General features: G+C 44.9%; 2 protein-coding genes across 3 annotated transcripts; one reads left to right on the forward strand and one right to left on the reverse strand.

Annotated features, from left to right (window-relative positions):
* Positions 1 to 25234: 25234 nt before the first annotated feature.
* LRRC63 (leucine rich repeat containing 63) lies at positions 25235 to 88834 on the forward strand. 2 transcript variants are annotated; one of them, XM_088477720.1, is made up of 11 exons: positions 25235 to 25350; positions 47717 to 47830; positions 49777 to 49899; positions 66796 to 67278; positions 73379 to 73432; positions 74447 to 74595; positions 75863 to 75961; positions 77142 to 77278; positions 78212 to 78295; positions 85629 to 85865; positions 86999 to 88834. In XM_088477720.1, the coding sequence occupies exons 2-11, from the start codon at positions 47719 to 47721 to the stop codon at positions 87180 to 87182; spliced, it is 1662 nt and encodes a 553-aa protein (XP_088333846.1). In that variant the 5' UTR covers positions 25235 to 25350; positions 47717 to 47718; the 3' UTR covers positions 87183 to 88834. The 2 variants fall into 2 exon arrangements, with proteins under 2 accessions (XP_088333846.1, XP_088333915.1); XM_088477789.1 differs by having other exon boundaries at positions 74450 to 74595.
* Positions 53831 to 55243, reverse strand: LOC148543254 (uncharacterized). Its single transcript, XM_088475498.1, has 3 exons — positions 55193 to 55243; positions 53978 to 54566; positions 53831 to 53853 (listed from the first exon to the last, which is right to left on the reverse strand). Exons 1-3 carry the CDS (start codon positions 55241 to 55243, stop codon positions 53831 to 53833), a joined length of 663 nt encoding a protein of 220 aa, XP_088331624.1.
* Positions 88835 to 136192: the final 47358 nt, after the last annotated feature.

The following is a 136192-nucleotide window of genomic DNA, read 5'->3' on the forward strand; positions in this document are numbered from 1 at the left end:
TGGTACAGGTTGAGTCTCCCATATCCAAATATTCCAAAATACGATTTTTTTTTAGCATGACTGAGATAGTGAAACCTTTGCTGTTTGATGGCTCAATGTAAACAAAATTTATTTAAGGCACAAAATATTAAAAATATTGTATAAAATTACCTTCAGGCTGTGTGTATAAGGTGTATATGAAACATAAATGAATTTCATGTATGTACACAAACTTTGTTTGAGCCACAAAATGATTGAAAATATTGTATAAAATGACCTGCAGGCTGTGTGTATAAGGTGTATATAAAATAAATGCATTCTGTGTTTAGATTTGGGCTCCCATTCCCAAGATATTTCATTATGGTATGCAAATATTCCAAAATACGGAATATTCCGATATCCAAAATACCCCTGGTCCCAAGCATTTTGGATATGGAAGACTCAACCTGTACCATATGTTACTGAGTTTACCGCTCTGTATAATGTCTTGGCTGCTGACTGTCACAGGTCCAGTAAGAAACACCGTGACTCCACAATTGAAGGGCCCTTGGAGTGAGAAAGCTAGTGTCCGATGGATCCTAATAACCACGCTTACTTTGGGTTACCACCACTTTGGAAGATATGAACAGTCCCACCTGTAAGATGTTCGTGGAGCAGCGTGGCTGGCTTGTAAACACCCTGGAAACTGACATTGGACGCACCGCTGACTGAAGCTTGCAGCTCTGATTCTGAACATTACACACACTGTCTAATATTGCTCCATTCAGATACATTACAAACCAGCCCCACTATCAGGTAGGACTGTTCATATCTGCTGGAGTGCCAGTAACCCAAAAGCATGGTTAATTGGGATCTATCACACACCGTCTTTCTCACTCCAGCGGCCTTTCAATTGTGGAGTTATGGTTTTTACCAGCCCAGGCTGAGTGGTCCGGGACTGGTTACTTGTTTGCGGGGGGAAGGGCCCTATGCAATTTCTCAAAAAAAGTTTTAACTCTTTATTTACTTTTTACCCTAAAGAAGTCTGCACAGATTATAGTGATTTGTGCAGTGCTTCTCCCAAACTCGCCTGCCACAGGCAGGTCTATTATTTGGGCAGATTTGCTGTCTTTTTGCCATAAAGTTTTGGTTGGTTTTATAACCGACCATTAGCAAATCTCCAGTTTCTATAGTTGTCTGTGTAAAAGTATTGATTGTTTGTCCGTTGTTCTAAAGTCGGGTTTTGTTCGGTTTTGCATTTAGCAAATGGCCAGTTTTGGTCGGTTTGCAAATACCTTCTACTCCAAGTGTATCAATATAAAATGTAGCATTATGGCCCAAGTATTCACAATAAAAAGCAATAAAATATGTGCAATGTCACTGAAGCAAGCCACCAAACCAAGAAAACAGCTGTTGTGAAAGGGAAAAAGTAATAATAGCTATTTAACAGCAAAATTATATTTTTAACAATGTGGTCAATATGTAATCCCCTGCAGGGAAATGATATTATTCAGCATAACTGGTTTTAGAATTCTGACCAGGCAACATCTGCTTCTGTAAGGTTACTAGTGAAAATTCTACAACCGGTTAAAGAAGGAATTCAGTCAGCATGTTGACACTCTCTATGTCCACAGTGAGTATGTCGACATTACAATGCCAGTGCCAGGGTCCCAACACGGGTGTAATGCTACTTAAAACATTTTAACCATGCAGGCCTTATAACTTTAGACATGCCAGTAAGCAAAACTATTATTAATTTCTTATAGTTTTCCATTTATAATAACAATGGTTGATTATGAAATTGTCATCATAAAGCGGAAGAAGTGTGGCCAGTGCCATGTGGGAAGGGAGATGCAGTCAACGTGTCGACATTCAAAATGTCGACAGTTTTGTCAACATTGTTGAAATGTGAAATGCTGACATACTATAAAATGCCAACATTAGGGTTAGACTGTGGGGGAGGAGGGTCAGGTTGCAGGGGGAGGGTTAGTGTTAGACTGCAGAGTTAGGGATAGTCACTGGTAAGGTAAGGGAAGACACTGCCAGAACCGATGGATCAGATGACTGTGCCAGAGCTCCCCATCAGCTGGCACCATTGGGCCTAATGCATCACTGCACCGCTGGAGCTGGAATGCAGGTACATCAGCGCTCACAACCAAGACCCACTTTTTGTCGACATTCTAATCATGTTGACATACCATCAGTGTCGTCATGATGAATGTCAACATGCTGCATATTCACATAAGGACCATGTCAACATGATGAATGTCAACAAAACATACCAAACCCATAGGTGTGTGCACCACCAACACTATCACTATCACTGTTTAGATAAATTCACCTAAAAACTGTCTTTATTGGCCAAATTATGCTTTGTGCGTTTTTCAGGCAGTTACTGGAGGCAGATTCTGTTTGCACTTCTATAGGGTGTGAACAAAATCTGCCTTCTGCACTTACAGTAAATGTGTAGAAGCCAATGTGACCTATTTCACGTCTCATTGATTCTGTCCCTTAGACAACACCCCACGCTACTGTCATGGTTACTATAGCCTGAGATCAGGAAACCACAGGAGTACACAGCAGGGAAGTCTCTTACATGGACACCTTCAAACTTCAAGGATGCGAGAGCCAAACTCAGCACAAAACAAAGTTTACTAACTGATTTATACCAGGTCCTCTTGATTGGCATTCACAGCCCTGCCAAATGCCACCTGCAAGACACAACGTAATGGCCTCCATAAAGTATTATACTAGCTGGGCAGCACAGACAGTGTAATGGTTAACATTACTGCCTGTGCTGTGTGGGTTTCCTCCTGGTACTCAGGTTTCTTCCCACACTCTGGTAGTTTAATTGGCTCCCATCAAAAACTAACCCTAGTGTGTATGTGTGTGCGCATGTGATAGGGAATATAGGCCCTCATTCAGAGCCGTACGCTCTGAGCAGAGCGCACGCTCTGAATGAGGGCCGGCCTCCATGAAAATGGAGCGTCCTCCTGGACGCTCGTATAGCTGTGGGTCACCACCCACAGGCTATACGAGCGTGCATTTTGATGGCCGCGACGGTCGTGACCATCGCGACCATCGAAATTGCGAGCCGGAGCCTGCGGTTGAGGTTTTCAACCGCAAACTCCGGAGTGATTTTGGCTCTATCAGAGCCAAAATCACTCCCACTGACATCACTAGTGATGTCAGTGGGCCGGCTTCTGACGGGAGGTGTTCCCGTGGGAACGCCCCCGTCAGGGAGGCACGCCCCCGGCACGCCTACCAAAGGGGGCATGCTGTCAATCAACATCGACAGCACGCCCCCTTTGATCAGACACAACGAGCGAAGGACTTTCCTTCGCTCGTCGCGTCTGGCGCATGCGCACGACGGAGCTCCCTCCGTCGTGCGCATGCTCAGTCCATAACATCGACCCACTTGCGAGCGGACAGCCGCTCGCGAGTGGGTCTGAATCAGGCCCATAGATTGTAAGCTCCACTGGGGCAGGGACTGATGTGAATGGCTAAATATTCTCTGTACAGACCTGCAGAATCTGTGCGCGCTATATAAATAACTGGTAATAATATTAATGAAAGTAATGCTAGTCTAACAAAGCGTGTTGGAAATAACAGATAACAGCCATGTGGCTAAGGGGTCTATTTACTAAGCAGTGTTAGGAGACAGAGTGAAAAGTGATAAGGTGCCAGCCAATCAGCTCCCAACTGTCATTATTCAAATACAGCCTGTGAGATGGCAGTTAGGAGCTGATTGGCTGGCACCTTATCACTTTTCACTCTGTCTCCTAACACTGCTTAGTAAATAGACCCCTAACTAACTGAACAACTAACAAGTAGGGGAAATGCAGTAACCTCATTCTCTTTAGTATAATGCAATAGCAACCAATGACAGAGCAATATATAACAAATGCAGATGTAATGACAATCAATCAAAATAGAAGTAAACAGTACAATGCCAGGGAGGTGTGGGTTTCTGCTGAAGGGCTTAATAAGTAACGGCACACAAACCCAGACAGTGTACAAGAAAGGTTGGAAATATCACCATTTGAGTGATTCTGCCAGGTAAACTACAAAAGGGAATGGCCACTGTTAAACAGAAGGTCTAAAGACCCTGATGGCTTGTGGATCTCGCTGGTAGTCTAGTGGGTGAGGGGATACAGAGGAGAAATGCAGGCCTAATTCCTCCGTGAGTCTGAGACCACAGGTCAAGGGGCCTGGACTATGAATATGTGCCTGACAAACACAGAGCCCTTTCCTGATCTGGGTCTTGATCTGGACAAGCAGAGTCCACAGTGATTATAAGCTATTTCTTATATGCTCATTTCCATTCCAGGCCTCGCTGTGTTCTGGTGCCTTCCCAGGTTCTTGTCAGCTTGATTGCAGCACTTTCTTCCTCTTAACTGCGGCATCTTCTTCAGCTTGACTGCAAGTATATCCTGGTCTGTATTGCAGCAAAACCTTCTTTCTTTCTGACCCTGATCCTTGGCAGTGTCTCATCTTCTACCCCGGACAACCAAACAAGAGGAAGTATGGAGAGTATCCTTATCTATACCAGTTATGGCCGTACCTCGTTAACATTATTTCTGATCAGATTCCAAGGTCCTAAGTATTTGTAATTATGGCCCTGGCCAGTATGCAGTGGTCCAAAACTTTTGCATGCCATAGGTCTGACACAGCTCTATCATCAGCCAGCTCTGAAAACAAGCTATACAGGTCAAAAATATCCAGTCTGGGCATCCATTATTCTGCATGCACTATGCCATGGTGGTATAAGCTGCTGCTTCTATTACCCAATTCCTTGTGGGTACAACTATAGTAAAATTCTTAATCATCCATGATCAATGCATAATGATGTCCACTGAGGGATTCTCCATTCAGAAAGCAGTTCACCATGAGTAGCTCCTTTAGGTTTCCAGTCTTGATGGTCTATAAATGGGCTTGCTGCTCTGTGGAAGGCAGGTAAGTCAGTGAATGTATGCAATGATGGGATCTTGCCATAGAAAGCACTCTATATTAGGACACTTAATGCCCTGAGTAATCCAAGGTGGATTTCAGAAGTTGGGACTTTCTTGGCTTCAGCTTCAGTCCAGACTCTTTCAAGTACCAGATCTAACCAGATCATTGGTGTATCCAGCTTGGATGTAAACACAATTATGTAATTCAAGTAAGAAAGAATAGCATCAAAGTTGAGGTCCCCCCAAACAGCATTCCATTACCCGTTGGAAGGTGGCCTAGGCATTTTTAAGGCCAAATGCCATCCTGCAATACTCAAGCATCTCCATTAGCGGTGTTGGGTATGGGATGCCAGCGCTCGAGATCCCGGCGGTCAGAATCCTGATGCCAGCATTCTTTCACAGAGACAATGGGTGTCGCCCACAGACTCTTACTTCATGGTTGACCAACATTTGAGGGAGCATGTGCTTAACCTCTATATAGAGTTGAGGATTTAGCGGTCAAAGGGCCTGATTCAGACCAGGTCGCTATCTGCGTATGCTCGCTAGATGTGTATGCAAAGTGACGCCAAGGGAAGCGATCGCTCGCCAAGGCATAAGTACGCCCACCATGTCTTAGTGAGCGATCACTTTGTGTATGCAGATGCCCATTACAGTATGGTGAGCAGCCTAATAGTCCAAATCATCTCCAGGAAGTGCTGAAAAACATTGGTACATCGAGGACTATCGGAAGCGATCGCAGAGCTGGTGGTAGACTCTGGGCTACCGCTAGCACTGTGAGCATTTCAGTGTAAAAAAACTGCAGGTGGCGTGTACAATGACGCTGCATGTTAATTATGCATGCCTCTGAAATGGCATTGAAACACTCAGGCATGCCTGCGTTCATACCTCCACTCCCCCATTTTTACTGGACTGCCCCTGTTACCACCCACAAACGGCCTCTCCTGTCACTCATTATACTGGGCTATTTTTGCCGGGCGAGCTAGCACTTCCCGATCGCTATGAGTAGTTTGCACACGTGCACTGTGATGCATGCGCAGATTAGCAAACATCAGCAGCAGCGACAGGATGGCTGATAGCGACCGAGTCTGAATCAGGCCCAATATCCCTACCAGATGGAAAAGAGTTGCCTGTGCAGATCACAATCTGTAGGTCAGTACAGCCAGAGTCATCTTCGTGTTGAGAGAAGACTCTGCCTTTTCCATAACAGCTGCTTCAGTCATGTGACCTGTGACTTCTTCCAAAAGAATCTTCACCTGTTATGCAAAAGCCACCGATTAGTAAATTTACCCTCAGTGTTTTTCAAGAAGAGCCTGATATCTTCTGAGAAGAACAGAAGCACTGAGTTTTGCATCACCCATCCCCACTATGGAATTTTTCTATAAAAAGCGAAATCAATTCCTCTGAAATAATAGCGATTAATAAAGCTCCAACATCCACCAATATATGAGGAAAAAAACTTGAACTTTGTTGTGATACTAACATTTTTGCAAATCTAAAGACATTGGGTCTGATTCAGAGTTGTATGCAGAGCACACAGCTGCTGTAACTATGCTAATGCTGCAGAAAGCGTCTTGTGTAATTAGATGCCAACAGCAATCTTCTGTGATCAGCTGCTGCATCTGAGAACCCATCATCTGGTCATCTGCAAAAACATCAGCTATCTGAGTAAAATTTAGGTTATGCAGGTTGGCCGGTGTTTTCACTCCCGCTGGGGCGGAAGATGCAGCCATTGGCCTCGGCACGCCTTGAAAATGGGGCTAACGCCCCCGTTTTTAAGAATGCTGACCATCACTGCCGCTTCCATGCCCCAAAATGGCCCCAGCATGTCAATCGTCCTGCGGCTTAGGGGGGACTGCGACCGCTGTTTCAGTCAGTGATCGATACATGCGCAGTACAGATCCTGCACATGCGCTGATCATTACACATAGGAGTTGTGTGTAAACCATCTGTATTTAAGTGCAACTCTGAATGCCCAGTGCTTCCGATCAGCACAAAAAGGAGCAATTTTAATTTGCAGAAGTTTGCACCTGCAGACCACCGGGGAGCAGTAGTAGAAAATCAAGTTGTTCCTCTGTGATTACTTCGGGTGGTGCATACAACGTATAGTCTTTGAACTGGATGGCAAATAAATGTTGCCTCTCAGATATCCCCCTCCCCCCTGAAGAAAAATGGCGATGTGCATATGCAGAAATGCACAAAGCAATGTGCTAGAGTCTCCTGGGCATGCTGCGGAAATATAGCGCCAACGCCATACTTCTGGTGATTATTTCAGAAATGTGGCATCAGCTAGATATTCCAAATATATCACTTTTTTAATGGTTCTTGCTGGAGGTTGGCAGTATGGTCTGATGGCCAAGTAAGTATATGCAACAATGCCTATGTGCACCACAAACTCTGCACGCATTATAGATATGCCACTGTAAGAAGGGCATACATAATGAAGTATAAATAACTTCACAATTGTGTTTTGATGGGAAAATTATTTTTCACCAACCATATGTTGCACAGAGTTAAATGTTTCCTCTAAATTTTGTGGAATGAGGAACTGTACAGTCAGTGTTGCAGAATATGAAAGAAGAAAATCCTGAGACAAATGAACCATTATCTTAATTCTATATATAATAAACCTTTCAGATTCAAAACATACTCAAAGGGCAGCTTCCTCTATTCCTCTTATGGCCCGTACACACAGGACGATCAGACAACGATCAGATATCAGTCGATATCGAACATCCAGCACATGCACCAACTACCAAACTACTATAACGACCCTATAGTACACAGGCTAACCTGGTCGATATCGACCAGGTTAGCCTGCATGCACGGGCAATGGTCAATATCAATATCAACCATCCATGCCTGCGCATTGATGGTCATTTTGATCAAACGATATAGTTTATATCAGGGGTGGGAAACCTTTTTTCTGCCGTGGGCCATTTTGATATATATAACATAGTTCGTGGGCCTGGTGCAGTCACATGGGGCGGGGCCACAATCGCCATTGATTACAGCAATGACCAGAGCAGCCTGAGGATGCTCCGGGGAGCTGTAAGGGCAGCGGTGTACCGTCAAAAGGGTGCTAAGGATGCTCCTGGCGGCACTCCTGAATAGATTCTTGCAGCAGGATACCATTCTGGGCACCCTGCTAGCCAGATGAGGCTAGCAGAGAAAAGCTCAGAGGGCCAGAGCACCTTATACGGCCCCCAGGCCTGAGGTTCCCCATCCCTTGTTTATATCATCCTTTTTATCTGACCGTGTGTACGCACCATTAGATGGAGTGGGCATTGTATGTGCTTGTTTTCTAACAACTTGAAACACAGTGCAAAAAAAACACATTGTATCTATCTGGCGCCAGGTCAGACTTAAGGTGCGTACACACGGACAGATATATCGTTACGATATGAACGATAACGATATCGTTCAACGATATATCGTTCATAACTGTAATTTTTTATTCAGTGAACGACCAACGATGCGCATTCCCGCAGGAACGATAACGATATCTATGATTGTCCATACATGTAGGCCAATCTGGACGATACCGTCAACTTTGCCTTTTCAGAGATAAAAAAAGATATCTTTGAACGATCTTTGAACGATCTATGAACGATATCTATGAAAGATATCTTTGAAAGATATCTTTCAAGTCGTTGGTGGTACAGATCGTGCCGTGTGTATGCACCTTTATGGTGCATATCGACTACACGAGAGTGGAACGACTACACGATTACAACATTGTAATTGTGCAATCGTTCATCATCCTGTGCAGTGGATAATGTGCCTACACTGAACGATATGTTGTTCAGTGTGGGCACCCTCCCTCATCCCTGAACATGCCCAACCTGTCGTTATCGGCAGATTGGCCTGCATGTTCATGCGATGATAGATGTCAAAAACCACCAGCGGGAGCGCGCATCACTGGTCATTTTCGACAGTTTAATGCACGATTTGTGAACGATTAATTAGTGATTGAACGATAACGATGTCGTAATCATTCAATCGCACATTTTAATCGCCTAGTGGATACGCACCATTAAAGCTACACTACACATAGGGGCCTATTCATCAAATGATAAATGGCCAGGTAACCATGCGGAACGCTAGTTTCAGCATATTTAGGTTACCAGGCAATTCATCATCAGTGGTCCCAAATGGACCACCTGATATTCAGGAAATTCCGAAAACTGCTTGCGGAGTTTGCTTTGCTTGCGAGAACAAGCTCCATCTTCAGATGGTGCTTGTTCTGGGATCATCGCTTATTTCTATGGAAAGGAGTTCTGAGGATGTGAAGAGGGATCCCTACGCCGTCTCCTCACTACCTCCCCAGCGGCTTTGCACATGCATGACCTCGGGTCACGCATGTGTAGCCGTGCCGACGGGGGAGAGGTAAGTAACACAGATACTTCTGTAGCTGCACTACTAACAGTGGGACAATTGCTTTCCGGAGCAGCTCTCCACCTATCGAAGCAATGATGAATTGCTCCAGTGTAAAGTTTCCACTGCTACGAGTCGGATACTTAAGTATCCCTTGCAGCAAGATGATTACTTAATCATTGGGGACCATACGGCCCCTGATGATGAATAGGCCATATAGTGATGGAGCAAAGCATTACAGTTTCACACCTTCCCTAGCGCTGACGGGCTGCACTGCTCAGCCATGGTTAGTCTTACAGCTCAGGCTGACAACTGGCGTGTGACATTTTGGAGGGGTCACAAGCGGGAGGACCAATATGAAGCCGCAGTCACTTCTCATTACTCCTTCTGCTCACACTCTTGTGCTACAGCCATTTTAAAATGGTGAAAAACATGGTCTCTATTATAGATGATAATGTAACTTTAAGTCAACATTCTGCCAATGTCTAGGATTTCTTTACTTGATATGGTACTTTATAATCTGCATACAGGACGGTAAAGAGTGGGAATGGGCCCAGGTACTGAAGAGGGCGTGGCCAAAGAGTGGAGGCGTGGCTATGCCCCAGGTGCAGATCCCCCCTTTCCCTCCCGCACAGCAGTGAGAGATTGCTGCTCCATGGGCCACAGTGTCTCACGGTGGGGAAGGGGTTGGGAGGTGACGCTGCTCTGATCTAAACACATCAAAGAGCATGCCGCCAGAGTGATAAGAACAGGCATGCCATGCACACAATATGGTGCATTACAGGGACACGGCATGCGGCCATGCCCATTTTGCTTGTGTGGGTATGTTATCTGGAATCACATGGGAATGCTAGGAGGTATTTATAAAGGTTTGTAAGTAAATGAGGCCCCACATTTAGTCTCATCTACAGTTAGGAGCTAATCTAGTTACAGTGTGAAACTGTGCAATGCATTGCTGTTACATGCAGGGATAATGCTGCTTTTGCATGTAACACACAGATATTGTGATGCTTTATACTAACATTGGACCTGATTTAGAGATGTACGCTAATGCCATTGCCGCTGTGATCCCGTGCGCAGCTGCTTTGCACAAAGATGCACAATCTTGTATTGAGACGCCCACCTGCAGATTTACAAATGCAAGCATCTGCATACAAAGACGCAGCATCGGTTGTAGCTTATCCGATTATTGGTCGCTCAGAATGGCGGGGACAACTGAGATACCGGAGACAATTTTATTGTGTGTGGGATCACAGATGCAGACTGAAAATAGTTGTGGAACGCCTGCATTTTTACCGCCACTCCCCGTTACCTCCCTGCCAGTCAATCACACTGGAAGTAAAACGTCACTGCGAACAATTACGGTAATATACCTTGACACATTTGCAGTGCGACTTAGATCCATGCGGTACACCGATAATCGCTCATCTGTGTAAATATCGGCATTGCGTTCATCTCTGAATCAGACCCATTTTGATTTAGAGTTGAGCATGGACATGTGCTCCTACCAACCTTTTATTGATTATTTATATTCAATGCCTTGTTTTCCCCCTAAGTGGGCTTCCAGCACCACTGCACATATACCACAACCCCTTTTCAGAAACACCACTTCTTACCCACACACTGCAGATGTGTAATCCCTAGTCTTTTTTTACAGCTCTTGTGCCCATTAAGGACCCTCAAGAATTGGACTGGCAGCATGACTTGGTATTGGCCTACATGGGATCTGATGTTACAGTCTCCCCTGCTCCTGCAGTGGTTTCCTGCAGTCTGGAACATCCGTCCCCTCTCCCCAATACGTTATAAAACGAGTGTAAAGGGAAAAAAAAGACCCCATTACCACTGCTAGAATATATCAAGGGACAGCTGAATATCATTCCAGCAATATTTTAGTGGTAAATTGTGGCAATAACAGATTTTCTATGCTATCCATGCATATTAATCAATATAACTAATTATGTAATTAATTAATTGACTTTGGCACCCCTATACCTTGCTATGCTTCACATAGTGGTAGCAATGGCCCTGATTGATGGATAAACATAAAATTGGCAGGTAATGACTTAGTAACAACTATAAAGGAAGTTGCTGGGCTAAATTACATGTACATGTGTATATGCTCAGTATAGTCCAATGCACACAAATTAGCATTTACCTTGGAAAGTAAATATGGCTTTGTCCAGTGGTACACGTACTCCCTACCACCTTGCCACCAGCAGAACAACTTGACCCATTTTCATGTATGTCATGAAAATGGGACAAACTGTACATGCAGAGAGAGGCAGTGCCGGGACAGCCAGGGGTGGGCGGCACAATAAAAAAAAAAAAATATGCGGACACAGCAGATTGACGTCAGGACGTTGTGCCACTGGACACTGAAGAAGAGACGAGCTGCCTGTGAAGTAGTGATGGGAAATGTAGTTCATTTTGGTGATCAGTTCATTATGATCTAGTTCACTGAAAAGAATAGTTCAAATGATCAGTTCATGTAGTTCATTTAGGTCATTACATCACTGGCTCTGAAACACTGCTGAGAGAAGTGATTGGAAACCTAGAACTAGTCTATTACACAAACAGTAGGGATTTCAACTACTAGCTCATTAGGTGAGTTATAGTCTTGTTAAAATGGTCAGCTATGTTTAATATGTCTGGTCTTTTAATATTTTAAAAAAGCAATATATAACAAACTACTAGTAGTAGTGACATGTTTAGCTCTGCAATGTTAATTTAATTGTTGTTATATTTTTTATTTCCATAATATACAAGTGAGAGAGACCCAAATTCAGAGTATTGTAATGTGTCACTTTTTTTTTCTTTTAAAATACAGTAATTGCAAGAAAAAGAACTTTGCCTCATTTTTTAATTGCACCCATTAATGTCACTTAATGCACACCAGAGCTACTGTAGATTAACAATAGGGCGGGTGGGATTACAGCCTCCACATAAAAATAGGGGGATGGTCTCAATATGGGCAAGTTCTCTACCTGACCTCTTTAGAATGTTTTATACATCACACCTATAAAATTGAGATCAGTACAGTAAAGATAGGATGAAGATGTATCAAACCTGAAGTTATGCAAAGCATAGTCTATAAAATGACAGAAGTTGATAGGTTCCATTTTATCTCTCTTGAAGGTTTGATACATCTCCCCCTATGTCTTGTAGAGTAAACAGAAGTACAGTATATACAGTAGCATGCAGCACTCAGCACTGTGTCTTAAGCTGATTAGGAGTGTATCTAGTGAATTAATATACTAGGAGAATGAATCCTGACAATATACATAAGATCCATACAATGCATATGTCTGATTACAGCAGTGCCACCTGTGGTCGTTTAGCAGTATTGACTCATAACTGTATGTGAGAGAGCTAATGGGGAATGTATCATGTGACTTTTGAACTACTCAATGAGTCATCATGACGATATATTTCAATCAGCTCCACATGTCACTGAGTCACTGACCTATTCGAACTAGTGAACTAGAATGCCTGAATCTAGTTCAATGAGCTTCAGTCACAAACATAGTCTGACCCTAGCAGTGACATCTGTGGTCGTTTAGCAGTACTGACTCATGCCTAATGGAGCTGCTGTGCTCTCTCTGTCACTGTGTCTAACTCCTCCCACTTGTTTTAGATCCTGATGAACTGATCTTTGCCAGAGCTGTGAACTGAGTGAACTAGTTCATTTTGAACTGATCATTCGTGAACTACCCATCACTACTGTGAAGATGAAGCAGCAAGCAGAATCTTCTTCATGCAGCAGGAGGTAAGTGTGGGTCGGGCTGGGAAGACAGGACTGGGGTTGGGGTGCCCGGAGATGAAGACACGTGCTGGAGAGACAGATAGGCGTACCTGAAGACACGCGGGGCAATGATGCTGAGCAATACAGAGGGGGAGGCGAAGAAACACAGAAGGGATGGCCCGCCTAAGAGACACAGAGGGGGACGCTGAGAGACACAGGGTATGACTGAAAGACCAGAGTGAGGGTGAGGCTGAGAGACACAGAGTGAGGGTGAAGCTGAGAGACACATAGTGAAGGCGAGACTGAGGAACACAGAGTGTGAGGCAGAGATACAAATAATGATGGTAAGGCTGAGGGGCACAGAGGGGGAGGCTGAGAGACACAGCGTGAATCTGAGGCTGAGAGAAACAGAGTGAGGGTGAGGCTGAGGAACACAGGATGAGTCTGAGGGACACAGAAGGGGAGGCTGAGACACAGAGCGATGTTGAGATCGAGTGAGGGTAGAGCTGAGAGACACACAGTGAGGGTGAGGCAGAGAAACATAGTGAGGGTGAGACTGATGGACACAGAGAGGGTGAGGCTTCAGTATCCCAGCACAGGGGATCCCGCGCTTAGAATCCCGGCGCCAGAATCCAGACACCTGTCAGAATCCCAGCGCCGGCATCCCGAAGGTAAGTAGGGGGGTTGGGAGGGTTTTGGTTAGGCACTGGGAGGGGTTAGGCATTAGGGGGAGGGTTAGGCACTAATGGGGGAGGGCTAGGGTAGGGAAAGGGTTAGGATACCTACCGGCAGGTGGTAAACTAACCCTGTCAGGATGCTGGTGTCTGGATTTTGACCGCCAGGATCCGGAGCACCGGCATCCCATACCCACCCCAAGGCTCAGAGACAGAGTGAGGATGAGAGACACAAGAGTGAGGGTGGGTCTGAAGGACACAGAGGGGGAGGCTGAGACACAGGGGACAGGAGGCTGGTTTGACTGGAGGCTTGAGTGACGGGCCAAGAAGCTGGAAAGACCATAATCTGGAGAACCACAAGGGGCAGCAGACTGGAAACACAATGTGCAGGAAGCTGGAGACACAGGGGACAGGAGGCTGGTGTGACTGGAGGCTTGAGAGACATGCCAAGAAGCTGGAAAGACCATAATCTGGAGAGCCACAAGGGGCAGGAGACTGGAGATACAATGTGCAGGAAGTTGGAGACACAGGTAACAGGAGGCTGAAGAGACATGGGGCAGGAAGCTGGAAAGGCAGGGGACACACAAGGTTGGAGACAGAAGGGGCAGAAGACTGGAGTTGATACAGGGAGCAGGAGGTGACACATGGGTCTAGATGAACCTCTGTTGTATGATGATAACATTGGTTATATTCCTACACATCTTCCTGTCCATGTGATCTCCTACATGAATAATGAATACCGACTGAAGACACTCGGCCTGATTCAGAGATGGATGCAATGGCGATATTTTTTTTACTGAAATCGAGTAATTGTTCGCCAGTGCGCATACGTATAGGACACAATGGGCACCTGCCGCCATTGCTTTGCGATTACGTTAGCACAGAAGATCTACTCACAAAGTGAGTGACAGGTAGTCAGCGTTTGGAGGTGGTAACGGGGTGGTCAGAAAAATGCAGGCATGTCTGACCTTTTGAATGGCGTTTCATGGACTTGCATAAATTAGCCATTGCGATTACATTCACAGCATGAGAGCTCTCAGCGTGTGAGGAGAGCTGCAGTGTTTGCAGCTGATCAGACCTGACGCAAGGGCAAGATGGGGCGTCGATGTTACCGATATTTATACAGGTAAGCGACGTTGTACGCAGATCAGAAGGCAGCAGTGGGCATCCCTGTGCTCGGGTGATCTTTGAAACCATTAGCATATTTTTACATCTGCGTTGTGTACAAAATCACAGCTGTAATCACCTTAGCGTCCATCTCTGAACCAGGCTCACTGTCTACCCAGGGAGGATCAATTTCTTCAGAGGTTCCCTGTTGCAGAGAAACCACCATATACTGTAAGTAAGGTGTATTAGAATAGGAGAAGAATGTTACCACAGTGACGAGAAACGGCTGGCGGGTCATGCTAACACCCCTTGTGATGTGTGTCATTTTTTTTGCACATACCTTCGGAGCATGCGCACAGGACTACTAACACATTTTCTCTACTTGCACCATTGGCTTTGTTTATAAAGCATGCAGACTAAGGAGAGATTTTGAGAACTAAACCAGGGATAGAAGCAATAAAAGTGATACATACAGTGAAGTTATCTATATATGCAGGGTGACCAAAGAATCCATGGATTGCAACTAGCTTACAGAACAATTGTACAATATTTCTTATTATGCTTGTCCATGAAGCATGCACAGTGCTAAAAAACAAAAGATCTGTCAGCAAAATGGACTTGTGTGCAACCCTGCATCAGTACCTTAGGGCTTAAGATCAAATCCATCTGCTGGGGGCAATTTTTCACCTTGGCAATACAATGTTGTGCTGCAGGAGAAGCAGATTTAAAATGTGCGGACAGTTTTGGGATATGGGTGTATCCTAGCTCAACTCTACATTGAAGGACAAAAATAAAGTTATAGTGGTTGTGTGGTCTACATGTAAAAGCAGGCAGTATATGCATGTGCATCCTTTGTATTGCAGCAAGATTTACCAGATGTATTTCCACGCATAAATCTGCACCCATTGGGGCTCATACTGAGTTGGGAGTGTCGAAGCTGGATTAGTGGCTGAGACGGAATCAGCGTAAAAATTAGCGTGCGCGACGCCATCTTGCGAATGGCAGCTAGACTCCATTTTAGAAACAAGAATCTGCAAGATGCCATTTTGCGACCAGCGCCATTTTAAGTTACAATTCACAAGCTAAGTACAGATGGCAATGTTTTTGATAATCTTTTTAGAAGCCATGACAGGACCATTCTGGGGACAACCTTGCATAGAGAAATACCAAAAACAACTAGAAAAACAGCCTCCTGAGAAAAGTAAATAGAATAGACAATACACCAGAATACTGTGAGTGTTTTACATCCAAATTGGGAATCCCTGTATATAGACAAGTATAGTTGTGGCAATAGTAATATAACCCAGACATTGATCTACACAATTGAATTTGTCTGAATCCTAAACAGGTTTTAGTCTCACTCCCAGACAGAATGGCCCCAGCTTCACAGCTGGGGGTCTCCACCTTGTTTGAGAAGTGAAGCTCACTGCCCATAACACATTTGCATTGTAGTTTGAAACTGTTAGTAAGGAATGAAATGTGTGTGTGTGTATATATATATATATATATATATATATATATGTTAAGTCCATCATAAATAGAATCTCATGCATAAACACCGCACATTACGCACAGTTGCTCTGCTAACATGATGCTCAGTAGCGAATGCACAATATCCTGCATGCGAACGCTGTTTATTAGCTGCATGCGTGCACATCTGCCCCAAATCAGATAAACCTAACTAGCGTCTTTTCCCATATCCCTAATACTTACATAATGCACACTTACACAAAAGGTTCCATAGCTATAAAGTAAAAGATCCAAGTTTTATTCATTTATTACAAATGCTGTGAAATAAAGACTATTTTGGTATCTAAGGTTTAATATATGATAAGTAAGTCGTGTTTGATATTATACTGATCCGCACATTAACCACAGCTTTCCGGTATCATCGGTGTGAAGATCGGAACATGCGTTCGCAACTTATGGACCGTAAAGACATAAAGAACCAAAATGTACTTTGTAAAACCAACAGTCTAGATTTGCATGAGGTGGGAAAACGAAGGCAACCAGCTGTTGGAGGCTGGACTGTGGCCATTTGAATCAACCTGTTAAATGCCCTGTAACAAATGCACCCGCACTGGGAACCAGTGGGATCAGCAACAAACTCCTCTATTGTGTTGTCTATTTCTGGGGGGGTATAAATATGTGTTCTCTGACCATGGGTTGCTAGTCTATTCTGCTGATGCCGGAATCTGGTCCCAGAGCGCGTGCGTATGTATGACTGTATCTTGGGTCTGTATCAGTGGTGTAACTAGGGTATTTGGAGCCCAGGGCAAATTTGAAAAGGGAGCCCCCTCCCCTGATGTACGCGCGCTAAAAATGGGGCGTGGTCACTTAAAAATGGGGCGTGTCAACATGACACACCCCTTTATTTTCACACTGAACATTCCTATCCATATGCACCTTAACCCCAGTAGTACCCCTTATGCAGTACCCCCAGTATGCAGTTGTGGTCCCTCTTATGCAGGCCCATACTAGTGCCCTTTATACAGTATCCCCAGTAGTGGTCCCCCTTATACAGCCCCCAATTAGTTACCCTTACTCAGTACCCCCAGTAGTGGCCCCCCCAAATGCAGTGCCCCATGTAGTGTTCCCCCTTATGCAGTGCCCCCAGTAGCAGTCCTCACAATGCAGTGCGCCCAGTAGCGGTATCCCCTTATGCAGTGCCCTTTATATGGTGCCCCCAGTAGTAGTTCCCCCCCTATGCAGTGCCCTCTATATAGTGCCCCCAGCAGTAGTCCCCCCCATGTAGTTTTCCCAGTAGTGGTCCCCTTATGCAGGCACCCAGTAGTGATCCCCCCTATCCAGTGCCCCCTGTAGTGGCCCTTCCTATTATTGCCCCCAGTAGTGGTCCCCCGAGTGCAGTGCCTCTAGTAGTAGGCCCCTTTTATAATGCCCCCAGTGGTAGTTCCCCCCCAAGTAGTAGTCCCCAGTAGAGGTTCCCCCTCCTGATGAAATGCCCCCAGTAGAGGTCGTCCCAATAATGGTGCCCCCAGTAGTAGCCACCCCTCCCCTGTTGTGCCCCCACCCCCAGTAGATGTCCCCCCAGTAGTAGCCACCCCCCTCCCCCGTTGTGCCCCCAGTAGTGCAGATAGGTTAAAAAAAAATATATATATATATATATAACAATATACTTACCTGAATCCACGCTGCTGCAGCTCTGGTCTGCGACGCCGCTCCCGCCGCCACCAATCCTCCCGGGCTGGCGCGCTCAGCATTATGGGACAGATGTCATGACGTCTGTCCCATTACCCACTGCAGGAGCCGGACGGAAGTCCGGCTCTTGCAGTGGGTGTTGCAGCAGTCAATGAGTCTATCTGACTCTCATTGGCTGCTGTTTAACACGCATCGCTGCCAGCGCTGGCGGCAATGCCTGTGTTATGCACAGCCTGAGCCCGCCTTCTGGCGCTATTGGGCAAGCGCTCAGGAGGAGGGAACGGGCTCAGGTGTGCAGCACAGGACCGGCGCTGGAAGCCTAGCGCTGGTCCTGTGTAAATGTGTAGCGCTGACCGCACTCATTGCGGTCGGCGCTACACTGGCTAACTAGGGCAGGCGGGCCGGTACCGTTGCCGGCGGTGCCCCCGCGCGTCGCCAGTCCAATGGCGCCCCCCGCGCCGCCGGTCCAACGGCGCCCAGGGCACGCACCCCGCTCGCCCTGCCCTAGTTACGCCACTGGTCTATATAATTCTTTGCGCTAAATTGTACTTAGATCACAGCGTGTAACTGACTGTACTTTACTTGAATAATACTTTGTGCTTTGGAACACATGTTCAAGGTCTAAAGTCTTTATTTTACTGTATGTTTGCGTACGCAAATAGCGTCAATTTTAGAGGTTTATAGGCAGGGTTTAGAAGGTGTAGGTAGGTGCGTATAGAGGTTGAAATCCAGTATCCTTAGGAGGAATTTGCATCTAAATTGCAAGTGGAAACTGCACCCTGAAATAAGGCACATTTTGCTTAGCTTGCAAAGCTAGTTATGCGTCTAGCCCAGAAAGGGTTACATACACACCTGCTTCCCTTAACTCATGGACACGACAGTAGTATATGTGCTTGGTTTTACGACAGGAGTTAAAACAGCGCCGCACAGTGTTATTAATATATAATAAAGTTGCATTTATGATGTCAAACAAAATTAGACCAAGAAAAATACAAGATTAAAGTTTTATTAAGTTCAAATCAATACACACATCCAAAGCCTTTCCCTTTAAAAGATCAAATGGAAATATGCGTTAATGTTGCAGAATGAATGCTAATATCACTGCAATAATATGAACAGATTGCAACAGCAAACAGGTATATAGGGGCAGGCCGGTGCAAGGTTTCAGCGTGCCCTAGGCAAAGGTTCATAATGCCACCCGTTTTCCCCCAAATCCTCCGTCCAGCTCACAGACACATACACAGCACCCTAATAATATTCACATGACCCGAATTAAAGGGATGATTCCCCCTGCAGTGCCCCTAGTAGTAAGGGCCCCTATAGTGCCCCCAGTTGTAATGCCATTGTAGTGCCCCCAGTAGTAATGCTCCCTGCAGTGCCTTCAGTAGTAATGCCCTTGTAGTGCCACCAGTAGTAATGACCCTTGAAGTGCACCCAGTAGTAAGGGCCTCTGTAGTGCCTCCAGTTGTAGTGCTCCCAATAGTGCCCCCATATGATGCCCCCAGTAGTAAGGCCCTTGTAGTGCCCGCAGTAGTGTCCCATATAGTAAGCCCCAGCGCGCGCACACACACACTAATACTTACCTTAAACCCCGTTCCAGTGCCTGCTGCCGTCCGTCCCCGGCGCCCGCTTCTTGGAACTATGGGAGTGACGTCATGCACTGCGGGACCTGGAAGTCTCGCTGCCGCTGGTGCCGGGGGTGGGGGGAATTAGAGAGGCACCCTCCATAGTTAGGGCGGACTCAGAAGCGCCCTCCAGTGGCTGGCGCCCCTAGGAAGCTGCTTAAGCGGTCAGCATGGGAGGCATTTTGCCTGCACATGCTTTTATTGTACATTGGCCACACTTACACGCCCCCTTTGACTTCTGTCCCAGACCCCTTAGCAGTGCAGAAGCTAGGGGTGTGTGAGTGGTGCCACCACACAGAGCGCTGTGCCCTGTGGGCAGCACTGCCACTCACCCTTGGTCCCTGCATCTGGCTAGAGCAGCCACAATTTCTGCTTCAGTGCCGCCGGAGCTAGGGATGGCCATCGACGACTGATGATTTATAATCATCGACACTGAAGCGGCTACAGCTCTAACAGACCCTCCGGAGTATCCTGAGGATGCTCCAGTCAGAGCTGTAATTACCTGGGCTGCCGGCCCCGCCCCCTCCACATGCATACTTGGCAACTTTCCCTGATTGTCAGGTAAACTCCCTGAAATAGTAGCAATCTCCCTGACTCCCTGAGGAGTCCAGCAATCTCCCTGACTCCCTGAGGAGTCCAGCAATCTCCCTGACTCCCTGAGGAGTCCAGCAATCTCCCTGATTGCACCTTACCCCCATAAAGTAGCTTTAATATACTTGGAAAAAAAAGAAAAAAAAAATATATATATACATTCAAATGGGATTATCAGTGATGTATCAGTGTGTTTTCATCAACAAGTAAATCTTACTGAGCAACAGCTGCTGCTTTGAGGCTTGTTTACCTTTGGATGTAAGTATACATGCCTACACTCCCAAAAGTCGCTGGAGGCTCCCGTTTTTTTTGGGTAACCACCTGCACTCCCGGCAGTGTAGGCACTTCTCCCGCATCCCACCCACTTCCTAGTGAAGTGGGCTGGTTGAGGAGAAACTTACCTGCAATCCGTGGTCCGTCGTTAGGGGGCGGGGCTTAATTACGCAAATTGTGTCATTTGGCCCTGCCCCCTATTAAAATATGTGTGATTTGCGGGAGTTGTGCAGAAAGGAGGCGGGGTCTAATGACGTGAATGGTCTAGCCCCGCCCCCATCACTGCCCGACTGCTGCCTCTCCCCAAGCCTCTCCCGGGGAGGGCAGATTAAAAGTCGGCATGTATGCCCTTCGACCTGCCTCTCAGGCAGAACAGTACACATCCAGTTTAAGGCTGTGCTCATAGGTGCTTTCACAATCTCCCTGAACCTGAAATGCTTTTTCAAAAGTAGGCAAGTGTGCCCGCATGACATCGTGTTTCCTGGGGCTGGGGGGGGGGGGGGGACATGGCTGGCACAGGGCGCAGAAAGGCCCTGTTACGGCCCTGCCCCCTAGCGTAAAGGGTCATAAGTGCAAAATGTGTCTCAGTTGACATGGATAAGGATGTGCAGCATGGAAAGTATGTAATTTGAGAGGAAAAAGGCACAAATTTAATTTTCAGCCCCTTTAGCTGAATTTTATATAACTCTAAATGAAGCCACTTTGGTCGGGTTAAGTCGTTTTTCACGGCTAAACCAACCTCTCCTCCTTCATACATCAGGGGGAAATGTAATATTTGCAGTTAACCCTAGAAAACGGATTATGGCCCTGATTCAGAGCGGGACGCTCGGACAGAGCGCTCGCTCTGAATCAGGGCGTCTTTTTTTTTTTTTTAATGGAGCGGCCTCCTGGCCGCTCGCATTGCTGTGGGTGACCACCCACAGCTAATGCGAGTGGCCATGATGATGGTCGCGATGGTCAAGACCATCGCGACCATCGGGCTTGCGAGGAGTCCCTTGTGGTAGGGTCTCGTGGCCGCAAGCCCCAGAGAGCTTTTGGCTCTAGCAGGCCCGAAAGCTCTCCCACTGACATCACTTGTGATGTCAGTGGGGCTGCCTCCAGACGGTAGGCATTCTCACGGGAACGCCTCCGTCTGGGCAGCCACCCCCGGGGCCCGCCCACCAAAGGGGGCGTGCTGTCACTCAACATCGACAGCACGCCCCCTTTGGTGCGAGACCCGGAGGGACGGATTGCCCGTCGCTATCCGGGTCTCGCGCATGCGCACGACAGAGCCAGCTCCGTCGTGCGCATGCGCTCTGGGCCACCATCGACCTGGTTGCGAGCGCTCAGCGCTTGCGACCGGGTTTGAATCAGGCCCTAAGTGGCAAATATACAATGATAAATGGGGATCTATATATAGTTACTATATTGTAGAGATCACGGGAGAGGTAAGAAGGCGAGCTGCTGGGGAGAGGGGACAGGGGACCTGATTCACAGCCGCTCGCTAGCGCTGTTCATTCACAAGCGGCCCGATGTTCTGTGTACATGCATGCGCACGCTTCGTTCTGTGCGTGCCCGAACTACACACTGCGTTCGCAACCCTCTCGCTCACCCAGCAAAGGCAGCCCAGGGTAATGAGTGACAGGAGAGGCCGTTTGTGGGTGGTAACAGGGGCAGGACACTAATAACGGGGGGTTGGAGATGCGAACGCAGGCGTGCCTTGGTGTTTCAACGCCGTTTTAGAGGCGGTAGGGGTCCAGAGGAGGCCTGCACCGCACACCCTGCACCCATATTATCTTACACTTACCTCTCCGAGGTCCCGCATCGGGTCTCTCCAGTGGCGGATTGAGACTTTACTTTTAGGGGGGGGTGGTTTAAGAATTAACACTGACTCCTCCCCTCTCTACTCATTACTCCTCCCACTTACAGTTCTGCCCCTCCCAAACGCTCCACCCAGCCCCGCATGTGCACCGTGACCAGACCCCCACAACAATATTATTCCCCACAGAGCAAGCTGACTCCCCCCAGCCCCACATGTGCACTGCCCCCCCCAATATAAGTGGCTGCACAAAGGCTCCCCCCAGCCCCATATGTGCACCACACCTCCCCCCCAACGTGCTCCACAAACACTCACAGCACTCTTCAGAAAAGTGACAGGCAGTTGAAGACTCGACTGCAGTGTCCGTCAGCCAGCCCAGCCCAGTGACAGTCTGCTCTGCTGCTCAAGTGAATATGGTGGTTGCCTCGACGGATCCCAGCGTCCTCACTGCGCTGACCTTGCGCATGTGCAAAGAAGGACAGGGGAGCCAGCTGATCCGCCGCACCGCGCCGCTCGCAGTCCTGCCAGCCAGGAATGGAGACATCGTAGACTCTGCATTTGTGTCTGTCACACGACAGATCATTGAGCTGGTGCTGCGCCGTGGCGCCTGCACTACTTTGCTTACAGGCAGCAGCAGCAGTAAAGCCGACTGACAGGACACACTAGTCGCGACTGGTGTAAATAAGAGGGCGGGACTTTTGGAGACCGGGGCTGTGTGTACGGGGGCGATCGCCCTTATCGCCCTCCCCTGGATCTGCCGGTGGGTCTCTCCGAGCTGCTGAAAACCCTGTAAAATGGCCACCACGGCATTCTGTGCATCCGCTGAGGAAATCGACGGAAAAATGTTTCCACGGCAATCTGCGCATGCGCAGTAGACTCTGTGCACACTCTAGTGCCCAGAGTCTACTGGAGGGGGCCTGTGACGGGGGATGCACACGGATCCCCTCCTCTCTAAAGATGCTCCTAGATCTATGTACTAATAATTGTGGTACAGCCGCGATTATTATGTACCTAACACGCCGGGAATAATTTAATTTTCAATAAAAATATCCTGGCTATGTACTAAAGGGAACTCGCAGGGACAGTGGTTGCGGTAACTGCTGCCCCCGCGAGTTATATCCCCAGCATTTAGGATAAGTCTTTCACAGAAGTGAAATACTTCACCAGGGGAAGCTAACACTGCACATGCGCACAGCGTCAGCTTCCGGAACTGGCAGTGGGCTACGAGGTAGAGATTGAAAGTTCTCTCCTGCACCTGGAGCCCCCATAGGCTTACAGTATTTTACACCATCTTCGGTGCTAAACTCCGAAAATCTTCGCTTTTTGGAGCTTAGTACATAGGGGCAGATTGTAGTACCCATTGATAATAATGGGGATTGCGATCAGCAGTGCTAATTAGCACTTTACCGGAGATTTCTGTGAAATCTCCTGCATTGTGCCATTAGTACATAGGAACAGAATGGGATTGAAATGCCGGCGGTTTAGCCGCTGGTTCAAATCCGGACAGCGGATGCACGACGGGATCAAGATCCCGACAGGGGCAGGTAAGTACCCTAACCTCCCCTGTCCCCCCCTAACCCTCCCTTAGGGATGCCTAACCTCCCCCCTTAGTGCCTAACCATAACCTACCCCCGGGGGTGCCTAACCCTAATCCCCCCTCCCGCTCCCTGAACCTAACCCTCTCGGGGTGGGGGGGCGAGATGCCTAGCCCTGACCTCTCCCTGGGGGTGCCTAACCCTAACCCTCCCCTCTAGGGGTGCCTAACCCTGATCTTCCCCCAAAAAACTAACCCTAACCCGCTGGACTCACTAATACTAACCTCCCCCCCCTTCCACGGCTAACGCTAAAGGTGCATACACACACAACGATTTTTTGAACGATTATCGTTAAACTATATCGTTTAACGATAATCGTTTGAAAAAATCGTTCACTTTCTGAGTCAAACGATGAACGATTATAGTTCATGCGCGTTCACGTTTGTAGTTTGTAATTTGTAGTTCAGTCAGACTTGGCAACTGAACGATTTTCAGTAAGTTAATATGCAAAAATCGTTTGTAGTTCTAAAAAATCGTTCATTACAGTTAGTAAATGAACAACTTTAGTAAACAATTTTAGTTATTTTTTTCAAGGGAAAAAATCATTTACTAAAATCGTTCATTAATTCAATCGTTGTGTGTGTATGCAGCTTAATGGTGGGTACACACTACACGATATGCTCCCTGAGCGATATCGTGTAGTGTTGTCCCCGAAGGGCTGTGCTCAATGTCGTTCATGACATTGAGCACAGCCGCTGAACGATATCATTAACGATATCGTTCAGTGCCGGGCTCTCTCCCCCATTCCCTGACATGCAGCAACCTGACGAGGTCGTCAGGTTGGCCTGCATGTCAGCCCAATGAACGATGATGACGAACGACCCGCGGGAACGCGCGTCGTCGTCATCGTTCATCTTTTTGGTGTTAAAAATGGACGATAAAGTGGACGACTGAACGATAACGATATCGTTCAGTCGTCCACTTTATCGCCCAGTGTGTACGCACCATAAGGGCTCACCAGACTTACCTTCGTTCAGGCAGGCGTCCTCGGCGTTGGTATTATGATAGGCGTTGGTATCTCGCTGTCGGATTGTGACCGACACTCACATGACTACATCCTCATAGTAACAATAATTATGCAGAAACTGCCTCTTATGCAACTAACAGTTTGACACATATGACATATCTATGCCCCTAATACTTAAACTGCCAAACTGCTACCCCCCCCTCCCCAGTTGGCCACACTCCAACACTCCCAGCTCTCGTCGTTTCCCCGTGACTTATTTCTAAATGTTCACCTGCAGTAGACAATAGTAGCACTCACTCCCTCATTACGCTGAGGTCACCACACTTATGAGCCGGGCAGCGGGCTGGAAGTACTGTATGCAAAAAATACGAGTCCGGCGCTGCCTCCTGCGCATGCTCCCTGGGGAGAGGCGGCGGTGTTGACCCGTTACCTAGGCCCGGTTGCTAAGGACTTCCTGAGCTCTCGGTGCCCAGGGATCAGTACTCACCGGGGAGACAGCGAAGCTGCGGATGCGGACACAGCGAGGTGGGCGCCGGTGGGTGATCTGTGTGTGTTAATGTCTGTCACACGGTCATATACACAGCATGGACAGAACCAACGAATAACAGCAAGTTTTTTTTAACATACAGAACATGTGGGCACATATGCACGTTCTCTACTACATGAGACACATTGCATATATGCAGAGCGCTTGTATTGTAATAATGAGCTATTTGCAGATGTCACTGTACCTAAGGAACTAACCCATGAAATGTTTAATTGTTCTTTCAGCTGCCCCATGTCTTGTTTGTGTTTATTCATTACCTAATTGGCAGCATTTTGGAAGAATTTACCTAGACCCCTATCACATTATACACAGGAGATGGGGCCAATACAGCATCTGTCATGATGGGGACCTTCAAAATAGGGATAGACAGTGAGAATAGCATAGTTAAGCTATACTATAAAAATAGGGACATTTAAATGTACAAATATTTCAAACCAAGGCTTGTGCTGTTAGTGGCACGAAAGGGAAATTGAGTCTATTTATTTGATTACATGTGCTTTATTTGTTATTCATTTGTTAGCTATTCTTATCAGTCATTGTTTAGCTATGCTATATTTATATATTAAATAAGTTTTATTTATAGGAAAAAGAAAAAACTTCACATAAAACTAATACCACTTAATCACCTATTGCAAGTGACAGGATAGGTCATATCTGTTACGTAAATCATTGGTTAGCTGTGTTACATTGTTACATATACTATATTATACCCCTTTTACAACATTTTCCCCAATCCAACACGGGTCATTGAATACTGGTTTCAAGCTGTGTCACAGGGCTTGAAACTCTTTTTACATGGAAGGCTGGACCCGTATTATTGCCGGGGCTTCTCCTCTGCCGGCATTTGGAGATTACATTATCTCCAAGTGCCGGTGAGCCGGCTGTTCCTATGCTGTTGATGTCACCCATTTATACTGCTCCGTAACCCGGGTCCAACCCTGCTTGCTACCCAGGTTGGATTGCCAGGTCACTGGACCCAGGTTATTTTTCAGGGACCCTTTTACACTGAGCCATGACCCATGACAGCAATGGGTTCCGGACTATAGATAGACAGTAATTAGACAATGTCTAGATAGACACCAGATGTTAGACAGTCAATAGTTAGACAAGGATAAACATTCGACACAGACAAAAGTCAGACACACTAAATTTAGACATGTAAAAAGTTCGACAGGTACAAAAGGTCGACAGGGTCAAAAGTTCGACATGAAAATGATTGACACAGACATGGTCAATATTTTTTTTTTTTTTTTAAGATTAGGGTTAGGTTTAGTGTTAGGGTTAGGCACTTACTAGAGGGTTAGGGTTAGTTACTTACCCACACAGTTAGGGCTAGGTACTTACCCAGACGGTTAGGGTTAGGCACCAGGAGGGTTAGGGTTAGGCACCAAGGTGAGGGTTAGGGTTAGGGTGAAGATTAGGGCTAAAACAGAAAAAAAAAAAATTGTCGACCATTTTTGTGTCGACCATTTTCATGTCAAAGTTTTGACCCTGTTGACCTTTTTTACCTGTCAAACTTTTTACATGTCTAACATTAGTGTGTCTGACTTTTGTCTGTGTCGAACTTTTATCCTTGTCTAAAGGCGGGTATCCACTACAAGATCTGATAACGACTGCACGATTACGACATTGTAATCGTTCAGTCGTTTGTCAGTCGTGTGATGAGCCTGCACTGAACGAGCAGTCATTCAGTGCAGGGTCATCAATCATCTGGAAACATGCTGAACCTGACGATATCGTCAGGTTGACCAGCATGTTGGAAAGATGATAGATGTCTAAACGACCAGCGGGCACGCGCATCGCTGGTCGTTTTAGACACTTTTTTGCAAACGATTTGCAAATGATTGAACGATCAGACGAGTGTTATTGTTCAATCGTTCAACTTAATCATCTAGTAGATACCCCCCTTAACTATTAACTGTGTAACATCTGGTGTCTATCTAGACATTGTCTAACTTATTACTGTCTATCTCTTATACCACAGCCGAAAGCAATAACCCGGGTTATTTAGCCAGTGTAAAAGGGGTATAGGTCATTGCCTAGGTAGGTGTGGTACAATGCTGGTTATATGTGCTATCTTAGCATTGGTTAGATCGTGTCTTACATTGGTTATATGTAGGATTGCCATGTCGTCCCTATTCTTTAGGACACGTGAATTACACATGTTCTGTGGTTGATTAAAACCAGGTGAAATGAAGACTTGGGGGTCTATGTACTAATAATTGCGGCACTGCCGCAATTATTATATATCCATCTCGCCGGTATATTTTCATTCTTAATGAAAATATCCCCATTATGTACCAAGGGAAACTCGCAGGGACAGTGGTTGCGATAATCGCTGTCCCTGCGAGTTATATCCTCGGCATTTAAAAGAGGTTTTTCACAAATGTAAAAAACTTCTCTGGGGGAAGCTGACACTGCGCATGCGCACACTGTCGGCTACCGGAGCTGGCCGGAGGCTACGGGGGAGAGATCGAAAGATCTCTCTCCTGCACCTGGAGCCTCCATAGGCTTACGGTAGTTTAAATCATCAGAAGATGGTGTAAACTACTGAGGCTAAACTCCGAAAAGTGCAGTGTGAAAGGGCCCAGTTGAAATAACTTGGCATTTCAACTCGGGTAACGAGCAGGGATGAACACGAGTTCAACCCGGCTCGCAGTGCTGTGTGAACGGGGTAACCCAGGTCGAGGCGACCCGTGTCCCTTTAACTGCATAGGAAGAGCCGGCACTTGGCGATGATCTCATCTCCAACGCCGGTTCAGCAGTGATGGATTTTTCTGTGCACAGAGGGGGGCTGGGGACAGTGTGACTTTTCCTGGCAGCTGCTACTGTCTGCAGCTGCCGGGTTCTCAGAGGGGGTAGCCGGCGGGCAGTGTCACTGTTCCCGGTAACGGCTCCTCTATGCAGTTTCCGTGTGTTAGGGCTATTTCACGCACAACGGTTTTGACCGGCTGGCAAAAATCGGCCAAAGCCAGAAGGTTTTTTGCCGGCAATCAGTGCCTTTCACATGCAACGGCTTTGAGCCATTTTTAATGTTGTGGTCTGTTTTCTTAATGTAGGTGGCATGCGCAGCAGATCTATTCAAAGATAATACTAGTTTATACACAATAATTGAAAACCGTGCTACAAATAAAAGTACTAACCATATATATCTATCTATGGCCCTGATTCAGAGCCGGACGCTCTGACCAGAGCGCTCGCTCTGAATCAGGGCCCACCTCCATAATTATGGAGCGTCCTCCTGGACGCTCGTATAGCTGTGGGTCACCACCCACAGCCTATACGAGCGTGCAGGTTGATGGTCGCGATGGTCTTGACCATCGCGACCATCGCCACTGCGAGCCGGAGCCTGCGGTTGAGTTTCTCAACCGCAAGGCCCGGAGTGATTTTGGCTGTATCAGAGCCAAAATCACTCCCACTGACATCACTAGTGATGTCAGTGGGGCCGGCTTCTGACGGTAGGCGTTCCCTTGGGAGTGCCCCCGTCTGGGAGGCACGCCCCCGGCACGTCCACCAAAGGGGGCGTGCTGTCAATCAACATCGACAGCACGCCCCCTTTGATCAGTCACAACGAGCGAAGGAAAGTCCTTCGCTCGTCGCGTCTCGCGCATGCGCACCATCAACCCACTTGCGAGCGGACAGCCGCTCGCGAGTGGGTCTGAATTAGGCCCTTTATCCCAACACACTAAAATATTCTTTCAATGCAAAGCAAACCTTTTGCCATTTCTATCTTTATAAATATGTTGTGTTTTGTCCCATAAAACTGGTCTGGATGCTACTAATGATATCAGCCTCTCAGTATCTATGTTAAAGTTGTCACTCATGTTGACACTCAGGTACCACAACACTTATGGAGTTGTGGGTGGGTACAAGCTCAGAAAAGCCGCATGTGTGAAAGCAAACATAGTAACATATATTTCACTGACTTGCAGTGACGGCACGAACATGGCACGGCAGCCGTTCTTGTCAGTGGATATTCCCGGCTGTAACACGGCAACCGTGCCGTGTCCGTGCCGTCTGAAAGGACCCATCTATTTACATAGTTTGCTAAAATTAGTAAACTGGTGTGAGTCAAAACCGGTGTGTGTGAAATAGCCCTTAGGAGGGGGAACTGGCGGGCAGCACTTACTGCCGCCTGGTGTTAGGAGGGGGGAGCCAACGAGCAGCACTTGGTGTTCTCGGCAGCCGCCGAGTGTTAGGAGTGGGGAGGGCAGCGCTTATATAGTGTTCACTCTAGCTCCAGCGGCAGGCAGGGCGCCGGAGCTAGAGAGGGCACCTTAGCGCGTCCAGAAAGGGGGTGTGGTCATCGAAAAGGGGGCGTGTCTATAAGACGCGTCCCCTTTTCGTCATTCTTGGGGGCGTGCCCGGCACTTACGGACAAGTCTGGCACCCCCAAGCGCTGCAGACAGGGAGAATAGATGCCGGGCGCATGCGCCCGGTGTCTATTCTCCGGCGGTGATCGGGTCACCGCACATTTCTCCGCCCGCGGAACACTGCGACCCGCGGGTGAAGACGGCACCCGCAGGCTGTGAGGGCTGGGAGCTTTTTGGCCTCCTTCTGGAGGGCAGGGTGCTTTTTGCCCTCCAGAAGGATGGCAGGGCGCCGCGCCCCGCTAAAACAGCCTACCGGGAACGCTACTTATATTTCCTGGTGGCTGCCGCCGGGTTGCACAGTTGGCGGACAGCCCGATCACTGCTTTCCACAGCAAAGCCAGCTGCTGCTGGATGAAGGGTACAGCCGGACTGCCTAATGACTGGGGCCAGCAGTGACCGGGACACATTGGGGGTAGAGCCGCTGGTGCAGAGGGACCGGGAGGTCCCTCTGAGATTGGCGGTCAGCAGCCTCCCACTTGGCGTTTCTGACTGGTCGCATCAGATGCAACCATGTCAGGGAAAGCCCAGCCTGGTGTGGTCGCATCTGATACAAGTGGTTAAACTCCGCTGCAAGTAGTAGATTCTTAAGGTGGGTACACACTGCAAAGATATATCTGTAGATGATGGTCGTTCATACACAGTGAACGACCATCATCTTCCAGGCAACCGTGGCTGCAGATATATCTGTCCATCGGCTGTGCAGCACAGCCAACGCGATATGTCTGTGAACAACGTAGTTCACAGACATCTCGCTGGTACACACTGGCTGACGGGCACCAGATATATTGGCCGATCAATTGATCGACCAATATATATGTCAGGGTGTATCCAACTTAAGCAGCCATTATAATGGTGATCGGTGACACATATATGGACTAACATGAAAAGTTGTTACTTAAAGGGAGTGGACATCATTTTATAGCACTTAGGGCCTGATTCAGCAAGGATCGTAGTTGCTAATGCGTATGCAATCGGGCGATTGTTGCATTCTATGTATGCATCGCAGTGTGCGAACTAGCTATTGCAATCGGGACTGCGATCGCAGAGGCTACACAGGCCCCTCGCAGAGTGATTGAAAGTAAGTGCCGTTTGTGGGTGTTGACGGGGGGGTGATTCGCCGAACGCAGGTGTGCCAATGCGTTTTAACGCCGTTGCATGGGCGTGCATAAACTATCCACTGCAATACCATACACATCCTAAGGCCTCATAGCGTGTGCTGAAGTTAGCAATTCCCGAGTTCTGACCTGCCTTAACTGTGCGTATGGGTCCGATGGTACTCGATTGTACCGATGTTTTCGCAGTCTTGCTAACCATTACGGATATGCGTGTAGGTGAAGTAGGCGTCCTCTTGTAGTGCTGCGGCAGCATTGCGATCGCTATAGATTAGCATACTATTGCAGTTGATCTGCGTGCGTACGCTATATTGCAATCCGTAGGGAATCAGACCCTTAGCCACAACAAGGAATCATTCCACAGAAGACGATGAGCAGTGGTGGGTGCCATTGTCCGAGAAGGCCAAGTCAGTAGGATACACTTGCCTCCAGGATTTCGCTTCATATGCCCCCACCTCTGGAACTCAGGACCTCATTCAGAGTCGGTCGTTGCCGCACGGTCGTAAGGTAAAAGGGGCCGGATATGCAAAGAAGCGCTCGCAAGTTGCGTCGTTAAGATGGGATCGTTAGCTGGACGAGCGAGGGGAGGATGCGGCCTTAAGACTAAAAATACGCCCCCTTCTCGTTCGCATTACACGTCATCTCCGGGCATATAAGGATTAATCGAGACCATGGGAGCTGCTCGTAGAGCTTAAGGTTGACCATACCCTCTGTTAAGCACTACGATCTAGTCAGTGTAAAAACCTCCCATGTCACATGTGCCATGACACTACTTAGTTAATTATGCACTCCCATAAAACGCCGTTTGCATAGTCAGGCTCGCCTGCGTTCGGATCTCCACTCCCCCGTTCACAAGCACCTTCCCCTGTTACCACCCACAAACACCTCATCCTGTCACTCAAACTAACGACCTGGCTGTGTTCAAGGAGAGAGCAAGTTCTGATCGTAATAGCCAGTTTGCGCACGCGCATTGCGAAATTTACGCATGCGCAGTTTAGCGAACATTGGTGGCGTACGACCGAGTGGCCGCAACAACCGACTCTGAATGAGGTCCTTTTTATTAATGCTTATCAGTCCTCATTATAACTTGACATTCATTTTCTCTACCCTCCACCTTGTATACTCCTTAGTCCAACTGTTCATCCCCTTCTCCCTAATATGCAAGCTCTGCTGTGACTCCAGTCTCTAACTGCAGAGGGCTGTAACTCTCATCATTTGTGGTAAAAACGGAAACCCTCTCTGCATGCATTGTGCTTTACATCCGCACATCTGTATGAGTAGAAGAAAGAAAACTAAAATTGAAAACTATTTTTTAGTAAATCAAAAGCACTGAAGATATATATTTAGGTATGACTGTTACTTGCACAGGGTGTGGTATATTGTGAGCATAACCCATATCTCCCAAGTATCCCGGTTTGAGAGCTCGGTCCTGCCTTCCCAATCGGGACAGCATTGTACCCTGAAACAGGAGCTTGGGTGGGGTTTCCATGCCCCCTGTTCTGATTCACTGAGCTAAACAATATTCAAAATGATATACACTACATCTAATTAATTTCAATACACCAACCAAATCGTCAATTTTTCAGAAAGTAATGAAAAAAAGAAGCTAGTTTAATTAATATATATTTATTTTGGCAAATAAACATGTTTTGTACTCATACACATTGTTAACAAATAAATTGAGTTTGGATTTCCTTTAAATAGTTCTCTCATCAAAGTATCCACCTTTAGCGGTGATCACAGTAGTGCAAATGCGGGGCATTCTGTCGGTCAGCTTGTGTAAAGTTTTAGCTCTGATTGCAACCCACTTGTCTTGTAGCAACTCCCAATGGTGATTTTGGCTCGTTACTTGCACATCTCGAACACACCTGTTTAGATGATCCCATAGTAGTTCAGTTCAGGACTCTGTGATGGTCAAAGCTGGAGATATGTTTTGGGTTTTTATCTTGCTGTAGTATGAAACCACAACCAATAAGGTGGGTGCCGGAAGGGATGGCATGGCGCACCATGATGATGTGGTAGCGTTTGGAGCCAATGATTCATACATTTTTTCGAAGACACCAACCACACGAACTTGGAAACATCCACAGACCATATTGGAACCTCCTCCATGCTTGACTGTGGGCTGAATGCAAGCAGGAAGCATGCGCTCGTCTGTCGCACCACGAATAGACTTGCGCCTCTTGAGCCAAACACCTCAAACTTCGATTCATTTGTGAAAAGAACCTTCTTCCACTGACTAGTGGTCCAGCTCCTGTGATTTTTTTTTTGCCCACAAAAGCCTCTTCTTTTTATTTATGTGCCTAAGCAATGGTTTTCGGGCTGCAACACATCTCTTCAAGCCACGGACTACAAGGCGGCAGTTGACGGTCGCGATTGATATGCTCTTCTTCCTCATTCTCATCAGAGCAGTATGGATCTGACAAGCTGTTTGGAATCTGTCCCATTTGGAACACACTCTGATAAATTTGTCCTCCTCTTTTGTGGTCACTCGAAGTTATCCAGATCGTGTGCGATCATGTACACTGTTTTTTCACGGTGAATCTCTTGAGGGTACATTACATGTCACTAAGGAAAACCTTCTCCAGGCGAGCAATTTCACTCAAACTATGCCCTGCGTTTCTCAAAGTGACTATGGCAGATAGCTTTTCAATTGATAAATCCTTCCTAGGGGTCATTTATGAGTCTGCTTTACATTCTTTCAGAAGAGTTTACAGTATCACAATAGAAGGCGAACAACGGAATTCTTCCACTGAGTATGTGTTGACGAATTGGTTTCAAAACAACTTTGGGCATGTATCTGATATCACTACGAGCACCTCATGACCTTGAGGGTGTAATTTGTTAATTTTCAGGGATCAGACATTGGGCCTGATTCAGAGCCGAACGCTCTGACCAGAGTGCTCGCTCTGAATCAGGGCCCTCCTCCATGAAAATGGAGCGGCCTCCTGGCCGCTCGCATAGCTGTGGGTGACCACCCACAGCATATGCGAGCGTCCATGATGATGGTCGCGATGATGACCATGATGATGGTCGCGATGGTCCATGATGATGGTCGCGATGGTCACTAGTGATGTCAGTGGGGCCGGCTTCAGACGGTAGGCGTTCCCATGGGAACGCCTCCGGCTGACAGGCACGCCCCCGGCACGCCCACCAAAGGGGGCGTGCTGTCAATCAACATCGACAGCACGCCCCCTTTGGTGCGAGACCCGGAGCGATGGAGAGCCCGTCGCTCGTCGGGTCTCGCGCATGCGCACGACGGAGCTCCCTCCATCACGCGCATGCGCAGTGGGGGAACATCGACCCGCTTGCGAGCGTCCTGCGCTCGCGAGCGGGTCTGAATGACCCCCATTATTTGTCTGTTACCATACCTCACAACTTCTGTAACTCGGGCAGGGGGACACTTGCGCATGGCGCAACCGTGTGCCTGAAATTAGGGGGCTTGGCCTTGTGGTTAGGGCCATAGCCTCGTGGTTAGGGGGCGTGGCTTCACGGGGAATGCAGCACCCGCAAGTAACAGCAGGTGGCCTTCTTTATGTGCAAAACAGTTCATCCTTTACAGAGAAATCAACAAATTTGGGGGTTTATTGAAATTAATGAGCTGTAGTGTGTGTATGTATATATACAGGGGCGCCACAACCTTATTAGGTTTGGGGGGGCCAAGATATAATTTAAATAGTTGCATGTGTGTATATATATATATATATATTTATCTATATATATATATATATATATATATATATATACACATATATATATATATATATACAAACATACATACATACATACATGTAGAATGGCACTCTTGGTACAGGATATTCCAACTGCCGGGACGCCTTCCCAATGTAAGTAACATAAAATAAATGTCTATGTCAGAACGATAGACCAGGCGGCACTCATCTGGACTGGAAAAATATAAACGTGGTTTATTTAGGCCGACGTTTCAAGGCTCATAAGCCTTTTCATCAGGGTACAAAATATATATATATAATATATATATATATATATATATATGTATTTATATATATATGTATATATAATACATTTATACACACATATATATATATATATATATATATATATATATATATATAAAAAAAAGACACTTTGCGGATGGACAAAGCTCCCTATACAGCACATGCAGATAATAGTGTATTAGTATAAAATTACAACAATAAGGCGTCCATTGATTGGGGTCTTTGGGTCAAAGGGGGGAGAGAAAGGACGAAGGTGGAGCTGAGGGGGAAGAGGGGAGGAATATATGAAGTGGGAGGGTTGAAGGGCACAGGCTGGTCCCAGAGGAGTGGCAGCCCACAGTTACCAGTCACACACTGTAGGGGTCGAAGCTAGGTGGAGGGGGAGGAGGTGGGCAGAGAAGGGCTGTGGGGAGGGAGGAGTTGGAGCAACCAGAAAGGGGATTCTCTCTGTGACTGTGGTAGGTGTAACCCTAGACAGTGTTCACACTGCCCCCCGTGACCCAGTACATTGACTGGCACCTCTCAAATATTTGGAGGGGGTGAGCTGCCCCCCCTCCCTTCTCTGTTCTGGGTTGTGTGTGTGTGTGTGTGTGTGTGTGTGTGTGTGTGTGTGTATGTATGTATGTATATATATATATATATTTATATATATATATATATGTTTAAGAAAGTGGTGAAGTGGTCATTAAAGTAGCCATTTTGTGAGTATATATAAGGTAATAACAATAATATTTAACACAGCCGTTTAATAACATATAAATGAAATACAAAGCCTCCAATACCTGGTTGCATAAGTGTGCCCAACATAGTTTTATATAAGTATTATTAATTATACACAATAACATATAAACAAATGATGTGTTCAAACATAACGTGACTTGATATGTTGATTGTATGTTACAGAAGCTCATATTTGGTGAAGCAAGATAAGTAAGCAACAGTTGTATGAAAATAGGGGGTTTTATAGCGCTCTCAGTCCTATCATGAACTTGTCCCTAGCTGCTCCACTAGTAGAGGTATCCCGACCTCTAAAATGATTAGTCAAATAAATAATAGTGGTGCGCTCTGGGGGAATTATAATGTGTTGATGATAAACCCAAAAAGAAGTCACTTTCTTGATGTTTAAACTATAAATGTCCTGCTAATGTCTAAAACATAAAGTCCCAACTTGAATCTGTAGGTAGGGTGTTCTTAAAGATAATTAAACAACTGAGAAGATGACGTGCGCTCCTTATCCCTGACCGGGAATGTGTACACCAAAACATCCTGCTGTCTCTTATGGATATGGATCTTTAAATAGTCCCAGGAAATATGTGGCTCCTAAAAAGTTAATTTCGTGATGTCTGTAGGATGGATGTTCTTATAATGTGCTTGATGGCACCACAAGCCTCCTTAATCGCATTCCACCTCAAATACAATACATTGGTACAGTATCAGGGATCATGGTGAACACAATGATGCAGGTAGGTAAGAAATGGCTTGTACTTACCCAATATGTTGTGTCACTCCTGCTGGTTCTCCTTGTCACGGTGCTTTTGCAAATGCTAATGAGGGTACTGGATACGTGGGATATGCTGCTGCACACTTATTGATATGATGTAAATTACACTACAGACTTCAGTCTAGTAAAACTAATTTATTTAAGTATATCCTATGACTCAGGAGAGTCTCTAAATAAACATCCTGATTACAGGAACCATAAAACTGTTGATAAAGTCTCAGAAAAGTTCTCTCATGAAAAATCCTGTAGGTAGGGGACGTTGTCCAAAGCGTTTCATCTGGTTTGCAGACTTTTTCAAGGTAACCACCCTTCACTTTACTGCCTTTATATAGAGTGTGGAATTATTCTGTCTGGGGCTCCGGCGAGTTCCCGCGGCCATTTTGTCATGTAGTAGTGTGCCAGCCTGCTCTTGATGTTAATACTACTAGCACTAGAGTCTGTGCTGGGTGTCAGTGCTGGAGGTTGACACCCAGCACAGACTCTAGTGCTAGTAGTATTAACATCAAGAGCAGCCTGGCACACTACTACATTACAAAAACCTATGACAAAATGGCCGCCGGAGACGGTGCATGCGCGAAATCGAAACAGGGACTCCTATGCACACTCTAGCGTCAGAAGCATTGTCTGCATTCACCGGCTATGACGCGCTTGTGCGCTCAACCCGGAAGTGCGGGCACTCGCCGGAGCCCCAGACAGAATAATTCCACACTCTATATAAAGGCAGTAAAGAGAAGGGTGGGTACCTTGAAAAAGTCCGCAAACCGGATGAAACGCGTTGGTCCAGGTCCCCTACCTACAGGATTTTTCATGAGAGAACTTTTCTTACATGTTTAGCCACTTTGAGACTTTATCAACAGTTTTATGGTTCCTGTAATCAGGATGTTTATTTAGAGACTCTCCTGAGTCATAGGATATACTTAAATAAATTAGTTTTACTAGACTGAAGTCTGTAGTGTAATTTACATCATATCACCAAGTGTGCAGCAGCATATCCCACGTATCCAGTACCCTTATTAGCATTTGCAAAAGCACCGGGACAAGGAGAACCAACAGGAGTGACACAACATATTGGGTAAGTACAAGCCATTTCTTACCTACCTGCATCATTGTGTTCACCATGATCCCTGATACTGTGCCAATGTATTGTATTTGAGGTGGAATGCGATTAAGGAGGCTTGTGGTGCCATCAAGCACATTATAAGAACATCCATCCTACAGACATCATGAAATTAACTTTTTAGGAGCCACATATTTCCTGGGACTATTTAAAGATCCATATCCATAAGAGACAGCAGGATGTTTTGGTGTACACATTCCCGGTCAGGGATAAGGAGCGCACGTCATCTTCTCAGTTGTTTAATTATCTTTAAGAACACCCTACCTACAGATTCAAGTTGGGACTTTATGTTTTAGACATTAGCAGGACATTTACAGTTTAAACATCAAGAAAGTGACTTCTTTTTGGGTTTATCATCAACACATTATAATTCCCCCAGAGCGCACCACTATTACTTATTTATTTGACTAACAGTTGTATGACCTAGTGAAATGAAAACCTCACCCTTAGAAGAGGTAATTAAAAATTAAAACTTATCTCAAAGGTTCTATGTTCAATGTGTAGACATGGGGCCTGATTCAGAGGCGCTCGCTCTGAATCGGGGCAGATTTAAAAAAAAAAAAATCCGCCTCCAGGCCGCTCGCATAGCTGTGGGTGACCACCCACAGCTTTTGCGAGTGGCCTGGCGATGGTTGTGATTATCGCGACCATCGGGCTTGCGACGAGACCTTTGTGGTAGGGTCTCGTTTCCCGCAAGCCCGAGTGAACTCCCTGCTCTAATAGAGCAGAAAGTTCACTACTGACATTACGAATGATGTCAGTAGGGCCGCCCACAAACGGCAGGAGTTCCATTTGTCCAGCCACCCCCCCTCCCCGCTACAAAACGGGGCGAGCTGTCGATCAACATCGACAGCCGCCCGGTTTTGTAGCGAGCCCTGGAGCGAGTGAAGTTCTCACTCTCTCCGAGGCTCGCGCGCACGCACTGACCGACCATCGACCCGCTTGTGAGCACTATGCGCTCGCGAACGGGTCTGAATCAGGGCCCTAATTCTAAATTGATGTAGACGGATTCATTGACTGTTCAAATTGCAGGGAATTTATTTTATTTAAAAAAAAGAAAGAAAAAGACAAATATTCTAATGCTTAACTCTAACATAGTGGTGTTCTCTTTGATGGTAGCTCTAATATTGCTTCAAAAGTGACAAAGGGCCTGATTCATTACCGATCGCAACTGCGATTATGCACGCAATCGGCCTATTGTTCCGTTCTGCCCATGCGTATGCATCGCAGTGAGCGAGCATGAACCGGCCACTGCGAACGGGACTGCGATCGTTGTGACTACAGAGACCCATCGCAGAGTGATTAACAGAAAGTGCCGTTTGTGGTTGGTGACGGGGGGGAGTTTTCGGTGAATTGCAGACTGTTATGTTCTGGGTTATTTGTGGACCCGGGGTGGTAGCAGGAGTGATCACAGAAGCGGGTTTGAATAAAAAACTAGGTTTTTTAATAAGTGCTTGAGTAGACATAAAATATGGCAGTAAATAAAAGTCCAGGAATATATAAATGTGCACAAGAGTTCTGTGGTGGGAGTAATGGGTTAATGTCCAAGTAGAAACAATTAGAGCTGTCCAGGTGTGCAGGTAGTGAGACTGAAAATAATCAACCAGGTATGCAGGTAGTGATGCAGGAAAATAATAGCCAGGTATGCAGGTAGTGAACTAAGGCAATGAGCAGGATGTCAGCAGGCTCAGGCACTCAGGTATGGGCAAGGGTGATGGAGGAAGCGGGGTAGTCCAGCGGAAGCTAGGAGCTGACAGGCAGACTGGCAGACAGCGAATTCACAGGAACAGGATAAGCACAGAGAACTCCCTCTCAGCTAGGCTGAGATACACGTTGCACTGGCAAAGAAGGAAGGCACTGACCCTTCCTAAATACCCCATGCCGTGCTGTTACTGGCCGGAGGGAACATGTGACTCACCAGGATTGGCCAGCCGCATCACATGGCCAGAAGGCAAGATGCCAAACGGAACGGAGACCCCGCCAGGCCTTACCAGCGCAGAGTGACAACAGACCCGCACAACAACGCGCACAGCCAAAGCCCCCCGCCAGACACCAGCTCCGCCACCAGACAGCCCGCGCCACAACGACCTCACAGGTAACACTCGCCTAGCACCATGCTGAAATACCCTGGCCGTGACACAGGCGTGCCAGTGCGTTTGGATGCCGTTTCATGGCCATGCATAAATTATCCACTGCGATGCCGTATGCAGCCTGAGCACTCATAGTGTGCAATGAAGTTAGCAATTCCCGAGTAAGGTCAGAGCTTGTGCAAGTGTGTATGAGGCTGCGATGGTACTCTATTGTACCTATGGTTTCACAGTCTTGCTAAACATTACGGATGAGTGTAAGGTAAAGTGGGCTTCCTTATGTTGTGCTGCGACGGTATAGCAATCGCAATGGATTATCATACTATCGCAGTGAGACTGCGTGCGTAATCGTTATTGCAATCGCAGTTGCGATCGGTAATGAATCAGGCACAATGTCTTTAAAGTGGACACATCTACACTTGCTGGGAAGTTAATATTTACATTTCCTTTTTAAGTAGCAGAATTGCTTGGCACACCTCTGTCTTAAATATGGGTGGAAATAGAAGTGACAATGGACAACTCTGAATAAGCAGGAAGTCCAGGGGGCATGTGCTGCAGTCCTACCTCTCCCTTGGTGTCCCATCTCTAGGGATATAGGGCACAGCGCTCGCAAGCGGGTAGATGGTCCCCCACTGCGCATGCGCACGCCAGAGCCAGCGGCAGTGTGCGCATGTGCGAGACCCGCCCAGCGATGGGGGCTCCGTCGCTACGGGTCTTGCTCCAAAACAGGGCGGCTGTCGATTATGATTGACAGCTCGCCCCGTTGGAGGCGGGCAGGGGGGGTGGCTACACAAACGGAGGCGTTCCCAAAGGAACGCCTGCCGTCTTGGTGAGCTTCCGGCGCTATTTAGAGCCAGAAGCTCACTGGGGCTTGCGGGAACAAAACCCTACCACAAGGCTCTCGTCGCAAGCCCCGATGGTCGCGACCATCATGACCATCACCTGGTCACTCGCAAAAGCTGTGGGTGGTCACCCACAGCTATGCGAGCGGCCAGGAGGCCGAAACAAACAAACAAAAAAAACCGCTCTGATTCAGAGCGTCCTGCTCTGAATCAGGCCCATATTTCCAACAAGGAAACCACACCAATGTACAAAAATGGATCAGGCAGAGAATGTAGTGCATGGCCCCTTCCTCCATTGTGGGTTTTTCCCCCTCACACACACACACGGGACTTGCTTCCTCTGCTGTTGCTATGGGAGAAGCAAATAGCAAGAATGGAAGGCCCTGATCAGCATCAGGAAGTATTTTTTGCTGTGGTGTTGGTAGTTAGCTGGTGGAGTGTGTGTCTGGGTGCTGCTGGGGTGTTCGCAGTGAATGCAGGGGGGTGGGGAGAGTGTGTTGGGTGCTGCTGTAGTGTTGGCAGTGAATGCAGGGGGAGAGGGTGTGTGTCTGGGTGCTGCTGGGGTGTTGGCAGTGAATGCAGGGGGGTGGGGAGTGTGTGTCTGGGTGCTGCCGTAGTGTTGGCAGTGAATGCTCCTGGTATGAACTTACACCATTGGTCTTAAATAACATTAAATATATTACTGTAAGAAAAAGTAAAATACGTAGTTCAGTCTTATACTTTCTTTGCAAACCGCTATATCTACTCCAACAGTTTCATAACACTGTCTAACATGTGGTTGATAAAAGGCTGAAATTATTAGACAGAGTATGTCAGTGTCAGTTTTGCTTGCTGTTATATCTCTCACCTGCCACTGTGAGGGTGATTCAGCAGAGGAAGCAGATGTGTGTCTGCACTCAGATTCCTGATAGTTGGGAATCTGCACGTGCACAGCACCCGTTCTGCTCATGTGCAGAACGGGTCCTGCATGATCGCATGCAGAGCGACAGCAGACTGTCAGTGATTGACAGTCTTCTGCCGTTTGTAGGTGGGGAGAGGGGGGTCCACAACCTACGTTTCCGTAAACTGAGGCAGGTCGCTGCCTTTGGGGTGGAGGTGGGGGGTTGGGAAGAGACCAGGATCTACGTCGACAGACAGAGATTTCCTGGTCTCTTTTTTGCTTCTGAGGGGGTTGCTTGCATGATCCATGGGTCACTCAGCCCGCTGATGGGATCGCAGATTGTCCAATTCAGCTCAGATAAGTAACGCATGCAGAAAGTGTGACGCCTTCTGTTGCTTTGCCATAGTAGTGTTATCGCAGCTGCTACCATAGCACTTGCGTCCTCTGCTGCATCACCACCGTTGTGTGAATGCATTGCTCCAAAGTAATGCAGTATATAAAGAAACACCAATGTTTGCTTTCTTAGAACATACAGCATACTCAGCAGGCTTTATTAATCAGAAACACGCCAATTATTTCAGATATTCTTTTCAGTTATAAACAGTTGATGTCATTGTCCGATAGTGCAGTTCTTGTGTGTATATAAATAAGACTATATAGATCAACTTAATGTGATGTAGGGTTGGTTTATTTAAACTTGTACTACTTGTCTTGTTTATACTTTCTCAGTGCATGCTAACCATGACCTGATACCCACATCTTCTCTGAGGGTGTAGTAGGTATTACCGCCGGCCGACTGCGGCAGCCTGGCAAGGGTGAAAATCCAGATCGTCAAAAGGTAAGTATCGCTAACCTAATTCTACCCCCTAACCCTCCCTTAGGGGTGCTTAACCCTAACCCCCCCCTCCCCATGTTCCTAAACCTATCCCCCCCTTCCCCGTAGCCTAAACCTAAGTCTCCCGGGGGGGTGCCTAACCCTAACCTCCCCCCAGGGGTGCCTAACCCTAACCTCCCCCCAGGGGTGCCTAACCCTAACCTCCCCCCAGGGGTACCTAACCCTAACCCCCCCTTCACCTAGCCTAAACCTAACCCTCTTGGGGGGGTGCCTATCCCTAAGTCCCCCCGAGAGCCCTAAAACTTCTAACTAACCCTCCCCACCCCCCCGCCGCTGTCCGCGCCCGGACCCCGGCTTACCTTCGTTCAGTATGGCTGGCGTCGGTCTTCCAGCATATGGATAATGACAGGCGTTGAGTTTTCGACACCTGTCATTAGTACCACGCCGGGATTAGAGAGTCGGTATTTAGACCGTTGGCTACCTGACTACATCCCCTTTTCTGAGGCCTATATTAAGCACAACAAATGGTGATAGCTTTTATAGAATTTCTTTATAAATTAATATTCTCATTTTCATAGCAGCTCGGCTTTTCTAATAGATGCCCTATCTAAGGGTTTCTTATGAAAAATAGGATCCTCAGGACCTAAGTATTTCAGTCATATACAGTTAATAAAAGATGGATTTATCTTTTAATGACAGATCATAATCTGCATATATGTGGTGACAGCCATTTTCTATAGAAACTCGTATAGGTTTTTGCTTCTTGTTGTGGAAAGCGCTAAGAGATCTATGTGCTGATTAATGATCAAAGAGGACGGAAGCAGAGGTTCCAGAAACTACAGTATGTTAATAATGTTTTGATGGTGAAATATAAATTTTTTTATATATAGATATATATCTATTTGTTTAATTTTAAAGGTTTTAACTTTTCATTTACCCTCATTCCTTATGATGGTGACATTTTAAACTCATCAGTACAGGTTTTATTTAAGAAGGCATTACCGGTTCTATTAAATAAGTCTTTCACAATACAGAAAAATGTAAAGAAATCATAATTGGGTTCAACTCAAAATTAATTTTCAATAGGCTGAAGAAGTAAATAGGAGAATATTATTTTTTCTTCTTCAGGGTCCATAGGGCTCCACAGGGATACCATGGGGAATATTATGGTTGGAGACCAGGCACCAAACAGTTAAAGCTTCAGCTCCCAGGATGCCTTAGGTCCTCCTCCATATATACCCCGCCAAGAGCCGCGGCGGGCTCGGGTAACAGGGAGCGTGACCTAATCGGGAGAGGCGTGGCTACGCCCCCTTCGGGGGAAAAAAAGATTTTCAGCGGCGCTGTGCGCTGGCGAGGGGGGGACTCTGAGCCCCCTCAGCCTGGCGCAAAGCCAGGGGGGGCGCGATAAGTGTGACCGCTGCCCCCACAGGCATAGGAGACTGCTGTGGCTGCTGCTCAGCAGCCACTAGCAGTCTCCCACTGCAGCTCTGTGGGCTGCTGTGAGTGAGGGGGGGGGGGACTCGGGTAATATGTACCCGCTACTCCCCCCTCGGCGCCCCTGTACCCCGCCCCTAGCCATAGGTCTTCAGTTGTTTGTTTGGTGCGGCTGGATCAAGATACACCTTTGAAACAGGGGACTGGTCTGGCAGATTAAGCTTTTATTTTATGTTTTATTGTATGTTTTTGGGTTGGCAGTACTAAGCGTCTGAATTAAGACGCATGTACAGTACTTCAACTCCATCTACCTCCGCCGGGCCGCAGCACCAGTACCTGGGCTGGTGATTTTGGCGGGTCGCGGCTATGCTTGCTAGCCGCAATGCTCCGACCTGGACTGCAACAGAACGCACGGAGATGTCAGGTAAGGCGATTCCTCGCTTACAGGGAATCGCACACGGCAGTCCTTGGTTCTGGTGTCCGAGACGCACCAGAAGCCGCTGCTGTCAGGGCTCAGGATTGACCACGTGCTATGTACACTCCGGGTACATAGTTACAGCCCTAAGTGAGGTGAATATATTGTGGGTAATAGAGAAAGTGCCCCTTCAGTGCTAGAGCCCGGCGGCAGGCGCCTCCATTGTCTCCCATAGTTCTGCGCTGCCTCCTACTGTGGATGCCCATGTGACGCATTTAATTGGAAATGCTACATTGCATATTCCGTTGGCACCTTCCCTGAGGATTCCACGGATAAAAAGATTTAAGCATTTCTCTAAACGATCTATTCATCATTTGGAGTTGTTACCCGTCCAGCTATGGCTGGAGCCTGGGTAGCCAAGAATGTTGAAGAATGGATGGGAGCATTGGAAAATTCTCTACCAAATGCTACCAGATAACAGATGATGTATATCTCCCATATACGGGAAGCCGCTTCCTATCTGGGAGGAGCTGCTGTAGATGTTGGTATTTAAGCTTCTAAAGCATCAGCAGCTTCAATAGTGGCACGCAGGGCCCTTTGGTTAAGATCCTCGAAAGCTGATACAGGATCAAAGAAGGCGCTGGAAGTTTTACCTTTTTATGGAAAAGTACTTTTTCGAGCAGAGTTGGATAAAATGATAGCTACTCTGGCAGCTTCAAAGTGAGCAGGTCTGCCATCTACGGCGACTATAAAGTCTGGATAGGTTTATTTTCGGTCCTTCCGTTCTCAGGGACGAGGACAAGATTGTGGCCCTATCGTTGCCTTTCTCTAAGACGTCTAGTTTTCGCAAAATATCAATGTGCCCAAGTTTCATATGGAAAATCTCCGGTCAATTATTTTGACAATGGAGCCGGGGGACTACATGATTTCCCTGGACATTCAGGATGCATATCTGCATGTTCCTATTATACCATACCACCAGCAATTTTTGCGGTTTGCTGTCCTTCAACAACATTACCAACTTCAGGCTCTACGGCTCCCCGGGTATTTACCAAAAATAACGGCAGTCACAATGGCCCATCTCAGGCATCAGGGAGTCAGAATTGTGCCATATCTGCACGACCTTCTGATAATGGCACAGACTCCGGTCGTTTTACAAAACCATTTTCAACTGACCATAGCCTGCACGGCTGGATCATCAATTGGAAGAAATCATCACTTTCTCCAACACAACAGATGGTACATCTGGGAACTCTTCTGGATTCTCTCGGACACAGACGGTGTTTCTGCCAGAGGACAAGATTGTGGCCCTATTGTTGCAAATACGCAAGCTGTTTCACAAACGAAGGATATACATTCTGCTAGCAATGCAGGTCCTGTGATAAATGGTATCTACCTTTGACATGGTGGTATATGCTCAGTTCCATTCCAGGTCTCTGCAAAGATTGATTCACTCCAAGTGGAACGGACAGTATCATCAAATCAAGTCTCAGAGGATCTTTCTTACTCCACAGGATCATCACTCCCTCCTGTGGTGGCTGAGAAAGGATCATCTGAAAAAAGGGCACCCATTCTGGATTTCTCACCACAGACACCAGTCTTCGCAGATGGGGAGCAGTGACATGTCATCACACCTTTCAGGGAAGGTGGACAAATCAGGAAAGTCATCTGCCAAAAAACATTTGGGAACTGCGAGCGGTATACAGAGCACTTGTCATGGCACAGGACCTGCTCCAGGGCAAGCTGGTCCAGATATATTGCGACAACAGTGGCCTACCTCAATCATCAGGGAGGCACAGGAAGTTACGCAGCCATGAAAGAAGTGACAAGGGTTCTGGTTTGGGCAGTACGGCTATCTCGGCAATATTCATACTGGAGGTACTCAATTGGGAAACAGACTTGCTAGGTTGCCAGGACATACACGCCGGAGAGTGGTCTCTCCATACGGGATTGGTTCAGCTCCTGATAAATAAATGGGGTCTGCTAGAAATAGATTTCATGGCGTCACATCAGAACCACAAGGTCCTCAGGTACAGGTCCAGGTTCATAGACCATTCAGCAGCCTTTGTGGACGCGCTGCCAGTAAGCTGGCCTATCTTTTTTTTCCAATTTCCCTCCTTCCAAGAGTTCTCAGGACATAAAAGCAGGAAGGCTGAACAATAATATTGGTGGCTCCAGTTTGGCCCACATGTCACTGGCTCACTGACATACAGAATCTATCCATAGACAGTCCGTATCTTCTTCCGCTGTGGCAGGATCTGCTATTGCAGGGTCCCTACCAGTATCCGGACTTACCTCATCTGGCTTTGACGGCGTGGCTCTTGAATTTGCAAAAGGTTTTTCCAGTTCTGTAATTCAGACAATGCTTAAGGCACGAAAGCCTGCCTTTGCACTCATCTGTTAGAGGGTTGGGCATTCTTTTGTCAGTGGTGTGCCCACAGAAAGTATGATCCTAAGGTGTTCAGGATTTCCAGGATACTGGCTTTTCTTCTGGCGGGTTTAGACCCTGGTCTCCGCCTGGCCACTTTGAAGGTGCCTGCACTGTCAGTCTGGTTCCTGAGGAAGATTGCCTCAATTACCAGATATTATAATTTTTTTTTCAGGGAGTTCTGCGAGTTCAGCCTCCTTTTGTTCCACCAGTAGCCCCGTGGGATTTATCGTTGGTTCTTAAGGGGCTACAAGCTCCTCCATTTGAACCCCTGAACTCTGTAGATTTTAAATGAACTCTTCTGCATGCAGAGTCTCTGATTTGGCATCGCTCTCTTGTTGCTCTCCATTTGTGAGTTTTCACTAGAATAAAGCTGTTCTTCGTACAAGGGAGGGTTACCTTCTTAAGGTAGTGTCCCGTTTTCATGTGAATGAAGAAATTGTTGTTCCAGCTTTTCAGGCTCCAGATGATTCTGTAGGTGAAGCCTCCCTGGATGTAGTTCGTGCTCTCTGTATCTATGTGGAGCGTACAAACTCTGTTTGAAAATCAGATGTTCTTTTTGTATTATATGGTTTTCACAAACGAGGATGGCCAGCTAATAAGCAGATTCTGGCGAGATGACTATGCATGACTATCTCTTAGGTGTACACACAGGCTGATCTCCCTGTCCCAAGCACGGTGACAGCACATTCTACTCAGTCTGTACGGCCATCATGGGCATTTAGCCGTGGTGCCTCTGATGAACAATTGTGCAGGGCAGCTAAGTAGTCTTTTGTCCACATTTTTCTTAGGTTCTATGCCTTTGATACTTTGTCTCTCAGGATGCTTCCTTTGGGCGATTAGTTCTCCTTTCAGCTCAGGAGCGTCCCCCACCCTAGAGGAACTGCTTTTGAACATACCCATGCTATCCCTGTGGATCCCTATGAACCCTGAAGAAGAAAATAAGTTATAGTAGACTTACCTAGATAACTCCTTTTCTTCAAGGTCCATAGGGTCCACAGGGCACCCACCCTGATGCACCTGGCTGCATGGGTAAATTTTTTATTACGATTGCTCTTCCTTCTCCTTTTTCCTTCTCCTGCCTTGAGGCTTGTTAACTAAACTGAAGGAGTATGGCTATGGGCGGGGTATATATGGAGGAGGACCCAAGGCATCCTGGGAGCTGAAGCTTTAACTGTTTGGTGCCTGGTCTCCAACCATAATATTCCCCATGGTATCCTTGTGGACCCTATGGACCTCGAAGAAAAGGAGATTTCTAAGTAAGTCACCATAACTCTTATTTTTGTGGATATGTTACTATACTTGTTATGTATTTATTATTATTATTTAGTTGTCTGTTTCCTTTTTACATAGTTATGGAGTTTCCCTGTCTGTCACTGGAACCCCCAAAGCTGCTTCGCAGGCCTCTTCCTCCTAAAGTGTTACCTGTGCTCAATGTAAAGAGGCCAGTTACCATTAAGGAAAAAGGTATAACTCTTAATATTAATAAATACATCATAACCCTGGATATTAAATGTATGTAGAATATAACTGTGATGCAGAACAGGATCTGTGATATGAATATATGGCAAATATATGAAAATGTGCAATCTTCTATCATTGGGGGAATTCAAATTTCACCTCAGGGATGTAGCACTTGGTTTAAGTGTCCGGGGCCATTCAGTTTACTGCATTGTGCCCAGCACTTAACCCAGCAGCCCGGAGATTAGTTGCTGTAAACTGCATCTCTCAGCTTAAGTGCAGAGCGCGATATTGTTACAGCACATGGTAACACCGCGACTAGCCCCGAGGCACTAGTTAGTGCGGATTTCTGCTCGCATCTCGAGCAGAAATCCACTAGTCAGGGCTTTACCGCATGAGCAATTGAATAGCTCTGGGCACTTTACCCGAGAGCTACATCCCTTGCGAACAGAATTGAGTTCCCTCCATAGTTAAGTCTATTGTCTATTTTGGTGGCTAAGTACAAAACAGTTAAACAATATAACACGGTGCTTACATACAAGTCTTTGACAAGCCAAAAAAAAAGTTTAAGAATTTGTATCTAAAATTAAATAAAAAGAGATAATTGATTACAAATTGGTTCACTGACCCCCAAGGGCAATTAAGGAAAAAATATAGAAGCACTGAGTGTTTATCTTAGATTAAATATGCAATCAGTGCGTAATTTATCTAAAATTTAAACAATTTATTGTATATTAAAAGATGTTGACAAATATGACAAAACAATGATCATGTAAATGTTGGAGTGGGAAGTCACACAGATATAATTATAAGATGTCTTTAGGTGCTCTAAATGGCTTAACTGTAGCCACGCTTGTAACCTGCAGCATGTCAGGATTCCCCAATACAGTAACTCTATTCAATTATGTCAGTTGTTGTAACCAGGCCCGGTGCAAGGTTTTTTGACACCCTAGGCATTTCTTCATGTAGCTATCCCCCTACACAAGCCCATAACCCACTGCGGGAGCCGGAAAATGGACCTCATGAGTAAGCTCCAGCCCTGCTCCGGCAGTGGGCGTAGTAGCCGATGAGTCTGTCTGACTCTCATCGGCTGCTAAAACAGACACACAGCTGCCGACGCCGGCGGCTGTGTGTTTGTTACTAGTAGTGTAGTGCGGGCTGCACTTATGTGCGGTCCACACTACACATCAATCCAGCAGCGCCCTGCAGCGGCCGGCGCTCTTAGGCAGCGGCCTAAGTTTGCTAGTGGTAGCGCCAGCCCTTGTAGTAATGCTTATAAGACTGAAGCAAATCAGACTTCAGAATGTATGAAAAATTAATCATGTTCTTTTTAGTATCCTTAAACACACTGTATTGATATGGATTACAGTCTCGATGGAGTATTACATATATTTTGTCAACGTTCATTATGTCAACATGGTTGTAATGGCAACAGTAAACATGTTGACATATTCCTAATGCCGACATTCACCGTTTTCACATATGTAATGTCGACAATGTGTTTTTAGTCTAATTACTGTCCATAACCGTAACATTAACCCTAACCCTAATGTCTACGTTCCATCAATGTCGACATTTGCAGATGTTGAAAATTAGCATGGTTGATGTGTCAGCATAATCAGTCGACCTTCTGATGTCGACATTGTGAATGTTGACATTTTGATAGTCAACACGATGACTGTTTTCCGTAACAATGGTCAACAGTGTCATTCTTAGTGACATACAGAGCATACAATGGATTATAATGTTAGGAACCAGACATTTTTTGCAACTAGTGTTGGACTAGGTGTCTTTATATTATTTCCAAAACAAGGGCACATATTAATGATGCCCCTGGGACAGATAACTTACTGTCCTTACAAAAGAGGAATACTTGGTAAGTGTGCAATGGTTTATGTAAAATAAAGCAATAAGAAATCTACTTATGTTGTACCTATTGTTATTTTATCTAGGAGTTACCCCTGTATATGTACAACAACAATATCAGGAGCCCTCTTCAGTACAAATATTGGATCTTGACAGCAATGAGTCACCAATCATGTTTACTGTGAAAAAGGAAAATCTGCTCAGCAAAAGTAGGTGTACAGTAGAGGATGCTGCATGGTGGAGCAGGCGGGCGGCATGGTGGAGCAGGCGGGCGGCATGGTGGAGCAGGCGGGTGGCATGATGGAGCAGGTGGGCGGCATGGTGGAGCAGGTGGTTGGCATGGTGGAGCAGGCGGGCAGCATGGTAGAGCAGGCTGCATGATGGAGCAGACGGGGTGCATGGTGGAGCAGACGGGCGGCATGGTAGAGCAGGCTGCATGGTGGAGCAGGCATGGTGGAGCAGACGGGCTGCATGGTAGAGCAGGCTGCATGTTGGAGCAGACGGGCGGCATGGTAGAGCAGGCTGCATGGTGGAGCAGACGGGCTGCATGGTGGAGCAGACGGGCTGCATGGTGGAGCAGACGGGCTGCATGGTAGAGCAGGCTGCATGGTGGAGCAGACGGGCTGCATGGTAGAGCAGGCTGCATGTTGGAGCAGACGGGCGGCATGGTAGAGCAGGCTGCATGGTGGAGCAGACAGGCTGCATGGTGGAGCAGACGGGCTGCATGGTAGAGCAAGCTGCATGTTGGAGCAGACGGGCGGCATGGTAGAGCAGGCTGCATGGTGGAGCAGATGGGCTGCATGGTGGAGAAGATGGGCTGCATGGTAGAGCAGGCTGCATGTTGGAGCAGACGGGCTGCATGGTGGAGCAGACGGGCGGCATGGTAGAGCATGCTGCATGGTGGAGCAGACGGGCTGCATGGTGGAGCAGACGGGCGGCATGGTAGAGCAGGCTGCATGGTGGAGCAGACGGGCTGCATGGTGGAGCAGATGGGCTGCATGGTAGAGCAGGCTGCATGTTGGAGCAGACGGGCTGCATGGTGGAGCAGACGGGCGGCATGCTAGAGCAGGCTGCATGGTGGAGCAGACGAGCTGCATGGTGGGGCAGACGGGCTGCATGGTAGAGCAGGCTGCATGGTAGAGCAGGCTGCAGGGTGGAGCAGACGGGCTGCATGGTAGAGCAGACGGGCTGCATGGTAGAGCAGACGGGCTGCATGGTGGAGGTGGTTGCAAAATTTTTTATACCTTTATGATCCTTTTATGGGGAAACTGCAATAGGTAAACCACCAAGCATATCCTATATTGCTTATTATTCACTCAGTTGGCTTCATAGTGTCTTGATTGTCTTTTGTCATAATTCATTATTTACATTTATTCTATAAACTTTTATTTGCATTGTTCATTACAAAACTATAGTTATTGATATTTCAAATTATAGGGGTTAATAATTAATACAATATAACACAAAACACAAATACAAGCAATGGGCGCTGATTATGCCTATATGAGTAGAGTAATGGACTGATTAAGTAGCTGTTCAGAATTAAAACTGCAGTTTTAAAATATATTGCAAAAAAAAAACTAAATATGAACTTCGCTAGACCAGTCAACCAGAGTCCTAAATATAACCAGTATAAATTCCATGTGCAATTAATAAAATACATTCATTTATTAAAACTATCTACAATGATGAATGGGTTCCAGCACAATTAAAATAACACAAACATAAAATAGAAAGAAAAAAGTGGTTTTAAATCTTGTGGGTAAAATTTCCCTTTCCCCTTCACAATCAATTTACAGATGTGTCCACATACATCTATCCTCCGTGTGCTACAAGTCGCCCTACACATAACGCGGGCGCTACGTGTGACTAGCTAGCGCCGAGCGTCTTTTTGTGTGACTTTTTACCACCATGTTCTGTGTGCGACGGCGGGTGTATCTGCATACGAAATGCTATGCTACAGTGTTACAGCCGCTGACACTGTAATGTGGTGTTTTGCATGCAGATACACCCGCAGTCGCGCACAGAATATAGGCATGCTGCATGTCATGTTAATCCGCAGAAGCTGCTTGTGCTAATTATATGCATCACTGTGCGAATAAGACGCATTTGAAGGTAAAAGTCACACAAATAGACGCTCGGCACTACCGAGACACGCCATGCTGTTTAGCGCGCAAGGAGGCTAGATGTATGAGGACACACCTGTATCTGGTTTCCAGACTCCAAAGAATAGGGGAATGGTAATTACGGCACTGTTCCAATCCAGCACAATAAAGGATGGTGACCATAGACAGCACTTATGTTCTATATAGTACTTGGATTGTTTCCATATAATAGTTGGCAGTATCCACAATAATATTCAATGGGGTGTAAGATGTGTCACCCAATAGACCGCACAGTCACTCCAGTAAGGTCCACAAACAGTCTCAGCTGTTGGAACTGTAAAAGCTGCTTACCCCGATAGCAGCACTTGTGGTGGAATCCCGATCCTGTCAGCCACCAGTGTAACAGTGGCTTATTTCAGCACTCCCGCTGACTCACTCCATTGAGACCCCCGTCTCTCCCTTGAGGGGGGCGGTGGATGCTGGGTAGGCTGTGTTCAAACGGGGGGTTTTCCCGAATTACCGGCAGTCTATCCTCATGCATAGGGTGGTTCACCAGTGCCGAAATATAACATAGATGCTGGGTCCCTGCTAATAATAACAATTGGTGGAAATCTAGCAGGCTTACTAACGCATTTCTTTACCAACGTGTAATTGTGTCAGAGGATCCGCCATTACACTGGTGGCTGACCGGATCGGGATTCCACCACAAGCGCTGCTGTCAGGCAAGCAGCTTATACACTTCCAACAGCTGGAACCTTACCTGAGTGACTGTTCGGTCTATTGGGCAAGACATCTTACACCCCATTGAATATTAATGTGGATACTGCCGACTATTTTATGGAAACAATCCAAGTACTATATATAATATAAATGCAGTCTATGCTCACCATCCTTTATTGAGCTGGATTGGAACAGTGCCGTATTTACCATTCCCCTATTCACACCAGATAAATTGATTGTGAAGGGGAACGGGTAATTTTACCCACAAGATTTAAAACTGCTTTTTTCTTTCTATTTTATGTTTGTGTTATTTTAATTGTGCTGGAACCCATTCATCATTGTATCTAACAGATAGTTTTAATAAATTATTGTGTTTTATTAATTGCACTTGGAATTCATGCTGATTATATTTAGGACTCTGGTTGACTGGGCTAGTGAAGTTCATATTTAGTTTTTTACTAATGAATACAGTCTGCCCTAATGTGGCAAATATTGTAATATGATTTTTTTTTTGTGATGTGGTTGATTTTATAAATGTATTACTGTGATGTCATACTAATTGTGATGTGGCTGGTCATGTGACTAATTAGACCACACATGTTCTTTATTTTTATAATACATTTCAAAATACTGTAATATCTGTAAGTGTTATATATGCATCGATCATTTCCTTATTGTTTCACCTTTATGGTTGGGAATTATTCTTGACTTGTTATAATTATTAGATTTAAAAGAAAAAAAAAATACACACTGTATATTAGTTGAGTAATTTTTTTATTAAGAGATTTTGCATATACAAAACAAGAACAAAACAAAAAACGTAAAAAAAAAAAAAAACAGCTAATAAAACTTAAATACAAAATACATAATTAATAGCTGCCAGCAAACAGGCCAAAAAAAATAAAAAATACCAGCATCATATACAATTATTAATGACATAAAGAGACAAATTGCTATACAATCACATAAAATATGTGAAAGAATATCAAATATATGGAACAAGTGGAGATTTGCATATCATTAATATACCAGAAACATTGTCACATCCCAGACCTGTTATATAGTACTCAGACAGATTAATTTGGGGAAGCATATCTTGAATCTAGCCAACCGGCCCAAATCTTTTCATATTTAGATTCTGCTTTTCGTGTTATATACATATAACGTTCATGTTGCACAGTTAGTGCAACCAAGGACACCCATTCCTGGAAGTCAGGACCAATAGGGGCCATCCAAAGTCTTGCTATACAAACTTTAGCTAATACACATAAATTTATCGCACATTGCAATTTATATTTATCTAAAATATCATCGTCTATAATCCCAAGGCAACAGAATCTTGGAGTAAGAATAGAATGAGGAATACCGGTATCAGATATCGCCCTGAGAACCCGGCTCCAAAATAATTGCACCTTAGGACATTCCCATAACATATGCCAAAAGGTTCCAGAGGCTGTATTACACTTTGGGCAAACATCCGAAGCCCTCCCTCCAAACTTCACCAACCGGGCTGGTGTGAAATAGGTTCTATGAAGTAGAAATAGCTGAATCTGCTGGAACCGAACAGAGGCAGTAGATACACGAGGACAAGCAAGTGCTCCACTCCACTCGTCATCAGTGAGACCACCCAACTCCAATTCCCAACACTGTTTCAAATGAGACAAATTAGAAGCATGATGATATGATATCAAAAATGAATATAAACAGGAGAGTGTCCGTTTAGGGCCTAAATGTACAAGAAAAGATTTTAAGGGGGAGTGTTGCAATGAGAGAGTCTTACTAGCAAATTGAGTATTCAGTGCATGGCGAAGCTGTAAATACCTAAAAAAATAAGTAGATGGGAGTTTAAATTCGTCCACCAGCTGAGTAAAAGATTTAAGAATCCCATCTTGATACAGCTGATTAATCTTAATAATACCTTTACTACCCCAAATCTCTCTGGCATTAAGAGAAGAAAGTTCTGACAGCTGTCTGGAGCCCCAAAGAGATGTATCTGGGTCAATCTCGCTAAATTGTATTAGTGCATGAGCAGCACGCCAAATTCTCAAAGCCTGCAAAACTAAAGGGGGACCGTTACGAGTGAGCGAAGCACTGAGGAGAGCTTGTAGGGGTGTATGTCCCGCTGACACCTGAGAAACTAACAGAGCCGGAAGGGAGTCAACTGAACCGTCCTGCACCCACAGCCGCAGATGAGCCAGTTGCGCTGCATAATAATAGTATTGAAAATGGGGAAGTGCTAATCCTCCTGAAGTCCTTGACCTAGTAAGTACATCCAACTTTATTCGTGACCGTTTATATAACCAAATCAGGGAAGAAATTAAACTGTTCAACTTCCGAAACAATGATTTAGGAAGATAAATTGGGGCTTGTTGAAAAATATATAAAAACTTAGGTTGCACTATCATTTTAATTAAATTAACCCGTCCTGTTACTGTCAGGGGAAGTTTGCGCCAAATTTTAATCCTATCTTTCAAAATGAAAACAGAGGCAAAATATTCAGACAAGAATAATCCTCCATAATATTAGACACACAAATACCCAAGTATTTAAAGGAGTCAACCCAACGTAGAGGTAGGGAAATTAATGGGTTAACAGGAAGGCATCCTCTAAGGGGGAGAATGGAGGATTTGTCCCAATTAATGGCAAGGCCAGAATAATTACTAAACCTGTCTATCACCTGCAGAACCAGGGGCATAGCAGTCACGTAGTTCCGGAGGAATAATAGCATGTCGTCTGCATATAAAGCTATTGTATGCATCCTGTTACCCAGAGTAAGGCCAACGATATCAGGATGTGTACGCAGAAGACACGCCAGTGGCTCAATAGCTAAAGCAAATAGGCTCGGAGACAAGGGACAACCCTGCCTAGTACCTCTGGACAATGCAAATGAGGGCGAAATGAAACCATTCACAGAGATACGAGCAGTTGGCCTGTAATACAGCAACTGAACCCATCTCAGAAATACTGGACCCACACCCATACATCTCATGACCTCCCATAGGAAGGGCCACTCCACCAAATCAAATGCTTTTGCTGCATCTAGAGAGACTACTACAGAGGAGGACCCTCCACCATGAGAAGCCTGGAGATGAGAATAAAGACGCCTCATATTAATAGATGTCGACTATCCCGGCATAAAGCCAGTCTGATCCGGATGTACAATCTTCGCAATAACCTGATTAAGACGGATTGATAGAATTTTAGCGAGTATTTTTGCATCCGTGGATATTAATGAAATAGGACGGTATGCATCGGGAAATTTAGGGTCCTTCCCAGATTTTGGTATCACAATAATGATGGCTTCTGACATGGAAGCTGGAAATACACCTTTATCATATAGATTATTAAAGAGTTCTAAAAGTTGCTGTATAAATAGACCAGCATGTTTCTTGTAAACCTCCAAGGGGATACCATCAGAACCAGGAGACTTACCACCTGGGAAGGAGTTGATAGCAATTTCGACCTCTTCTAGTGTAAGCGGGGCATCTAAGAAGGACCTTTCCTCATGAGCCAAATGTGGGAGACCAATTGCTGCTACATAAGACATCAGATCAGCTGGAGCGCAAGACAGCCCAGAGCTATAAATATTTTTATAAAAGTTAAGAAAGGTGTCAGCAATGTCAGAGGTGTTGGAAACCAGCAACCCATCTGCAGTAAATATTTCAGGGACAGTTGTGGAAGGACGGTCAGCATGGACTAAATGAGCTAAAAAACTGCCTGTCTTATCTGCAGACATATAGTGGGAATGAGACTGGAACAACAGCCGGCGGGTATTCCTATCAGTAAGATGGGTAGTCCAAGCAGACTGAGCCGCCAACCATCGGACTCGAGTCTCTTCAAGCCTATTTTGTAAATATTCAGACTCCAGTGAACGGCAAGTATTCTCAAGTTCAACCTCCTTCTCTCTATAATACTTTTTAAGGTCAGCAACCCGTTTAAGCAAAGTCCCTCGCATAAAGGCTTTAAATGCATCCCAAATTATGTCAATTGGAGCAGGGCCAGCATTATCAATAGAAAAGCTCCTCCAAGCCGCTTCAAGTTCCAAACCTGCCCCCATCTGCAGAAGCCAGGAGGGATGTAACTTCCATAATGTCTGCCCTCTTGGACCATTCAGGTCCACATTCAATATAAGGGGAGAATGATCTGATATACCCCTCGTCTTATACTCCGCACCAGATATTTTGGGAATCAAACTAGGGGAGACTAGAGCCAAATCAATTCTGGAGAACGAGCAATAAGAGGAGGAAAAACATGAATACTGTTGCGTCCCCGGATGCTTCATCCTCCAGGCATCTACCCATCCCAGACCAGCCACAAATTTAGCAAATCCACTCTCACCCCCCACTAGACCAGTCGTATGGGCCTCACGCCATTTATCTAAAAGGGGATTCAGATAGTTGTTAAAATCACCTAAACAGATCATGGGGGTGGCAGGAGACAAAGCAATAAATTCTGCTGCTTTTTTTAACACCTCATATGAGAATGGAGGGGGTATATAAACAGCAAGTAAAAAAATAGGGACAGTGTGAACCTTACAATCAAGAAAGACATAGCGCCCATAAGGGTCAATCCTAACAGCGTTACATACAAACGTTACCGATTTTTTGATAAGGACAGAGACCCCCCTTGAGGACGAAGTGTGTGAGGCGTGATATGCCCACCCCACCCAGGGACGTTTAAGAGATAAAATCCTGCTTCCAATCAAATGAGTCTGTCATTGAGTCCCCTCACATTCCACGTAAGTAGTCGTACCATAATAAAAATAGAGAATATCTAAGGAAGCGAGAATAGATATATAGCAAAGTTCCAAGAGAAAAACAAAAAATGTGTGACCTGACAGCCAGCATATACATAGTAGATAAAGAAAAACAAAAAAATAAAACAAACAAAAAAAAACTTAACATTCTAAACAATCCTAGCCAACCCCCCTCCCTGTATACCCCTCCGAACCTAGGCATACTTGGATCCCAAAATTGCAACTACCTAAAACTAAAATAACATAAACCAATTAAATTCCCTACAAGTAGCAGGGGCAATGAACAAAAATAGCCACCAAAACATGGGAGCTCTCCATTAGAAACTGTGACAGTGAAAGCATTCAACTTTTTGTATATAGAAGAAATTACATAGACTACCCTCCTACCCCAAGGCAATCGGGGACCTTCATAATAATCATACAATAGTAGATAAAATACTAGTAGAGTTTTCGCCTCTGGAATCAAACAGATAGTTATAATCTGAAAATAAATGACAGATAATGGCACGAAGTGGATATTATATCAGAGGTAATTCAATCAGGAGCTAGCTGTCCATCGCCCGGGGCATAGCGATCCAGCCAGACAGCCGCCTCACGTGGAGAGGTAAAGAAGCGGGTCTCCCCGTCAGCCACCACACGCAACTTGAAGGAAATAGCATGGCGTATGAGAGGTTCAAGTCCCGCAGTCTGCGTTTAATGGGAAGAAATTTAGCCCTATCTTTCTGGACCTCTACCGCAAAATCCGGAAACACTGAAATGCGCACTCCGTTTCGTACTAGCGGACCTTTAGTACGGGCCAGCCGTAGTACAGTGTCCCGATCCTTATAATGCAGGAATTTAGTGATGAACGTGCGAAGCGGAGTACCAGGAGGCAGAGGTCTAGATGGAATTCGGTGCGCCCGCTCAACTGCAAATTGAGAAGAAAAGGACTCTCTGCCATAAGTAGTCGAAAGCCACGTCTCAAGGAAGGATTCAGGCGAGGAACCCTCCTCTTTTTCAGGTAGCTCAACGAATCGTATATTGTTGCGACAAAGTCTTCCTTCCATGTCAGACAGCTTGCTTTGCATAACGGACATCTGTTGACACATATTAGAGACACGTTCCTGTAAAGGGCCATGCGAGTCTTCCAGTGAAGAGATACGAGTTTCAACTTCCTCCATACGCTCACGGATGCGTTGCATATCTTGATGGAGCAAAGAGACGTCACATTGTACCTTTTCAATTTTATCTGATAAATGTTTGCCATTTACTGTAACGGCATCCAGAACTTGTTGCAAGGTAACTTCAGGGGGTGTCGCATCTGTAGAACCTTAAGAGCTCTCTAATGGTGCATCTTTGGACGCAGATGGAGGTTGCGGCGTAGTGGAGCGTGCAAACCGCTCCAATTTAGCAGCCGCAGCTGCTTGACCAGTTTTACCCATAATTATGGGAAAAAACTGGATTGCACTGTCAGTACTGAAGCTAGTATTAAGGATAGGCACACAGTATTAAATATGGCTGCCAAGCAGTGTGGGCCTCTACAGGGTGTAATAGAGAGATGTACCTGTAGCCTGTGATGTGGGGAGAGGCAGTTCTTCTATGCAGCACCTGCTGCAGGAGTGAAAAAAATAAAATAAAATAAGGATTAGACCCAGCTGGTCTGAGGTCACCTAGTTGCCAGCTGTATAAAATGCGGCTGAGTGAGAGGTCACAATAGGAGAGCTTCACCCGGGGAGATGACAGCAGGCTCAGCAGCGATGGGGGAGAGCGTCTTCCTCAGAGTCTGGAGACACGTGGGCGGCAGCTACCTCAGCAGGCCGCTGAAGTTGTTATAAGCAGGTGTGTAGGAGGCCACAGCAGGGGTGCCCCATCCGCAGCAGCAATGAGGGAATTCGATCCCCTTCAGGTCCGGAGACACGTGGGAGACAGCCGCCGCAGCAGGAGATCGCGGGCCACGCCGCTTGCCGGATGCGGCCGCAGAGGTGACCACGGACAGTAGAGCTGCTCCCGACGGGATGTCAGCCGCTGCAGCAGTGAGGAGAGACAGTCTCCCCCTGATCCCGGATGTATGCCGCGAGCCGGCTGTGAAGGAGGCCGCAGACAAGGGGACAGCTCCCAGGCAGACGGCAACACCGGCAGTCTTCACAGGTAGGTCATCAGGGGCACGGAAGGCAGTCAAGTCGGCTGGTTCCACCAGGACTGTCACAGTGAGCAGGATTTATATAGCACGGATAAATGGCAGGAGAGCTCAGATAAGAAGCTCCTTACTCCATCCATTGCAGCCGTGGCCCACACACTGTATATTAAAGGCAGGGCCAGCGCCACCATTAGGCAGCTTTAGGCAACTGCTAAGGGCGCTGGCCACTGGAGGGCGCCGCTGAGATCATTGAACTAATGAAGGATGCCTCAAAGAGACATCCTTCCTCTATATTGTGCTAGCGGCGGTGTCGGGTCTAACCAGTTACCGGTGGCACCTTACCCACAAGTGACCAGAAGTCACTGGCACTGCCAGTGAGAGGTCTCCCCGCCACGTCTGCCCCAGCTGTCAGCACTTACGTGCTGACATCCGGTGCGGACTGTATACAAGTGTGGGAGCCCGCCCCTGCCTGCTCTGCTCTCTCTCCCTTAACTCCTCCTCTTCCTTTGCGGAAGGCAAGGAGCAGGGCTTCCGGGCTGCTGGGGCATGAGCTGCAACTGAGCTGGTTGAGAAGAAAATTAACAAAGGTTATCCAACTTGCTGGTAAGTCAGCTCAGCAAGTTTACTGTGTAGTCCAGTGTTTCCCAAACTGCGCCACAGCGTGCTATTACAGGGGTGCCATAGCCCGGTGGTCCAGTCTGGTCCCAAATTAGGTGGGCGGGCGAGTTATTAGACTGGCCGCACGCTGCTTTTTTATTTAGCCATAGCAGCTTCAGTGTGCGGCCATTTGCACAGTGACTTGGAGACAGAAAGGGTTGGCTGCATACTTTGCCTCCCTCTCCTCCTGTGCCCCTGCCGTGGTCTTCCCCCTCCGAGGAGTAATGAAATCTCTGCAGTACAGAGTTTGCAGCCTGCAGCACTCCCCTCTCCCCCCCCTAGCACTGGCTGCCGTCAGGCTGCTCTGCATGCTTCGGAGTTTGTACAGGCAGCCAGCTGCTAGTGGTCGCAGAAGGCTATGGAGTTAGGGGTGGAATAATGTTATTTTAACCTGTGCACAAATAATCTGTGCCAGCTTCACCTCCAGAGTGATTGCAGTGGGAGTCCTGCTGTGCAGCAGCTGTCTGCAAACTAGAGCAGGTAAGCAGTATACTGTTTGTAACCCACCTGTGCCTTCACCCTGTTTACATTGGCGTAGTGAAATCATACCTGTACACCCACCCTGTGTACACTGACATTGTTCAGCCCATCTGTGCCCCCATGCTGTGTAAACTGACTCTGTGTATGTAGCCTCTTCTGTGCTCTTACCCCATGTACACTGGTACTGTGCTGCCTCACCCCGTGTACAATGACACTGTGTGGCCCACTTTAAAGTCTTTATTGAGCAGCAGATTGGAATGGGAACTGGATATATAATACTGAAGAGATGGACAGAACCGGATTGGGATCGATGATGCTGGATTGAGAGATGGACTGGTTTCAGACCGATATTGATGAATTGAAGAACTTGATCGGTTTGAGACTGATGTTAATAAATTGAAGAACTTGATCGGTTTGAGACCCGATGTTGATGAATTGAAGAACTTGATTGGTTTGAGGGCCTGATTCAGCTTTGGGAATAGCGTGAGAAAGAACAGGTAACTGTGAACCAGGACAAACCATGTTGCAATGCAATCGGTGCAAATACATACATTTATTTTGCATGTAGGGTAAATACGGGCTGCTTTTTCATGTAACCCACAAATACTGCACAGCTTTATTTTTACACTGCAATTTAGATGTCAGTTTAGACACCCTCGTCCCAAATCTAAGGGGTCAGTTTATCAAGTAGTGAAAAGTGTGGAGAAGTTGCCCATAACAACCAATCAGCTTTCAAGTAGCATTTATGAAGTACAGACTATAAAATAATAGGTAGGAGCTGATTGGTTGCTATGGGTAACTGTTCCACTGGGATACTTTTCATTGCTTGATAAATAGACCCCTAAATCTCTCTGCACATTTTACATCTGCCCCACCTGCAGTACAGCATGGTTTCACCAAGATGATCAGTTATGTACTGTTTCTCACTCTATTCCCAAAGCTGAATCAGGCCCTCAGACTGGTGTTGAGTTGAAGAACTTGATCGGTTTGAGACCGATGTTGATGAATTGAAGAACTTGATTGGTTTGAGACCAATGTTGATGAATTGAAGAACTTGATCGGTTGAGACCGATGTTGATGTATTGTAGTACTAGATCGGGTTGGGACTGATGATGATGAATTGCAGTACTGGATCAGTTTGGGACCGATGGTTAGAGGTATCGGCTGGAACCGATATAGGTTAATGTTAAGTCTCTGTGATAAAACTAGACTGGAATGTTAGATTGGATAGGAGACTCGATAACCAGACTTGGAACTGGAATATAACGTGCTGGGATCATTCAGATAAAGAGTACCTGGGAGCTCAGCACAGAGCTGTAACTTCAGCAGAAGCGACATTGTACTGGCAACAGAGGCCAGTAAGGAAATGGAATTTATAGGGGAGGATCCCCAAGCATTGGATGCTGCAATCAGCTGGTCTGGGAGCAGCGCTCTGAGTGGAGGAAGAGCGTCAGAGTCAGAGTGCAATATGGCTGCGCCCATACTGTGGTTTAGGAGGGAAGTCTGGCGTGCAGCTTGTGTGCCATCATGCTGGGAAGACACCAGGGGCGGATTGGGATGGAAAACCAGCCCGGAAAATTTATGGGAGCAGTCCTAATAGGGGCGTGGTCTAATGAGGGGGCGGGGTCGGTCCCTCGCCATAGGGCCTGATTCTGAGTTGACGCAGTTGCGGCCTTCCTTGTGTCTTTTGCTGCAGTTCCGTCTGTGGAATAAACTATGTTCTAGGCATTACCAGACAGAACCAGCTCGCTCATATTCCCAATATTCTCTCCATGACTAGCTTTGTTTAATATGTAGAGGACATCATCCTTTAGCTAAGACCTCATTTTATTAAACCTCACTTTATTAAAACCGAAATGCTGTAACAGTGTGGTGTTTTATTCTGTACAAGACTCGAGTACCGCCCATTCCCACTGTGTGTGTGTATATGTATATGTGTATATATATATATATATATATATATATACATACACACACACAGGGGCGTTTCTAGAAAGGAGGGAGCCCCTGTGCAGTCTCCGACACTGGCCCCCTCCTCTCTGTCCGGCGGCCGGCAGCGCACTGAGCTGTGCGCGGCCACCGTCGGAGTTATAGACTCTGGGCACTACAGTGTGCCCAGAGTCTATAGTATATGCTCAGGTCACCGGGAAAATGGCCGCCGCGGCTATTTTCCCTGTACTGCGCATGCGCAAATGACGGGAAAATGGCCACCGCGGCCATTTTTCAGTCGTTTACAGCACCGGACACCCGCACCGATGTGGGACTCCGGAGAGTTAAGTATTATTATGGGTGCAGGGTGTGCGGTGCGGGGCCCCTCTGGACCCAGGGGCCCATGTTCCCCGCACACCCTGCACCCATTATAGATACGCCCCTGTGTATATATATATATATATATATATATATATGTCTGGACTGGCACTCTGGTAAAGACAACTCCTTGGGTTGTTGGATGGCCTCAGTAGTAAGATGGTCAGGCTTAAATAAAGACTGCGGCACCCCAAGATTATTGAAAATAATCATACATGTATTGGCATACACCACCAACATTTCAGAGCCCCTTGTGGCTCTTTTTTCTAGGCAATCAAGTAAACATAGCCACAGGGGCTCTGAAACGTTGATGCCAATATATGCATTTACAAGAAGCTAGGAGTGCAGTCTTTATTTAAGCCTATATATTACAGGCAGTATATGACTTACAGTGCCACTGCCGGTGCCAGTCGCACGGTTTGAGACCGATGTTGATGAATTGAAGAACTTGATTGGTTTGAGAGCAATGTTGATGAATTGAAGAACTTGATCGGTTGAGACCGATGTTGATGTATTGTAGTACTAGATCGGGTTGGGACTGATGATGATGAATTGCAGTACTGGATCAGTTTGGGACCGATGGTTAGAGGTATCGGCTGGAACCGATATAGGTTAATGTTAAGTCTCTGTGATAAAACTAGACTGGAATGTTAGATTGGATAGGAGACTCGATAACCAGACTTGGAACTGGAATATAACGTGCTGGGATCATTCAGATAAAGAGTACCTGGGAGCTCAGCACAGAGCTGTAACTTCAGCAGAAGCGACATTGTACTGGCAACAGAGGCCAGTAAGGAAATGGAATTTATAGGGGAGGATCCCCAAGCATTGGATGCTGCGATCAGCTGGTCTGGGAGCAGCGCTCTGAGTGGAGGAAGAGCGTCAGAGTCAGAGTGCAATATGGCTGCGCCCATACTGTGGTTTAGGAGGGAAGTCTGGCGTGCAGCTTGTGTGCCATCATGCTGGGAAGACACCAGGGGCGGATTGGGATGGAAAACCAGCCCGGAAAATTTATGGGAGCAGTCCTAATAGGGGCGTGGTCTAATGAGGGGGCGGGGTCGGTCCCTCGCCATAGGGCCTGATTCTGAGTTGACGCAGTTGCGGCCTTCCTTGTGTCTTTTGCTGCAGTTCCGTCTGTGGAATAAACTATGTTCTAGGCATTACCAGACAGAACCAGCTCGCTCATATTCCCAATATTCTCTCCATGACTAGCTTTGTTTAATATGTAGAGGACATCATCCTTTAGCTAAGACCTCATTTTATTAAACCTCACTTTATTAAAACCGAAATGCTGTAACAGTGTGGTGTTTTATTCTGTACAAGACTCGAGTACCGCCCATTCCCACTGTGTGTGTGTATATGTATATGTGTATATATATATATATATATATATATATATACATACACACACACAGGGGCGTTTCTAGAAAGGAGGGAGCCCCTGTGCAGTCTCCGACACTGGCCCCCTCCTCTCTGTCCGGCGGCCGGCAGCGCACTGAGCTGTGCGCGGCCACCGTCGGAGTTATAGACTCTGGGCACTACAGTGTGCCCAGAGTCTATAGTATATGCTCAGGTCACCGGGAAAATGGCCGCCGCGGCTATTTTCCCTGTACTGCGCATGCGCAAATGACGGGAAAATGGCCACCGCGGCCATTTTTCAGTCGTTTACAGCACCGGACACCCGCACCGATGTGGGACTCCGGAGAGGTAAGTATTATTATGGGTGCAGGGTGTGCGGTGCGGGGCCCCTCTGGACCCAGGGGCCCATGTTCCCCGCACACCCTGCACCCATTATAGATACGCCCCTGTGTATATATATGTATATATATATATATATATATGTCTGGACTGGCACTCTGGTAAAGACAACTCCTTGGGTTGTTGGATGGCCTCAGTAGTAAGATGGTCAGGCTTAAATAAAGACTGCGGCACCCCAAGATTATTGAAAATAATCATACATGTATTGGCATACACCACCAACATTTCAGAGCCCCTTGTGGCTCTTTTTTCTAGGCAATCAAGTAAACATAGCCACAGGGGCTCTGAAACGTTGATGCCAATATATGCATTTACAAGAAGCTAGGAGTGCAGTCTTTATTTAAGCCTATATATTACAGGCAGTATATGACTTACAGTGCCACTGCCGGTGCCAGTCGCGGCCACTCGCTGCGGTCACTGCTCTGCCCCATTCCCGGCTCGGTTATAGGCTTAGCCAGATCCCCGGCTCCTGCTCTGGCGGGTGTGGTGGCTGATGGACTCGGAGGCGGAGCCGTGAGGTGACACTCACGTGCTCCGCATTGGCCCATGGGAGGAGCTGCTACAGCAGCCCTCCCGCGGCCATTTCACATATTACTGCTGAATGAGCTTCTGCGCATGTGCAGAAGCTCATTCATGACTGCTGCCCGATCTGAGCTGAGCTCCGATCGCGGTAGCGGCCTTCAGAGCGGCCGGCCAGCGGTCAGTGTAAAGCGGCCCATCAGAGGGGAGATGGGACCGGCCCAGCGGGGACTTTCCCGCTGTCCCGGTGGCCCAATCCGCCCCTGGAAGACACGCTGTGAGCAAGGGGCTGTGGAGATACATCTTAATGCTCAGCTATAGGACACTGAGTGGACAGGGCAGGAGCAGCACAGACAAGCCTCAGTACCAGCTGGGAGCGACGTGCAGCGTGAGCAGACCTCTGTGCTAGTCTGGACAGGCACCGAAGAGGTAAGAAAGTGGTTTTTAAGGGCCAGAGTGTGACACTATGCTACTATTAACAGACGGTTAGCTTAAATGATCTGCCTTTTTTACCGGTAGGATGAATGGGTATAATCGTAAAATGTTGTCTTAGTTGATAGTACAGCTTTAAGTTTTCATGCATTGTTCTTTTACCAATTCAATCTGTTTCTGGCAATGGAAATCAGTGTACACAGGGCATCTAACACCTGAAAAGTCAATGAAAGAATAATATATAATAGTTTGTAATGGGCTCATTCCCATTTTCTAACTGCAATTATGTGTTTAAAGTTTGCAATTTGCACAAACCTGTTTTCTATTTATATGTGTTAATAATAATATGCAGTCTCAGTACAATAAATGATAAAGGTAAAAGTGCAATCTATGAAAAAGTGCATAGTAAATTCAATAAAAACATATGGTGGTCTCTGCTATGTATTACTGCGCCCACTGTTATTACAGCCTCACCTTGTAACTTCTCCAAACGTTATCTCCTCCACTGCTGTCTGTTCCCTTTGTACGGTGTCAGGCCTGCTGGCTGGCTCATCTCTTCTGCTCTGTTTCCTCCTAGCCTGCCAATCTTCTTACATCCATGTATCTCTGATGGTTTGAATTTTTGTGGGGTCGTGGATATTACCTTCCTCTCCCCCCCCAATTATCTGCTCCCTTGCCCCGTTTACATATCCCATCTCTCTCCTGGTATCCAGTATCCCATAATATCTTTCCTGTCACCAGAGTCCTATTTACACACAATGAGATACTTGTTCTTAATTGTACCCTCCCCTCTTTCCTACACCTAATGTCACCCTGTCTACCCTTTGCCCCACCAGCATCAATCCTCCTTTAGCTTCTCCCCTCAGTGAGTCACCATGTATTTGTTGGGCTGTATAGTGAGTGTAACATCTCTCCTCCACATTACTGCAGGCCTGGTAGAGGAGGACCAGCACTGTGTAGATGGATGGAAGAGTGATGCTGAGAAAGATAAACTCTGTATGTAGACTGGAAGTGCACAACAAACCACTCTGTGACTGTGATATTCGGCTATGGTAATGGATGCAGGGGTTCCAGGATCTACTACCTGCAGCAATCTCTGGTCCATTGTAGGTGCAAAGACAATAAAATACTAAAGCAAAACAAAAACAAACAAAGACTCTTAATGGTGACCCATGCAGAAAGCACTTATGACAAATTAATTTTAAATGTATGCAATATATAATATATAAACAATAACTTGCTATTTGCTTGACAGATTGGACACTTGATCAGCAAGCCCCTACACCGGCTGCTAGTAGATTAAACAGTGATGATTACCCTGCAGACTGGAACAACCTGAGCATACTGAGCCGTATCCAGGGGCAGCACAAATATGCTCTCTCTGAGCAAACACAAGATGGAGAGTTAATGCACAGAGGACACGCAGACTTTCCATCAAAGAGGCGCCACAGACAACGAATAGTAAATGTTCTGCCGAGTGTTAGCGAGAGCCACCACTACCGGAATTCCGCTCCAGAGTTTACTTTCCAGGACATCAGTGCGAGGTCAGCTCATCACGCAGGAAATGTGACCGATGTGACAGATAAGCACATGGTCTCTAGACTGAACTATACCAGCATGGAAGACAACATTGCTAGGCTACAGCAGAAAATACAAAACAAGGTCCATAGTGTGGTGTTATCATCTCGCAGCATCCCCGAGATATCAAAACGAGTCCCACAGCATCAACTTGTTCTAGGTAATCTGTTATGCCATTTATTTCTACACCACCAGTGACATTTGCTTTTGCACTCACTACAAATATGACATATTGCTGCTAGGAACGTATTCTTAGCAATAAAAAATATATGTATAGAATCCCTGTGGCGCTGATTACGATGATAGATGATAATTTCTAAATCACATCACCACTGTAGTATCAGGTGCCGTGTTACCTGTTGATAAATTGGAAAATACAATCAGCTATGAGCGCCGAGAGGGGGAGGGGTACGTCACAACGCCTCCTTCAGAAAGTAAGCGCAGCATGTAAAAAGAGCCACAGTGTTCTGAATGGTCACGTCCCCACATGATCTTCCAACTGCCCTGAAAATAATGCTAATGGGTGAATTTATATATATATAAATTACAATGATACTAGTGTGTCTTTTGAAAAATACATAGAAGTTGTACTGCGCATACAAGTACTGCGCATGTGTATGCATCGCAGTGCGCGAACCAGCCACTGCGGATCGGTACTGCAATCGCAGTGACTACGCAAACCCATCGCAGAGTGATTGACAGGAAGTGCCGTTTGTGGGTGGTAATGGGGTGGGGGGTGGTCGGTGGAGCACAGACGTGCCAGTGCATTTGAACGCCGTTGCATGGGCGTGCATAAATTATCCACTACATATACAGCTTGAGTACTCATAGCGTGTGATGAGGTTAGCAATTCCTGAGTAAGGTCAGAGCATGTGCAAGTGTGCGTGAGGCTGCGATGGTACTCGATGTTACCGATGGTTTTGCAGGCTTGCTAGCTATTACGTATGTGTGTACGGTAAGGTGGGCGTCTTTATGTTGTACTGCTATGTCATAGCGATTTCAGTGGATTAGCATACTATCACAGTGAGACTGCGTGCGTAATCTCTATTGCAATCGCAGTTGTGATCTGTAATGAATCAGGCCCTCGGATAAGGAAGGAACCGAATAGTGAGGTAGCAGGAACGTTCAATCACTCAAATTAGCAAACTAATCTCAGAGACATGGCTGAAGCACAGTTATGATCTGTAAGATACTTGCATACACGATTGTCTATTGCTGCCATAAGCGGCAGTAGAAAACCTTTCTTTCGGCCAGTATGATAAAAAGACTGCCAAGTCTGTGCAATAAGAGGTTTATTTTTTACATAAGTGGCTTTTGTTGCAACTACAAGTTGCTAAAGATTTTCCTGTGACACTAATTACAACATAACACTGAAGGTTCTATTTGTAAACTTGTTGTTTACCGACACTAATGCCTCTTCTCCCACAAAACCACCTTCTGGTAATATGTCCCAATGATAATAATGACAAGTTGCAGCTACAAAGTTAGCCACATGAGTAACTGTCCCTGGGGTAAATTTATTAAGCATTGTATTTTTGGTGGGGTTTGAAACAGCTGCAAATTACTGTACATTGGCAGCTATTTTTAACTCTGATTGATCATCCAGTGATTCGTCTGAACATGAATCGCCTCAATGTGCTGCTGTTTTGAAGCCTTTAAATTGCATGCAGATTAACCCAATCCGCAGTCGGTTTAGCAAGAACTGTCATTAGTAAAGTAAAAAAAAAACCTCCCTTCTCTAGTGGGCTGGCTACTGAGCAATGGTCCTTGTCCTCAAGGGTGAGCTCAAACAATCAGAAATGAGAGACAACTCCTAATTGGCTGTTTCTCTATTAAGTAGGCGGGCATACCGTACATTAACTCATTTTACATTTGATCAAGAAATCAAGAAAAGCGTAGATGAGTAGCGATACCACTACAATATGCAGCAGCCCGTGAGGGGGCGTGGCTTGGGGCAGTAAAAGTGGAAAGATGCCCGGACGCTTTGGGGCTGCAGTGAATACTGCACTAAAGCAGCGCTACTGGCCCCGGTGCTGTTTCAGGCACCCTGCTAGCCAGATGCTGGGGTCATGGGGCAGCAACAGTGCCGTTTTCAGGACCCTGCATCCTGGGTGACAGCACCGCTCGCACACCCCTCCCTGTGGTCTTGACACTATGGAAAATAATAGGGAACAATAGATGGAGGCAAAAGTATAACACAAAGTACAGAGGCACAATTAATTATTAAAATAAGGAAAATACAGTTATTTGCTTAAATAAAGGGGGCATTATTAGTTATTAAAGTAACAAGGGGCTCTATGATTTATAGAAATGAATTGAGCTGTGCTGTTTTTTAACAGCAATATGAAGGGGATTTGTTTTTACCTTTCTTTTTGTTACCTTGTGCCCGCAGATCAGGGATACCTAGTGGTCAATCCAATTACACGTGATGTACCCGCAGGTGCGAGTCATTGCGACAACGGGCACACTTGACAGCAACCTGAATTTGCATAAAAGTGCAAGATGCCGAGGAGTGCAACATGCCGTGCCATTGCCGGCATTTTAACGCCGTTGTAACGGCAACTTGCACCCTTCGCAAGCGTTTGGATTGACTCCCTGGAAGGGCCCAATGCTACTTGGCATTGTGTCGGACATCTCTAGGTGCAGAGGACTGAAAGTTATGCTGGCCGCCCCCAGAAGACAGAACGTATGAGTAGCACAGCCCATTAGTAAGGGAGAGGGAGGCTTTGTGAGTTTTTGTGACACATGATAACATGCTACTGAAACTGAAGGTTGATATATAAAGATGTTTGGATTATTTACATGCAATAAATGGGCATACTGTAGCGATTTTTGGGGGGCTGAAAATTAAAGTTTTGCTGCGATTTTCCAGCAGTTTGACATTAATAATCCTGGCAGTGTGATAGCCAGCAAAATTAAAAGGCAAAAATTGTTTATTTTACAAGATTGCAACTTGATAAATGTACTACTCTGTGTTACCCATAGAATAATCTGTTAATTCAAATTCCTAGCAGTTTGGTTGTAGTGTTGGAAAGATGCACTATGGTCTTAGAGGATTGCTAAACCATAGTTTAAATAGAATTTGCTATAATCTGTTTTCAGCTAGATTTATGCCTTTATAGGTCCCTATGCATATTATTCATCTATATATTGTGGGGCTATTATTTATTGATGGTGCTGTAACTTTATGCCGCTATCTTAAAACCAAGGCCAAAGTTGGCTTATATTGGGAAGAGGGTGACATATGATGTACTTAATACATTTAAGTACATTATATTGTACAGTGAATATACCAGCAGGTAGCCAGATGTTATTTTGGGGGTGTCATAAAGAGGGAGAGGACACTCTATTTGTGAAATATGGATTAGTAAATAGAAGATTCCTATTGAAAGTTCTGAAATATTTTGCTTACCATATTTGTTTTGTATATTAAAATTAATCAAAGGACATTTACTCTAAATACATTTTGCACATATAAATGCTTTACTTGTTGAATGAGACGCAATATCACCCTGTGTATTCCTAAAAAGTGCCCCACCCAGCCCCAGAGATATTGCAGCAGCTGTGACTGCTCTCCCAGAGCTGTGTGTTTAGTGACTGCCTTACAGCCAGGCAGGGTTACAGTGTGACCACAGTCTATTAGCGTGAACGTCTGTATCAGTGGGTGAATGGTGACATCATCCATACCATGCATATAAGTGAGACATTTTCCTTATATTGCAATTGTCTGACACCACAAATATTACATGTGTGACTTAGAAGTACAGCTGCATTTGATTATTACTTTTGGCTACTTAATTGAGCTTGTTTAGCTATGACAGTAACCCTGACTAATACCTCTTTTCCACCAAAAACCCAGGTCCGACCTGGGTGTTTGGACATGGTTCCAACCCTGGTCAGACCCAGGTCAGACCCATTTACACTGTACCTTTGATCTGGGTTATTCCCAGGTCAGCCCTGTTCACACTGAACTTTGGTCTGCCCTGCTAAACCTGTGAGATCATAAAAAGTGGGAGGTGAATGCTCCACAACCACCAATCCGCTCATTTTAGGCATGATCCAGATCAGATAACCTGGGTTGCACCGTTTACACTGCACCATTACCTGGGTCCATCCTGGGTCCAACCCTGGTAGCTACCTGGGTTGGATTGCTGGGTCACTTGACCCAGGTTATTTTTCAGGTATCCTTTTACACTGAGCTGCAACCCGGGTAGACCCTGCAAAAACCCAGGTTTTTGCTTTGGTGTAAAAGGGGTATAAATGTAACTTCTGCCATCAGTACTGTGTTTCTGTTTTTTTCTTTGCATTATCTGCTCCCACTCTTTCCTTCTTCTCTTGTATGTGGTGATTGTAGGGTAAATACTGTATGTATTCATCCTGCACTGAGAGAAACGTATGAAGATGGAGAAAGAGGATGAATTATAATTACCAGTTGGTTTCTTTACTTTGCCTCTGTAGAGCCGGAAGATGCCTGCTGCTTAAAGTAGAACTCCTGAATAAATGTTGATGTTATGATAAAGTACATTTTTCACCTAAAACTGTTTCAAATGCTGCTGTAAGTGTAACACGATGAGCGCTTCAGTTCTACTCGGTTCTTTTCGCCAAATTAGAGAAAGTTTGGATTTATCCTATTGGCTATCCAAAGCATGTGTGATCCAGGATTACCAATAACAAGCCATTTTTCAGATCCGAACATAACCGAGTAGAACCAAACTGTCTCTAGAAAACATTAAAAATACTTATTGTCACTAATTGTTTGTGAAATGTATAGATTGTTATTATGGTTTTAGAAATGTTTCTTACTTATATAAAGGCCCATATTCAATTAGTTTCGCACCCGCGATACTTTTTCGTCTGCGGATTTTTGCCTATATCGCATATTTTAGCCGAGGAAACTTTTTGCGTGCTTACCCACGATTCGCCCTATTCAATTCCAAAAGACGAGAAAACGCAACCCGGCGAATACAAACCAGGCGAAAAAGTGCAGTTAGATTTGGGGAAATCAGCCTGACACCCCCTAAAAGATGCACTAACATTGGGGATCAATGTACATGCCCCCGAATAGTCCTAATAAAGCTATTTGGGGTACTTAAGGTGTGTCAATTTCTTCTAATTAGCGTCTTTGCACAAGTGGTGAAGAATAGCATTAAGCAGTTTTTTTTGTGAAAATAAGTAGTCCTGTCAAATTTGGGGTACTTGAAAATGGGTGCAAGCATGGTTTAAAGTCGCTAAAGTATAGTTTAAAAATAAAAATAAAAACGCACCTGAAACAAGCACCTGCAATCAAAAAAACACCTCACCCATACTTGCAGACCCCCCAAAAGTCTATTTCACTAGTTTTTAAGTTTGTACACCCACTTTGCACTTTTTCACCCCCATTTTCAAAGTGCTTTTTTGGGGTGTTCCTCAATTTTATATAGGTTTTTTATGACGCAGTTATCCTTTGGGGGGGGGGCTGTCCCAAGGGTGCTGAGTGGTTTCCCCACCTTTGCACCCCAAAATAGAGAATTTGCACTTTTTTTCTCCACCTATTCAGAGGCGAATCTTTTTCACCAATTACATTGCATTGCGTTTCGCGTACGGGAAAAGAGTTTGCAATTGAATATGGAGATAAGTTTCCGCATGGCAAAAAGTTGCAATCGGCGATACTTTTTTGCGGATTCCGACTTTTCGCGGCTAATTGAATACGGGCCAAAGTGTGTGTCAGGTTAGTTTTAACATAGCTACATGTGTTTTCCACCTTTTTTATTGCATGACCCTTTCTTACGTCACGCCATATCATTGATGGGGTTCCTCTGCAGCCATTTTGCAGATATAGCTATCCCCAACTGTACTAGAGCATACATTATTTTTCCATCATAGCTGACCCCATTACTCGTTTCTACTGAGGAAATCTGCTAGAGAGCCAAATGTGGAGAGGGATCAGACCACTAACATAAATGACAGACAGCTCCTGATTGGATAACTGAAGGTGTCATGTTTGTCAGTGCATTACATTGGCTCTCCAGCAGATTTCCAGGAGAGGACCCCAGTATATGTTGGTACCTAAGACATCTACATTGGGGAAAGGATGGTATCCCAAGAGGGGAATCACAATGGTCTATTACTCAAAGTGTATGGATATATCCTTTAAGAACTTTTCCACTGCAGACATGTCTTTGCTTACGAACAGAATAGGTAACTGTTACCACTATAAAATTATATTCTTTTGCGGTCTATTAAATGTGCTACTAATTGTTATATTGTTTTTTTCTTAACAGAACAGCAGCTAGCACGTATAAAAGAGGGAGGGGTGGAATGTATTCAAACTATAGGTTAGTAACTTTTTGTTTTTGTTATCGTAATATGGTTTTAGTCTTTGGATTATTAATTTAGACCAGAAACGCAGAATAAATATGGCAAATATTGGGCAGACTTAAACGTTATTGAAATAATAATTTGTTTCTTCTATAAAAATGAATAATTAATGAATAATTAGATTGTGTTTTATAAACTAGAAAATCAACTGCATCATCTCACCACACACATAATAATTAGCAAATACTAGCTTCCCGCTTATTTACTATGTAACTATATGTACTTCTCCAATACAATAATGCTGAAAATGCAGCTTCTGAATATATTTATTTGCATATTTTCAAATGCTGTTAAAATGATTTTTAATATCGTATATCTATCCTTCACTTAGCAAAATGTTGGTCTTCGTTGTGCAGAACTTTCAGATGTCGGAGTCACTAGACAGCTTAATTTTATTATTGTATTGTAAATGCTGTGTTTAGAAGTATAGATAAGACAAGTCTTATTACCAGTTATTATTACCAGTTATTTATATAGCGCACATATATTCCGCAGCGCTTTACAGAGAATATTTGGCCATTCACATAAGTCCCTGCCCCAGTGGAGCTTACAATCTATATTCCCTATCACACGCTCACACACAGACACACACGAGGGTTAATTTTGGTGGGAGCCAATTAACCTACCTGTATATTTTTGGAGTGTTGGAGGAAACCGGAGTTCCCGGAGGAAACCCACGCAAGCACAGGGAGAATATACAAACTCCACACAGTTAGGGCCGTGGTGGAAATTGAACCCACAACCTCAGTGTTGTGAGGCAGTAATGCTAACCATTACACTGTCTGTGCTGCCCATAATAAATATATGCCTAAGTCTTCAATTACAGTATTTAGACAATATAATGTTTTAATTCAGTTCTAATGCAATGTTCTATTTTTGCATCATAGGTTATATACAGGTAAAAGTAGCTAATTCATTCAGTTAAATACCATGTTCATCAATGTTTAACATTCTTGTCTGTCTATTTGAAGAAGATGGCTCCATACAACAGTTCTTTAAATCACAAAGTTTGCAAGACTCTGGAACATTGTACCAGGATCAGAGCAAAATAATAGCAACACACTGTGATCTTGCCATGTTGGAGTGCTTTGTACATGGAGGACGTTCTCTGAGTCTAAAGGTAAGAAGTCCTGGATTTTATTTTTTTTTCACTCATTTGTGTTGCTGCTGTTGCCTTATTGTTTACTTTGTACACTGTGGATCTGAAACACTGCGATGTACAGAGAATAATGCGTCTGTATACAACAGCTTAAACTTGAGTTTGCATAAATAATTGATAATAAGCAAAGAATAGGCAGATAAAGCTTCTGTCTTGACTAGTAAATGATCTTCCACAGATGGCACATGGTGCCCACCATCCTACAAAAACTCTCCAACTCAGCCTCTCCTAATATCTACACGTCGCCTCCTTCTTCTACTGCTTGTGGACCCGTTCCAATATGTCAGCTTTGTGGGACAAAATGCCCTATCCTCTTTTCTCTTGGAGCTACCAATAAAGAGAGTCACAAATGACAAATATGGCTGTCCAGATCCTGAATGCAGCTAAATGCTTACTTTCAAGCCATTGGGAATACTGAGAGCTGTACACACTTACCCCTACTACACAATAAATATGGCATGTGGTGGCCATGGAAATAATTACCACTTACCTATATAATAAAACCCGTACATTTTTCCAGATATTGGGTATCTGGTTCCAGTGTATCAGAAATACCTTTCAGATCTCTAATTATAATCCCAAAATATTTAGAATGCCCTTGCCCACCAGTGACTCCCTAGCTTAGGCCTGGCCAACCGGTGGCTCACCAGCTGTTGTGAAACTATACGTCCCCACATGCTTTACCAGCTGATCGGTGGGAGGGTATACTGGGACTTGTAGTTTCACAACAGCTGCAGAGCCACAGGTTGGCCAGGCCTGCCCTAGCTCCTACTACCCATTCTTACCTATTCTTCACTATCCCACTCCTACCCCTTCCATTACCAGCATCTAACACTCCCTATAAATCATTTACACAGATATATCCATAATGTAATCTGGCTCTGAGGCTCTAATACAAATGTATGTATATTTTGCCTCCGTTTATGCATGAGATGTACACGTATTACACATTTGAACTGGAATAAACTTTTGTATTGGAAATCAGCCATCCATTTGATACACTTTATTGGAGAATTAATCTTTCAGGCCAACTAATAAGGTATTTCATTAACAAAACTGACCTTTTAAGGTAAACATATGTTAAATATATGATTGATATGAATATATGTTATGAATGATACCTTTGCCCTTTGACAACTTTGGAAATATTTTTATTGCCATCTATACTATTTAGTTACATGGTTACCTACTGTATTATAAACAACTGTGAAACATTTTTCTTTTTTAGGCCTATTTTGTATCCAAACTTCCAGACCTCACCCCGCTACATAACACTTTATTTTACCTGAATTTGTCTTTTAATGAATTCTGGCAATTTCCCTCAGAGGTAAGGAGCAGACGTAACTATTGGTATAAAATGTGGCCTTTCTGCAGTTCTGCTAGACAGGAGTAGTGATGACCAGTGAGCTCCAGTACTAAATACGTTGCTTTAAATGTCTGGGTTCCTTTTGTGTTTTTCACAAATGCCTTTATATCAGTCAGCCAGTGTTTCCCCTTCTGCTTAGTGCATTGAATAAAATGAATCCAAAGTGCAATTGGTTTCATATATAAGGGCACCAGATAAATAACCGTACCTAGATGATATGAAGTAGGGGTGGGGAACCTTTTTCTGACGAGGGCCATTTTGATATATAGAACATTGTTTGCTGGCCTGGAGCAGGCCACGCCCCCTCCGTGTGACATCACATGGGGGCGGGGTCACAATTGCTGGTGTTTACCGGGAGCAGTAAGGGCAGCAGTGTGACCATCTGAAGCGTCCTAAGCAGTGGCGGCTCCAGAGGTGGGGCTGCAGCGCAGTCCAAAATTCAAATAGGGGTGCCACATCAACTGCCAGTGAGTCCCAGCCAGTAATGTTTGGCAACATTTGAAAGGGTAGTTGGTGTTGCTCCCCTATTTGAATTTTGGACTGCGCTGCAGCCCCACTTCTGGAGCCGCCACTGGTCCTAAGGACACTCCAGGCGGCACTGCTGCATAGATTCTGGCTGTATGGTGCCAGTCTAGGCACCCTTCAAGCCAGATGAGGCTAGCAGAACAAAGCTCCGAGAGCCAGCCCAAATTATTCCGGAGGCCTTATACGGCTTTGGATTTGGTGAAAACTACAGAAGGAAGCCACAATGTACATTATAAAATGTTGCAGCAGGGCATATACAGATCAGTACATGTAACTAGCATGCATGACATAATGGTTCATTCATTTCTATGGCCCTATACATGGATTGCTATGACAAGAGATAAATTATATAGTAGTCAAATAATTCTTAACGTTTTGTCTTTTGTAGTTTAAACTGATAGCTCATTGTTATTAACAATTTAAAATAAAATGTTATTTAGTATTTTTTCTCGACCAATAAGACTATTTTGTTATCATTGGATATGATTTGTGAGGGCCAATTTAGGATGAGACAGAGCTAGATGGGTTGTGTGTTGTCTTTGCTCCAGGGCAGTTGTTGAGTCACTCATGTCTTCCAACCTTCCTGCTAGGACTGAATGTTGGTTGCATGTTTCAGGTGTACAAGCTTGAACATTTGGAGTCACTTAAACTGAGAAACAACCCAATCAAGGAGATCCCAAATGGTGTCCACAACCTGAAGAAACTCAGAACCTTCATCATATCATTTTGTTCTTTGTCCTCTCTTCCTGCTGGGTATGGCGACCACATAATTATTAGATTTACAATCATTTAGCCGTGAAAAGAGGACCGGTTATTTTGAAGCATAGCGTTAAATACGCCATCTCCAAACCTGGATGGTTATTTTAATATATTGCCCCACAGCATGAAATTAGTTTTTTGCCTATGGGCACAATAACAAGTATATTATTCCACTTTTACACCAGAACAAAAACCTGGGTTATTGCTGGGTCTACCCTGGTCGCAGCTCAGTGTAAAAGGGTCCCTGAAAAATAACCCGGGTCAAGTGACCCTTCAATCCAGCCCAGGTAGCTACCAGGGTTGGACCCAGGATGGACCTGGGTAATGGTCCAGTGTAAACGGCGCAACCCGGGTTATCCGACCTGGGTCATGCCTAAAATGAGCTGATTGGTGGCTGTGGAGCAGTCACCTCCCACTTTGTATGACCTCACAAGTTTAGTAGGGCAGACCCAGTTTCAGTGTGAACGGGGCTGACCTGAGAAGAACCCAGATCGATGGTGTTGTGTAAACTGTGTCTGAGCCCAGGTCGGACCCGGGTTTTTGGTGGAAAACAGGAATTACTAGCTAGAGTACTGCTCCTAGCCTGCATTCTGCAATGAATTTAGTCGCTGCTATCTTTAGTTACGGGTACTTTTGTCCATGTTGCTTTTTTTAAACATGTAAAGAATCATGTACAACATAACTTATTATGATGTATGTTGAAATATCGTCTAATGAGATAAGACTGTATAGTTAACTCAAAAAAAAAAAAACTTTTTTTTTTATAATATGACAAAGTAATATTGTATGAAACCTCCCACATCATTGTATTGGAGTATATACTGTCAAACATTGATAGCACCAAATTCATTTTTTTCAAAAATTGGTTTATTAATTTCTAAAATGCAAATTTATATATTCATCTTTTATTTTTGGCTTCTTTTGTAGGTTGTTTCAGCTGCAATATCTGCAGGTTCTAGATGTGTCCTACAATAACATTACATCTATTCCCAATGATATATCCAATCTCAGGTAACTATTGTGTATTATTCAGTGTATGTACATGATCGATAAAAACCAGATAACGATCATGATCGTTGGTTTGGGATTGAAATCTTTTTTTTTTGATCTGTCAGACTGTCCTTGATTTTATCCAGTGTACTTTACACTGTGGCAATAAATGATTCAATGTACGGAGACTTGATCTACAATGGTGGATCCAAATGTCGGTGTCCTGACCATGAATAACAGAGAAATTTAAGTTCAAATGGTATTTATTTTCGATATAGGGCCGTATTCAATTAGAAGCGAAAAGCGGAGATCTGCGAAAAAGTATCACCGATTGCGACTTTTCACCTGTCGGAAAATTATCGCTGTATTCAATTCCAGCCGCTTTTCGCGGAAAGTCAATGCAATGTAATAGGCTAAAAAGATTCACCTCTGAATAGCAGGAGAAAAGAAGTGCAAAATTTTTGTTTTGGGGTGCAAAGGTGGGGAAACCTCTCAGAACCCTTGGGACAGCCCCCAAAGGACAACTGTGTCAAAAAAATTCCAGAAAAAACTTACGTACACTCCGAAAAAGTACTTTGAATATGGGGGTGAAAAAGCACAAAGTGGGGGGACAAGTTCGCAAACTAGCGAAATAAGGTTCTGGGGGTGCTCTAAGAAGGGGTCAAGTGTTTTGGGGTTTGCAGGTGCTTTTATTAGGGAGGAATTTCACTTTCTTTAAAACTTTACTTTAGAGACATTAAAAGATGCTTGCACCCATTTTCAGGTACCCCAAATTTGCCAGGACTACTTATTTTCTCCAAAAAATACTGTTTTATGCCATTCTTCACCACTTGTGCAAAGACGCTAATTAGAGGCAATTGTACCAACTTAAGTACCCCAAACTGTTTTATTAGGGCTATTCGAGCACTGCTACATTGATCCCCAATGTTTCTACATTTTTTGGGGGGGGTTCAGGCTGATTTCCCCGATTCTGACACCACTTTCCGCCTGTTTTGGCTTTGTGTATCTCCGTTTTCGCGTCTTTTGGAATTGAATAGGGCGAATAGTGGGGACGTGCACGATAAGATTCCGCGGCCAAAAGATGCGATGTAGGCGAAAAGCCCGGCATGCGAATCTTTATCGTGGGTGCAAAACTAATTGAATACCGCCCATAGTCTTCATTTACTTCAATACACTTCTCCCATCGATGCATCAACCTATTGTCCATTCAGGAAAAAGTCTGGTGATTGGTCCTCAAACCAGTCCTGTACAGCAGTCGTGACATCATCATCGTTCCTTGAACGCGTGTGTGAATTTCAGTAGGCGAATATTTAACAACAGTTTGAATATTAGTTTTCTCCATTTTTCCCTATTTTCCATTTTTCAACTTTTAGTGATGCTGTTCCCAACTTTAAGAGCTCTATTTACTAAGCTTTTGTTCGGAGATAAAGTGAACAGTGATAAGGTACCAGCCAATCAGCTCCAAACTGCCATGTCACAGACTGTGTTTGAAAAATGGCAGGTAGGAGCTGATTGGCTGGCACCTTATCACCTTTCACTTTATCTCCTAACACAGCTTAGTAAATAGACCCCTTAGTGATGTTGTTCCCAACTGTTAGTGATGTTGTTCCATTTATTATTCAATATCTGCAAAAATAAAAGAAGAATTGTGCTGTAATTTTCCACAGTGTTCTACTAAGACCTCTAGTACAGACATACAGAAAGTCATTACGGGGCAACATCTACTACTACATCAGGACACAGACTTTTGGATCCAGCCTCATACAGTTACAATCTGTGTAACCTTATTTGTCTTTCTATATTTGTTGTTACATCTAATTTGATTTAACTGTGCGCAACCGTAATGGTCAAGTATATGTCTTACTATTAATTCTATGGGGTCAGTTCCCCTAAAAAAGATAGCACTCGGATTGCAGATGCTGGCAGGAGGCATCTTTTTCCTACAGGTGCCCTCCCGCTGCATTACCATATGTTGGCATCACTGCTGCCTCCAAAGACACAACCAGCGATGCTAACTGAGTCCATCTCTGAATCAGGCCCTAAGTCACCCCAGTTGTGTGCATACAGAGTCGCAGTTGTTATTCCAGACATGCACACAAAAGTGTATTCACCCTGGGTGGTGACAGGGAGATGGTTATTCCGACACACGGAGATGATCTGTCTTATGGGAGTGTTGCGGGCGTTTCATTGAAGTGGTTACACACACAGACGCTTGGTCGCTCACATTGGAGGCCATACTTGAAGAATCTGCACCTAGCATAGGTCTGGTCCATGTTCCAATGGTGAGAATGATGGTGTATGCGTCAAGCATGATTGCAGCTTCTGAAGATGCTCAAAGTGGGCGTCAGGTGCGTTTTAAGAGAAGATGGGGCCTGTCTGCGGACTCAGTGTGGGCCCCCTCCTCCCTGTGGTGATGCCGCGGTGCAGTAGATTCTGGCTTAGTGCCAGAATCTACTGCGCATGTGCGGGTCTCCAGGAAAATGGCGCCTGTGCCAAAAAAACGAGTTTACGATCCACGTACCCAGGATCTGTATGTGTGTTACCACACATACAGATCCCTCACGAATGCCAGCTGACTGGACTGCCCGGAACTTGCACGTCCCGTCAGCCAATATTCGGCCGGACTGACTGTAGAGCGGCCGCTAATTGGCTCCTACTGACAGTTCCCACGTGGGAACTGTCAGTAGCCGGACCCAATCAGCGGCCACTCTACAGTCAGCGCGGCCGCTGATTGGCTGATGGGACGTGCAAGCTCCGTGCAGTCCCATCAGCTGGCATTCGGGAGGGATCTGTATGTGTGCCAACACACATACAGATCCTGGGTACGTGGATTGTGAACTCGTTTTTTTGTTTTGCCAAGTTCATGGATAACTGCGGAGACCAGCGCCAGGATATAGGTGAGTATGTTTTTTTTGTTTGCAGGGCCAGTCATTAAGGATATTCTACTGGACAAGGGGACAGAAACATCTGGTATAGGTAAGTATGTGTGAATGGGTAGGTGTGTGTAATAAAGTTATACTAATCACGGTGTGTGTGTTTTGTCTTTATTTAACTATTTATTTTACAGTGAAGTTACAGGTGCCGCATGTCTGCTGGCACTTGTAGTTCCACAAGTGCAAAATGGCAGGCATGCTGGCACTTGTAGTTCCACTGTAAAATACAATAGTTTTAAATAATTTGGCCCCCCATTACCCCCATACCCACCACTCCAGGGGTATGGGGAAGAGCCCAGAGCTTCAGCGTAAGCCTGTGGTGCTCGGGAGGGGGGGGGGACCCTTCTTTGGGGGGTCCCCGACTCCCCCGAAATTACCAGCTTGCGCTGACTGACTTGGGGTGCTAATGCTTTGGACCTGGAGCCCCGGTGATTGCGTCTCCGGGCTGTGGCATTACACCCCAGTCGGTTGGGTCTGGTGCTGGTCTTAAATATAGGGGGATCCCCACGTCTTTTTTTCCCCCTATATTTAAAACCAGGACTGGTCCCTGCAGCCTGGTGTTGGTTTCTAAAATACGGTGGAACCCTACACATTTTGTTCCCCGTATTTTTAGAAACCAGGACTGGCTGGCAAGCCTGGGGCAGGTTTAGCTTTTGGGAAGGGGGGGGCCCTGTTTCATTTTTTTTAATTATTTTTAACCAGTTTTTTTACAGGTAAAACACAACGGGAATTTTCGGTAAATATTACAGGGACACCCCTAAAGATGTATAGACATAGGGGATCACTATGGGTACCCCCATTTTTATCTCCTGTAGGAAGTCGGGGTTTCATATAGCGACGGCAGGTGCATTTTTGCAGAATTTAAAAAAAAATGCGTTTAGGGACTTCAAAATATGCTAGTACCCATTTTCATGTACCCCAAATTTGATGGGACCACTTTTAAAAAAAAAAAAAAAAGCTAAATGCTCTTCTGCATCATTTCTTACCTGCCCTGTCGGGATCTTCTCCCTTTGGGCTGCCGGTGTCGGGATATGATACCCGCCGGGACCTCATATCCTAACGCCGGCATTCCAGGAGGGGGTTTAGTTGAAATCATACGTAAAGTAGAAAACCCCTTTAAGTATCATCCTGTAAAGAAGATCTTTAAAAAATAAATGTATTTGCACCCCTTGTTGGATTGCGACATGGTTTGTTCTAGGTGCACAGTTATTTGCTGTTTTGCTTTGCTCCAAACTCAGAATCAGCCCCTATGTGTGCATCATACATCGTTTGAGACATGGTAATTGTTACTGTTCATTCAGCAATTGCATTATGCAGAACTCTTCAGTTCTAGGCTCTGCACGTCTCTGCTATCTGGCATTCCCATATCTATAATCTCCTATGAATAGAGATGAGTTAATACTGTTTTGCTGAGCCCTGCAGATAATGTGCTGTGTTGCAAAATGTGTCACAGCAAATAATTGTGTCATCTGTTGGAAAAGGAACAGAGTGTGCCTTGCTGCACAGACTAACAGAGGTAAAAGTGTAGCAGGGAATAAGCCCACGTCACATCAGTCTGTTACAGCTGCCTGTGTAATTATTTATGAGTTAGCTCTGATCAGAACAGTGGAAGGAGAAATTATTCATATTTCCCCAGCTCACTTCTCCTGAAATTGTCATAAGTTTATTGCTGAGCCACAGACTAGACTGTGGCTTCCCCGCAGTTGTGGAACTTCATGTACCAGCAGGCCTTGCCAGCCAGAATCTCTAGTACCACAGCAGCTGCTGAGATGCAGGTCTGCAAGAGGTGTAGCCACTGGCCCTGATTCAGAGCTGGACGCTCTTTCAGAGCGCTCACTCTGAATCAGGGCTTTTTTTTTTGTTTCGGCCTCCTGGCCGCTCGCCACCCACTGCTTTTGCGAGCGGCCAGGTGATGGTCGCTATTGTCGCGACCATCGGGGCTTGCGACGATACCCTTGTGGTAGTGTCTCGTTCCCGCAAGCCCCAGTGAGCTTCCGGCTATAAATAGAGCCGGAAGCTCACCACTGACATCACTGGTGATGTCAGTGGTGCCTCCCACAAACGGCAGGCATTCCTTCGGGAACGCCTCCGTTTGTGTAGTTACCCCCCCTGCCTGCCTCCAAAACGGGGCGAGCTGTCAATCACAATCGACAGCCGCCCCATTTTGGTGCGAGACCCGTAGCGACGGAGTGCCCTTCGCTGGCCGGGCCTCGCACATGCAAACGCCGGAGGCGGCGCATGCGCAGGGGGAAAACATCGACCCGCTTGCAAGCGGGTCTGAATCAGCTCCACTGTGCGCTGCTCAGTGTATGTGAGAAGAGGAGTAGGTATACTGATGTGCTTAGTCAGTGTTGGATATGGGATTGAAGGGCCCATCAGGGAATGCAGTGGTAGGGGCCCAAGCTTAAGGGGTGCGACTAGCCATCAAATGGAATTGGTCAACCACTAGAGAGGACATGCAAAAGACCAGGGCCCCTTTATAAGGAGGGTACAGGGGTATGTCAGGATCACCCACTATGGTTGGCAGGAAGGCTAATCTTGGTGTAATTTTCATAGAAACAAACCACCCATGATCCTGCTCCACCAAGTTACTGACCCCTAGAGTAGGGGGTGGGGCCCACCTGGGATTTCCCCTGTACACCTGTTGGTCAATCCAACCCTGTGCTTAGTTGTATATGAGAATACTAGTGTTCATTCTAGCACCCTGCACCTGTCACAACCTGTGCGGTTCCTCTTTCCTGCCTGGGATGTCGCTTTCTGCCCTAGTGTTTCTAGCATACTCAAACGGCTGAGATACAGACAAGAGTGGGCTAAAAGCACCAGAGCAGAGAGCTACACCCCTGGCATGGGTTGTGACAGGTGCAGGGTCCTATAATGATCACTAGGATACGAAGTATGAGTGTTAGTAAACACGCATAATACTTCACTGATAGCCAATGGTTATTTTAAAGGCAATACAGTATGCCACCTTTTATATTGATATATTTTATCACAAGGGAACACTATATTGGTCAAGGACCCATGCATTTTTGTAGCCCAATTTTACTGATATGTTATTCCTTCTCCCTTACTAATTGTGTAGGTAAAGGCTGTTAGTCACAATGGCTTGTCTTCCCGGCTATCCTTGTGTCCAGCCTTTGGTTTCATTTCTGTCATCTGCTGTTTTCCTTTCATCACACAAAGAACGCAAATTTTGACGAAGTTAGGCTGATACGAAGTTAGGCTGATTGTTGTTGATAACAATCCTGTTCAATCGAAATCTGGTCTAATGAAAAATTCAGCCAATAACACACATGTACATAGGTATGGCATCTTACCCAACCAGTATGTGGGCATTCTCTATATTCATGTCAGAGTCTGACCACCAGCCTAATTAGTGAAACATTATGAATGTACTAAATTTAGTCACAAGCAGGCAGAAAAGCCATATCTGCCAGGGCATAGGTACACTTAGTTTTACTTTATCTGCTACCATAGGCATAGGCAAGTCCATACACACTTGTTGGTGATGGCAGGTGCCATACTGCCACTAACGATTTGACGGGAGAGCACATCGTCAGTGACATTGAGGCTATACATTAGACGATGTGCCCGATATGTCGTCCGGTCAGGCCGGAGTGGTCGACATATCGTCTAGTGTGTACCCAGCATAAGCCAACTTTCCTGTGAGACTGGATAACACAGCTCACCAATAGCCTCTCAATCTGGTTGGAAGAATTTGCAATATAAAGCACCTATCCTTGTGTATCAACACCTATTTCCCTATAGATTGTAAGTTTGCGAGCAGGACCCTCTTACCTTTATGTCTGTCTGTCTGTTACTTCCCAGTTTTGTTGTATTTATGTTGTTTCCAAAAGGACAACGGAATATGTTGCGCTATATAAGAAACTGTTAATAAATAAATGTCTCAGCACTGCAAGACAAATATAAATTGAAGCAGTGTTAATGTGCCTTTAAACTTCCTTTCTGGACACTGTTCAGTTTACTTCTGAAATATTAATTATTTTGAAAACATTGCATGTTTCTTAACTGTCTGGTCTAAATCAATTATTTATTCACACTCTATTGATTGCTAATGTCTGCCAATTATTCTGCTTAATAGTTTACCTTAGAAATAAAGCAGCGTCCAATTACATTAATACATGAGACTACAAGTAATGGAAACCTATATGTTTTCCGAACCCCTTTTTTATGGAACACACTAAAATGAAACATTTGCAGCCCTATATATACAGTATCTTGATTTTGGGATTATTTTATGCTTCTGTGGTGTATTCTACTGTATGATTGTATCACCCTAATTCCAGTCTTCAGATTTTGAAGCAGACTAAATTAAATTTGTGGGGGATTATATAAAAAAATACATACAGTACCTGAGTTATTTTCCCAAGTTGTGAATTGTATAATGTGTATATTTCTAGGGCTCTGGAGTTTCTGAATGTGGAAGGAAACCGCCTGCCGGCCTTACCTTGTGGGGCACTAAAACTAAGGCTGAAACACCTGCGTGTGGGGAATAATCAGATGCACCCCTTGTTCTGGGCAGAAAATACGCACATACGACCACAACGCCTAGCTGATTTAGCAGCCATGTCATTTGCCAAAAACAACATGTTTCGCTATTTCACAATTCCCAGAGAAGTCAAACACATACTACGCTGGTAAGTCACTTGAGGGTAACTACCAATTTCCTTTCATCTTCAATTTCATTCAAATTACCTTTGTGGCAGTGGCATACCTAGAGAATGGTGGGCCCAGGTGCAAGAATATGCTTTGGGCCCCCCCATGCAGTGCCTCCAGAAGTGCTCCCCCCTATGCAGTGACCCCAGTAGTAGTCCCCCCTATGCAGTGTCCCCAGTAGTAGTCCCCCCTATGCAGTGACCCCAGTAGTAGTCCCCCCTATGCAGTGCCCCGAGTAGTGGTCCCTCCTATGCAGTGCCCCCAGTAGTAGTCCCCCCAGTTGTAACCCACCCTATGCAGTGCTCCCAGTAGTCGCCCCTCTATGCAGTTCCCCCAGTTGTAATCCCCCCTATGCAGTGCCCCCAGTAGTAGCCCATATGCAGTGCCCCCAGTAGAAGTCCCCCCTATACAGTGACCCCAGTAGTGTGCAGCCCCCCCATGCAATGCCACCAGTAGCGCTCCCCCTATACATTGGCCATAGTAGCACCCCCCACCCTATAAAGTTTCCCCAGTAGCTCATATGCTGTGCCAATGGCCCCATATAGCACCCCCTCCCCTTCTGCTGTGCAAGTGCCCCCTTACACAAACAAACAAAAAAAAAAAACACAACTTACCTGAATCCCCGCTCCTGCCACCACCGACCACCGCTGTCCGGACGCTCCTCCCGGCCCGCTCTCGCTCTGCACCATGGGATGAGAGAGACATCATGACGTGATGTCTCTCCCATCACCCGCTGCAGAGGGAGCTGGAAAACGGAGCTTATGAGTGAGTTCCAGCCGGCTCCCTCCGTGGACAATGCAGCAGCCAATGAGAGTATGTCTGACTCTCATCGGTTGCTATTACAAACACACAGCCGCTGCTGGCAGCTGTGTGTTTGTAAACTGTGTAGGGCAGACTGCTCTCACTGCGGTCTGCCCTACACTTGTGGGGCCCGGGGGACTAGCGGCGGTGCAGGAGTGGCTATGGGCCCCTGCACCACAGCGGGCCCCGGTGCAATGCCCCGGCTGCACCGCCGCTAGTTCCGCCCCTGCTTTGTGGTGTATTTGATGTGCGGCAGTAATAGCTCCAAATTAGGAGAGGGCCAAGTTTAAATGTCTTTATTTTTTCCATTCAGTCTGAAGATCTGTGATTGCTGCAAAGGAGTCCTATCAGGAGATGGACTTCACTTTATCCGACCTTGTGACAAAATCTTTGGGATCCGCAAGCTACCATTTGCATTTCACTCCTGCTCACCGTCCTGTTACAGATGTTTCATGTCTGAGACGGACTCTCTAACTCAGCACCTGTATGGAAGTTGATTCGTGCTCCTATTGCTATATATGAGCAGCTTAGTAACCTAATGTTTTGCCACCTGTATAACAATAGTGTATTAACCATTTATACATTGCCGCCCGTGGAAAATGACTTAGAACGTCAATACATAAAATGGGCATTAAGTATTTTTTAGGGATAATATTGGAAGTCTGCAGCATTTATGATGTAACTGCTGTAATAGTGAAGGTTATGATGTGATTATTATACAGTGACAGGAGCAATTTTTGTTTACAAGAATCTACAGGACCATAACTAGGGTAGTGCGACCAGTGCCATGGCACAGGGCACCGCAGGGCAGGGGGCGCTGTTTGGGCCTGTCAATTTTCCTGTTTATTGTCATTCTCGCTTGTAGCTTTCTCTTATTTCATCCCCAGCATCTCCTGGCCTCCCCTATCTCTTCCCTGGCCCTTCTCCATGAGGCTATGGCTCTTTTTCAGGTGCACTATCTTATGTCCCTATTTAAAAAATGGGGTGGAGGCCCGCCAGTGCTCTCTCTGGCACAGGGCACCAAAAAGTCTAGTTACAGCTCTGAGAATCTGACATAGGGCCTGATTCAGAGCCGGACGCTCTGACCAGAGCGCTCGCTCTGAATCAGGGCCCTCCTCCATTAAAATGGAGCGTCCTCCTGGACGCTCGTATAGCTGTGGGTCACCACCCACAGCATATACGAGCGTTCAAAAAGATGGTCGCGATGGTCTTGACCATTGCGACCATCGGACTTGCGACGGAGACCCTGCGGTAGGGTCTCCCTGCCACAAGCCCTGGAGTGATTTTGGCTCTATCAGAGCCAAAATCACTCCCACTGACATCACTAGTGATGTCAGTAGGGCCAGCTTCAGACAGTAGGCGTTCCCATGGGAACGCCTCCGTCTGGCAGGCACGCCCCCGGCAACATCGACAGCACGTCCCCTTTGGTGCGAGACCCGGAGCGACAGCTTGGCTGTCGCAGTCCGGGTCTCGCGCATGCGCACGACGGAGGGAGCTCCGTCGTGCGCATGCGCAGTGGGGAACATTGACCCACTTGCGAGCGTACTGCCGCTTGCGAGTGGGTCTGAATGACCCCCATAGTTTCATGTGTATATAATCGCAATCAAAAACACATATCATACAATCTTTATGAGAATGTAAATATTTAATGTATACAGTATGTAAATCTGACCTGTTCCATCCTTATATCTAGTATGCCCATACATATAGTATATGGCGGAATATGAAACTACGTAATGTTGACCCCTTTTATCACCCCATGACCTAGAAAGTATTCACTCTATTCGGTCCTCAAGAACTACGTCACCAGTAGTCCATTGCTCACCATCAGTTTTCCAGCTCCAGTATGCTGAGAGACTCCCATTACTGTACTGCTGGTACAGCAGCACCCTGCTCCTCCTGCTATCTAGCACTCAGTCAGTGGCTACTTGCTTGACTCCATTTCCCTTTTCTCATCATGTTATAGCTTAGTCACATGCAGATCTGTTCTCAGTAATACAATCTAGGGTTATCCATCGATGGTCGAAAGTTGGAAACCATTAATGTTTTGCGCCCGTTGTCGAAGTTGTTACTATTTGATGGTGGGGTCTCGATGGTTGTCTTGCAAGTGCATGAGCAGATGCAAACCATCGATGGTTCGACCATTCAATTTATTGTCACTACAACATTAAAAAATGCATTGAGTGAAATGACATTGTTATCTTGCAAACTGGTATGAATATAAAATGTTAAAACAGAATATTATAAATTTAAACTAACCATCACAGAAGGAAGGAAACTATTCCACAACCTACTGGTACAGTATTTAATACACCTATGTGGGTTTTTTAGAGGGCAATAAGGAAAATAGGTAGACATATGGATGACTAGGATCAGCAATGATCTTATTAGCTTTTAATAAGCGTCTCCTAGCAAAAATACTGGGGCAAAACTTGACCAATGGGTCTCTCAGCCGTTTTAATCATCCAGGTCATAGATTATAGGTCAGTACGCATATAGTTGCTGTACTACGCTGTAATAACGTGGGTTAAAAGACTTTCAATAACAATGATAAAAAATTTAAAAAATATACTACAGCCTTCTCGGAAAGAACAGACATTGCTGAGTCTTCTCAACTACACATGAAATGAGTGAAGACCATGATAAACCATCAGTAAGATTGATAACTAAAGATGTAAAACCGCTAATCATCACCTCTGTGCTGTTCAAATATAAGGGCTGTGGGGTAATTTTCTTATATTTCTTGTACTACCTTCTTGCCATTCATTGGTTTTCTTGCCATTCAAAGGCAGGTAATTATCCTCTCCCAACTTAACAAGGAGACTCTTTCCTAAAACCAGCCTTGTTCCACCAGTAATCAGACGCACTGCAGTAGTGTCATCTGCAAATGTTACTATTGTATAAACTCTGAGCTTGAACCACAATCAAGTATACAAAGAATACAAAAATATGATTAAAACACACTCCTGGGGGCCTCCTGTATTAAATAAAAGCTCCAGCGAGAATGCAGTGCCATCTTGACCGTCCACGAATGATCAATCAAAAAATCTAACAACCAGTTACACATGGGCACACTATAACCAATCTCCTGAAGCTTGCTAATTAGCACAGCAGGTACAACGGTATTTAAAATGAAACTGTAATCTACAAACAATTACCTGTATGAATCCCTGTTCTCTAGATGACAGAACTTTGTGGAGAACCATAAAAACAGCATACTCTGGGGATCTATTTGCTCTATATGCAAACTGATGCCAATCAAAACCCACCGTAAGACCATTTGTAAGGTGCCCTAAAATCATTTGCTCAAAACACTTTATAACTAACAAAGTCAGGGCCTGATTCAGAGCCGGACGCTATTTGAGGTCGTTCGTTCAGAAAAAAGGGGTGGCTATTCAAATGAACCGTTCGCTCTTTGCGGTCTGTTCACGCCTCTATGTTTGAACGAACGAACAAAACTTGCGGTCGTTTTTTGGATAACTACGCCCCCTGGCCGCTCGCATCCTACGTCATGTCCGCTATTTATTAGATTAATGGAGTACATCGACCAGCGTATGAACTGCTCGCTATTCTTGTGGTTGGTTTTTCCTACCACAAATTTGTGAGCAGTTCTGACTATAAAATAACCCAGTGACGTGGTCAGTGACGCTGCTGTATTAATTATGCACACCCATAAAACGCCTGCGTTCTGATCTCCACTCCCCGTTTTCAAGCACCTTCCCCTGTTACCACCCACATACGCCTCATTCTGTCACTCATATTAGCAGGCATTCGCTATTTAGCGAACAAACGATTTTCGGCCGCACTGACTGGTTCGCGCATGCGTATTACGATCCGTTCGCATGCGCAGTTGGGCAAACATCGCTCAGAACGAACGAGTGGCCGCTTACGAACGGCTCTGAATCAGGCCCTCAGAGCAATGTGAAGATAATGGTTTAAACCAAATACCAATGAGGTTTAAGGCACAGGAACAATCATGATTGTTTTGAAACATCCAGGCATAACATGCTGAGCTAATGAAAGATTAAAAATCCTAGTAAAAATACTAACTGGTCAGCGCACTCAGGCAAAATTCTACCTGGAATACAATATGTTTATGCTGCACAATCCTTTGATCTAAATGCACTATCCCTTAATCTTAACAGGGAAGAAACTTCACTTTTCATCCAAAGTTTCTCATTAGGAAAAAACCCTAATTGATTTTTCAAAGAGTAAAGCTGCATACACACACAACGATTTAGTTAATGAACGATTTTAGTAAACGATTTTCTCCCTTGAAAAAAATGAACTAAAATCGTTTACTAAAGTTGTTCATTTACTATGTTCACTTAAATGTAATGAACGATTTTTTAGAACTACAAACGATTTTTGCATATTCCCTTACTGAAAATCGTTGTTGACAAGTCTGACTGAACTACAAGCGTGAACGCGCATGAACGAAAATCGTTCATCGTTTGACTCAGAAAGTGAACGATTTTTACAAACGATTATCGTTTAACTATAATCGTTCAAAAAATCGTTGAGTGTGTATGCACCTTAACACTTTAAATACAGCATTTGATATACATCAAAACCCAGCAAGTCCACCATGGCCTCCTCTATAACAAATTCCAACCTGTAAACTCTAGGCCACCCTGTAGTTTTAATAAAGTCCCCTTGGGCCAAACACTCACATGACTAATAACAGGCCTAGACCTTTTAATTCATGGCCAATCTTTTAGAACTAGAAACAAGAAGCAATGATCCAACTGTCCAACGTGTGGACACAAGATGGTCTTATACACTGCTCAGCCATAACATTAACACCACTGTTTGGTGAAGTGAATAACATTGATTGTCTTGTTAAAATTGCACCTGTCATAGGGTTGAATATATTAGGTAGCAAGTGTACAGTAAGTTCCTAAAGTTGATGTGTTGGAAGCTTTTTTCCACGCCTGCTTCGTTTTCAGTCTTAGTCGCACACAGATATACAAATGTCACATCTAAGTAATCAGCACAGTCTCCTGCTGCGCCCTAGCCACATCGCATTGCAACTTAGACATATTTTCTGCTAAAAAAGACGCCCAGCGGCAGCAGAGTAGCATGGGACCTGGCGGCTCACTCACACCAGGCATATCGCGCTGCATGTGTATTGAGGCTAGATGAGCAAGGACACATCTGTATCTAACCCTCAGACACAATAACTATAGAGGTGCACCCACAATTATATCCTAACTACAACCTGCTCACCAAAGGCTACTTATCTTGGGTATATTGTTCAGGTTATTGGGATGGTCCCCAGATTTCTTCTGCTTATATAGAGTTGCTGATCTTGCACCCTTCCACTGGCAGCATGAACAGCCGCCGGTTCATATCCCGACTCCGCAAGGCCAAACAAGCAAGATGCCGTCAAGGGCAGTAAGTAGCCTGACCCTACCACTCTTCCCCCCCTAACCCTCCCTTAGCGGTGCCTAACCCTGACCACCCCCCCGGTGATGCTAACCTTATCCTCCCCCCAGGGGTGCCTAACTCTAACCCCTCCTTCCTGCACCCTAAACCTAACCCTCCCTGGGGGGTGCCTAACTCTAACTCCCCTTCTCCATAGCCTAACCCTTCCTGGGGGGTGCCTAACCCTAATCTCCCCCTAGGGTCCCGGCCGCCGGTAAATTCACTACATCCCGCCAGGTGATAGCAAGCTCCCTGGCTAGTGAAAAGACAATCATCACAAACAAGAAGCATATAGAAAACATCAGTACTTGTTAAGCATTTTTATTTTTTTTTTGGGGGGGGGGGTTATTATTTAATTTATGAATAACATACCTAGGGGTAAATTTACTAAAAATCAGGATTGACCCGATTTTCAAAGTGATTCATCTCGGCATAACTCGCCTGAACTCTGGTGATTTTTTAACTTTTTTTTTGTACCAAATTTAACAGGCGATTTGTTGAAAACTTAGTTTGCCGATGGTGATGTAGATCGAGATTCTCGGGTGATTTTAAAACAAGATTGAGTGAGGTATATCACCTGAGATTGCAGTGAATTCTCTCAGCACCATTCTCCCTAGCAAGCAGCCTGCACATATCAGTGAGAGATGTATAAGCCGCTGATTGGCTGGTGGCCCGGGACTAATGTCAACTTTTTCCCACGAGCTTTTATTAGCGCACTGTAATAGCATACAGAAGCATGTTTTTACACTGTATCCGGGGCACATATTGGATTTCTGCGGAGAACATCATGGGACATAAAGGTGAGTATTGGATCTTTTTTAACAGGTACTTCGTTTGGATACTTTACGTTGACAAGGGAATGTGAACATCTGGAAACAGGTGAGTATGTGTAAGTATGTTTATGGATGCAATACAGCTTTATTTTCACAGTGTGTTGTGTGTTTTATTAACCATTTCTTTACAGGTGAACTACAGGTACCAGTGGGCCCTTAATGCCCCACATGCTGGTACTTGTGGTTCTGCCACTGTAAAGACAATTATGAAAATTATAATTTTTACACTACACCTAACACTATCAACCCATCACCCACCGCCCAGGGGTGGCGGGGATAGCCCCGGCTATCAGCCCAGGGGTGCCATAGAAAGGGGGACCCCTTTATTGGAGGGGTCCCCCACTCCCCAGGGATCCCTGGCCTGGGCTGGCTAGCGGTCAGGGCTGATGCTGCGACCCCCGTTAGGGTCCAGGGCTGGTTTTAAATATACGGGGTACTTCACGCCAATTTTTTTCTCTGTATATTTAAAACCAGCTCTGTCCCTGCTGCCTGGTGCTGGTTCTTAAATTACTGTGGAACCCTACACATTTTGTTCCCTGCAATGTTAAGAACCAGGACTAGCTGCCAAGTACGGAGCTGGTTAGTGTTTTGGGGGGGACCTCACATCATTTTTTGGAAGAATGAACCCTATTTTAACCATTTACAGAAAGAAACATACACAAATCACAATGATTTGTGTATGTTTCTGACCATCACCAGCTCAGGGGGGTTGAGAGGTTGAAAAGTGATTTTGACAGAGAGTTTGCTCCTATCTCACCCGAGCTTGTCATCCCGATTCTTGGTAAATTTGAGAGATGTATGTTTTAGGTGAAAAGTTCTTCCGATTTGGCCCGATGGTGATTTGATTCGAAATTGCTATCTCACCCGAGTTTTACGAGTGAGATGAGAGAAATCTCTCTCTAACTCACCCGACTTTTGCCTTTAGTAAATTTGCAAGCAGGGAAAAAATTAATAAATCACTCCAGATGGTCATCTCGACCTATCTCGAATCTTAGTAACTTTACCCCCTAGGCTCATGAGTGATATGCAGAACATATTTTCATTCGTCTTGTCTAAATACATTCCCAATACGTAGGGCTTTAATGAATGGTGAAGTGTTTATATTGGTTTATGTTTAGTTTTACTAAAATAAATATCAGCATAACACACGTACAGTACATTGCCTGACAATAGTGACAAGTGGTGTTCTCAGCAAGTCAGACAGCTCATTTGGAATTCTCTTCTAAGTAACTTGTCGATGTTTGACAAGCAAGATATCAGCATGTAACGCCAAACCAACCTTCAGCAAAAGGCTAGTGTTAGACATGTCCAGTGATCGCTCCTACACTGACACACACTGATAAATAGATTTTCACAGCAACCACTGATGCGCTTTAAAAATACTGCATACATTCGTGTGGTTTGCAACTCAATCCATCACTATTTGCCAATATGGAAGCAGATAGCCTAAGGCTATGTCCACAGCTGTATCTTTCTCATTTATGTTCTATCTGTGAGTAGGAGGGAATGAGAGCATAGAAAGCAAAGTGTCATGTTCTTTTTACTGCATCTCATCCAATGTGCAGGGACTACGATCAGAAGTGTAAAATAATGATTTATTATTATTATTCTTTTGTTTAAAGTTGACCAGAAAAAAATAGTTTAAATGTTCTGCATCCGGGAGTGTGGAAAACCAGGCAATGCGCTCCATTCCCATACCTGGTAACATACTTTTACTGGCATTAAAAATAAAATGCTAGTAAATACATAGTGTTTGATGCCTTTGTGTAAGGAGCATTACCCACGTCCATCTACCACTTCTACTAACTGGGACCTAGATACTGATTTTAGGCTCCTGCTCTCCAATATCTCCACAGCCTGCGGCACTGAACCCAGTAGCTGACTTATCTACCAAAACAATCTGGGCTTCCAGATAGACAAAGAGCCGACAACTGTAATAATTCCTCTTCTAGTGCATACATGGCACCAGATATACACCAGGTGGCATCACCAATCATGGAACACATAGGGGCGGAATCCAAACCGTGGTGGGTTTTGCTGCGCGAGGAAAAGCTCCTATTCAATAAAACTGCCTTTTCCCACGGGATAAGCTCTAAACTGCAATTTACTTAAGCTATATGTGGATGCTTACTGCATAATGAAAATGCAGAGGATTAAATCACTGGAAGTAATTAAAACAAGTAGTATAGAATATTAACAGTAGTGTAATACAGACTGCTTACAACTAATTTGCTATTTTCAAATGTTAAATAAAATTTACAAAAATAAATCACAACCTATTACAGAAGATCATGAGAAAAAAAATATATATTTTTCTCACTTTCCTACTTCTCTGTGTTGATTCAGCAGATCGTTATCTTTGCTTAATTGTTGTTTAAATGTTTTTTTTTTTATCATTTAACCAATAACTGATTGAAATTTATTGAAGAAAACAATGATTATATTGGAGACATGTCACATGCACAAAATAAAAATGCAAATATAAAATAGGTTGTCTGTTGACACCCTCCAGTGGTAGACCCAGGGTATTACATTTTTCTTTTCTTAAGCGTTCACAGTAGTGTGTGAAGCTGTATCATAACTAAACTATTCAACAGGCAATTGACAAAAACTTTTAACAAACCGCAATGTCATCAACCGTATAATCTTTTTGCTTAGAATACACTTGGCTGTAGGATCCAATACATTATCACCAGAGGCGTATCTACCCATTGGCCAGGATGGAACTCACCAGGGGCACCGGCCAAAGGGGGGGCGCCATCCGGCAGTGCCACCAGCAGCCAATGGGTGGACTACCCCAGGGGCTTGAACTATCCCCGCTAGTCCCCCGGGCCCCACAAATATAGGGCAGACCGCAGTGAGAGCGGTCTTCCCTGCACAGTAACAAACACACACAGCCGTCAGACAGACTCTCATTGGCTGCTGCGTCCACGGAGGGAGCCGGCTGGAGCTCCCCCAGCAGTGGGTGATGGGAGAGACGTCATGACGTCTCTCCCATCCCATAGTGCAGAGCGAGAGAAGGCCCGGAGGAGTGGACAGCAGCGGACGTCGGCAGGAGCGGGGATCAGGTGAGTTGCTTTTGTTTTCTTTGTGTGAGTATGTTTTTTTTTTCTGGCACAGCACAGGGGGGAGTGTGGCTACTAGAGGGCACTGTATATGGGGGGCTGCTACTGGGAGCATGTTATGGGGGGATGACCACTACACTGTATAGGGGGGCCGCTACTGGGGCCACTTTATGATAGGGGGATGGCCGCTACTGCGGGCACTGTATAGGGACTACTACTACTGGGGTCAATGCATAGGGGGGACTACTAGGGTCACTGCATAGGGTGTACTACTACTGGGGGCACTGCATAGAGGGGACTACTACTGGGGACACTGCATAGGGGGGACTCGTACTGGGGGCACTTCCTGAAATTATGGGGGGAGGAGGACGCCAGTCCATTACCTTGCCAGGGCCCTCGGATCCCTAGATACACCCCTGATTATCACTGAGACACATTCATTTGTCAAAAGGGAGTGACTTTATTTGCCCTTTTATCACCAGATAATAGTAAAGGTTGTATGAAATTAAGTCTACTATTTCCAAACATTAGACCATGTAATTCCAAAACACTTAGGGCTTGATTCTGTGTTGCACACAGCAGCATCTATTGGTGGTTGCCTGTCTGTGAGTTTATGCCCTGCCATTACCAACCCCTTCCCTTGTGTACATCCTACGGCCAAATGTTCAAGGACTGAGATGCCCACTTATAGCGCCCATGCTGTAATACTGATTGGTACGACCTTATACGTCCCCGTCGGTTGCACCATTGAAATTTGCACCAGCCCTGTGGAAGATACAGTTTCTCTGACCATGGCCTCCTATGCCCGTGGCTGTGCACTGACACGCCTGTGACACTCCCATAGTACTCCAACTGAGCGGCACTAGTAGGCACCACCCAGGATCACCCATCACTTTTCTGCCACATTTCTGATTCCGTTCATCTGGATGACAACAGCGCCTTTGTGTGTAGCCTGTGTGATACATGCACCGTAGGGGTTTACAGAACTTTTCATGCATGCGTATAAACGCTCAGCTATGTAATCCTCGCCATTGTGTGTGACTCAGAATCAGGCCCTTACTATTGCTTAAAGGAGGACCAGAAACCTAAAACCCCCCAGTTTGTTTAAAAATATATATGTGATGGGCAATAAACATCATTATGAAGAGCTGTTATCCTTGTCTGCAATGTATGATTAGGGATAAGCGGCCAAAAACAAAATTATACCACAGACTAGACCTTTTAAAATGCATTTATTTATTAACATATATATATATATATATATATATATATATATATATATATATATATATATAGGCTCCCAATGGTGTATCACCATTGGTGACAACCCTTGTGCTACGCACTCTATCATACTTCTCTGTAGTCCTTTTAAGAGAACATTAGTTCAACAGCATAAATGATTCTTCTTTAATCAACCAGGAAGGTTGGGAAAAACAAGAGTTCTTGGTGTAAAACACTCCTTCTTGAATTGTCTTCTTATATGATGGATGAATGGATGTATCTCTCTTTGTGGATCCTGGAATCAGACTCTCATAACAAGAATGCCACATATTAGATACTATTTTAAAATGTTTTATTCTTATATAATTATTATTCAATTCAAGAACATGCTTACATAACATAGCATAAGTAGTAGTAATGCCCCACTGTTTGTGGGTTGTAATTAGCCTTCTGTCTCACCCTGACTGGGTATGAGCTTACACATAGGGCAACATCACGTAGTTGGTATATCTGCAAATTCACCCAACACGTTTTGTCTGTAAACAAGACTTCTTCAGGGGTAAAAGAGATAGTAGCTGGAAATGTATGTTAACTATCCCACTGCATTTACAGCTTAACTTCCAGTAGTCAGGTGTGATCTCCAGTGAGTTATCAGATTTCTTCTGGTGCTTTTGTGCTAGGAGGGTCTGATTCCAGGATCCACAATAAGATATACATCCATTGTTCCATCCTATAAAAAGACTATTCAAAGAAGGAGTGTTTTAAACTAAGTACTCTTTTTTTCACAACCTTTCTGGTTAATTAAAGAAAAAAAATTATGCTGTTGAACTGTTCTCCTAAAAGCACTTTAGAAATGTATTATAGAGTATATAGCACAAGGTTTGTCATCAGTAGTATTTTTTTTTATACTATATTTCGGCACCCTCTTTACATTTGTTTGTGGTATATGTGTAATTCAGATCCCGTGCTAATTGAGCATCAGTAACTAGAAGCTGCCTATCTTATTTGATATATGCTGTAGGTTATAGGGGGGTTTATGTTTAGGGTGCAGAGAGGGGGAGGTTAGAGTTAAATACCAAAGAGGGAGTGTCAGGGCAGAAAGAGGGGGAGGGTTAGCATACCAACCAACAAGTGTCAGTATGCTAACCCTGTCGGGATCCTGGCTGTTGGCATTTCATACCCAACCCCATTTATGATGTACAAATTATGTTCAATCTTACATTGGTAAAACTAAAGACGAATTCATAGAAAAGATAGTAATAAAAATTCGATCACATTTCCATTCGAGTGACTAGGACCAGTTGATGAGCACATTTGGCTGCTCCCCACCACAGCCAATAGATGCCAACATTGCCTATTCTAGGTGCTCACAGGAAAGTTTTACCACTTTAACAAGTTAAATTAATTGCTGTGGCTTTTTCCGAAGCACCATGAAGAGATAATCACATGGCAGCATGCATATGGGTTTTAACAAAGCCAAAGAAGAAAACATTCAAGAGCCAACTAGGACACAGGTTTAATTGTACAACCAATGCAGGGCGCCTTTCATAGAATACATTAAAGGAAGCAGCCTCATCCACATCTATCTTAGTTTGTATACATGTACAGTATTATTAGTCCAATTAGCTGTTATACATATGTTCCAGGAAACACCTAATAATATCTGTTTATAAAATGGAGAGACCAGTTTAGAAAGAAAGTCCTGCATCAGTCTTAGGTGTATATTTACTAAAGTGAGAGTTTAGTAAAGTAGAGATGTTGCCCATAGCAACCAGATTCTAGCTATTATCTTCTAGAAGATGCTAGTTAAATGTTAAGTAGAATCTGATTGGTTGCTATGAGCAACATCTTTGTTTCAAAAAAACTGACTGTAGTAAATATACTCTCAAAATATACCCCGAGGGGTAAATTTACTAAGAATCGAGTTTGCGTGAGTTTGCATTCTCACGTGAGTTTAGCCTGTTTTTCCGCCTCGCAAATTTACTAAGGGCAAACACAAGTGAACTAGCACTAAACAGACATAAAAACTCGCATGAGTTTTCTAAACTCGACAAAATACACCATCGTCAAAACTCGCAAGTACTTCCCACAGAATCTAATACAACTCGCAAATTTACCAAGATTCGAGTTTTGAAACTCGCACGGGAATTTCGCAAACTCACTCCAAAATAGACTTTTCAAACAGACGACCTCCTGAGGTGAGTGTTTGCGTGAGTTTGGATGTGTTTGAAACTCTTCACATGTGTTTCAACTTGCAATCACTGGCCACACATTGATGTTGCATATAAAAGGATCCCAAATTGCTGCCTATCTTTGTGTGCAGCAGAAATGGCGGAGTTTAGTTCCACTGCTTGCAACTTCATGTGGCTGGGATTTCAGAGGCTCTACCAGCAGGCTGAAAATAACCAGGAGCAAGAAACTGAGCAGGCTCAGGAGGTAATGCAGGTACCAGAAAGGCTGCGCAGGCCACATTTTTCTAGAAGGCGTTTGAACCTGAACGCATTGGCCGATGTCGAGGTCATACAGATGTTCTGGCTGAATCATAACAACATATTCCATCTGTATGACCAAGTCAAACTGGACCTAGACCCTGACAGCACGTTCACACTCTGGACATCATTCAGAGTCGGTCGTAGCGGCCGCACGGTCGTACGGGCTACGACCGCAAAATTTGATCGTACAGCAGGGCGATCGTAAACAAAGTGACACCCATTCGTTAGCACTGCACCTCCTCTAGCTACCGACTGATCTGATCGAACGACCAAGACAATCGTAGTCAGACGCTGTCAGTCGCTGTATGCTAATTATGTTCTGATGTTTGCGGCCGTATGTGTTGTATTGATGGTCACATGTCATGTTTACATGGACTATCATTCAGCTTGTTATTAGCTTGTTGTCAATTATCTAATTAAGAGTGTTTAACTCTTGCTGTTCTTTTTTTCCAGTTTTTTTTCATGTGTCAATAAACTTTATTGTTCATTTCGTGGGTGTTTTCTCCGTTGTCTTTTTTTTTCTAAATTTCCAAAACAAAGTAATGTTTATTATCTGTGAATGTACTGTTGCTAATTGTGTTAACTTTAAAAATGCATGTGCATTTTGCGTTAGGATCATTTGCACTCTTATGTTTGCAATTGCACACTGCGTGTTTTATCCAATCAAATCTGACCTTATTTTTCGGGTCACATGCTTAAAGGATTGGCCAATAGTGTTTTTTTTTAGGAAATTGAGTAAATATTTTAGCCAATCATATTTATTTTACCCCATGTGTATTTCATGTTTTCTGTAAAAATCGGCCATTGCCATCATGAGAGCCGTGGCCTTTACCCATCGGGAATTGATGATCCTGAATCAGATCATGGACAGGCGGATTACGACCGCCCAGCCTCCTATTTCAAACCGCATAAAGCGGGCGGCCTATGCGGAGGTGAGGCAAGCCCTTCGAAGTGCGGGATACAGGCGCAATATAGCGCAACTAGAGAGGCGGTGGTCAGATCTGCGCCGCCGGTTGCCTGTCCTTTTGTGGAATTTGCGGGCGCGACTACGCAGACGTAAGTTTGCATTTGTGTAAATGTTATAATTAGTGGACTGTTAAAAATATATGTTCCTTTTCCAATTCTTTTAGTCAATGTAAAAAAAACCTCCTGTATGTTGTCCCTATTGTCCTGAATGTGTAAAGTGTACTTGTATTGTGTAGCCGAAATTGAAAACTAAACTTTTTTTTTAAAATATCTTTAAATTTTAGAAACACAGCGGAGACAGAGAAGGGCCCACAGATTTGGTGGAAATGCAGGTCCCAACCTGCAGCCCTCACCCTCACCTTCCCCATCCTCTCAACCCAGCCCTCCCTCCCCACTACCATACTCCCCCAGTAACCCTCCCTCCCCTGCCCACTCATCCCAAATATCCACTCCCGTGCCCGAGTCCAATCCCAAATATCCCCTCCCTTTGATGTTTGCCACTCCATTTCCCCTCCCACCATTCCCCCAACTCCAAATTACTCCCCATCTCCAGCACCATCTCCTGCACCATCTACATCGGGGGTTTTGCTACAACGCTCTGATGGTATGTGTTTTGTAATATATTTTTTTGGTTTTATTTTTTTGGTGTTGTTGTTATCCATGTTTTTTTAAACAATTTTGGGCGTTGTTTATTTGTTTTAAATGTCAGTATGGGTGTCAAAATCATTGCGCAGTAATGCTGTTATTCAATATTTTGTGCTTATATTTTGTGCCTGGGCCTTTTTTTGGGGGGGGAGCCCAAAAATGTATGCCTTTTGGGGTTTACAAAATGCTTTTTTATTGGTGTAAAAAATTATTACATTTGGATTAGTATTTTATATTTAAATAAAACATGTCACAGAACTTGGGAAGGTGATAGGAACCAGACTACCCTTGTTAATGTTGTGTACACTGTGTTTAAAATATAATAAGATGTAACTTCATTAGGAAAAGTTATGTTTGCCATAGCAAACAAACACATTGTATTTTTGGATTATCAAGAACATTCTAGAAGCGAATACGTGCATTGTGTTTTAAGGATATGGCCATCATGACTTAAGAATACACCTCCCATTTTTTTTAACAACATCATAGGGATTTTTTGCTTATGCCACATAGTTAGGGTTTCCAATTGTTTTTACACCATAAAAGTATCAAGATATTAATAATGTTGTGTGGATGAAACTTTCAAATACACCCTAACATCATTGTGTTTTCCCACTTTTTGGGACATTGATTAATGTTTAATGTTCAAATGTAGGTCATTTTTAAGAAGTTTTTAACCTACAAATACATGTTTCTGTCCACAGATTTAACCCACATCATGGTGAAAATTAGGGAGGAGCTGAGAAGAACAAGTGGCCATTTATTGGAGGCCTACTGCTGCCTCCAGCATATTGTGGGGAGTTTGGAGCATTTATAGTTTTTTTTTCATCTATGTACATTAAAAAATGTATTATATTACAGTAAAGTTTTTGTTGCAAAAACATTTGTCCTCTTATTTTCAAAATTAAAGGGTGTAATTCAGCATTTCAAACACTTTGTGAACAAAGCTGGGTGCCTTTCCATAGTGTAACAAATTCAAAAATGTTTAAGAACCTTAAGAACATTTGCAGTAATGTTGTTTAAAAGTTTTGTTTGGGTTTGGCCTACATTATCCACCTCAAAATGGCTTTGCTAAAAAAAATCACAACAAACATTTTTTTTTTAGGAAATTTTTTTATTAACTAACAAACATGTTGCCAACATGCTTTTACTTGTATAAAGCATTTCATCACAGAATCACACATAAAAATGTCCACATGGTTTTTCCAAATAAAATATCTGGCTTACTCAGACATAAACAACAGTAGTAAAAAACAAATAGAAAATTTTGACAGAAAAATACAAAATAATAAAAGAAAAGGCAAATTAACTAAACATGTAGGGGTATATCCAGTTAAAATTTGTTGTCCAAAAACAGTACAGGGTATTGCCAATGGGTTCCATTAGTTTTGCAGTTTTGGAAAGTGTTTTGATTTTGGTGGAAGAAAAAGAAAACAAAAAATTAGGTACACCTTAAAATACATTTGCTCGAAGTGTAAAAAACAAACTAAATGTAAAAATTATTACCTAAAAAATCGAGAAACAACAGATTCACGTCTGGCCCCCCCCGACAGCATCACAACACCTTCCTCCGGGGGGCCATCCCCAGGCAAGGCATACTCTGGCTGCATGGGTACAGGACTCCTTATTGCAATGTTGTGTAAAATCCCACACAGGACCACAATGTGAGAAACCATATCCGGCGAGTACATGAGGGCACCACCAGAGTGATGGAGACACCGGAAGCGGCCCTTTAAAAGGCTGATACAGCGCTCCACCACCTGCCTGGTGGCAGTAAACGCGGCATTATATAGAGTTTGGGGCCCTGGTGTGGGATTCAAATAAGGAGTCAGCAGCCAGGGCATGCAAGGATATCCACTGTCACCTGATGGAAATGGAACACCAAAAGATACATAAATTGACCATGAAAACATGTTGCCACTATTACTATAGCTACATCCTTGATTTATACTTACCAAGAAGTCACACGTCACCAGCTTGCAGTGTGCTTAATTTGGCCAAATCCCTGAATGCTGGATCACGTACGCATCATGGCTGCTGCCTGGAAATTTGGCATTCAGGGAAAGGATCTGGAGGGAGGCATCACATAGCACCATTACATTTAGCGAATGGAAATGTTTTTGGTTCCTATATATTTGTTCCCTGCATGCAGGGGGCTGAAGTGCTATGTGAGTGCCATCCACTACCCCTATGACATGTGGAAAGCCTGCAATCTCAAAAAACTTCTGCTTTACCACATCAAGGGCTTCTGTATCCAAAGGCATACTAATAAAATGTGCTATATGATTAAAGAATGCATCTAGCACACGCCTCAGGATTCGTGAAAATGAGGGCTGGGAGAGTCCACCCACCAGCCCCACAGTGGTTTGGAAGGACCCTGAGGCGCAGAAATGTAACACCGCCAACAACTGTGTAAGTGGTGAGATTGTGAATCTGACTTTCTAGATCATTCTTTATTATTGAAAGAGTGTCTAGGATAATATTTGGAGGCAGGCGATAAGTGGTTACAACCACATCATCAGGCATTCCAAAAGGGTAACACATGTTCTATATATCTTTGCCCTTGCATGCCTCCTATGCCTACACCCAGGAAGAGGCTTAGGAAGGTTGGTGGAGGGCAACATGGCCCCTATTAGCTGGCCCACTTCGCTCTGTAAATTTAAAAAAAAGAAAAGTTTTTGAGAATGATTTTTGAATATTTGCCCCAAAATACTTAGCTTTGTAATAATGGTGCATATTCTTACAGGGTCGGGCAGTGCCATTTTCAGGAATCCCTACAGGTGTATTTGGTGTACGGTTTTTTTGGGGGGGAAGAAAAAGAAAATAATGTTATATTTTTTTTTAAAAACACTATTACTACTATTATTGTTAAAACAAACCTTAACTTTTAAAATGGCCAATATTAATTTTTAAAAACTTGAAATTGTTTTTTCAAAATATTTTAAAACTGCATTATTAAATGTTAAAAAAAACTGCAAAAATCACTTCATAATTAAAATAAACAAACTTTTAGGTTTGTATAAATAGACACTTACCTGATTCAAGTATAAAATGGACTGTTAAACACCTTAAAAAAATTTAAAAAACATGAATACATTTTTTAGAATAATGTACTTTTTTGGGTTTATATAACAAAAAAAAAAAAAAAAAAAACTTGCAGTAGGCTGGCACACTTACTGGAGTCTTCAAATAATGTTGGATTTTTGATCCTCCAAAAGCATGGCCACCCAAACACACATAGTAACCAGGTTTGGGAAATGTATGCTCCAAACAAAATTAGAAATAAAAAAACAACCCAATCCAAAAAAAAAAAATCCACCACCCAAAATAAAATCAAAAATATAAAACTACCACCCAAACAAAAAAAAATAAAAATACCCCCCAAAAAAGAAAGAAAAAACAAGCACCCAAAAAAAAAAAAAACACCCAAAATAAAATTAAAAATATAAAACCACCACCCAAACCAAAAAATAAACAAAAAAACACCCAAAAAATAAGAAAGAAAAAACAACCACCCAAAATAAAATTAAAAATATAAAACCACCACCCAAACCAAAAAATAAACAAAAAAACACCCAAAAAATAAGAAAGAAAAAACAACCACCCAAAAAAAAAAAAAAAAAACACTCAAACAACACACAAAAGCACCACTCAAACAACACACACAAGCACCACTCAAATAACACACAAAAGCACCACTCAAACAACACACAAAAACACCACTCAAACAACACACAAAAGCACCACTCAAACAACACACAAGCACCACTCAAACAACGCCAAACGATGTAACCACTAGCAATCCCTTCCTGCACCACAAATCACTCCAACTACAACCCACAAGCAAGGGAACATTTGGCTTTGCCTTAAATAAGGCAAAAAAACCTCAATTATTGATTCATGCAGGCAAGGTGTGCATTGTACGTAGGCAAATAGGGATGCACGAGTAATCAATCCAGGGATGCACTCACATCTAGCCCAACCCACGCAGTGATTACGGAATGCAGGCAATGTGTGCATTGTACGTAGGCAAATAGGGATGCACGGGTAACCAATCCAGGGATGCGCTCACATCTAGCACAACCCACGCAGTGATTACGGAATGCAGGCAAGGTGTGCATTATACGTAGGCAAATAGGGATGCACGGGTAACCAATTCAGGGATGCGCTCACATCTAGCCCAACCCACGCAGTGATTACGGAATGCAGGCAAGGTGTGCATTGTACGTAGGCAAATAGGGATGCACGGGTAACCAATCCAGGGATGCGCTCACATCTAGCCCGACCCATGCAGTGATTACGGAATGCAGGCAAGGTGTGCATTGTACGTAGGCAAATAGGGATGCACGGGTAACCAATCCAGGGATGCGCTCACATCTAGCCCAACCCATGCAGTGATTACGGAATGCAGACAAGGTGTGCATTGTACTTAGGCAAATAGGGATGCACGGGTAACCAATCCAGGGATGCGCTCACATCTAGCCCAACCCACGCAGTGATTACGGAATGCAGGCAAGGTGTGCATTGTACGTAGGCAAATAGGGATGCACGGGTAACCAATCCAGGGATGCGCTCACATCTAGCCCAACCCACGCAGTGATTACGGAATGCAGGCAAGGTGTGCATTATACGTGGGCAAATAGGGATGCACGGGTAACCAATCCAGGGATGCGCTCACATCTATAAAAAAGTCTGCACAAGCAGTATTCTTCATGCTCTCTCACATGTTTGTAAAATGTCAAGCGAGGAGCATGGTGAGCAGAGGCCAACTGAGGCAGGTAAGTGCGAATCACATTTTTTAAAAAGCACAAGAACAGTTCAGATTTCCAAAAATATCTTTTTTTAATTTTATCTAAATTTAAACATGTTGTAGGTGCTGGGAATCCAATTCCACCACTAGAGGAGGAGGAGGCGGGCCCAAGCAGGCCAAGGCCAAGAAACCCTCCGTTTTCACGGATCGAGCTTGAGACATTGGTGATCATGACAATGGATAATCTTGTCCATGCCCCAAGAAATATGGGGGCTGGAGCCAAAGACAGGATTTGGGAGGAGATATCCAGGGCTGTTAATGCTATGGGGACAACCCACAGAACCATGAAAGTCGTTAAAAAACGGTAAGAAAATGATATTGTGAGTGTACTGAAGTCTAAAGCTTGATCTTATTTTAAAAAACTAACCCTTAAAAAATGCCAAATCACATTGCCAGCTGGACTGATTTCAAGTACCAACTGAAGAGGAAGCTACGGAGTAGGGTGGACCATGCTGCGGGGACAGGTGGTGGTCCCATCCCTGAGGAGCTGGCCTTGACGAGGTTGGAGACGTTGGCTCAGGGATGTGTGACGGAAGAGGAGATAGTCGGCGTGTCCACTATGGACACTGACATGGCCGACTTCAACGTTCCATATGTGCAAGAATGTAAATATTTTTAAGACTCAAAACAGTATAAAGCTAAAACGTGTAAGCGGTTTTTTTTTTTAAAGAAAAATACAAATGTTTTTTTTCCAGACTGAGAGGAGGTAGCGCCTGCTCCTGAGGTCAGGTCTGGGTCCAGCACAGATGGAGACTCTGCAGGGGAGGATCCAAGTAGTCGATCTGGGGACCCTGTGGAGTCTACTCCAGGGCAACCATCGGACCGAGCAGTACCTCTCCTCACCAGGTTGGTCTCCCAAACTCAGGAGAACAGATGTGTTCTTCTGAGGATGGAGACCACTCTGATGAGGGTGGCGGTGGCCCTGGAGACCATTGCTGGGGCCTTTGATCGTTGGGCCAATACCCAGGAGCAGGCAAACCCCCCTGCCATGATGGAGCGAGACTCCCTTCCTCCCAGGACCACCACCTCTGGCAGCCCAACAGCCACCCCCGGAAGTATGGAGAGCCCTATGCCTAGGCCAGAGGAAATCTCATCTACCTCTGGCCAGGCCAGTCGGCGTGTTACACGCCAGTCAGCTGTCCGTAGCTTACCTCTTCCTCCGAGCCGGCCAAAACGACGAAAGTAGCCCTGGATATCTCCTCCCTCACCTGTTGTTCAGTCCCCATATTTCTTGTCACCAATGTCTCAAGCTTTTTTTTTTTTTTAAAAAATGATTTATTCTGAATTGTGTTTTTTATTATTATTATTTTAATTAAATGCAAATGTTGCCCTAACAATTGTTAGTTCAATTGTGCTGAAAGGCGAATTTCAAAAAAATTATTTTTTTTAGCAAAAATGTCTATATTTAACTATATCAATGTATACAAGGTTTAAAAAGTGTGGTATCTGAAAAGGCTACTACGCAAAACACAATGCTAGATGTTTTAAAAACTGTTTTAAAAAAATAAGTTTAAAAAGCACAAATAAACATTTGTGTTACGAATTCCCTAATGCACACGCAAGTGAAATCAGTTACAAGGTAATTAGCAGTGTTAATAGTTACAATGCACCAATCTTAGCTGCTTGGTTTGTGTGGTTCCAATTAGAAACATCGCAAGTAACATCGGATTAACGATTGTACTGTTGTGGCTTACGGACGCTTCATGCCTACCTTAGCCTGGACGATCATCCTGTTCGTAGAGTGACGTTGTCTTGATCGTACGAAGCAGATAATTTATGCACTCCCCTAAAACGCCTGGAAACGCTGAAGAACTCCTCCGTTTGCAGACCACCACCCCCGTGTACTCCCACAAACGGACTTTCCTGTCAATCAACTTTAGCAATCCACTTCCGTGTCGGAAGCCCTACGACCGACAGTATTTTTTATTGGTAGAGCTCGTACGCACATGCGCACAGCTAGCCAGGCGCAGAAAGAAAAACATCGGATGCGTACGACCGTGCGGCTGTTACGACAGACTCTGAATGATGTCCCCTGTCTCAGGCCTGCATAAGCTTCTGGCTGTGCTGCACTTTTTGGCTACTGGGAATTTTCAGTCTGTCACTGGTAGAGTTCTCGGTATATCCCAGTCCACATTATCAAGATACCTCAACCAGGTACCAGTGGCATTTCAGCCACTAATTGATTACTGCATCTTCTTCCCAAACCACGACGCACAGTGGCAGGCAGTCAGGGTAGCTTTTTATAACATGACAGGCATGCCAAATGTCTTGGGTACTATTGACTGCACACACATTGAGCTGAGACCACCTAGAGGGCGTGCGCACATTTACCTCAATAGGCATCATGCTCATTCCACAAATGTGCAGGTGGTTTGTGATGCTAAAATTAAAATCATGAGTGTTCTAATCGGCTACCATGAGTCATGTCATGATGCCTTCATCCTCAGGCAATCATCCCTTCATGCACGTTTTGAGGGCGGACAAATGCCGGAGGGATGGTTGCTGGGGTTGCTGGGTCAGTACCTTTGTCACTTTTCTGTGATGTCTATGTATTTTGTTAATGTTTATTTATTTACTCTGTTTTTCTTTCAGGTGATGCTGGTATGGGTGTTTAAGTTGGCTTCTGACTCCATTGGCACTTCCGGATTCTCCTGCTGAGCATAATTATAATGGTGCACATAAGTCCATTCGATCTGTGATAGAGCGTACATTTGGCCTGCTAAACGTCGTTTCAGATGTCTTGGGGTGGCCTTTTGTTATATTCTTCTGTCAGATATTGTGCTCAGCTGCTGTTTTCTGCATAATTTGTGTTTGCAGCAGCTGCTTCCGGCTGATTATGCATTAGACAGTGAGCTAGCAGGAGACTCTGTTGTATCTGGTGACAATTTGAGCTGAGAGAGTAGGAGGCAGATCAGGCTCCAACTCATCACTCAGCATTTCCAGGGTAAGCTTTACCCTTTTTTGTGTGTAGTTACCTACCCCTGTTTTAGGCTTAAAAAGATCAGATCACCTTTGTAATTTGAGTTATCATTTTGCCAGTAGTGTACACATGTTTTTAAGGTAAATTCCAACATTTCAAATGTTCACCCTAAACCATGTATGCCCCATTAAATGTGGCCCCATAATTTGATTGTGGCTTCCTTACTTGTGTAGGTCTTCTCCTTTTCAAACAATCTCATTGGATCTATCAGCATTATAATATCCTTCTGCTAAGGTGCAATAGGTTTGCAAACACCATTTTTCTAGGTAATGTTAATGTTAGGGTGATCATTACAAACTAACCAAGACCAATTTATTAGTATTGTGCGCCATAAATATTTTAGTTGTTTCATAAATAAGGAAAACACAAGCATCACTTTGCTCATTTCTCTTTATTTGAGAATTGTTTTTTGGTTATGTTTAATCAATTGGTAAAATATTCAAATACAATACCAACTTTTTTAAAAATAGTCAAATGTTGTCATTTAAATTGCAATTTTTAATTAACCCTTTATTTGTTTTTATCTCATCCTCAGCAATCTCCTTGTGGGCAAAAGGTAAGTTGTTTCCTTTTGTATTGTTTTTTTTTTTTTTTTTTCTTTTCGAAAAGTTAACTCCACAAATATAAAACAGTGTGTATTAATTTTCAAGCCAACATGCACAGTCCCCTTTGTGGCTGAAATGTGTTAAACAAATAACATTTTCTTTAAGCACTATAATGTATTTGACATGTACACATAAGTATATTTGTTGTTTGGAGCTAAAAAATTTAACATTCTTTTAAACATACATGAGAAAAACACATGCATCTTCCCTTAAGGTATGTAAAACACATACATATATCAACACAATATTAATTTGACTTAATGTTTTTAAATTGTGTATATTTAAAATGAAATGGTGGACTATAAAAGTATAAAGCATATTCCCAAAGAATGTACACAACACAGGGCAGGACGCTCGCAAGCGGGTTGATGTTACCCCAATGCGCATGCGCACGATGGAGGGAGCTCCGTCGTACGCATGTGCGAGACCCGGACAGCGACAGCCAAGCTGTCGCTCCGGGTCTCGCACCAAAGGGGGCGTGCTGTCGATGGTGACTGACAGCACGCCCCCTTTGGTGGGCGTGCCAGGGGCGTGGCTGCGAGAAGGAGGCGTTCCCATGGGAACGCCTACCGTCTGGGTCCGGCCCCACTGACATCACTAGTGATGTCAGTGGGAGTGATTTTGGCTCTGATAGAGCCAAAATCACTCCAGGGCTTGCGGTCACGAGACCCTACCGCAGGGTCTCGTCGTAAGCCCGATGGTCGCGATGGTCTTGACCACCGCGACCATCTTTTTGGCCGCTCGCATATGCTGTGGGTGGTCACCCACAGCCATGCGAGCGGCCGGGAGGCCGCTCCATTTTTAGGTAGGAGGGCACTGATTCAGAGCGAGCGCTCTGGTCAGAGAGTCCGGCTCTGAATCAGGCCCACAATTTACACCGTATACCTATGTTTGTTTTGGATCCAAATTTGGTGTAAACTTGTAAGGCCGCCACAACTGCACATTAGAATTTTTTATTTTTTGTTAACAATGAAAGCATCATGGCCAACTTTCACATAAGATGAATGCTTGGTGTTTGGGCCTAAAATTTAAATTTTAAAACCTTCCCCTACTAGGTGGGACTTTACCACCCCGTGCCACTTGCATTCCACCTCTAGTGCGTGGTGTCCGTCTTGGAGGTGTGCTTGCAGGTGTATTTGTCTGTGAAGTGCTGGCTCCAGAAGTGCTTACGCTTGGGTCGGGTAAGCGCCAGAGCCGGATTTACACTTCATGGGGCCCTAGGCAAGTTACTGGTCTGGGTCCCCCCACCCACCCCTACAAGAAAAAATACTTAAAAAATTTACATAAACTAAAGTTATTCTGGAAGGAATAAAGCATTTTTTAAAAATTTATTTTAATTTGCTGAAAGAACAGGTATTGTGGCGATACAAGTACCACCATAATACTTGTGCTGTTAATAAGGGGAAACCTCACTGGCAAAAACTGGCATATTTTTCTGCCATCAGGGTTTTTGCCAGCACGGGCAGCATTATAGAGAAAAAAAATAATTTAAAACAGAAGATTGTTCTTACCTGCCATCCTCAGTTTAACTGAAGGTGACAGAGTCCTGATGGTGGACGATCAGAAGGGGCGAGGAGAAACCTGAGAATGTCAGGTAAACACAATCTTCTGTTTTAAATTATTTTTTTCTCGATAATGCTGCTGTCACTGGCAAAAACCCTGATGGCCATAAAATATGGCAGTGACAGCAGCATTAAAGAGAATAAAAAATGTAAAACAGAAGATTGTGCTTACCTGCCATTCTCAGTTTTCTCCTCGCCCCTTCTGATCGTCCACCATCAGGGCTCCGTCACCTTCAGTAGAAAAGGAGGCGGAAGGTAAGGGGTGAAGGAGGGACAAGTAAAAGAAGAAAGGGGGTGGTGAAAGGAGGAACAGGGTAAGAGGAACAGTGGTTTGTGAGGGGCACAATGTAAAGGTGGGTGGTGGAGGAAGACAGAAGTAGGTGGGGGACAGATATAAAAGGAGTAATGGAAGACAGTCAAATGAAGGAGGAAAACACAGGCCAGGCACACACAAAGATGATACAGGGATACAATGGGGCGGGATGCACTAACGTCAAAAATGCGGTCAAACCCCCAGAATACGATACATTCCAGGGCTTTGATGCAGTGGGCAACACCATCTTCAGATGCCCAATAGACTTCTATTCGCGAGTGCCCCACTGGGAGGAATCCAATCGGATACCTCCCAGCAACCTCCCACAGCACGTGTCCTTCTGCGCATGCGCAGAAGGATGCCAGAGGGACTTAATTTGCAAAGGACCATTCTTACTGAGGGGCACATTTATTAAGGATCGCATTTTGCAATGCGATCAGGGCATGCATTACCGCCCATGATCGCATTGCAAAATGTGATCATACCGGCCGAATGTATGACCCGGCACATGCACGGAGATGGGCTCCGAAAAGAGCCCGTCCCTGCGATGTGGCCAGAGCGCATTCCGGGCTGCCGCGCATGCGCAGTCCCGTGGACTGCACATGAACGGCGCCCATTGCCGGCGGAGGGATCTGGGAGATCCCTCCGCCGGCTGAAATGCGGTGAGTGCCCATAGGACACAGCGGCTAACGCTATCTGCAGATGCGAAGCATTCCCGATATTGATACATTTGGCAGCATCGCATCCCCCATAGAAACCTATGGGGGAGGCGGCTGCCAGCGGCAATGGAGGGATCGCAGCAGGTATCGGGGGATACATTCGGGGGATACTAAGTATTTGAGGTAAACCCCCGAAAACAGGTGTTTTCGGGGAATTTAACTCAAATGATCTTTGATAAATGGGCCCCTGAGAGAGCTATCCTTTGCATTCTCTTCATGCATAGCGGCGTAACCAACGCCAGCATGCATGCAAAGAGTGGCGGGATGCATCGTATCCCGAATACAATGCGTTATGCATCCCAGCCTTGGAGACATACACACCTGTGACTCGGGGGAGCACATGGAGACATAGACACTGCTGGTGGGGGGGGAGAGGACATGGAGACATACACACTGCTGGTGGGGGGGAGGGGACATGGAGACATACATACTGCTGTGGGGGGAGGGGGACATGGAGACATACACACCTGTGACTCGGGGGAGCACATGGAGACATAGACACTGCTGTGGGGGGAGGGGGACATGGAGACATAGACGCTGCTGTGGGGGGAAGGGGGACATGGAGACATACACACTGCTGTGGGGGGAGGGGGACATGGAGAAAAAAAGACACTGCTGTGGGGAGAGGGGAGCATGGGGACATACACACTGCTGTGGGGGGAGGGGGACATGGAGACATACACACTGCTGTGAGGAGAGGGGGCATGGAGACATAGACACGGCTGTGGGGGGAGGGGGACACGGAGACATACACACTGTTGTGGGGGGAGGGGGACACGGAGACATACACACTGCTGTGGAGGGAGGGAGACATGGAGACATACACACTGCTGTGGGGGGAGGGGGACATGGAGACACACACACTGCTGTGGGGAGAGGGCGACACAGAGACATACACACTGCTGTGGGGGGAGGGGGACATGGAGACATACACACTGCTGTGGGGGGAGGGGGACATGGAGACATAGACACTGCTGTGGGGGGAGGGGGGCATGGAGACACACACACTGCTGTGGGGGGAGGGGGACATGGAGACACACACACTGCTGTGGGGGGAGGGGGACATGGAGACACACACACTGCTGTGGGGGGAGGGGGACACGGAGACAGACACTGCTGTGGGGGGAGGGGGACACGGAGACACACACTGCTGTGGGGAGAGGGGTCACGGAGACATACACACTGCTGTGGGGGGAGGGGGACACGGAGACACACACTGCTGTGGGGGGAGGGGGACACGGAGACACAGACACTGCTGTTGGGGGAGGGGGATATGGAGACATAGACACTGCTGTGGGGGGAGGGGAACATGGAGACATAGACACTGCTGTGGGGAGAGGGGGCATGGAGACATACACACTGCTGTGGGGGGAGGGGGGCACGGAGACATAGACACTGCTGTGGGGGGAGGGGGACATGGAGACATAGACACTGCTGTGGGGGGAGGGGGACATGGAGATATACACACTGCTGTGGGGGGAGGGGGACATGGAGACATACACACTGCTGTGGGGGGAGGGAGACATGGAGACATAGTCACTGCTGTGGGGGGATGGGGACATGGAGACATAGACACTGCTGTGGGAAGAGGGGGGCATGGAGACAGAGACACTGCTGTGGGGGGAGGGGGACATGGAGACATAGACACTGCTGTGGGGGGAGGGGGACATGGAGACAGACACTGCTGTGGGGAGAGGGGGGCATGGAGACACACACACTGCTGTGGGGGGAGGGGGACATGGAGACACACACACTGCTGTGGGGGGAGGGGGACATGGAGACACACACACTGCTGTGGGGGGAGGGGACATGGAGACACACACACTGCTGGTGGGGGAGGGGGACATGGAGACATAGACACTGCTGTGGGGGGAGGGGGACACGGAGACATAGACACTGCTGTGGGGGGAGGGGGACATGGAAACATACACACTGCTGGTGGGGGGAGGGGGACATGGAGACATACACACTGCTGTGGGGAGAGGGGGACATGGAGACACACACATTGCTGTGGGGGGGAGGGGGACATGGAGACACACACTGCTGTGGGGGGAGGGGGACATGGAGACATAGACACTGCTGTGGGGGAGAGGGGGGCATGGAGACACACACACTGCTGTGGGGGAGAGGGGGGCATGGAGACAGACACTGCTGTGGGGGGAGGAGACATGGAGACATACACACTGCTGGTGGAGGAGGGGGACATGGAGACATACACACTGTTGTGGGGGGGAGGGGGACATGGAGACATAGACACTGCTGTGGGGGGAGGGGGACATGGAGACATACACACTGCTGTGGGGGGAGGGGGACATGGAGACATACACACTGCTGTGGGGGGAGGGGGACATGGAGACATAGACACTGCTGTGGGGGGGAGGGGGACATGGAAACAGACACTGCTGTGGGGGGAGGGGGGCATGGAGACATACACATATATGACTGGGGGAGGGGGACAGGCATTTAATGTGAAGGAAAGAGAGCCAGGCACGGGGCAGATGTGCTGAGACACAAAGGACAGAGGGGAGAAGGAGCAAAGCACAATACAATTACACTTACAGTACTTTAGTGTGTGTGTGTGGCCAGTTGTGGGTCTTCAATGGAGGGGTCCCGTCATTTTCCACTATCCCTCTGTGCTGGGGGCGGGGCTAAAGTTGATGGGCACAATGCATCACTGTGCCTGCCCCCAACTCTCCATCAACACTGACGGCTCCGCCCACACCCGCCCCCTGCTTGAAAGCAGCAATGTCTGCCAGCTTGCTGAAGGGGGTAATTCCCTCCCACACACCCGTCCACCCAGTTTCTGTACAGCTGCCCTGCTCTGCCTGCAGGCGGGTGGAAACAATCATTGTTAATTTTTTTTAAAAAACTTTTTTTTTTCTACATATTTTACTGGCAGAGAGAGGCGGGCCCTAGGCAGGCGCCTATACTGCTTTGTGGTAAATCTGGCCCTGGTAAGCGCCCTAAGATTTGTATGCCAAAATTAACCATTTGGCATTTATGTCCTGTAGAGCAGTGTTTTGATTCTCAAGTAGATGAAAGAAAGTTGCATGAAAGTGGTTATTAGCCTCCTGATGTCTTTCTTCATTTTCCTGCATCAATAAAAGTGTGTTTTGGAACCTACTATTGCCCTCTCTAATTTTCTCAAGGCAGTTGGCCAATCGTGTGTGTTGTCAGGGCCATCTCTTCCATTGGGCTTGTTGGGCAGTTGCCCAAGGGCCCGTAGCTTGTAGGGGCCCACCAACCCGCCTCGCTGCAGCCAGTTGGTAAATTTGTTACATCTTTATAAGCCGGTCGCCGATGCACTGTATTCTGATATAATCTCCCCCACCCCATCACCCCCCCAGTGACGAGTACTCACGTCAATCCCAGTTTCACTTCATCCGCCGGCTTCTTACCAGTCAGACAGAGTATCTCTGCATGTGTGGGTGGTCTGATGGGCTTGCAGGAGGGTTTAATTTTATTGACCATTTACATTTTTTTTCTCGTGAATGGGTAGGTAGGGGCCCCAGTGCATTGCTTTGCCCAGGGCCCACACTGCTGTTAAGACAGCCCTGTGTGTTGTACTGTTTGACCCGACACGGACCTATTACAACTGTGAGAATGTTTGTTTAACATATTCATTTGACAAATTTGTGTGGTGAGAAGATTGAGCTTCTGCTTTTGATACTCTAACATAGCATGGTAATAGGACAGGTCAGGCTGACCAGGAGGAGGAGGAGTAGGGGTTGCCTGCAGTTCTGGTGTTGTATGATGTTCTGTATGCTGTGTTGGTCATGGATGGAGACACCGGTACCATTGTTAGAGTAACGTCATCATCATCTGCTTCTGCAGGCTCCAAATTGTTGATGTCTCCCACCAGATCCGCAGGTGTGTCATGCAAGTCTAAACATAAATTTAGGGTTAGTATTGTTTTAACACACATATATTGTTAAATTACACCATGCTTTTAGACTTAATTTGACGGAACCAAACAGAATTTCATATTTCAAGTCATTTAAACCATCAATAAGCTGCAAATGTTCAAATCTACCTTGCTTTAATGCTATATTTCTACATCCTTACAAATGTACGGGGAGGGCATTATTTACCGAATCACAGTCAATGTTATAACAAGTTTGAAACTGTTTCCACACTTTGGGGTGTAGGTGTAAGAGTGTATGTTGTTTGAAGGAGTGCTTTTGAAACTGTGAAAAAGGCTAGTTCTATTTTTGCACTTGTTTGTCATATTTATCCCGGATATCTGAAATGTTTAGATTAAACAATGCAACATCTCCAGTTTGGCAAACACACACTATATTTAAATATCCACTTTGGGTCCGAGCCCATGGACAAACATCTCCATTTTTCATAATGTTGGTTTGGCTAAATGTATCAAGCAAGTGTAAACAAGTGCATCTAAATGTATATTTCAATCTTGCATGTTCATAATGTATTAGTCAATGAACACCTCCCCATTAAGTAATCTGAAGACTTACAAATGGCCTTCACAGTAGGAGGTTTTGTGGTGATGTAAACTGGCCAAATGTTGTTTTATAAATTTACCAAATAGTGTTGTTTACGGATAATCTAATAACATCTAAAGGTGGGTACACACTGGGCGATATTACTGAGCGATTGCACGATTACGACATCGTAATTGTGCAATCGCTCAGTAATCGTGCACAAATCGTGCACAACTACCAGCAATGCGCACTCCCACTGGTCGTTTCCGACATTGTCCATCGCCTGAACATGCAGCACAACCTGACGATAACGACAGATTGGCATGTTCAGGAATGATGGACAGTGCCTGCACTGAATGACTGATCGTTCAGTGCAGACACTACAGGGGATCAGGAACGACGGTACGATTACGATGTCGTAATCGTACTGTCTTTCCTGATCGCCCAGTGTGTACGCACCTTTAGTTACCTTTGTTTCTTTTCTAGGGCCAACAGCTGGGTCTATTGTCATTTCCTAAGTCAACATTTGGCTCATAAATGAAATCTAAAACTTTGACCATAGAAACTTCATCCACTTTTAGCCGGTAATATGGACACAAATGTCTTCTAAGTAGGATGTAAACTTGTTAAATTTTGTAAATAATGAATGTCCTGATTTATATGTATGTTGGTTAGTTTCTACATGTTTCAGGCAGTTTTAAGGTAATGTAAGTAAAGGATGTTTAAGTTATAACATTGTGCAAAAAAGATGGGGTGTACCCATGCTGGTGAGTGTCCCCTCACCTAGAAACTGGACCTTATTTGCCCACAACAATACTCCCTACATAAAAATACTACCAGAAAAATAAATTTTTAAAAAAAGAGCAATGTAAGCACGCAATGACAAGTCAATTCCCTATAAAAAAATAAAAGTATGTGTATGGAAACCTTTGGCGGACAGATCCAAATGTTATAGTGTGCAGTGTAATTGTATCTTTACTGTAATCGCAGACTCTCCTTCCAGAAGTGGGGATTCCGGACCAGAAGTCAGGTTCAGTGAGGACATTGTTGGACCGGTGCCTTGCTGTAGGTGTGTTGACGGGGTAACTTGTGCTGGAGGCAAGGAGGGCCCTTTAAAAATGAAAACAAATACATTAATGTTTACTTTTGTAATCTTGTCTGCAGGTAGTCAAATACAGTTTCCATTAAATTACCTTCATCATCCAAAGCCAAAACGTGAAGTTGCCTGGAGTGGCTTTTGGTCATTGATGGTTGCTGTGGCCTGCCTGGAGCTTAATGACAAACATTTCAATGCTTACATTTGTACTTCTAAATGTTGACAGCACAGGCAACAATGTTAGACATTAATTACCTGTAGCATCAGTGCCCTCGGCCCGCACTTGGCTACGTAGCCTTCTTCCTGCTGTTGTTTGCTCTTGTCTGGATGGGCCTGAAAGAATTACAGTGACCTATGTTACCAGGCTTCTTCTTACTGTTGTGTAGAAGTGGAAACACTTTGTGCTATTATTTACCGGCCTCTTCCAAATCGGTATCCTTCTGTTGCCTAAACGTGCCCACACACATACTGACTTGCTCCCAATCAGCCGATATACACGACTTACCCTGAACTCTCCCCAGGCAGTCGTGGTCACGATTTGGAGTTAAAAATGTCCAATCTGACTTAAGATCTATCTTGCAGCCAGTGCATTGTGTCCCAGATTGGCTAATCTGCCCTACAGCATGGCAGATCTGAAGATGCGATGTACGACGAGCGGGGACGCGCATCGGCATCGTGATCAAGTCTAGAAACTCACGATTTGGGCATTTTTTACATGATCTGTCGTCACGATTCGTCGAAATCGGCCAAATTGGATGAAAAGTCGGTATGTGTGTGGGCACCTTTAGTTTTCTTTTTTTGGCAGATAATTTCTTGCCTGTTTAAAAATGCATAGCAAAATAATATTATTAAGTGTGTGTTATAAATCAGAGTTTGAAGGTGTAATTTGTAATTTGGCCAAAAAACAATGTAAATGTTTTGCACATTTTTTTGAAGCTAGTCAATAAAAGCTGATTTTTGGTTGGTAATGTACATTAGTTTTGTTGTGTGGGTAAAATATGTATGTTTACCACTTAGATGTATGTAGGCAAACAATAACATTATACACATGATTTCAGTAGCATACACAATAATAAACACACCACAAGCACATAACTTTAACATTAGTCTATAGAGCACAAAAACCAAGATCAGAGTAAGAATAGAGCAGGTAGGTGATCTTTCTAAAAATTGCTCCATGTGAGACACCTACTTTAAAATGTATAAATAACCAAACAAGCACAAGCCATAGTGGTGTGTGAAGTGTCAAATCTGGTGTAGTGTGCTTTGCATATTAATACTGAGTTCATGTGTGTGAGCCTTTGGCCAAAAAAAACATGTCAAGCCAGGGCTACATTTTAGCTTAAAAAGACAAAAAAAAAAACTAAGATGAGGGAAATAAAACACATTAAACATTACGCAAAACACGACCTCACCCCCCCCCCCCCCCCCCCCTTCCCAAGCTGCTGTGGGACTATACATCCCAGTATGGTCTACAACAGATAACATATGAGGATATGCCAACACTGTAGCATACCTTGCTGGTATATGTAGTTTCACAACAGCTGGAGTAATGCATATTAAGCACCCCTGGGTGACACAATAATATGACTCCTTTACAATGTTAAAAAAATTAGAACAACAATGACACTCTTTGAAAAAAAGAAGACTGTGCCCCAAATCCCCCCCAAAAAAAACCTGGACAAAAAAACAACAGGACAAACTGATTAGTCAACAAACACGAAATGGAAATGTAAAACAGGCCAAAAAATCACACCCCCAAATAAAAAGAAAAAAAAAACAATTTTAAAATATAAAAAACTTACCACTGCGCCTGGGGGCATCGGTATCTCGGACATTCAGATGTCTGACCACCTCTGGTGGTATCATGGGTTTAACGACTTCCTCATAGTCAAGGTAGTCTGCCTAGTGGGTGATCCTCCACCACTTTCTCTGGCTGCCTGGTGCTCGGTCGCCATCTTTTCTTTGACACAATGTTTTATGTCAGAAAAACGCTTTTTAATATTATCCAGAGTGCGGCAAGTGGTACCCTCTGCATTTACTGCACTCTCTACGGATGCCCAGATGGCATTCTTGCGACGGGCAGACGTGCTGGCAGACTTACAGCCAAACAGCAGGTGGTAGTGTTTCATTACCTCCTGAGCTAGGGCTATGTTTTCCTCCCACGTAAACTTCACATTGCGCCCTGTCTTGGTCTTGCTCCTCTGCCTGGACCCCTCATCACTGCTGCCTGAACTACTCTCTCTGGCTGCTTGAGCAGCAAACACCTCCACCTCACTCTCTCCCTGCCTATCCTCTGCCCTGGACATAATCCCAACCACCTCCACCTCACTCTCTCCCTGCCTATCCTCTGCCCTGGACATAATCCCAACCACCTCCACCTCACTCTCTCCCTGCCTATCCTCTGGCCTGGACATAATCCAAAACACCTCCCTACACAAACACAGAACACAGAAAAAGAAAAAAAATAAACAAACACAAACCTCCTCTCCTACTACACTCACACACACCACACACACAAAACACTGACAGGACCAAAAAAAAAAACTATAGAGACTGAAAAGCAAGACAAACATATAACTTACAAGACAACAAATAACCACAAAACAACTTTCACACACCAATCACCAATCAAATCCAAATCCTGATAAATCAACAACACCACTAGATACACTCCTCACTATCCCTCTGCAAACTCCTTCCAAAACCCTCAAAGGTGTGTCTGTTTGGGGCGTTTTTATATGCTTGGCCAGTGTGTATTTAACATGTGACTGATTCAACCAATCAGAGTACTTTGTTTGGAAAATTCATGCATTCTCACGCGAGTTTTACACACTCACTTCTGTTTGGCCAAGTATTTTGACTCGCACGAGTACTTAAAAACAAGAGATATCTGCACAAGAGTTTGGGCTCGTGCAAGTTTCTTATCAAAAAACTCGAATCCATTCTCCATCGAAAAACTTGAAAAGACAAAACTCGCACCTTAGTAAATTAACGTAATCAGTTGTGAAAAACTAGAGCGAGTTCCTGCGAATCATGGCGAGTTTAATCTCGTACAAACTCGACCCTTAGTAAATTTACCCCTTAGAATCAATTTAACTAGAAAGAACATAATCATATATAAGATTCACTTATCAACATAGCCCTCTATGTCAGAAGTTATTCTCGCTGATGTAAAAGCAACTAGAAAGACCACTTAGTGGTAATTACTGTCAAGACATTGATCAGATGGTCTCAAACAGCAGAATTGTCAGATTTTTCCCTCTGAGACCACTTCTCCCACGGCTCTCTCTGGGGGCCTCACATTCTCTCACACACCCCGGCCTGGGGGTCACCATGATGGTGGTGATCACTCCTACCAACTCATTCTGAACCTCTGAACCGTCCCTTAAATTCTCTACATTTGAGGTTCATGCTATACGCCTCCTCCAACCTGTTCACCTCCACATACAGATTTGTCCATATACATCTTACTTCCTTGCATGTTAAACAGCCCTTCTAGTTGCGCCAAGCCATTGCGTGACTCTGTAGCACAAAGCATCTTTCTGTGCAACTTTTTACCTTCAAATGCGTCTTATTCGCAAAGTGACTGTAGTTATATCTGCATGCGAAATGCTACGCAAGTGTCACAGCTGCTGACACTGTAACGTAGTGTTTCACATGCTGATACGCCTGCTGTCGCACACAGAATATAGGCATGCAGCATATCATTTTAATCAGATGAGCTTATTTACATCGCTTTGCTAATAAAATTAATTTGAAGGTAAAAAGTCACTAAAAGGCGATTGGTGCTACCTAGTCGCACAGCGCTCACGCGTTATGTTTAACATGACTTGCAGTGCACGGAGGTAAGATATGTGTAGACACATTTGTAGTTGTCATTTACTGTCCCCCTGGCTCTCCCTCCAAATTCCTTGACAACTTTGCTTCCTGGGTCTCTCACTTCCTTTCTTCAGATCTTTCCTCTATTACCTTAGGTGACTTCAATATCCCTATCAATAGCCCCACAGAATCTTTTGTCTCTAGACTCCTTACTCTCACATCATCGTTTGGGCTCGCCCAATGGACCAACTCATCCTTCCATGTGAGTGGGCACTCACTTGACCTGGTTTTCACTCACCATTGTAATATCTCTGATTTCACATATTCCCCTTTTCCCCTCTCTGACCATCACCTCACTTTTAGCTAATCCCTCTCAACTCCTAAGGCTACTATCGCTAAACATAACATTGAGGCTAACAACACTGTTTCATTATGTTCCCTGCTTGACTCACTTCTCTCTTTCCTGCTCTGGACAAGCACTTCCCTACACAATGTCTCCCTTACTTCTGCTCTTGACTCTGTTGCTATGGCAATTATTACTCACCCTTGCAGATCCCCACTTCAACCCTGGCATTCTAAATGCGCCAAATACCTACAAAAATGTTCATGTACTGCTGAGCAACAATGGAGGAAATCTCACTCTAAGGCTGACTTTCTTCACTTAAAATTATTGCTCTCATCCTACAGTGCTGCCCTTTACCTCTCAAAATAGTCATATTTCAATAACCTCATCTCCTCCCAGTCAATCAACCCCTTCACCACCTTCAACTCCCTTCTCTGCCCACCCCTCCTCAATCTTTTGCCCTGGACTTTGCTACCTACGTCAAGACATCATATCCGACCAGATCTTCAGCACCCTGCCCTTTCCATTGACAGCCTACCCATACCCATCCATCTTGCCAACTCTGACTTCTTTTTCCCCTGTATCTGGAGATGAAGTCATGGCCCTCATCTGGTCCCCCCCCTTCACCTCCCTTCTTGACCCTTTCACTTCCCACCTCCTCCGCTACCTCTCCTTCTACCTGTTCCCATCTTGCCAGCCTCCTAAAACTCTCCCTCTCATCAGGCACTGTCCCCTCTGCATTCAAGCATGCCCTTTTCTCCCCCATTCTTAAAAATCCATCCCTTGATCCCAACACTCTCTCAAACTACACACCCATCTCTCTCCTCTCTTTCGTCTCGTCCTTAAGCATATGGTTTACAAACGCCTTTCTTTCCTCCTACTCCCTACTTGACCCATTTCAGTTTGGCTTCCATCCTCTCCACTCCACTGAAACCGCCATGACAAAAGTAACAATGATCTCCTTGCTGCCAAGTCCAAGGGCCATAACTCTCTGCTCATTCTTCTCGACCTCTCTGCTGCTTTTGTCACAGTGGACCTCTCTCCCCTCCTGCAAATCCTTCACTCTCTTGGCCATACTGCCCTCTATTGGCTGCCCTTCTACCTCTCTCACCACTTCTTCTCTGTCTCCTCTCATGACTCCACTTCCCCCCACTCCCATTAACAGTAGGTGTCCCCTAAGGCTCTGTTCTTGGACCTCTCCTATTCTCCCTTCAGCTCTTTTGGCATCCAATATCATCTCTATGCTGATGGTACTCAGATCTACCTTTCCTTCTCTGACCTCTCCCCCTCTCTCCTCACTCATATCTCCAACTGTTTCTCTGCTCTCTCTTCCTGGATGTTCCAGAAATTTCAATAAAGTGAACCTAACGCAAAGGTGATTTTATTTATTTTTATAAACAACACAAATAATTACACCTTCTTTGAAGGCAGGGTGTCCCCATGTGTTTGACGGCCAGATCTTCTTGAGTAATATCCTGATTTAGTGAGCAAAGTTGGGCAGAGGTAAGTTTGGGGAGATGGGTATTAGCCAAATATGATTCCAGATTGCCAAAATGAGAGGAAGTCTGATGAGAAGAGGTTGGGAGATTATACAACTAGGAGTAGAATTCTCTAAATTTATGAACAATGTTAGCAGGGTCATACGTGAGAGTGTTAGTATGTTGTGATTTAATTTTATCGATCAAGTTGAGGGCATGTTTCTGTCTCAACTTTCTAGCCAACATAGAATCTGCCTTGTTGGCTTTGTCGTAAAAGGGTTGCTGGAGTTTCTACAAAATGGACACTGCTCTCCAGGAGAGTAGAGTATTAAGCTGGCCCTGGGTCGATTCAATCTGGGCTAACAAATCAGAGGTTGGGTTATGCTTATGATGATCTAAGAGCGCAGAGAGTTGCTTTTCAAGGGCAGATACTTCTGCAGTTGCACGCCTGCGAGCAGCCGATGCTGAATTAATGAATTGGCCACACTACCCCAGGCGCAACATCTAACGAAGAATTTTCAGCAAAATAATTAGAGATTGCCTGTTTGATGGTAGCAAAAGTTGTTGGATTAGTTAAAAGTGAGTCATCTAGACGCCACCTACGAGGGTGAGGGTACTGTTGAAGTAAGTCGAGGAGAATGAAAACACCTGCGTGATGTGTCCATGAAAAGGGACAGATCCCAGCATGTGTAGGCACCGGAGTCAGCGAGTGGGAAACAAAAATCATGTTGATGCGTGTATATATTTGGTGGGTGGCAGAGTAGTGGCCCTAGCCGTGGAATTTTTGAGGCGCCATGAGTCTTATAGGTTATACTGTTTGAGCAGGGAAGTTAAAACCATGGCGTCTTTGGATGAATGAGTATTGGACTTCTGGGCAGGAGGTGAGGATCGATTAAGATCCAAATTAAGGGTGATATTAAAGTCCCCTGCCCAGAGCTGGATTTAGACCTCATGGGGCCCTAGGCAAGATACCAGTTTGGGGCCCACCACCCTCAAACAATTCTGTGCATATATTACAGTAGGTATCACTTGAGCAAGATACACACATCAATTATCAAATTATATACACACAACATAGATAGATAGATAGATAGATAGATAGATAGATAGATAGATAGATAGATAGATAGATAGATAGATAAATAGATAGATATGTGTGTGTTTAACTTGCTCCAGACACTACTGTAATATATGCAGTTCTTGCCTGAGGTGTAATCAAATACACACTGGAAACACTAATTTAAAAACACATGAGAGCAAGGCAAAACATCAAATATGACACAGATTAATACTACTTGCGCACACATACACTATAGGGCCCCATACATGGTGCGATTCAAAGTTGGTAAGATGTGTAGTACGATTTCCCTTTAAATTCATCCCTTGAAATTCTTCATACGATGTGGCCAAATGGTGTACGATTGATTGTTACGATCTTCCAATACGATGCATTGAAGTGTATTACAAATTATACTCCAGATTGTAGATCTTACTGTTTTGCAGTAAGATCCATGATCCAACTATACGACTGCTGGGAGGCGCATCGTATGCACACTGAAACAACACACAATATGCACAATTGATCGTTATGATAGATCGAAATCGTGCACATCATGTAAAAAATTGCACCGTGTATGGGGGCCTTAACAATTGTAGTGTGAAAATTGAACGGTCACGGACCTCCTTTTGCAAGCCTGCAATGTAGAGTTGGAGGAATGGGGGACAAACAGAGGGAGACAGGAGGAGAGGGGGACAAACAGAGGGAGACAGGAGGAGAGGTGGACAAACAGAGGGAGACAGGAGGAGAGGGGGACAAACAGAGGGAGAAGAGAGGAAAGGGGAAGAACATGGTGAGACGGGGACGAACAGAGGTAGACTCAGTGAATATATATATATATATATATATACACACACACACAGTATATGACAGCATTTTAATACACATATAGTATATATATATATATATATATATATATATATACACACACAGTATATATACACACACACACATATATATATATATATATATACATACATACAGGTTGAGTCTCCCATATCCAAAATGCTTGGGACCAGGGGTATTTTGGATAACGGAATATTCCGTATTTTAGAATAATTGCATATCATAATGAGATATCTTGGGAATGGGACCCCAATATACACACAGAATGCATTTATATGTTATATACACCTTATACACACAGCCTGCAGGTACTTTTATACAATATTTTCAATAATTTTGTGGCTCAAAAAAAGTTTGTGTACATACATGAAATTCATTTATGTTTCATATACACCTTATGCACAAAGCCTGAAGGTAATTTTATACAATATGTTTAATAATTTGTGCCTTAGACAAAGTTTTTGTACATTGAACCATCAAAAATCAAAGGTTTCATTATCTCAGTCATGCCAAAATTATTCCGTATTTCGGAATATTCCGTATTTCGGAATATTTGGATATGGGAGACTCAACCTGTATATATATATATATATATATATATATATAGCTGTATAGTTTAACACCATAAGAATAAGTTTTCAGTTAAACTTACCCAGCTGTGTCCTGACTGGGTCATGTTGCTGCACCTGGTAGTACACTAGTAGTCGAAGCAGGGAGGATGTTACTCTTTTGCGGCAGGTGGTTGGACCTGGAGGACACTGGTTGGGGGGGGCAGGTGGTTGGAGCCGGAGGAGGATGCTTGCTTCATTGCGGGGGAGCAGGTGATCGGAGGCTTGGAGCCGGAGGAGGCTGCTTGTCATACTGCGGAGGGGGGAGTGATGGAGGCGGAAGATGGCTGCACTCACGTGTGTGTGACTGAGGAAGGGGGCGACTGCCTGCGGCTCGCTAGTTGCTGCGGGGAGGAGGCGCTGTCTACGCTACACTGTGGGGGGGTGGGGGATGCAGAGGAGACCGCAGAGGAGAAGTGTGAATACAGCAGTTCATACTCGCATAGTAGGGGCAGGGCCCCGGACCGTGCTGCTGCTGCTGTGTGTCTCTTCTCCGGCCCAGTAGCAGCAACAGTTCAACTTAAATGTACAGCTCAGCAGATTCACTTCAGGGCTGGATTTCGAGGGGTGGGGGCCTGGCCACGGGCCCCTTGGAAGCTGACGGGCCCTAGGCGGGCGCCTAGGTTCCCTTATGGTAAGACTGGCCCTGCCCCTGCCATAATAAGATGTCCCTGCGCCAGTCGCTCAATGCTCCTAAATAATTTAGTAAGAAAGGAACCATGAACCTGGTTCGGGGGTATACGGAGATCTAAGGTGACAGTGATGGAGCGTAAGGAGCCACCCACTATAAGAAAACAACCCTCTGGATCAGAGAAGGTGACCGAATGAAAAATAAGGTTTTTTATTGTGGATTAATATTGCAACACCAAGTTTCTTGCAATCAGTTGAGATAAAACAAAGTTTTGGGAAACGGTTTCCCCTGTAATTAAGTGTGGGTACCTGTAAGGTGAGTTTCCTGAAGAAACACAATATCCGTTTTTTCACCTCTGCAGGCTCCCAGTACCACAGTACGTTTTTGCTGTGAGTTGAGGCCATTCACATTGATAGATAGTAGTTTAACAGACTTGGGGGCAGATGTATTAACCGCTGAAGCGGCATCAGCGCACGTTATGTGCGCTGATACCGCTTCTTTCCCATGTATGATTGGAGTGCTGGGTGGTAAATGACAGGGGCGCTGTCCCTGCTGCGGAGGCTGCCGGCTCCAGGGCTGCAAGCCAGATCGGGGCTGATGCGCTGTGCACTCAGGCAGGGATCGGTGGAGGGGGAGTTATCACTCCCCCACTCCGGCCGATGAGATGTTAATACATATCATCGTTAGTACTTCCTGCTTCACCTCGGTAAAGAGGCGAAGCAGGAAGCGCTATAGCAGCACGTTAAGTGCCGCTATAATACATTTCCCCCATGGCACTAAAGGCGTAACTGCTTCTAAAGAGAAAACTGTTAGATAATTAAGAAAATACAGAGACTCAGGGCCTGATTCAGAGCCGCTCGCTCTGACAGAGCGCTCGCTCTGAATCAGGACCGGGGTTTTTTTTTCATTTTGGAGCGGCCTCTATAGTGAGCGGCCGAGATTATGGTCGCAATGGTCAAGACCATCACGACCTTTAGGCTTGCGACGAGACCCTTGTGGTAGGGTCTCATTCATCGCAAGCCCCAGAGAGCTTTCGGCTCTAACAGAGCCTCACTTGTGATGTCAGTGGGGCCGCCCCCAAACGGCAGGCGTTCTCATGGGAATGCCTCCATTTGGGCAGCCACCCCCCCGGCCCGCCCACCAAACGGGGCGAGCTGTCACTCAACATCGACAGCTCGCCCCCTTTGGTGCGAGACCCGCACGACGGATGCCGGCTCCATCGTGCTCATGCGCTGTGGGCCACCATCGACCCTGTTGCGACCACTCAGCGCTTGTGACCGGGTCTGAATCATGCCCTCAGTTCCACCAAACACAGAGCTGAGAGGGGAGAAAGAAAGAGAAAGAAAATAACCACAAAAGAAAAGGGAAATGGAAAAGATAGACAGGAGCCCAAGCAGGCGAAAACTCTGAAACAAAGGAACCCTTAAAGAGTTCAAAATAGTGAAAAACATAGCAAGTGAAATAAAGTATAATAAGTACAGGGAGCATAGGGGGTAGGACATTTGCAATTTGAGAGGAGAAACCCCTTATGGCAGTGATTTTCAACTCGAGGCACACTACACAAGATTTTAAAATTGCCAAGGCACACTACCCGGCTATGCGGTGTGCGTGAATAATGAAAATACATACACATTGGCTCCCACATAAAAATTATACACACATATTGGCCTCCACAGGAATAAAACACACTACAGTACAAATGCTCTGAGCTGACCGCCGTGGCACACTTGACAAACATTCGAGGCACACTAGTGTGCCACAGCACAGTGATTGAAAAACACTGCCTTATGGGGACCTAGGGCCTTAGCAAAATGATACATAAATGTAAGGAGTTGTTAAAAGAGCAAACACGTGTAGAACATCAAACAAAAACATTTTTGAGAACAAATTATCAAAATAATGATAGCATATCAATGATAACCAGACAGTCTAGAAGAGGCAGGAAAAAACATAAATAAATCACATAGGTAAATAAGAGCCACAATGAGCGTCATCCAAGGGGAAGGCTCAGGTGGAAACAATCAGGAAGTAGCATAACCATAAGGAGCAAGAGTCTCAACCAGGGAGGAGTGGTATCACGATGACTGTTGACAGTAGACCACTAAGGTGCCGGAGGGCAGGAACGCTGGGGTTTGGGTGACGTTAGTGGTGGGAGTGATGGCACAGGAAGTAGATCCAATTTTGCTAAGAGATCTTGGCCTTGTTGCGGAGACTTAACAGAAAATGATGAATTAGCTGTAAACACCTGGAGTTGGAAGGAAAAGCCCCAACGATATCTGATATTATGTTGACGAAAGATTCAAGTGATAGGTTGAAGGTCTTGTCATTTCTGAATGGTGGAGGGGGCCAAATCCTGGAACAGTTAGATATCCATATTCCGAAAGGTGATAACATGTGAGTCTCTAGTATTCTGAAGTAACCGTTCCTTGGTTTGGTAATAATGCAGTCTGACAATTATATCACGGGGAGGTTGGACTGAAAACGGTCTAGCCCTGAGGGCCCTATGAGCTCTATCCATTAAGCAATCAGCTACTGAGAGATGTGGGAGGATATGCTGAAAGAGGCTACACAGGAAAGACTGCAGGTCTAAAGCAGAGTGTGTTTCCGACACATTACGGATTCTGAGGCTATTACGACGGGAGCGGTTCTCAAAGTCCTCTTGTTTTTCCTTGAGAGATTCGACCTCAGCATGTAAACGTGAGAGCTCTTTATCGAGGACTGCATGAGAGTGACAGAGATCATGTCTTTGATTGAAATGTGTTTGTTCTCGCACCTAGGCAGGAAATTTCTGATTTAAAATCATTGAGAGCTTTGGCAAGCTCGTGTTGAAAAGACAATCGCCCCCATAGCAAGCGATCGTGGCTTAGCATCCGGGTCTGAATCAGGCCCTAAGTGAGCAACCCAATATGAACCAGACAGTAGCAAGGCTGCACAGAATGGGAGGAATCAGGAAGAATAGTCCCTCTATTATATTTTTTTTTTTAAATGTTTTTAATGTGAACCTCAGCAACACCTGCATGAATTCCACACTGTGGTATAATGAACTCACAGCATCACTCACAATGCTGCCGGACTCTCTTCTCTCTCCTATCCTTTCTCTCTCCTGTCCTGAACAAGCCACTTCCCTGTACAATTCCTCCCTTACTTCTGCTCTTGACTCTGTTGCTCCGGCAATAACTACTCACCCTCACAGATCCACACCACAACCCTGGCATTCCAAATGCACCAGGTACCTGCAAAAGTGTTCAAGAATTGCCGAGCGTCAATGGAGAAAATCACACTCTAAGGCTGACTTCCTCCATTTCAAATGTATTCTCTCATCCTACAGTGCTGCCCTGTCCCTCTCCAAACAAACATATTTCAAGAACCTCATCTCCTCCCAGTCCTCAAACCCCCAGCGTATCTCTGCCACTTTCAACTCCCTCCTCTACCCTTCCCCTCCTCCCTCTCTGCCCTTGACTTTGCCACCTACTTTACATCCGCAATTGATTCCTTACATGAGGACATCATATCCCATCAGACTCTCAGCACTCCTCCCCTTCTGCCTCACCAACTGACATCCTTCTCCCTTGTTTCTGGAGAGGAAGTCATGGCCCTCATCCAGTCCTCCCCTCGACCCATTCGCTTCCTGTATCCTCTCCTGTCTCCTTCTGCCTGTTATCATCTTGCCCACCTCCTTAATCTCTCCCTCTCATCTGGCACTGTCCCTTCTGCATTCAAACATGCCCTTGTCTCCCCCATTCTTAAAAAACCTACCCTTGATCCTAACGTACTCTCCAACTACTGACCCATCTCTCTTCTCCCTTTTGCTTCCAAACTCCTTGAGCATATTGTTTACAAGCGCCTTACCACCTTTCTTTCCTCCCACTCCCTTCTTGACTCATTTCAATCTGGCTTCCATTCTCTCCACTCCACTGAAACTGCCCTCATTATAGTCAGCAATGACCTCCTTGCTGCCAAATCCAAGGGCCACTACTCTCTGCTCATTCTCCTTGACCTCTTTGCTGCATTTGACACTGTAGATCACCCTCTCCTCCTGCAAATCCTTCACTCTCTTGGTTTATGTGGCACTGCCCTCTCCTGGCTTTCCTCCTACCTCTATGATTGTTCCTTCTCTGACTCCTATCATGACTCCTCTTACCCCCCACTTCCACTAACAGTAGGAGTTCCCAAGGTTCTGTTCTTGGACCTCTCCTTTTCTCCCTTTATACATCCTCTTTAGGTGAACTCATAAACTCCTTTGACCTCCAATATCATCTCTATGCTGATGATACTCAAATTTACCTTTCCACCCCTGAGCTCTCCCCCTCGCTCCTCACCTGTGTCTCCTGCTGTCTCTTCATCGATGTCCCAGCGCTTTCTTAAACTAAACATGTCTAAAACTGAGCTGATCATATTCCCACCCTCTTCCACTACCTCACTTCCCACAATTTCATTATCTATTGATGGCACAACTATCTCCTCTAGCCCCAAAGTGCGCTGCCTTGGAGTTATTCTAGACTCCTCTCTCTCCTTTAAACCACACATTTAGCACCTCTCGCAGTCCTGCCGTTTCCACCTAAACATATCTCCAGGATTAGACCCTTCCTCACCCAGAATGCCACTAAAACCCTCATCCACTCACTGGTCATCTCCAGATTGGACTACTCACAAGCAGGAACCTCTTCCCTCATGTGCTTCTCTTTACATTTTCTTCTACTCCATACTCCCCATAAGGGCACCTAACACATGACTGCCAGCTCCCTGCTGCTTATTGTGAGTGCTTTGATCACTGTTGCAGCAATGTATATAAATCGTGTCCTTGTCCTGCACTGTACTGTAAGTTACTTGTTTCTTGTTCACTTACTAGTTTTATGTACTATGCAAGGCGCTGCAGAACACTTGTGGCACCATATAAAGGATAATAATAAAATAATAATACTGCACTGCAGTATGAACCCACAGCGTCACTGACAATACTATATGGATTTTATATCTATTTTACTTTGGACAGTCAGTGATAAACTGTTTTGTGGGAATGAATCCCTGACTGCAGCAGCACTGCTTTCTCCACACATAGCAGTAAGTTCTGCTGATCATCAAATATATTAATGCGGTTATGTATACTTTTTTTTTTTCTTTTTACTTTTATCTTGGTGTATAGTGTATATTTTAAATCAGTGGTGAGCAAAATATTGTTTACAGGAGTTAAAATACTGTTGCTCCAGGGTACCTGAGGAGGCAGCGGTAATAGTGTAAAGATCTCCCACCACCAACAGGGAGGCCGGGCTCCCTCCACCTTCTTCCACACACTGCACAGGGCTCAGATCCCAGAGGACGTACATTGTCCTGTTGCTCTCGGAGATCACATAGGGCTTTGAACCTACAAGCTGCACACTGAACTGGCAATCTGCAATAACAGGTCGGCCGGGCTATCTCTACAAGATGGTGCCGGAAACTCCTGGCATATACTGTGCAGGACTCTGATTCCTGAGACCATACTTCATCCCGGGCAGGTACAGTAGGCTCAGAGTATAGCCGGAGCTGAGATAATCAGAACTTAACTAAATATTTAACTAGATAAGGGGCAAGCTGGGCAGACAGGACAAGTATTATCAGAGCTTCAGGGAGCTGAGGTAAACCACATCCACCATGCTAAGCCACACCCCCTAATGCAGGGTGTTCATGAAGACATTTAAAAAAATAAAATAAACACCACAGTTGCATGCACTCTGGTCCCCTCAAAGGTTAACCAAGTTTATTTTACTTTTTCTTCTTTATAAACACCCTACAGAATATTTTGTACTTTTTCACATAATGTATTATTGTGAACCTTAGAAGTAGAACTACAATACTTTATTCTACACTTTATTCTCACCTAGCTCAGTGGAGCAGTTCATAAATGATTTATTTTGTTTACAATTTAGTAATACACATTTTTCCATCTTATCTTTTTAGTTCAGCAGCTGCTGAGGGGTCTCTCAAAGTTTTATAATGATGCCAATACTGCCTGTATACTTCCTTTACTGCAGAGGATTCCTAAGAAGCTTGGGTATATTTTAGCCAATGTATTAATATTTGCTCCTCCATCAATGTTTAAATGGTGTTCAGAAAATGGTATTTATTATTCAAATGTATTCGAGAAGTTTGGAGACCTTCATATACAAAAGTAGAGTCCACACAAGATCAGTTTACAATTAAGGGCCATATTCAATTAGGTGCGAAAAGTCCTGTACTTTTGGCTGACATCGCTGGTTTTCCATGGGAAAAAGTATCACGCTCGCTCCCAAATCTGCGAAAACAGGACCCGACGAATTCGGACCTGGTGAAAATTGCTGTCAGATTTGGGGAAATGCACCAGACACCCCACCACCCCCCCCCCTTGACACCCAAAAAAACTTTGAAAAAGGGGGCAAAAAAAAAAAAGAAGTTGGGGGACAAACTTAAAAACTAGAGAAATAGACTCCAGGGGGTCCCCAAGGATGCTCCAGGTGTTTTTAAAATTGCAGATGCTTGTGGCAGGTGGAGTTTTTACGTTTTTTTTTTTTTTTTTTAAACTTCACGTTAGCAACTTTAAAATATGCTTGTACCCATTTTTGTTTACCCCAAATCTGCTGGGACTACCTATTTTCTGAAAAAAATAAAACCCCTGCAAAATACTATTCTTCACCACTTTTGCGAAGATGCTAATTAGCAGCCACTGAGATAATTTAAGTACCCCAAATACCTTCAGCAGGCCTATTTAGGGTATCTAAAGTGATCCCCACTGTCAGTGCATGTTTTGGGGGGTGTCAGCCTGATTTCCCCAAATCTGACAGCACTTTGCCAGGTCCAAATTCGCCAGGTTCCGGTTTTTAATTGAGTACGGGGATAAGCGCGATACTTTTCCGCATTGAAAACCAGCGATGCCGGCGAAAAGTCCAGCATGCGAAAAGTCCGGGACTTTTCGCACCTAATTGAATATGCCCCTTAGATGTTTAAAAGCCTAGATACTTTTTACATTATGTAGCAGGAGCAGGCTAGTTGGATACAATTATATTGACTCAAAACAAAAAAATTGAAACCGAGCCAACAGTGTCAAATTCGAATACTCATGCAAATGCCTCAGACACAAAATGCAGAAATAAAAGGAAATCAGTATTGTCTTAAGAAAGATTGAGACACACATCTTAACTGTTCAATCTAATGGTAGGAAGTGCCTGTTGCTAACAGCATTGCAGGGTAACAATAATCCTCCAGGCTGACAGAAAACTGTGTTGAAATGAACAATGATAGGTCAAAAAGGAAAAGATAGCGAGTGAACAGCAGACAATGGAAAAAAAAAAATACTGTTTGGGTCAGTAGACATTTGCAATTCAGTCATTTTTGCTGTCTAACGTCATACATCAAATGCATCGGACGCTAGATGAGAGTGTGTCTGTTTCAATTTTCGTTTTGCATTAATATAATTGTATCCAAATGGCCTGCTCCTGCTACGTAGATGTTTAAAAGCCTTGATACTTTTTACATTAAGAGTGAATATATCTCTGTATATATTTATTGATATGTTGCACTTGAACTACTGGCACCTATATGTCCTCTGTTTGTATATTGATTTAATTTTTTTTTTTACATTCTAACTAGATATGCTCACACATGAGATGTGTTTGATGAATATACAATTTGTATCTAATTATTAGGTACTCTGAGTGGGTTTTGATAGGAGTGAAGTATAAGTAACAGCCCTTTGAATAAATAACGAGGGATATTGTTTAAATACTTCACAGAACCCATCAACATTTAATACTTTTTTTTATTTATATATATATTTATACTTTTTGATGTACCCCAACCTTTGAAACCTTGGGACTATTTTTAGGGGGTAGCATTCCATTAAAATTATATTTTAAAAGGACAAATCGCTAATTTTGATGAAATTATTTTGTTTAATGTGTGTCCCAAAAAGCTGTTTTTTTGTCTTTGCTTTCTTGCAAAGAATAAGGAAAATAAGTTTGGAGATCTGTCATGTGATTGTTTTTAGATCACATTTTCAATCACTTTTACAGTAATACTATCCCATCTCCCCATTGGGAATAATATGATTTAACACTTACTTAAGGTTGTACAAGAAAAACGTCAGACATTGCAAGTGGTATGATCTATAAAGACTCAATTCAATTAACAGAATCACATAGTTGTTGTAACAATTGATAAAACTTTATTTGAAAAATATAGTTCCTGGTAGACATTTAGGCAGAGGCGTTTTAAGAGAGGAGGGGGGCCGTGTGCATACTCAGTGTGGACCCCCTCTTCTCTCTGGCGGTGCTGCGGGTGCAGTAGATTCTGGCTAAGTGCCAGAATCTAGTGCGCATTCGTGGGTCTCCGGGAAAATGGCACCCGTGCTGTTTTCCTGGGGACAGCAGTACTGCACATGCGCAAGTCACCAGAAAAATGGCTGCTGCCATTTTCCCAGTGATTTTTGCTGCTCTGCAGCGCCAGTGTTACAGAGCAGCACTCTGGAGACAACAGACAGGTAAGTATAACGGCTATAAAGTGTGGATTTTTAGAAGTGGAGTTGTTGCCAATACAACCAGATTATAGCAATTCTATTTTAGGAGGTGCTAGATAAATGAGAAGTAGAAACTCATTGGTTGCTATGGGCAACAACTACAGTTCTAAAAACCCACACCTTAGTAAATATATGCCTTAGTTCTTTTACATACCTCCCAACTTATAGCTGTCTCTAACTGGGACTGTAGGCACGGTGCTGTGAAATGCGCACATAAGCTGGAGAAGCCCAACCCTTTCCCTGAAATAGAAAACAAACCAAACCACCACTTCAGTGTTGCTCGGTGATGAAGGGACACCAACTAATTGTCCTGGAATCTGAGCAAACTGTAATGCACTTTCAAATTGTCCTGCCCAAGATCAGGATAGCTAGGAAATATGCATTTGCAATATATCAACACACCAGACGGGATGCAGCAACGGGAGAAAGGTGGTCAAACCCCCAAACTGCGGGTTTGACCGCATTTCTCATATTCACCAAGCCTCCGAATGTGATGCACTCCGAGGCTTGGATGCGGTGGGTAACGCCATCTTCTGATGGAGTTAGCCTATGGGCTTTTTTCGGAGAGTCCTGTGGGAGGGACCCAATCGGATTCCTCCAAGCACCCTTAAAGGCGCATGCGTCGTCCTTTGCATGCACAGAAGGACACCAGAGGGACTTCTGGGTCATAGACCTGAAAGTTGTTCTTTCATAAATGACCGCTCTTACCGAGAGAGCGGTCCTTTGCGTTTTTGTTCATGCATACTGGCGTAACTAACTCCGGCATGCATGCGAAGTGTCAGGATGCATCGCACCCCGAATGCGAAGCATCATGCATCTCACCCAGTATGTAATTAACATTTTAAAATGGTTATTTCAATTCCGATTGTCATTCATCGTTTTTATCTATTAGTGATATATGAAAATGGACATGTGATCCTCTTGCATAATTCATTAAACACATGATGAGGGTCTTCAGATGTCTGATATATAGCACACCCTTCAGGTGAAATTAAAGTAGGGGGTATATTTCAGTG

Source organism: Taudactylus pleione, unplaced genomic scaffold (genome assembly GCF_031769625.1).
Source record: "Taudactylus pleione unplaced genomic scaffold, aTauple2 ptg000005l, whole genome shotgun sequence".
In the NCBI taxonomy this organism is placed as follows: domain Eukaryota; kingdom Metazoa; phylum Chordata; class Amphibia; order Anura; family Myobatrachidae; genus Taudactylus; species Taudactylus pleione.

Excerpts from the sequence above, each read along its gene's own strand:
- LOC148543254 (XM_088475498.1), bottom strand. The coding sequence starts at position 55,243 with ATGCTATTATTCCTCCGGAACTACGTGACTGCTATGCCCCTGGTTCTG. Across the intron at positions 54,567-55,192 it reads CTATGCCCCTGGTTCTGCAG|GCTTTGAGAATTTGGCGTGC; the intron begins GTGATAGACAGG and ends TTAGTTTTGCAG. Across the intron at positions 53,854-53,977 it reads TTCGGATGTTTGCCCAAAGT|ATTCTGTTGCCTTGGGATTA; the intron begins GTAATACAGCCT and ends TCTTACTCCAAG.
- LRRC63 (XM_088477720.1), top strand. The coding sequence starts at position 47,719 with ATGGAGTTTCCCTGTCTGTCACTGGAACCCCCAAAGCTGCTTCGCAGG. Across the intron at positions 75,962-77,141 it reads TCTGGCAATTTCCCTCAGAG|GTGTACAAGCTTGAACATTT; the intron begins GTAAGGAGCAGA and ends TGCATGTTTCAG. Across the intron at positions 85,866-86,998 it reads GTCAAACACATACTACGCTG|TCTGAAGATCTGTGATTGCT; the intron begins GTAAGTCACTTG and ends TTTTCCATTCAG.